The 114,072-nt window shown below is 37.8% G+C and overlaps 4 protein-coding genes and 1 long non-coding RNA gene across 21 annotated transcripts; 2 read left to right on the top strand and 3 right to left on the bottom strand.

Moving 5' to 3' along the window:
* Positions 1–3,301: 3,301 nt before the first annotated feature.
* LOC121858714 (trithorax group protein osa-like) lies at positions 3,302–28,177 on the bottom strand. 4 transcript variants are annotated; one of them, XM_042355315.1, is made up of 10 exons: positions 27,961–28,171; positions 16,808–16,955; positions 16,068–16,107; positions 14,998–15,084; positions 12,797–13,201; positions 11,869–12,468; positions 10,915–11,208; positions 9,570–10,166; positions 7,337–7,441; positions 3,302–6,072 (listed from the first exon to the last, which is right to left on the bottom strand). In XM_042355315.1, exons 1-10 carry the CDS (start codon positions 28,052–28,054, stop codon positions 4,762–4,764), a joined length of 3,681 nt encoding a protein of 1,226 aa, XP_042211249.1. In that variant the 5' UTR covers positions 28,055–28,171; the 3' UTR covers positions 3,302–4,761. The 4 variants fall into 4 exon arrangements, with proteins under 4 accessions (XP_042211249.1, XP_042211248.1, XP_042211247.1 ...); XM_042355314.1 differs by having other exon boundaries at positions 10,915–12,468; positions 12,797–13,000; positions 27,961–28,172; XM_042355313.1 differs by having other exon boundaries at positions 10,915–12,468; positions 27,961–28,172.
* Positions 16,838–65,332, bottom strand: LOC121858716 (histone acetyltransferase KAT6A-like). Of its 13 annotated transcripts, none has more exons than XR_006087492.1 (21): positions 65,235–65,319; positions 62,118–62,187; positions 60,642–60,838; positions 58,561–58,788; positions 57,443–57,664; positions 56,521–56,655; positions 55,689–55,778; positions 55,014–55,079; positions 53,274–53,375; positions 52,630–52,695; positions 50,484–50,585; positions 49,844–49,906; positions 48,384–48,434; positions 45,129–45,215; positions 39,323–39,402; positions 37,243–37,299; positions 36,784–36,979; positions 36,442–36,596; positions 36,169–36,222; positions 35,779–35,855; positions 16,839–16,944 (listed from the first exon to the last, which is right to left on the bottom strand). XR_006087492.1 is itself a non-coding variant. In XM_042355319.1 (20 exons), the coding sequence occupies exons 3-20, from the start codon at positions 60,831–60,833 to the stop codon at positions 35,843–35,845; spliced, it is 1,947 nt and encodes a 648-aa protein (XP_042211253.1). In that variant the 5' UTR covers positions 60,834–60,838; positions 62,118–62,187; positions 65,235–65,319; the 3' UTR covers positions 31,794–35,842. The 13 variants fall into 13 exon arrangements, 9 of the variants coding, with proteins under 9 accessions (XP_042211253.1, XP_042211251.1, XP_042211252.1 ...); XR_006087491.1 differs by lacking the exon at positions 16,839–16,944 and adding an exon at positions 31,794–35,162; XR_006087495.1 differs by lacking the exon at positions 36,169–36,222 and having other exon boundaries at positions 16,838–16,944.
* Positions 65,333–73,435: 8,103 nt separating this feature from the next.
* LOC121858718 lies at positions 73,436–84,283 on the top strand. Of its 2 annotated transcripts, none has more exons than XM_042355327.1 (10): positions 73,436–73,819; positions 75,310–75,443; positions 76,034–76,201; positions 76,753–76,862; positions 77,173–77,329; positions 77,704–77,826; positions 80,493–80,557; positions 80,744–80,870; positions 82,639–82,758; positions 83,396–84,283. In XM_042355327.1, exons 2-10 carry the CDS (start codon positions 75,311–75,313, stop codon positions 83,503–83,505), a joined length of 1,113 nt encoding a protein of 370 aa, XP_042211261.1. In that variant the 5' UTR covers positions 73,436–73,819; position 75,310; the 3' UTR covers positions 83,506–84,283. The 2 variants fall into 2 exon arrangements, with proteins under 2 accessions (XP_042211261.1, XP_042211260.1); XM_042355326.1 differs by having other exon boundaries at positions 73,436–73,754.
* A 4,050-nt stretch (positions 84,284–88,333) lies between these two features.
* On the top strand, positions 88,334–97,056 carry LOC121858719 (peroxisomal membrane protein PMP34-like). Its single transcript, XM_042355329.1, has 8 exons — positions 88,334–88,756; positions 90,638–90,698; positions 92,163–92,229; positions 93,057–93,202; positions 93,547–93,666; positions 94,895–95,142; positions 95,384–95,451; positions 95,966–97,056. The coding sequence occupies exons 1-8, from the start codon at positions 88,688–88,690 to the stop codon at positions 96,117–96,119; spliced, it is 933 nt and encodes a 310-aa protein (XP_042211263.1). The 5' UTR covers positions 88,334–88,687; the 3' UTR covers positions 96,120–97,056.
* Positions 97,057–101,083: 4,027 nt separating this feature from the next.
* Positions 101,084–101,398, bottom strand: LOC121858721. The gene is made up of 2 exons (XR_006087496.1): positions 101,263–101,398; positions 101,084–101,192 (listed from the first exon to the last, which is right to left on the bottom strand). It is a non-coding gene; the product is annotated as an uncharacterized LOC121858721 (long non-coding RNA).
* Between the last annotated feature and the right edge of the window lie 12,674 nt (positions 101,399–114,072).

Raw genomic sequence — 114,072 nt, forward strand, 5'->3', positions numbered from 1 at the left:
ATAACACTGACAAAAGTTACCCTAAATTTCTATTCAGCTTCGGAAAGGTTGATTATGAATATCAATAAATGCAAAAAAATAATTATGAAGCACAAAATTAATGTTACAATTTCCATGGTGTGATGGTGCTAATCGTGGAGTTAAATTTGGTTATAATTATGACTGTCTAAAACCTTGATAAATATATGCTATGCCCATAAAAATATAGTAACATTCAAGTGGCGAGAAAAGTTAAGACAATAAAGGTCTTGCCTTCCCTTGGAAATGATTTAGAATGTACCAAGATATTACTGACAAGACTGATTATACCCGTTGATTACAATTACAGTATATCCAAATTAAACCCGCCAGGGTACAATTGATATTTTAAAGTCTGTCAGCCTGTCTGTGGTAAACGCCCACAATTCACTGCGGTACACATTAGGCTTATGGAGACTTGTTTTTATTTTTTTTATTTATATATTTCAATTATTAAACTTCTCAAACAATAGGGGGAATTAAACAGTAATGATGTGTTGCTGATTCTAAGAATATTATCGAGACAATAAACCTAAATCCAAAATAAAACGTGTAAGGCAACGATGCAATTTCTGCCGACGGACAAATAATCTCTCAACCTATTGTTCTCAAGCTCCGGGCAATTACATACAGGGTTTGTTAATATTACAAGTGCCAAACAGGGCGCCGCGCCAATAAAAATCATTGGACCTGATCTTAGAAACCTTGCCACTTTCCTCCGATTTACCTTTTGTTCAAAATAACATACATTACACGAGTAGCGGAAGATGAATTGTTAAGTGGGTTAGTCAGCCATTACCTAATACTGTACAAACGTTGAGTTTTTATTTACATCTGCTGTGTAATGTACTCTTGGGAGTGATAAAAAGTTATTGGCATTACATTTATACCCTTGCCAAAATTACTAAGATATACATTAAACCCGGGAACCCACAAGTCTACGTTGTCCCACGCACGTTAACACTCCATCAACAAGTTAAACACGGTAACAACGCTCACCACGTCTGGCCAGGTACAGGGTAATCCAATAGCCTCTTCCCTGTTTCTTCGTTCTGGCACCATCTGACATTCGGTTTTTCATACCTCGCTGCTCGTCAGTCTTTCTTGTTACGGTAGACAGCAAAATTGAATGGTGCGTTTTCCAGTTGGGATTGTGGTAATGATACACACATTCACTTCTCAAAAAAGTAAACACCACCACATTTTTCGGATGCTCGACCGAGACCGACTGTCACTGCTGCAGCCACACTCATTCAGACGTGCACTAACCCGCCTCACCCCCCGCAAGTGTAGTTCACACACACACATACATATATATATATATATATATATATATATATATATATATATATATATATATATATATATATATATATATATATATATATATATATATATATATATATATATATATATATATATATATATATATATATATATATATATGTATATATATATATATATATATATATATATATATATATAATATTAATATATATATATATATATATATATATATATATATATATATATATATATATATATATATATATATATATATATATAATTATAGGGTGATGTCACCAGTGTTTTCTTCTTTCCTTGTGGTTATCAGCATATACCTAGATCACGCGCACCTACAGTGATTTACTTGCATAAGAAAATAAAATTCTTATACTGCATCTTCACAACTTTAATAACAAATAATGGACAATAAAAACATGTGGAATAACCTATAACATTTAACAAAATATGCATCAAATTTGGTTCATTAATCCTTCACAATAAAGGAAACATTTGTCTGTGAATGTGAAAATGTATATATATATATATATATATATATATATATATATATATATATATATATATATATATATATATATATATCTTCATTAAACAACACAGGAAGAGGGAAACACAAGGGGCTTTTTACTTTTATCCTCTTCACCACTGATCGGCTCGTTAGCCGCTTGGGCGGTCGGTCACGTCTCTGTTATGCACTGTTGGCAAGTACTGGCTTCTGAATGTATCTGAACCTGCTTCAGTGTTGGTAAAGTCTGATCTTGAAAGAGCTCACACTCAGTGCAGTCACAACACTTTCTGTGTGGTTTTATCAAGATTTATCATGTCCACGTTTCCATTGTGGATCTACATGAAATATAAATAAATATATATATATATATATATATATATATATATATATATATATATATATATATATATATATATATATATATATATATATATATATATATATATACAGTACTGCATAACCAAGCGTATGATATGTATAATGTAAGTGCTATGTGTAAGGATATGTATGCACAATGTACAATACATATATATTGTACATGTGTGTCATATAAATCTATGTATAGTAAGAGTACAGTATGTGGGCATACTCTGACAGGTAATGTTGCCATACTTTATTTTGTAAATAACATATGAATACCTGTAGGAACCATTCAATAATGTTACCATTTATAAAGCTCAGCCTTATGGAAGTTATAATACTGTACTGTACAGTATATATAAAACGTAAACCGGCTATTAAACCATTTGATTTAAGCTTGTTTAAAAAGACCACTACAGTACTGTACTGTGGGAAACAAGTAACAACATAAATCATCCTAAACAAATGATATTCATTTGTGACCTGTATAAAGGTCAGCATGTGATAGTATGAACCATTGCAACACATAACTAACAAACATTACATTAAATAAAGCATTATTTAATACTCTTTTAAAATCCTGTACAAAAACGTTTATTTGGGCTTTTTCTAAATCTAATACTGTACAGTATTGATGATTTACAGCACTTATAATTTTTTTTATAAAGAAAAAAAATCACATATACCCTGTAAATACGGTATTCTTTTAATAAATACTGAAAATACGGTAATATGAAAGTTCTCAGAGGGATTTATGAAATTATAACAAAATGAATATCTAAGAAGCCTTATTAGGGTTTCAAATGCCTTGGAGTGTGTATATGTGCACAGAGAAGATATTTATAGTGTGCCTAGTGGCCTGCCACATTTGAAACCCATGAATTTTTGCATGTTTAATTAAAAGCCAGTCCACGAGGTTTAAAGTTGGCATAAAGTTGGTTTTTAGGTTCACACATATACATACACAAGTTCTAAAAACAGTATCATGCTAACTTTGAAGCCCATTGTACAGGTATTGCAATGGTCGAACTTATTTATCGTCAAAGTTTGACTTAAGCTTCATGAAATTTGATTGGAACTTGTAATTTTTCATCTGTATTATTATCTTGTAACGATTCCGCTATGAAATGTCCGACACATATTTAACTAAGTGTTGTACATGGGTATAAACAGAACAATTCAACACACCCATGGAATTCCCATGACCAACTCAACAAAATAAAACAATAAGTCAACAACGAATTTTGTACCTGTTGCAGGTCATCAAAAATACAATAAAGCTCAATGAAATCATGAACAATACATCTTTCAATAGTCATGCTCTCAATCTGTCACTTATGATAATTTCCCACAACGTTACACTCATTACTATACTATTTGGTATTTTTTACTAAATTTCTTACTCACTGATAAAGAGATCAGCAAATGGTAAGAGAGGATGACGTAAAAAATAGGAGACTGTTTAACTTCTGTACGAAATTACAGAAATAAATGATAGCTTATTTTTACTAAACGTTTCAGTAACAGACCAAGAGATGTATACCTGTATATCGTGACTGAATATTCCATGACACACCAGAGTAAGTAAAAAATTAATTACAAGGAGGATCAACACAGAAAATAAAATATATGTACGATATTCTAACACAATGGTTCTTAACCTGAGGGGTGTTTCAAATTTTCAGGGGACGCAAAGGATTGAACATTCTTCTGACTCAGACTAAATACAGTATACAGTAGTAATGTATTTTCATTGAAATAATTTTGTACGTACAGTATTTAAAAAAAAATAATGGCATGGCAGTGTAGGGCAAGGAAAATTTGCCATTCATTAAACTAAATCTTAAATACATTTAGTATTGCACTGCAAGTGAGTGTTCTTTTTTCTTCCGCCTACCTTTGTGAGGCAGGTTTGTTACAGTGAAAACTAAGTGTCAAAGCAGGTTGATTGTTGAAAATGACATGCAGTATCCTCTTCAATCTCACCAAGAATTGAATTGCTTGTGGAGAAGAAGCAATGCCAACCCTCCCATTAATTCCAGATGAAATAAAATTGAACTTCTATAAATATTACATTTGTACTGAGTTTGTTTATTTGGATTTCAAGAGGTTAAGAACCACTGCTCGAAGACATTCTGCACCATTCATCCTTCCTTCCAACTAAACCTTCCAACAAACACAAGAGTACTATAAGTAAGACTAGAGTCAAGTAAGACGAGAAGAACTTTGCTGAGCTTATGGAAATATGTAAAATGGGAAATTTACACATTATGAGAGTATGAACAGAGTACTGTACGAGAAATGTTCGACAATAATAATTAAGAGTGAGCAGGTGAAGAGGGAAATTACCAATATCTACCATATCTAGCTTACTGAGGTTGAAGAGGTGCATGGTCAAGAATCTCAGAGCATATTCTTGCACCTTCTAAGTTACCTCTTACAACACGTAAGGAATACAGAAGACTTATTCTTTAAGGTTCAACCCCAATGTCTTTTCAGTTATGTAAGTAACGGTTTTTTAAAGTGGCAACATGTGTGTGTGGTTACATCAACATGAGGAGAATTGTTTTTTAAAATTTGTGTTCTTCGTCACCGCCAGTAATAATAACTTGGTCAAAGTAAAGCTCTTGGTTCTCTCGGCTAATGATATCAAGGATGGTAAATTCCTCCTCTTTCTGAGAGATGGCTCGTCTCAATTCATCCATACTTCTGTAGGGATTCAACTCAGCCTCGATGTCTATTCCATCTGGTCTTAAGTTCAAGAAAACCGATTCATTTTTTGGATCATCTTTTGATCTTTGGTCTCTAGGATGTGAAGGATATTTTATGATATCTTTGATATCTTTGACTTGTTTTGGATAATCTTGATTAAGGGTGTTGTGGGTGTTATTTTGGAATTGGTTATTGTGTTTGTTGTTGTTTTGGTGGTGATGGGGGTTGTTACGATTATGGCTTAGTCTAGGTCGGTGATGGGGGGGGATGTGAGTCCTTGGAGCACAAGGAGGGTAGGAATGAGGACCATATTGAAAGACCTGAGTGACAGGAGGACGAACCCATCTACCATTCCAACAAGGTCTATTGGAACTGGAACGGTGAAATTGGCCAGTTTTACCTGGGTAGTCATGGCCAAGGTCTGGTAGGTACTCCAGATCTTCCTCCTGATGTGAGGTGAAGTATGGGTTGTCAGTAAAGCTATTGTCACCATGATCAGTGGATTCGAGGCGGCCATTGTTGACATTCGGTAAGTGGTCTTTGTTGATTATAGGCAGATTGGCTGGTCTACCTTGGTGAAAAGATGAGTGTAGACGACCCCCATGATGGACAGGTGGATGTCGACGATTTCCTTCATGGATAGGAGGATAGGGAGGGCCCCCCTGGTGGATGGGTGGATGCAGAAGACCTCCATGGTGTGGAGGACCCCCTTGGTGGAAAGGAGACCCTTGGTGGTTGGGTGGAAGAGGAGGACCTCCATGGTGGATAGGTGGGTGTGGAGGACCCCCTTGGTGGAAAGGAGACCCTTGGTGGTTGGGTGGAAGAGGAGGACCTCCGTGGTGGATAGGTGGGTGTGGAGGGCCCCTCTGGTGGAAAGGAGGAGACCCATGGTAGTTGGGTGGAAGATGAGGACCTCCATGGTGGATAGGTGGATGTGGAGGGCCCCCTTGGTGGAAAGGAGGAGACCCATGGTAGTTGGGTGGATGATTATTGTAGGTGAGGGGATTGAAATGGTAACTGTCAGAGTGGGTGTAGGGGCCTAGCAAAGCAGGGGGCACATAACTGCCAGAAGGGAGAGACTTGGTCATCACGTTAGAGTCAATGCCCATGCCGACTACGGGAAGCAGACCTCCTGGAGGGGTCGAAGACCAATTGAAACGCACGCCAAACTGCAAAAAGTATATATATATGTTAACAAATTCCTACAAACTGCAGTACACAGCTAACAATGAGAAATATCTAAATGTCAATACCGTACAGTAAGTTTACAACAGAAGTACAACACGCCTGAGTGAAAAACATCATGCTAACCAATCTAAGTTAGTCTGCAGCCAATTATTAAAAAATGGATTCTCATAATTACTTTATAACAGCATCATCCCCCAAAGAAAAATAAAGAACAAATTTTCTTTCCTAATGATCGCATAGTACAGTAGTTTGGCTAATAGTATTATTAAAGCATATCAAGCCATTCATGTATGACCACACATTAACCTGAAATCATCTCCATTATCCACTAATTGCATTTTTTACCAAATTCTACAGATCTCCCAAGTCTATCCAGCCTTTACTCTGTGTGGCTCAGCATGAAATCAAGATGCAGACCTTATACAGTAATTATCTAAGGAGATATATCACGCTTAACACAATGCTGGAAGAAAACAATGATTACACACTAATACAAATAACAATATTGAAAATCATTAGAAACCTACACCATGAACCTGTTTAAACAATGGGTGATGTGAAGCTGCAGAGATTTTTCAGATTGACTTTCACAACTAGTGCATGGCAGGCATTAGGACAGGTAACCTATAAGAAGTTTAAATTTCTATTAATCTTGTACACAAGTTTGTATTTTCACTTAACCACAAAAACTCTTTCGTCTCCATCTTTAAATTTTCTGTGTAGATCATAAGTTATATCATGCATTTAGTAAATCAGCTTAATGTAGACAAGAAGTACTGTACTCTTATTCAAGACAAAAGATGAGGCCCAGGGATAGCAGATACCCGTACTAGACACAAATTTGAAAGAGGACCATCCAAGGGAAGGGTTTGTGGCCAAATAAGTGATCATGTCTAACTAATGAGAGATAACAGATGGCCACATAATGACAGACAACAAATCATGACACAAGTCCATCAGGGTGGAATAAATACTGAACCAAGCTTCTCAATTTAACAATTTCAACCTTATATAATTTTTTAACACTTATGACACATGACAATCAACTGCAGGTTTGCTTTGTCCCAGGACACAACTAACCTCTGTGATCTAGTGAGGACCCTGACAAGAGCCTACCTTAACTACAACTTAACGTGATGAGGACCTACTAATAAAATTACCTACCTGGCAAAGACCTGCCTGATGAGATGAAGGGTTACCCAATGAGGACCAACATGAAAAAGTACCTCTTCAACAACAACCTACCCTGTGGTGCTTGACGTGGTCTTCATGGGGAACGGTGAGCTGGAGGCCACTGGCGTAGGTGTGAGTCTCATAGGCCCTAGGACTACCAACTGGTTTAGACATCGCCTGTCCACAATGCAGAATTCAAAACAGCAAGCGGGTTAGTACAGTAGTTTGTCGCAAGGCTAGGTACAAAAATATACAAACTTTCCATCAAGGATTAGGTTAGGTTAGGTAAAGGTGAAAAAAGGCTGGGTTATAAAGGAAGTACTTTCTTAGGTGAGGTTATGTACTGGATGTGGTTAGGTTTATGTATGGGGTTTTGCACCTAGCCTTATGGGAAACCAAGGATTTCTGCAAATTTACAATAGAGTTAGTAAGCAAATTGATCCAAGAAGCCAATGAATTATAATTTTAATAAAATCAGTCATGCTGACAAAAAATTTAGAGGAATAAAAGGTGGTCATATTCATGAAAATAACATGCGTAGTGGTGAATGGCTGATCAGTTCCAAGTAAGTGATTCACAGCGCAACAGAATTTTATAAAATTATCTGATCAAACAATTTTTTTCTTATGTAAAATTTATTACTGCTGGAAACTTTAGAGGGATGTGTAATGATATTAATTCAGGTGTGTATTGAGCTGGACGGATTAAGACCAACCTTTAAATAATACAACAAGTAATTCTTAAAAATATGATCCCCACATCTGATGTACTGGTAGTGATGTCATCTCTGTTAACTTTGGTACTCTATGACATCATCCTTGCAGATACCAGCCAGTGATGGACCACTCAGAAAATTACATCCTGACATCAGACTAAAAGATTTATCTCAGCGGCAAGTGACTTGTGATGGTGTCACTACAAGTTGTAACAACATCACTAATGACATCACAACTACTCATTCTATTAGGCAAGATTTTAACACAGTTATGTAGATAAACATGTCTTGTAAATTCTTCTATCATAACAAATGAGAAGGGGATGCAAAAAGTGTGTTCTTTCCAAACATTTACACATTCGTAGGTAAATTTAGGTGTAATGTTTAAGTGTGTGTGTGTGTATGTGTGTGTGTGTGTATGTGTGTGTGTGTGTGTGTGTGTGTGTGTGTGTATTTACAGGCTTACTGGTAGTGTAACATTATAAATATCAAAATTCATTAAATACACTAAATATAAAAAAATAAGATACATTCCTCTTGTGCTGAACAAAACAACAGAAGAGTGTTGAAACGAGGTGCTGAGGCTTGAAGTATGATCCACCTACTTTAAAATACTGTAACCAGAACAAGCAATTCACAGGAAGAGGGGTGGGCCAGGCTCTCAAAAGAGGGATACCCAGTTATTCATTAATTAAATATATTTCCAGTTCATCTACCAGTTTCATTTTTAAATACTGTACAAAGAATTCATAACTGTGGTGCTGGGATTTTCATTTATAAATCAATCTAATTACCGGTATGTTATTTCCCATTGAGAACTCATATGATTTTGGGTACTAGCAGGTCATTGATGCATAAAAGAAAAGTAGTTGGAACAAAATTTGACTTGCAGGGTACCCTTGAGGTAACTGGAAAGTGGTTGTTGATAGTTATCTGAACCAAAAAATACATTGTAGGTGGAAAAAAAAGAATAGACTAAATAAGCAAAATACAGACAACCAAATAAAGGACATTTGATGAGATGATCCTGATCTTAATAATTACTGTAACTTCATTCAATCATCAAGATTATCTAGACCAAAGTACAACAGTATAAGCTGTGAGTGATTATAGATAGAGAGCTGCAGTGCAATGATCTAGACATAAATACAGACTATGTGTCCAAGATTAATTTATGTTTCTCAGTGTGAAAGATAAGTTTCATGTGCATGGTTCTTTCTATTACCTTAAGGATGACCAGGTAAGGACTGAGACTTTGGTTTATGGGAAGGAAGAACCTCCCTCATGAGGGAAGTGTTCCACACTGGCAAATTTATCTTAAGGTTTGTGTCTGGTGCATATAGTATGGGATGAGGTGTGTGTGTGTGAGATAATCAGTAAGTCATAAAACCTACCACGAATGCAGTAAGACAAATGCTAAGTAAAAGTAAAAATGCTAGTGCATGCAGTACAACACTTGCTAGGACATGCAGTAAGATAATACTTGCAGCACAACACATGCTAGGATACGCAGTATGACAAATGCTAAGACATGCAATAAGACAAACACTAGGATGCGAGTTGAATGAAACATCAATTTATTCATCTCACCTGGATAAGTGCATCCTTAGCATGTCCAACAGCCACCACACCAGCCCCCAGCACTTCCCCAGTGACCTTACCCATTAGGGAGGCCCTTGTCGCTGCACTCCCTACCAGCTTCCTCAGCCTCTTCTGAACGGTATGTCCCGTTTCACTCAGATTCAGAGACTGCGGAAGTTTTTTCCTCAACACTTCTACAACACCTGGACGCCTACCTTTCATGCCTCCCTGCTGGAGGCGTCTTGTTGGGTCCTTTTGAATATTGTTTTTATTTCCTAGAGAAACCTTTAATGAATCTGATCTCTCTGGGATATTAGCGTTTAAATCTGGGATTGAATAAGTAGAGGGGAAGCTAATGTCATGTGCTCCCACTTGAATCTCATTCTTGTTAGGAGTTGAAACATTACTCTTCACCTCCATGTGACCCTTATCCATCCTATGAGTTAGCACATCACCTGTAGACAAGGGGGATGAGTGGACACGGGTATGAGAAGAGGAAGGTCTGTTTGGCAGCAGATTGGCTCGTCCCCGTGCCTGTCGCAGCCCTGGTCTGGGTGGTGTTGGTCGCGGCCTTTCAGGGTGGGTGAGGTCCCGAACTGGTGGTGCCTGAGTAGAGATGGATTATGTACGTAAGTAGAGATGGATTATGTGTGTGTGTGTGTGTGTGTGTGTGTGTGTGTGTGTGTGTGTGTTCCAGATATCTGGGAAAGAATGTGTCAGTAAGTGGAACTACCGGTATGTGACACTCCACAGTGTCCTCGTTATTTGTACAATTGCTATACAGTTATACGTATAAAAGTTTTTACCACCAAAAGTTTGTTATTTGTATGCCATACTTAGTTATATCTTTACAAATACTGTACAGTACTACAGGAAAATTTTCATGAAATAATAAAAGAGAAGGGATGTCCATTAATGCCGTTAGTCCATTAAATCCAGACATTTACTACAGTTTATAATATATGATACACTGTTTACATACGATCCAATATAATGACCATATCCAATAACAACTTATATATTGAGTGTATCTTTGTGTTTTTTTATTACAGACTAACCAACACATATAACCCAACCTGACCAGCTAGAAACCGAATCCCATGTATTATATTGACTTATATGGGAAAAATTACTTTGTTTTTCGTATACTGTAGTCATTATACAGTACTGTATATGGACTTTTAAGAATAGAACCCTTAGGAATAACAAGAACCCATTGTATACAGTAAATATAAATTATCTTAGACATACACGCAATCATTATCAGTCATATTGAGCTGCTATTTAGTAATATGCAAACAAAGATAACATTAACCAGATAGAGAGACACAGTGACATACAAAAATCATCTCACCAATGGTCGTTGGGGAGGTCTTCTGCCTGTCACTCTCTGGGGAGGACCACCTCCTGGGTGTGGCCGTCTAGGGGGTGCCCTATGGCCTTGGGGTATCCTGGAAGTGTGGGGGCCTGTTGGGAACCTGGGTCCATGGGGGCCTGTAGGAAACCTTGGTCCATGAGCGCCTGTAGGGAACTTGACTTCGGGGCCCCCCGTGGGAAGGTTAGGTTCATTGAAGTCCACAGGAAGCCTGGGTCTGGGTGTCACCTGAGTATTATCAGGTACCTGTGCTTCTTGGACCCCTGGGGACACCTGAAGGGCAGGGGAAATTTCAGTTACATGTAGCACTGAGGCAGTCTGGGGAACATGTGGGGCTGGGGTAACTGGGAATATCTGTGCTTCATGGAAAACCTGAAATACCTCCTTGGTGGGGAAAGTTTGGGGCACATGTTGGTCTGTGGCAATTTGTTGAATTGGTGTGGGTGCAGCAATAGGCTGAATCTGTGTAGGGGTTACAATTTGCTGAATTTGTGCAGGTGGGATAATTTGGGGTGTCTGTGGGGCAGGGCTAAGTTGGAGCACTTCTAGTTCTGGGGCACCTTGCTGAACCCGTTGTAGTGAGGCAATCTGGGGCACCTGTATTCCTGGAACACTCTGTTGTGCATGTGCAGATGTAATAGTCTGGGGCACTTGGGGTTCTTGAACATTCTGGAACACCTGAAGGGATGGGGCAAGATGGACTATCTGTTGGATTGGAGCAAGTTGGGACACTTGAGATTCAAATACACTTTGGGAAACCTTTGTGGCTGGAGTAATGTGAATTTCCCCTTGTGAACCAGAAAAAGGTTTGAGCACTTTTGTAACTTGAGTAATGTGGTTTACTTGAGGTGCTGGGTGAATATGGGTCACCTGGACAGAGTGAGCCCCTTGTGAGCCAAAGAATAGGGGAGGGATCTTGGGTGCTGGGATCACCTGAAGAGCTTGAGGCGTCTGTGGAGCCTGGAGACTCAGGAGAGGTGGAGAGATGTGATGAGCTAGCACAGCCTGGGGAGCTTGAGCAGTCTGAAATTCCTGGGGTGCATCTGAGAGAGCTTGCGGAGGTCGAAATTCCCCCAGAAGTCGCAGAGCCTGGGGATCACGTGGAGCTTGGGAGATCTGAGATTTTGGAGGGGCTTGGAGTCTCTGTGGAGCTTGAAGAATCTGGGGACTAGGAGGATGTTGGACACTTTGTGGATGTTGGGAAACTTGGAGACGGTGATTTGGAGGAGCCTGAGAAATTTGTGGATTCTGGAAACTTTGGGTATCCTGTTGAACTTTGAAAAGGTGCGAATTTAGAGGTTGTTGGAAAACTTGTTGTGGCTGGGGAATCTGTGGTCTTTGAGTACCCTGCTGACTTTGGAAGACCTGGGGCCTTGAAGGAGCTTGTATGGCTTGAGAAATATGGCGCTTTGGGGGAGCTTGAGGGACAGGGGATGGCGTGGAGGCAGGAAGAGCATGTGGAGGGAAGGGAGGAAAGACTTCAGTGTAGGGAGGGAACTTCTCCCCCATTACACCATTACCTCCATTGTCTTCCTGCAAGATAAGGCAAAAATCAGATAGGTAACTCAATACAGTAGTAGATGGTTGAGAGGCTTGTGCATGAATAAAGTTTCTGATACACGTTGCACAAAATAACCCCTATTATTGTATCTTTTTACTGCTATAGTGTACATAATAACTTTATTATAATGATTACTGCACTCTACTAACCTTGTTACTGTAATTAAGGCATACAATTTGTGGGACACATCTGCATTATTATATCACTGTATCATGGCCCATCTGCTTTAGCTACTGAATTAATAAAATAATTGAGGAAGAAACTGGTATTACAGTATCGATGTACCATAGCCTGTCTCACCTCCACGGCCTGTAAAGGAATGAGGCTGATATCTGGGTGTGTGGGTGGTGTGAACTGCTCACGAGGCTGCTGCTCCAATTGCTCTCGAAGCTGTTCTTTCAGCTGCCTCCTAAGCTCCTGCTCCTCGTGTTGTTGTTGGTGCTGATGCAGCTGCTGTTGAAAACGTAGAGATTGTCTTCTTGGTCCACCAGGCTGAGATGGGTCCTGGAACAGAGTGAAATTTGGACGTCTACCTCGGTTGTGGTGTTGACGATCTATAGGTGAACCTAACCAAACCTCCCTATCCACCTGGTCCTTGGATGGCTTGTACTCAAGAGAATAGTTCTCCAACTCTGTCAGAAAGTTTTCGTCTTCATCAGGTGTATCATCCAGGAAGAAGGAAAGGTTGTCTGCTCGGTCTATTTCCTGTAAGTTAGGTGAGTGTTAGGAAAGATTATATGGGTATGAGGTATAAAGGAATATTGTATTACAGTTCTCATGAAAGGCACAAGAAATGAGTCTCATAATTCCCATGCATAAATTTAAAAATTTTCAATTATCTGTATTCATTAAATTAGAAATGTAAAGGTATGATGAATGTAAATCAACTATTATTTCAGAATAATAACTTTTGGGTAACATGTTTTAAACAGGACTGGTTAAGTTATTAGAACCATATACAGGGTAGTGTTAAACTTTTCAACTTTATAAAGGAATACTACTTATTTGGCATCATTTTCTATTCCCATTAGTGCATCAACCATTTTGAATCTTGACGTGACATGTAAGACAATTCATCCTCATTGACCAATAACCTGCTTCTAAAGTATCGTACAGTATATGTACAATATATATTTCATGTCTGTGAAATATACCTTAACCTTACAACTATGGTAACGGGTCTTCCAAGAGGGCTAGTGAAAGCCTCTTCTTTGAGACTAGTGTTACAACAGGAGGACACCTGAGTGTCCAGCGAAAACATGCAAAATTCAGTAGGGTCATACAAGGCATCATTTTAACATCTGATTCTGGATTGAACCCAGGACACAATAGTGAGAGGCATACATGATGCCGATGTTCAACTGTAAACTTCTGTTTAACTCCAAGAAGTGAGATAAGCAGTTTCATCAATATGCATAAAAATGGTCATAATGCACCACACACATACTAATGTACTTACTTAGACAACAGCACATCGTACTAAGGCAAATTTTATGTCTAGTCCCTAAAGAGGAACTCAACGTACCCTCAGCAGATTGACCTAAAATCTGTTTAATTTAATCATAAGATTAATATCAATACAAATTACAGTATGGTATGCAGTAATGTATGTCTAATTTACATGCTACTCTATACACAGTGTAGTGTTATAGTAGAAGTATACCAATTAATATACTGTACTATATACTTACAACTGATTTTTGTACAAATACCATTAAGGACAAATTTTATTGATTATTAAGCAGATTTTAATGTTACAACATATCAATCAGTATGCAGTACAGTACAATACTAATAACATTTAGTCCAGATCTCAGCAAAGACAAGTTTAAGGTTATTTTGTCCACTTATAAGAAGGTCGTTTAGACATCTGGATGGTCCGTCGCTCGTCACGCTCTTCAAGAGTGAGGTGAGTCCCCCGTCTGGAGTACTGTCACCTCGCCTGGTCTCTGAAGCATGCTAGAGACTGTCAATTAATTGAAAATGTCCAAAGGAGGGCCGCCAGACTGGTGCCTGCTCTATGGAACCTCAGTTACCCAGAGAGATTAGAACGCCTGCAACTACCTAGCTACCGATGTAATTGAAATGTATAAACATCTCAAAGGGCACTACTCGATCAAATGTACATACCTGGAGCTGGCAGACGTCCGCCCGACAAGGGGTCACAGCTCAAGGTTGAAGAAGACACAAATCCAGAAGACTGTGAGACCAAACCTTTTCGGAGTGAGAATTTTCAACTTTTGGAACAACCTGCCAGAGAGCGATGTGACGGCACCGAGTGTGAGCCCATTCAAGACCAGACTTTACCAACATTGAAGCAGGTTCAGATATGTTCAGGAGCCAGTGCATGCCCAGTATCTGCCAACAGTGCATAACGGAGACGTGACCGACCGCCCAAGTGGCTAATGAGCCGATCAGTGGCGAAGAGGATAAAAGTAAAGTAAAAACAGCAATGACAAGACAGGCTGTACACTAGACATAGCTATGACACCAGTACTAACCGGTGTGCTGAATGATGGTGGATGATGTGTTGTGTCCTGGGGTTGGGTGGTGGTGGTTGTGGACGGCGTGGTGGCTGGGGATCCCTCCTGTGGAGCAACAATATCACAGGTATAGGCAGTGGCAAAGTCACAAATTCATGAAGTATTCATATCACATTTTGATTTGTAGGCATATAAAATAATATGAACATCTTTATACAGGGCACGCACGCACGCACACACGCACACACGCACACACACACACACACACACACACACACACACACACACACACACACACACACACACACACACACACACACACACACACACACACACACACACACACACACACACATATATCCTAGGAAACAGTATTGTCACAACTCTGATGTGACCCCTTAGGTATTTTTGCAAGAAACACTACATCACATTGGAAACACCGTTTCTCATCCGATTAGCGATGTTAAACAACATTGGGTCAGCCTGTGAGAAAAAGATGTCAATTTATTATGAGGATATGAAGGAAAACATCGTCGTAACATGTGTTGTAAAGTAGATGATGTACAGTACTGTACAGTACTTGGTGGGGGACGACTCAATGAATAAATATGGATTTTACACTTCTGTTCTCTCCTTGTTCAATATTTTACAAACAAAAAAGTACTTGAGTTGACAATATCTTGAAATAGGGAACTTATACGTACAGTATTTATAAAATAGCTAGACTATATAATAAGATGAATATCTTCCTAAGGTTATATTTGTACATGGGGTATAAAGACGTAAACGTTTAAACACTGATAAAACACTTAAGAACAAAGGTTTCTGACTCCATAAACTGTAACATGTTTGGCTATTAACAGCCCGTACTATTTTCGCAGATACAAAAAATTTCAATTACACAATGACATATTCAATTTTTTTTACGTGCATCAGGTTTGATGGTCAACAATTTAATATGAGATTCATAAACACTACCAAGATGTTAAAATGAAAATCTGAGATGTGACTGTACAAATAGGAAGCAATTGAATCACTGAAAATAAATTAATATAAACGCATTGAAATAAAATTCGGACCTCACTTACCTGAATGTCATTAAATGTGGAGCCAACATGTCGAAGAGTTCTGAAATACAGTACAGGTATTAAGTTTATTAGATGTAAACTCACACTGGAAAAACCTTTCATTCAATTAACAAATGATTTCAATACTCTACCAAAGAAATATTTATGTTCAGTTTAGTTTTATATAAAACACAAAGCTGGTGAGAGGGAGATAAGGAAAAAACGAAAACTTCTTCAGAAGCAGACCATAAAAACCTAACCTACTCCAAAATATTAATAAAGACCAATAAATAAAGTTTGATTTAGTCAGTTTGCATCATAATGCGCACCAACACAAGGGGATATAATTTCAAGTTCGCAAAGTTCTCATGCAAAAAGAGCATAAGGAAATACCTCTTTACACAGAGGCTAGTAGACCTATAGAAAAGTCTACCAGCTCAAGCTGTGGAATCGATTACAGTACCGCATATAGCTCTAGACCAGACAAAACTATTAAGAACATTAGAACAATGGAAGGATCCTACACAGGCTACTGGCCTTCTTGCCTCCTTCCCTCGATATGGCCACCTCTAGTGGGTGGCCATTAGATAAATACAGTAAGATAAATGTTAAATTAATTTTGTCCATGTTGCTGAACCAGATAATCATTTTATGTATTAAAAGATACATACCGGTAAGGATCAAATATATAAGAAATAAAATGCAAGAGCTAACTTGAACATTTGGCCAGTACACTATTAAGATTACAGGAAGATACTTACCGTTGAGATAAGTCTTTATCTGAAATGAAACCACTTCGAGATGTTAGCTCTGTGTGCCTCTCATCAGAGTCGCTGACAGAAATCGTGACGACGACCACCACCAGAGAGAATGGGAGATATACTGCCAGGAGCCGCATCTGGAAGGAGACTAAAATGATCTTGTGATCCCTACTGATCTCGCGAAATACATTTTTTTTAAATATATTAAGTGGCTAATAACATAAGCATTGTAATCGTCAGTTTTGATTGGGACATTCACCATAAACAAAGAAGACGAATGGTGCCTAAATCATTACAAAATAAATAAAAAATCTACGTAACTGAGTAGTTATCAATATCGGTCAATTATAAATCTCCCACACCGAACCCATGAACTTATATGGACAGATATTGCTCTTCTTTAACAAAATGAAAATCTGGAGTTATGAACGATTTTTTTCTCGATTTGATGAGAAAAGTATGCGTGTGTGTGTGTGCCGCGCCGGATGGTCAAGTCTCGAAAGTTTCACCGCTTTCGGCTCATGTCTTTTGACTTTCACTCGTAAGTTATGTTGCTGTGAACTGAGTTATGGAGGGGGAGAGGGACTGTGAGAGAGTGACGATGAAAGGGGGTGAGGTGGGGGAGGGGAGGGGAAGGGAGGGGGTTATGAGGAGATGAAGATGTAATGAGGTGGAGGAGGAGAGGGGGTGAAGATGAAATGAAATGAGAGAGAGACTGGTTTCCTCCACCCCCTCCCACACGCCCAGAATCACAGGTAATATCCCTCACGTATTGTATTGTCGCCTCAAAACTTTCTAAACTTTATCACAGGAGACGAGAAAACTTTCTTGAGGAAGTGTGTCTAAGATGACAGGTTTGTGACGGAGCTGTGTGGTTTCATTCAGTAGTGGATGGTGGGCCATTGTTGAATTATTATTATTTTTTTATTTGTTCAAGATAAAGAGAATATGTGTATGTGTGTGTGCTGAAAGCTCTCTCTAACTCAAATTACGTATATTTTCATATCTAAATCTGCACTCATACTGCAGAAGGCGAACGTTTGCCTGGCGTAGCTTTTATATGCCCATTACTATAGAGTGGAAGGATGAGGAGCAAACGTTCGTCTGGCATTCTATGGTTAAACACCTAACGTTAAACCCGCTAACCTAATCTAACGTAACCTAACCCCTCCCAGGTTGCGTTCAGGTATTGGTTAGGTTAGGTTAGGTTTGAGGATTGGGGCTCATAATTATGATCATCAACCTTTTAATAAACAATTTTCACTAATAAGATTTCTTGAATCGCTACCCAGAGGCCGGAGTCACAATAGTTATTATCTGAGCAAAGTTTTAACAACAGTCACAAAGCACCAAACAAAACTAACATGCCTAAATTTTCGTCTCCCACCTTCTGGTAAGTAAACATATCTAGTCAGGGTATTTCTGGTGTTATTTTTTGGATAATACTATTGGGTTTTTATCTTAAGTCAACCAATTAGGTACATTCTTACATCTTCAATTACGATAAATATTAACTGTGTAAACCTCAAAACTTTGTGTAACCGGAGACAGACACATGTGTAACTAACTAAGGCCGTATTCAAGAACAGTCGTGGGGTGTACGACGCCATTTACGATGACCTTGCCCTGATCTTTTTTCAGCAATATCGCCTATAACACATGGAACTCTGCACTTTTCGAAGCTTTGGAGGAGTCTCGAAGCAAGTTTCCTGGTGGGAATTATTTTACTCACAGATGCGACCTTGTGGGAGTGAAAGTTGGGGTGTTCGTCGGGTATTAAGAATGACACAGTTCAATATCCTCAACACAGCCGCCCTAAGTTTCTACACAAAATATCGAGTTTTTGTTGAGTAAAAGTTTGAGATGGTGACCTAGAGAGGGTTTAAGAAAGCCTGGGCATCGAAGTTCTGTGACTACAGTATGTTCATTTAAATTATTAAATAAACGGGATAAATTAATGTCGTTGTGTGATGAAATTAATACAAATATGTTTACAGATAAATAAACTTACATACACAGCATATTTTTAGACTGACAAAATAAAACTTGAGAGTATATTTTTGAGACAGTATATTTTAGACAATATATTTTAAGATATATTACCTGGAGACGAGAAAATTTCTTTACGTACGGTAGTCTCAGTGCATTTTTTGTCAGCTTTGTGTCGTGGTAAGTGAGGCCGTTAGCTGCGATTTCACATGTTTAGTTGGGGGAAATCATGAACGTATAAACATTTATCGTTTAAATTGAAGCCTTGGGTAGGGGGAGGAGGGGGGAGGCGCATTTGACCCAATCATGAAATCGCCGCATGAACACTGCGGTGAACAATGACACACCAGCATACAAAACAACTTAAAACACGAAGACCAAATTAATATAATTTAAAGATCAAAGTTGAAATAATCCAAACATCTCAAAGGATAAGAAACTGTTCAATATGATTATCCTTGATTTGGATGAACATGCTGTTTTATTTTATCAATCCATCACTTATCCGCTTACGAGTCGTTCAGGCAGCTGGTCTGTTCTTTGTTACTTTGTTAATGTCGTTACTAATAATTGTTTATGAGTGTACTGAAATATTGTGAATTTGTTTGACGATTTTTAAATGAATGAATATCCTTCTATTTATAAAACTTGGGAAAAGACACGAACCTAATGAAGAAGGGAAGGTTATTGTAGAGTTAGGCACAGGTTTTTGGTTCCCCCCAAAAAAGCGTCTCCAACCAGTAAACACCCAAAGTTAACGCAATGACAGGAAGAGACTATCGTGGTGACATAGAAGACTTAAACAATACCCTCACGAAAAAATAAAATCACAAACGATGATGATACATGCTGATAGTCTATACAGAATAAGAAAAAAAAAAGGTTTGTTGTTCCCTGGCACACCCTTGCTATTAACTCAGGAACAGTAGAAAGCTCCAACAACATACATTATGATGTTTACGTGAAATAGAATATAAAAATAACACTCGTTGATAATTCCACGCCAAACGTTCGCGTACTACTGATAAAGTCATAGTATTAGTCAGTTAGTCAGTCAGTCAGTCAGCTGGTGGGTAGTGCTTCGCTGACGCATGATAGAAAACGAGTCATAAAGAGGATGACTTTCTCCTTCTGTGGCGGCGTTCACACCTGGCAGCTGTTGTGCAAGGGTGGAAGGTGAGGTGAGGAAGGGAAGGGAAGGGATGGGAAAGGAAGGTGAAAATGAGGAAGGGAAGGGAGAGGGTAGAATAGAGAGATGGAGAGAGAGGGAAGAAGAGGAAAAAAAGAGGGAGGGACCCGAGGGAGAAGACTTAAGAGGAGGAAGGGAGGAAGAGTGGGAAAGAAGAGGTGTTGGTGACTTGGCGTCCTTCCACAACTAAAGTATGTACAGAAAAAGAGTTAGATGTGGTACAAGAAAGATGGAAAAGGGAGAGAATACAATACAACAACAGAGAGGAGGGAATTAAGGTGCGATTAAACAGAGGAGGAAGGAGAGTGTTGAGGGAGGCAGACACCTTGTAACCCTGACGGATGTTTGGGGAGGGGTGAAAGTATTTCCCATTTTCTATCTCGTGACATGTTGGGGCAGTGAGAAGGGGTAGACGGAGGGAAGGGAAGGTACATAAAAAACTGAATTGTAAGGGAGAGGGAAAGGTAAGTAGAGGGAAGGGAAAGTAGGTGAGAGAGGAGTGGAAGGCAGGAGAGCAGTTTCGTATGGCGTACTGTAGCTTCCGCTAGTTTGTTATTGCAGGGTGTACGGAATGCATGGCACTGTTCGCGGCTTTTGCAGGAATAACAGAGAGCGAGAGAAAAAAATACAGTCAGACAGACAACGATTTCATTATAACACTTCACACACAATGATGTTATCAGGTTCTATTATACCAATCATACAACTTTCCCTGTGGAATTGGGGAGCGTTTTATAGTACATAACAAGTGATGAGGTGCTTCCATAATCGACCATTAAAAATTCACTTTCGCATAGGTACTTCCTTCGTGTTGGTAGTTGTTTTGAAATAATGTTTATTGATATATTGACATACGGCCCAAAAATTTAATAACAGTAACAAAAATAATGCCATGCAATATTATACAGATATTACTGATTACAAAATGGATTTAGGCTATCGTATATTGCAGGTCAGAGAACGCGAAAAAAAAATATCTACTGTACATATGCCGTTACCGCGCGGGTTATATTCTGTAAGTTTGTTCACATATGACGTCATTGGGAGAAAACCGAAAGCACGAATACTCTTTACGAATCCGAGCCCAGTTCCCGGATTCACAGAGGTTCGGATGATATGAATTCCTCTTAATTAACTAAAGTTGTAGAATGCACCTGACTGGTCAATTTAAGCTAAAGCACAAAAGCAGCGCTTAGAAATAGCATCAAAATTATGCTGTCTGACGAGATACCTTCACTTAACACTAGGTAGGAGACAAAGATAAGGTGCAGTATAATCTCTGTAATTTTAATGTTATTTTCGGGTGATTTTGTGAAGTTTAATCAACCAGATAGTTGTGACCTTATTACACGTTCAGCTACGAGGAAAATCCATAGTACAAACTCTGTAATTTGATATTTACCGCTGTAACCCCTACCTGCACCACCAACCACCATTGTCAGTGCTCCCGGAGATCACTAACCTTCGACCTCGCACGCCCACCTTTCCCCTGCATCTCCCTCCCGCGGGGACTCAAGTCCAAGCCATCGTAACGAAAGTTATCGTACTTGAGGTAAATCATCGTAGCCAAGGTGAATTACTGTATTGTGATCGGAATGTAAATTGCCGTGCTCAGGAAGTAAATAATAATAATACTACTACTACTAATAATAATAATAAATAAAAATAAAAACAATGACAATAACTATATAATAATAATATAAGTACAAACAAGAAAAGGAAGTGAGGACCTCCATACCGCCACTTGTCTCCTCCATTATATCAAGTAAACACTACCCCGCTTCCTGTTTGTTTACAACTTTAGTCCCCCTCCTTTCTAATGCTGGTGGTAATAGAGGTAAGAATAATGATGGTGTGATAATGATAGCAATACAAACTTGTATTACTACTACTATTTGTCTACTACTACTACTACTAACAATAATAATAACATCAGTGATACTGTTATTTTGGTGGACGCTTATTAACAATGATACTGTATTAGCTAATGATCTTGATATAATAGCCTGACGCCATCAACTAGAAGAAACAAAGTGGGCAGCTAAGTAATGTTGACCCTGGAGGAGCCGGACCCAAGGATTAGAGACTTGGCTGGACTCTTGGTTGCTGGAGAAAGTTGTGGCTGCCTTTTCTTGCCACCCACCCACGCTACAACCTCTGTCTTACTCTTCTTCAAACAGCTTACCCTTTTAGCTATATTAATATTTCCAGCCGGGTAACTTTACATCCTCTTTACAAACTAACCCAGCCTAGATAACACCCACACCATGACAGCCATCTACAGTATACAGTACTGTACTTACCATCTGCATTATATAAATATACCGACATAGCTTACATCTTCCAGCTAATTTTTTTTATCGATCAACTGTTTTTCCGTACATACACAAGTCCTGATCACGGATTTTCAGACAATTACAAACGTTTAATATTCCCCATAACTGGTAATGTGAAAATATATCTGGAACCTCAACACAAACATGCAATTCATAATGGAATAAAAATAGCGTTGAAATTCTACATAACCTAGATGCACCTTCGTATCCCCAGATACAAGAGAAATTTTTGGAACCTCAGATAATCCCTCACAATCTCATTGCATAAGAGAAAATACAAGAGCTTTCACTGTTCATTAAACTATACCTAACTTTTCATGCTAACCAGACTCTGTAGATAACAGCAAGTTTCAACGTTTATCTTCCCGGTGCTTACACGGGTGCATTCAACACCAGCAGGGACATGGCAACGTATTCAACTCAGGTTAGCTTGTCTGACATCTCATTCCATCTGCACAATGTACTGCAGGTCTGAACTTTAAGACTTGTCAGTAAGATCAATCATGTAAACAATCTACAAATAGATGATATCGGAAATCTAATTGTTAACTGTCAACTTTTACTTTTTTATCTTTACCACTGATCGGCTCGTTAGCCGCTTGGCCGATCGGTTACACATCTGTTACGCACTGTTGGCAGGTACTGGGCATGCACCGGCTCCTGAATGTACCTGAACCTGCTCCAGTGTTGTTCAAATCTGGTCTTGAAAGAACTCACACTCGATGCCGTCGCAACACTTTCTGGCAGATTGTTCCAAGAGTTCACAACTCTCACTCCGAAAAAGTTTGCGGCTTCTTCAATCTTGAGCTGTGATCCCTTGTAGGGCGAGCGTCCGCCAGCTCTAAGTAAGGACACTCAACTGAGTAGTGCCCCTTGAGATGCTTATATACCTCAATTAGGTCGCCCCATGCCCGTCTGTAGTATGCGCTAGGCAAGTTCAGGCGCTCCAATCTCTCAGGGTAGAGGTGTCGAAGTGCAGGCACCAGTCTGGTGGCCCTACTTTGAACATTTTCAACCAACTGACAGTCCCTAGCATATCTCGGGGACCAGACGGGGTGACAATACTCCAGATGGGGAAGCACTTCACTCTTGAAGATCGTTACGAGGGACGGACCGTCTAGCTCTAGATATCTGAACGACCTTCTTATAAGACCCAATAATTCATTTGCCTAATTTACCTTCTTCTCGCAATGGCCCGAGAACTTCAGCTTATTGTCAACATGCACACCTAGGTTCTTCTCACATACAGTCTCAACTAGTGCAGTTTCTTCATCCCGTTGGGACATATGATACACCTCCTTACCATTGGTACGCCCCAGGTGCATCCTCTTACACTTCAACATTGAATCTCAGCAGCCACTTCTTTGACTATTCTTGGAGCTCACAGAGATCCTTCCGCAGTTCTTCACAGTCTGCTTGGTTCTTGATTTCCCGAAATAACTTGGCGTCATCGGCAAACATTTGTAAGAAGAAGTGTACAACGTCAGGCATGCCATTTATGAAACATCGACTGTCTACAGCTAATGCAGCGGTTCGTTCAGTTTCGAGCAAAAAAAAAGGAAAAAAAGAAAGAAAAAGAAATATCTTGTGCTACTTTCAAAACTTTCGTAAAAAAAGCGATTTCCCTAATTATGTGATGTTTTCTCTCCTAAGTGGTGTGTGTACCATTAATTCTTCACGACGGCATCAACCATATTTTAAAATCCCCACCAAAGAAATCGACAAGCTTGTGTGCACTGTAGTGGCTTCGCTGCAGTACCATGAGTCACGTAGTGTCGCTGTGACGAGCTTTGGGGATTCTGCACGAAAGCAGTCCAGTCATGCTCTTGCAGTTTTTTGTGTCTGCTGCAAACGTGTCTGCACTGTCACATCTGACACTGGTCGGCATATGATGAAAGAAATCACAACAGAAAATTGGTAAAGAGCGAGCGCGAATGAATGATCCTTACTTTAGCCTACTCTATTAAACTATGATATTGTTGTTCTTTTCTAATTTCAGTTTGCCATACATTAAAAGAGGATATAATGAACTAGGAAAACTAACCACTCACCGCCACCCTACATATCGCCATTGTTCGACGTCATAACCATACACAGAGCGTCATCATTATATGCAACATCACCAAATTTCTCTTCCAGACGGGAAAACCAGTACGTCAACCACCGATCAACAATTATGTTAACGAGTGGCCGAGGGTAAACAGTGACTAGTTTCTCCCGAGTCCCAGGCACCCAGCTAGACAAAATGGCTGGATCTGTGCGACCAAGTGTATTAACAAGAATTACAATCTTCCATTTGAATCATACATTATGTTAGATTGGGCGATGACTTCTCTCAGGGGAGGATCTAGGGGGGATCCTGGGAGCCCGGATCTCCCATTTTCTTCATAAAACACCAATGCTTTTTCTTTAATGTATAGTATTGTACTCAGACATTTTTTGTATGGTATAGTTAACCGTAATTACTATTTACATCAGAATATCTCCTAATATCAAGTGCACGTGGCTTCAAAATGGCCTCAAAATGCCCATGATATTGGTCAGATTAAAAAAAAATAAGGGCGGCTTACAGCACCCCCCAACTGGATGGACTCGCAATTTTCCCCCATCCAAAACTTTTTGGACCCCCCCCTTTTGATATTCCTGGATCCGCCCCTGAGAAGATATGCGCACCATCTTAGGCGAATAAAGACGTTGTTTCTCCTGGGCTGTGGTTTTCGTTCACGCAAGTGAGAATATTGCCACTAGTCGGAGCGGACGAAAAAGGGGAGAGATTTACTGTATAACCCATTTCGCAAATTCCAGGGAACCCCATCATACAGCCATAACACTATCTACTCTAGTGTTGCCGAGTCATTGTCTCCCATCTTCACTACAGAAGATGGAATACAAAATTAAACCCAGGACTGGAGAAAAATAATCTACAACCATGAGAGATGAAAGTGCTTGCTATTACAATTACACTAAGGTAACTGCTGAAGCATTGTTACGATGAAGGCAGTTGATACTACTGAGCAATTTGTTACCTCGGGGATAGTGTTATTTAAAAAATTAATCTTTACTACCGTGTTAATTATTTAACCAGAATATTAGTCACGTGAATATTAGGCACCCCAGCTTATTTTACCCGATTAAACACCCGAACACTAATTTAACCCTTCCTGGTGAAATAACCACGGGTGCCTAATCTTCATGTTATCAGAATATTGTTCCTTCGACCTATTTTTCCTACAAGAATGTTATTACAGTCGGCATGATATTGTTACTAACCTTCTACGAAACCAGGTTCATGTCACGAGAAGTTAGTCTGCTAGTGAGTCAGTAGTGACTAGACCAACGGGCGACTCAACAGCTGGCTCTTGCGGACAATAATACCCCATAAACAGACTCCCCTTTCGAATGTATTCGTGCATGACATTGAACAGATGAGACCATTATTACTGACTGGAAACGCAAAATTAAGATGTGAGGTAAGAGGAGCAGGTCTTGGTATTACAAATATATGTAAATAGATAACAAGGAGAGATGTGTGCATTGTATTGTCTCCAGTACGAACTTTACAATAACTACAGCGTAAACAAACACACACTTGTCAAGAAGAAAGTGGCAATAACACTCAGTCACATAGCTCAACGCAGGCGTGGGAAACTGAGTGTAACTGGTGTTGTGGTCATCATGCTCAGCTGACGACGTTCACTGACAGTAGCCTACTGACGTGCCAGTCATTTGAAGAAGACCTGCTCCCGCTGTTAGTTTTCTCATCAAGACGACTGGAGTTTTCACACTGTATCTCGCCATAAATACTGTATATATCACTTTCTTCACACAGAAACGAAGATTCATTACCACGCTGTGAGAGGCACCCTCTAGCTTTCGCAACTAGGTTTCCCTACACTTTTGGTGAGAAACGTACTTTAGTGACTCATCACAATAGGAAATTGCCTTCTTCGTGTAAGGTTTCAAATGACGCACATATCTTGTGCATAAATGAAACTAAATATCAAATCTAAATTACGAAGCTGTAAGACATACATGCCAAGTGAAGAATTTATTTTATTTTTTTTTAGATTTCCTCATTTTCACACTTTCATTAAAGGCAAATAATCTTCATATGTGTCCACCATTTATTTTATAGAAAATTTGGATCAACTGTATTGATCACTGATACGTTTGTTCAAATCAACAAGGGATAAACTAATGGCATAACAAAACCTAAGAGCACTTAAAGATTAGCCCTCCAACTTCTTTCACCTAACGATTAAACACCCTGATACTGCCTGGGGGATTAGGTTAGGTTAGCTTAAGGGTGTATAACCCTAAGGTCAAATTCAGCTGTGGTTAATCTTATGGTGATCCAAATTCACCTTACGATCATATAATTGACTGACTTGGATATAGTACAACTGGCGTCATAACAATTTGAGTCTCTTCCATAAAAACTCCATCAACAGAAATGGAACATCTGTTCCGGGGACCAAGCTGACTAGAGATCTTTCTGTAGCTATTCACAGCCTGTTTGGTTCTTAATTTCCCCGAATAACTTGGCATCGTCCACAAACATTTGTATGGGGGTGTGTATATCTTGCGGTCTGTCATTTATGAAACAAACAACGAGACCAGTACACACTTCCCTGTGATACCCCGCTTGTCACGGGTACACCTGACGATTTCTCGCTTTTAATCAGACACACTGCTTGCGGTTATGAAGAAAGTCTCCAGTCCACGCGAGGACACTTCCTAGGATCTCGTACCCTTCTAGTTTAATTCTCAGCCTTCCATGGGGGTTACACTGTCGAAAGCTTTTGACAAAATCTGTTCTCCATATTACTACCCTGTTCCAGAATTCGAGTCCTAACATCCAGTGCCGTGAGTACGCGTCAAACCGGAGCGTCCCGGCATAAAGTCGTGTTGGCACTTGGCAGTCCTTTACAAGCCTAGGTTGTACTTTATACACTAAGCTGGCCAGGCTCACCGTTCTATAATTATTCGTAGAGTAAAGATCGCCCGGCTTGAATGTAGGACTCACTTGAGTCCTTTTCCAGTAACTGGGGACCTTTCGCTCATCCAGGGGTTCAGTAAGCTCGTTACACAACTCTCTAAGCTCTCTGGTATACAACCATCTCAGGGCTGGGGACTCCTAAAAAAAATTTAGCTTTGACAATTTATTTCTTATACCCTCTTCTGAGAATATAATGTGGGTCAGCACTGTGTCGAACAGTGATTCCTCAAACGCAGGGAAATTTTTCTGATACGTAACCTTATCTTTTATACATGACTATATTATCCACATGAATTACTGTTACGATTAAATTCAGCCCGATAAGGCTTGTTCTTGGTTGAACGTTTTGTATGCCACTTTTGGTTGTCACCTCGCCGAAGCAACATCCTTGCCCACACTTCATGCTATCATACAACAATTTACTTCCGCAAGGTCTTAAGGTGTGTTACACGGCAGGTCATTGTGGATACTGGCCAGCTTGAAACGGCATTATCAAATGTTTATTTTTTGGCGGAAATGAAAACTAATCCACTTAGTGAAAGTTACTACACACTAGTTTGACACTTACAAAGACATAAAAAGGCGACATGTTATTTACACATTTACCTTATTTTTAGGGTGTTATTTAACGTAGCCTTACCGTTTAAATAAAACGCCGTGACCTGATGAGAGATGTCAGAATGTTCCAACAAGCTGATGGTATATATCTGAAGTCTAAGCTCCAACACCGACATTTACCACATAAAAAATATATATACTGTATATATATATATATAATCTTAATGCGCCATTCACGACTGCTAAAGAACACCAACGTACACCTCCTCTCAACACACAGGACGGCGAGTCACTGATACATTGAGTAAAGAATTTCTATGAGGGAATATTTTTTACCCTAAATTTATTTCTGAAACGCCCTAAAATGACCAGATTACCTTAAAATATTATTAATTATCTTAAATGGTGTAAATTTTGTCACTATGTTCTTTGCGGTTTTGCCAATAATCCATTAATAATTTTATATAAAGGTACTTGGCATCCTCAACAACTCCTGCCAGATATCTCCACAATATTCAAATCAACAAAGAAAAGTAATGATAACTCAAATACTTTCTAGCTGATTTTTGAGGACAGTGACATTATCGATATTGATGTTTTACATACGCAAATAATTAATACTACTTGCCTAAATACGTGAAAAATATGCTAACCAAGATATAATGGAATATTGCCTTTAAAAAGATAGTGAACAAGAAAACTATTACGTATATAAAAAAATATATAATTTATATTATATATATTTTAATTTAAAAGTATCATAAATACTAGTCTAAGGATATTTCCTTTAAAGTGAGAAGAAAGAATAGTAGTGATAAAAGAAATAGTACAGTATACAGTACATTTCTGTATTAATAGGTTAGACCGCTCAATCGGCTAGTAAGCTGAAGTGGCTAATATGACATTGAAAAAAATTTTTTTTTACGGGAATTAGCCCACCAGGGCACAGGTCAAACGACCCACAACGGGGCCTGGGGGGGGGGGGAGGAGAAAGAATAGAAAGAATTTAAAAATAGAGAACACAAAGGTTATAGTGTTCATCTATACCACGAAGATGCCGGAAAACCAGCATAGAAGCGGGGTCCGACTAATTACCCAAATGTAGCCAAATATAGCCAGAATGAAGTCAAATAATGGTCCTACATGAATAAATCGGACTTCCAATCATTTCTCGACTAGTATTTGGTGTCACAAAGTCACAAAAAATTGGTAAACTTAATTTAATCTGAGTTAATAGATCATGTGCATGTACCTAACCTAACCTAACCTAACCTAACCTAATCTAATCTAATCTAATCTAATCTAACCTAACCTAACAACACAACTCAGATTAAAGTAAGTTTTCCAATTTTTTGTGACTTTTTGACACCAAATACTAGTCGAGAAGTGATTAGCAGTCCGATTTATTCATGTAGGACCATTATTTGACTTCATTCTGGCTATATTTGGGTACATTTGGGTAATTAGTCGGACCGTAGAAGCGGACTTGTCAGAAGAAATTGAGAATCGACCAGTCAGTCCAACATCAAATTTACCCTAAAATATGAGTAATATACCCCAAGAAATCTTTAATTACAGTAGATTTTGCAAAAAAATTGCATATCTTAAATTTCACCCTAAAGGAGGTGTGATTACCCTAAAATGGGGTATATTACCCTGAAGTGATGGCAAGGACCTGAGACCTGGGACAGTTATAGCATTGAGAGAAATTTGAGGTATACAGTAGGTGCAAACAAGAGAGGTGATTGAGAATTAAAGATCGAGAAGAGGTGGACTTGTTCCATGATTAATGAACAATGTTCCATTGTTGTAAGGATATTACACAGGCATAAGATGAGTGAATACGATAATACTAATGATTACCTCAAGCTGGGCGAATGCCTTGGCTGTGAGGGAGAAAGTTTATGAGCTTTAGTAGCGGAACTATTTTAGACGGAAACACAAAGTTGCAATTTGGTAGGGAGGTGTGGGTGGCCTAGGGGCTAGTCATGCAATATCTCGCCGCTCTCCACGAAGTGCCCCCCCCCCCCACCACACACACACGAACGAGTCATGCATTTCCGCAGTTTTAAAGAGCTGAAATTTAGTAGGGGGATGTGGATGGCTTAGTGGTTCCCAAACTTTTTCTGATCATTACCCACTTTTCATATATGATCCTTATCCATGGCCCCCCTCTCCCAATCCATATCTCTGGCTGGCTCAGCTGCTGACTGGCTGTTCTAGTGTGGTGGGGCTTGGGATTTTTATGTGTACATAGCCTCAGCTTATGGTCCCCTAAATTTTGCTGGGGGGCCATGGCCCCCAGTTTGGGAACCACTGGCCTAGAGGATGGTCGTACACTATCTCCTGCCCCTCCGCTTAGTAACTCTGGGTAACTCACTCAGTACGGTACTTGTCAATGTCTACCGTTTGGCTATTGAATGCTCTTAAGATTATAAAAGTCTGGTGACTTTATTTGTTGCTCTGTCACTAATAATATAAGTTTAAAACATTACCATTAATGTACACTTGATAAAGACACTTCAGTAACAAAAATAAAGAAGAATTCTTGAATGACATGTAAAGAATACGTATTTAGATAGTCCATGGAACAACTTCAAAAATTCTCTCTCACTCGTAAAGAAGGTGCTATGCCCTACAAGAGGAAGATGGTCATGAATCATCTCTTGATGCTACACTTTTCAGTTGGTTCGTCTAAATCAACTTTGGAAATAAGACTAAGGGATATGAAACTTAACTGCTCATGATTTTGTTGATACAGTACTTTATTTTTGTCCAAATTTGACATGCATCATCGTGTGGGCCTTGTGCCACAGGCTTTAAAGCACTGTAAACTATTTTTTTTTATGAATATATATTCATTGTACTCAACCTATTTCCTTTGTGCTTATTTGTAACTCTTATTTTCATACACTACTTTTTTACTACATGCCAGTAGTACCTACAGTATTTATGAGTAGAGTACTGTACTGCACAGCACAGTACAGTATTATGTACCCTAATCAATAAGCAAAAACTTCACCTTAGGTTTAGGGAAAACTCTTCATGTAATAAACTTACAGTAAATGCACCAGAGGCAGACCCAGGAATATCAAATAGGGGGTCTAAGAAGGTGTGGGTGGGGGTACTATCGTGGACAAAAGTTCGCTCCCTGTAGTGAAACCGAGACACGGGAATGAGTCTCCAAACTGACTTACCCTGATTGTTAACTTGTGTGGGTGTGCTGTGCGGGTCAATACTGCTTCAGTTTGGGAAGGAGCGAACTTTTGTCCACGATAGTACATGGCAAGCAGCGAGGCCACCCAGCTGTGTGTGGGGGGGCTGTTTGATATCTGACCCACATTTTGGTCATTTTGAGACAGGAGTGCAATACTGCATTAAAGAAAAAGTATTGAAATTTTCTGATGAAAAGAGGGGCCAGGACCCCCAGGATGTGCCCCTGTACAGTAAAATGCAAACATAATACAGATTTCCTTAAACAATTATGTTAGCCTCACATATATCAACAAAGGTGTTTATATTTGCCTCTCTCTCTTTTTCATGCACACAAGCCTTTTCTGTTGTCATGTAGCATCCCCTCAGCAGGATGCTACTCCAATGAAGTTATTCTACCATCGGCAGATGATGCATCTGACTTTGTACTCACTTCACTACTGGATGTTTAAGGGCTGAGAATCAAACTCCAAGACCCTTTGCTTGTGAGATGATTGCTCTGCCACTGGGCTAGTAACTCAGTGTAAATAACTGTCGTAATACTATCACAAAATCTTTTTAGTGTAATTGCTGGAAAATTTTGTTTGAATTATACTTGGAAGTACATTACAGTATAAGTAAAAGCATTCCACATGTAAAACCCTTATAGCATTTTATGGCATTTATACACAGTAAATAGGTTATTAAAATGAAAAAGCTCACTTATAAAGGTGAAGCAATATATATAGTATACCATAGGGAGAAAATATTCATTCAAAAGTTTGTTACACCAAATCATAATAAAACAGGGTGTAAATTTCCTTTGTACATTGTGGGTTTACCAAAATAACCAAAATATTGATGCACTCCTTAACCATTTTAAGAATGACAAAAAATATATCCAATACAACAGAAAACATTATAGACCATATAAAACATTTAAAACAATTTTCAAAATTAAATTATCTATATCACACACAAATGCATGTACATACATTTTATTAGTTAACTCTTTCATATATGATTACTCAAAGATCAGAGGGGGGGGTGGGGGGGTCATCCCCCATGGGTCTACTGCTGATGCAGGGTCAATGGAGAAAATTTTTCATGTTTGGTAAGGTCACTTTGGAAATACCCCCTCTCAAATCTGATCTGAGTGGGAATAAATCCCAGCTTTCAGTGGTGAGCAGCAGATGCTCTACCATCGTACCATCAACATCCCATGTCATCAATCTCTACCTGTATGTTATTTAATTTTCAAAATGCAGAGAACTTCTGTCTTAAAAAAAAACATAAAACTTTAGATTTAAACTTACTTCTCACACTTTCTAATACAGGTACTAGGCACATAATCTATAAATAAATGTAGTATATATCATGTACTAATGATACAGGATGATTAAAACATTCCTGCACAACAATGTTAACAAGAATTACATTTACCATGTTAAGCTTGCACGTGACTTAGAAATACTAGTGCTGTACTGTATGTACAGTATAAGTACTTATCCCTCATTTAACCCTATCGCACATGCATTAAGTTTTATGTTTCCACGACCACGAGAAAAGTTACATGGACCCACTGACGTGAGGTCTGGTCATCTTTGTTCTGCAGCCAATTTATCCCACATTTTTTCCCGCAAGATTTACAGTATACTGTATATCACTGACTTCGTTATTTTGTTGGCTTTAACATAAGCTGGAAAAAATAAATAAATAAGACTCCAGTATATTTTTTCACTCCAAAGAAAAACAATTGTATTCCCAGCCTCATATGTCACATATTTTCTGACAAATCTACCAAGGTATACAGTAATATAGTTATAGGAGCTGAATTTTAGGAGCTTTTCAATGGTGACTTTGGAATTTATATGAATAACTGTGAGGAAGGTGGGAGAGTAAATAAAGAGACATATGCGACTTACAAGCATGGCTGGCAGACGTGATTTGCGTCATAATGCATGATGGGGTTTACATACCTTAAATTAATTTTGATATTTTTTATAAAATTACTATTCAGGAAAATATTCATTTACTATAATCCATGATACACTATTACATAGTTTTATAAACCTTGAACATTTAAAATAATTAAGATTTGCAGCACTGTGCAAACATGAGGCTAAGTAGCTATCCTGTAGCCAAGTAGCCTTGCTTGTAGTGTTTGTTTTGGTAGTTTTACCACCAAACCCCAATATGCTGCCTCTTCAATTATCTCTTGATGAGTGTTACCATTCCATTTATGTGATTACAGTACATGACTATATGTACTGTATATTTAATACTGTATGTTTATTTACAATTGAGTTTCAGAGTTTAAGTATATTTGCCAGGAACTTTTTTTTAATTCATAATATGTAGTTTCACTTAACATAGTAAATACTGTTTTGGTGCACAGATACAGTACTACATTAAGAGGGGTATACCTATAGTATAATCTATAACATGGGAATTAATGGGAAACATGGTTCACTTAATGTAGTATTTTTTGGAACACATCTATTATGTTAAGCAGAATACATTATGCCTATTTATACTGTATAAATTATTTTTAATAATCTGAATAAATATATCCTTCTATTAATAAATGCATACAGGACATTGGTAGAGGTGGAAAGTTTATAATTCAGGTGGTAATTACATAATATTCATGGATTTAGCACATTGTAACACTAATGAGCTAAATTATATATATATATTTTTTTTTTGACCACTTATCAGCTTACTAGCCAGCCATTCAGGCATTTGGTCTATCCAGTGTTTGTACAGAAGGGAATCAGGGACCAGGAAACCTGTTATGATTGGCAGGGTCACACTCTCCCCTCTTTATACTTCTCTTCAAAAACTTCACTTAGAATTAAAAAAAAATACACTTTCTGACTGCCTTCATTTAAGTGATGCATGTAGGTATCTGAACAGTACACAATTGTCATGTAAGAAGACTAATGACTTTGTTTTGAGCCAACTATATCAGTAACTGAGCAAATACTGTAATGGTTATTAAATTAAGTAAAACATGAACATTTGAAGATGCACAAGTTCATTCTTTTACAATAAACTTGAGTCTTTAATGTGACAGATATCAAATACAGTACTGTATTATGTGGTAGGAATTCCAGAGTACCACTTAAAGGATCACACTGGAGGTTTACAGAAAGCTCAGTACCATTTTTGGAGCCTGTGTTTGTTATGAAAATATTCACTGGTTGTCTATGAACCGAAAAATCATTATCATGATGTGATGCCTTAATATGGCTGAAAATATTATAGATCAAAGCAACTCTACTGACACAACATTGTTTGCATCAAACCCTGCCTTGTGAACTTTGAGGTCTTCCTCTTCTCAATTTCAATATCCTTAATCCTATTCTTAATCTCCACACTCTCAGAATCCCATTCACTGCCTTTACCTTACTCTAGAGTCTAGAGTATTCCTTTCTCTCCCTTCTTTTTCCGACCCATTTTCTCTTCTATTTCCCTTATCTTTAACTTTTATATCTCCACAAGCCAACTGCCTTAACTTTATTGTGAATATGGTAATGGAATGGATAGATGGCAACACTGAATGATGATGAATACATGTAACTGTACATTTAAGCATGGTATAAGACACAAAACAGAAACCGAGAAATAAGAGGCAAACTGGAGAAGACAACAGGTATAAATATAATTAATGTCTCTGTACTACATGTAAAGTACTGTACCTGTATTACTCTTTTAATGGCGATTTTTTCTAGTCCAGTGTCACACAACATATACAGTATGAAGAAGAGGCCTGAATGAAAGGACATATATTTTCACCATAATACTTCTCTTCTTATATGAAGTTGGAATTATACAGTGCGACTTGTGTCTTCATTCATTTCCCACATCATTTCATGCCTCCATTGCATATGACCTCTTTAGGATCTTTCCCATAGCACAGCCTCTTGATACTCACTATACCTTCTCTTGCAGAGACAACTTCCAATTCTCTACTACTCTATCATTTATCCTATGTTCTTATCACAATTGTTTCACTGGCTTTTACGTGATTTTTTCATACTGTACATCTTTTATGACTTCATTTTCAACCTTTGTCTAGTTTTTACTCTGTAATGATACAAATTAATAATATCAAGAGTTCTAATGCACAATCTACACATACCTTGGAAAAACTAGTTTTCAAACAATAAAGAATACAAAGGCTTATGTGGAATGACCTTGAGTTACAAGAAGAAAAAATAACAGGCATTAACACTAAACAATATCATAATAAAAGTTATCAAGATATACAGTACAGTATACTGTACAGCTAAATTTTATATCTTTCTCTCCTAAATCATTTTTTTGGGTAAACTGCTACAATCACAAAAAAATACAATACAGTATACAGTACAGTACAGTATTTAAAAAAAATCAGTTCAGTAAATAACTTTAAGTAAATAAAGAATATATTTTTAAAAAACCTTTAACACTTACAATCATAAATGTTCAAAACATCAGTATATCATTCAAATCAATTCATACACACATAAAGAACACCTTTTGAGTAAAACTTTGAACACTTACAAACAAAAGAAAACATCAAAATTCAGCACATCACTCATGGTGCTTTACTTTCATTACAATAACACCACAAACTTAACTTCATATGAAGAGCCAAAAAGTTTCAGAAACACAATTACCAATTATTTGGTGACAGACGTAAAAAACTACTACAACATACCCTGTACTGCCTATAAAGCACTCCTGAACAACCTGATTCTTCTCCTTCATCACCAAGTAGATATTTAGTTAAAAACCCTGGAACAATAAAAAAATTATATTACATTAAGATAACAGAATGGGAGAAAATAATTGTATTTCTCAAAACAACATGCAATATTTATGGCTGGGCAGCTACAAGAGAAAAATCTAGAGGAGACAAAATTGTAGTCATATTTCCAGACTTAACGAAGACATTTCACAGGGTGGCATTGTTCAAGGGTGGTTATGGCATTATTGAGGTGAAAGTCGGGGGCCATCAGAGCTTTTGTCATGTATAATATATACAACATACACCAGAAATATTGCTATGTCAGAGCAAAGTATAAATACAACTGTGTACTGTACTAACCTTTCCAGGATTGGGTACATATTCTTGTATTTGTGGTAAAACAACAAGTCAGGGCTGCAAAAAAAAATTGAACGTAGTCACTGGGATGACTTTCAATTTTCTTTAAGATGTTCAAGGGTGGTTATGGCATTATTGAGGAAATTGAGGTGAAAGTGGGGGCCATCAGGGGGTCAGTCAGAGTTTTTATGTTATGTATAATATATACAACATACACCAGAAATATTGCTAACTATGTCAGAGCAATGTATAAATATAACTGTGTACTTTACTAACCTTTCCAGGATTGGGTTTATATTCTTATATTTGTAGTCAGGGCTGCCAAAAATTCTAATGTAGTCACTGCGACGACTTTCAATTTTCTTAAAGACGTAGTTAATCACACTCACTGGATGCTTTATTTTAATTACACTACTCAGAATTGAGTCACCCTGTTGAGTCAAAATTTAATTATATAAAGCAGAAGTTATTTGTAAACACTGTCAATCGGAATCTTTATTTATATTTCAAATTTGTTCAGGTAATTCCCATGGGAAGAACTTTTATACTTAATCTCAGCACAGCAAGAAAAGGCTTTATTATGCACTATAAAACAGTTTGGTAAAATATGCAAAATACCTGCACGTTTTTAATGGAAAGTGAAGTATAGAATGTGTCCTGATTACTATTGCCACATTTGGTGCACTGTCCAGTTGTCCTATTGACAACTTCATCACAGCAGAGGAGAATATCTTCCTGTCGTTCTATTAATGCCATTAAGTTCTCTGTGTAGCCATCTTGGTCCACAGGCCTACATGCCATAATCATGGATGGTCTGGAATCATACATTTGTCAACAATGAAAATAATTTACATGAAAAATTTACTCATAATATATTTCTTTGCCATCTTTGTTTTTACATACAGTACTTATCTTGAAAACATACTTATTTAAGAAAATGCTTCTCCTATTAAGTAAATACAGTTATATCACATCTTGTAAGGATGACTGTCAGGATTGATGTGCATTTTGACTAAGAATGGAAGCATTTCTATTCACAATATCATTTGCAAACTAAATTTTATAAGACAAACTTACGTGTCACCATCCTCATCCTTTCTAACAACACCTTCATTGGTCTTGCTTGCCACCATCCTGTAAGAAGACAATTAGTTGAATGGACATGAACATCTATTTCTATGTTTTTGAAATCTGGTATATTTTGGAAAAGATGTGATAGCATGTTTCTGTAGTAACCGACTCAAAAATACCCCCCCAAAAACAATGTGCTTCGCGGTTGATAACAGGGGCTTCTTTAAATAACTGACCGAGCTTCTTTCTCTTCAAAAGTGTTATACAGAGAAGATAAACCTAATATAAATCAAGTCACAAAGCTTTTTGTTTCTTACTGTCATTTCAAAAGACCTCAGTATTGTATTATGCATGCATTTTTTTTTTACTTGTTTTTCACTTCTCATTTTCTCATATTGCAAATATCACCTTTCAATTCAAACAGCCAAACTAACAAGGAAACTAAAAAAAGGTAAAGAGGAAAAATTAAAGAAAGAATAAATACTGTACAAGACAATGGGTGTGGGTTGTGAGTCTCGTGACCGAGTGATAAAGTTTTTTACTACGAAGAAGTTATGTTCAAAGTTGTAACTGGTATACAAGATACATTGGCCATTGCTACAAGAAAGGCACCAAACAAAGTAAGTAAGGACAGATATCAAATATGAATGGACTGGGAATACCCTTAGTATGGGAGGCAAGTGCTGTATTGAATTGGTTGACTGTAATTTCAGGGAAATCACAGAGCCATGTTCCAATAGGTCTAATTTCAAAGTAAAAAAACACAAAAATATCTGCAGTGCAATTTTACAGAATGAGAAAAAGTTAATGTATTCTGTATGTGATGACAGCTGCTACTAAAAAAAAATAAATGCCATGAAATAACAACAATTAGAATGTGCATAGATTTAAATGATTATAATCTAAACACACACTGGAAAATGCAGTCTTTCACATCAGCCTTCTGAAGTTTTGTCTTCAGGGTTGGTGAAAACTGCATAATCCCCTGAGGATTACCCACAATCACTCTTTGGGTTGCATGCAGATATCACAAGTTGGCATGGCCAGTTACCCCCCTTTTTTTTTCCTTCTCTTAATAATCATTGTTTTATATGTAATGGTGTTTTTTATTATTGTATTTAAAAATATATATATAAAAAGAAATAATATTTATTTACAGGAGGAGTATTTGGGAATATAAAATGAGTTCAGAGTGGATTTGTGATGCAACCCCATATTCCCCAATACTTATAGAAATCTAAATTCTCACCCTTAAATAATTTTGTGCGGACAGCTTCATAGCTTCGCTGAGTTTCATTGTACTGTAGTGTACATGGTGCAAGTTAATAGGGAGTGTGAATGAAAGTAAAATTATATAAGCAAGCAAAGAAGAGAGATAGAAATAAATATCAGCCTGAGTGGAGGAATACATGTGTTTCAGAATTCTGTAAGTAAATACTGTACTGTATGTCAGCAAATAGACCAAAGAATGAATAACTGAATAACAAATCAGCAGAGGAATAAAAGAGTAATAGGAACACTGAGAAATATATAGAGCTGTATAGGGGAATAATTGAACCAACATTACTAGATGGTGTGAAGCATGGATTCTGCATGCAAAAGGAAGAAGCAATTTTTAAGTGACAGAAATCAAGTACATAAGGGCAATATATGGGTGAATGGGGTGAAGAAAATATGAAATAGAGGAAATAGAAGATGTGGACATTGAGAAGTGATAGACAGAGAGCTGGCCATGGTTTACTTTTGTGGTAAGTTAACAGAAGAAAGAATGAGGCTCCAACAGGTATGAATACCCATTAAGAACAGTGTGAATACAAAACAGTACACATTATATTAAGCCATCAATACTCAAGGTGTTTGTGTGCCTGGCACTGCACTTGACCACTTTCAGTCCCTATCTTGTACAGTATAGTTAGGTTAAGTTAAGGAGTGTCTTGGGATCAAAAGAGTAACCCCAAGGACAAGAGACAAGCACTGTATCCACTCAACCACCACGCTCCATTTCATATTATTGGAAGGATGGAAAAAATAAAAAACAAGGACATTAAAGACATATGAAGGAATGAAAGTTGAAATGTGGCCATACTTTCTAGCCTGGAGGAGCTGCTGACGGTCAAATTCCATCTTCCAACTGTTGTCAGACCATTTTGGTTCACCTTCACAGAGCTAAAAGAAAATAATAAGATCATGCAGTAGCAGGAAACACTATACCTAGAGAGTGACCCCTAAGTCATGTGAGGCACCTTTACAGTAAAACCCCCATAATTAAAAATAATAGAACTCTAGCATCTATGGTGTATGAGATTTTACAAAACATGAGTGACACCTCCCGAGGGGACAAAAAAAGAAGTAATTTTCCATTACCTTCCCCATCAAAATGTAAACGATTCTAATTACAGTACCTTTTGAGGTGCTTGATCTACGGTTATCGGACAAAATGGTTCAAACATTGGGCAAGGATGGAAAAACAAGTGGAAAAAACTGGCATGGTAGACCGTAGATGTGTAGTCCACGATTGACCAACGTGAACTGACCAACATGCGTGACACGCATAGTACTTGCTTACATTGAGGCAGGGTGGGGAGACGCATCCCATGGCAACACATGCATCATATATACAGTATTTGTAAATGTCTCTCTCAATCTGAAAATTTAAATACAGTACCTGTATAATATATATATCAAATAATTATTTAAAAAGTCTCATAATTTGAAATTCTACCAAATATTTCGAAATTTGTAATATATTTCAGCTAATATATTGATAATTAACCCACCGACGCATTATATGTTTTGATACACGGTTTATTTTCTTATTATATTTTCATCAGTAAATTCTGATAGGATAATCATTTCTTGGAAAAATTATTCATTTGGTAGATAATTAGGTGCCTGAGTGCGCAGTACTTTGTCTTCTCGTTAGAAATGCCGCATGCCCGTATGTTAACAGCCAATCATAATGGTGCTCTGATTGATGCCAGTACTGTATACATCTTTGAGCTGCATGGTCAGGGCAGCTGCTCTCGCATCAACAAAAAGATGTAAAATTTACACCATATCATAATAAGTTCTTTCTGTTTAATATGCCCGGAGGGGGGGAAGAGCCCCACAGCTAGGAAGTTAGGCAAGGTTATACAGGGGTGTATAGGTTTCCTTGGTTAGGTTAGTGAGGTCTTCTAACAACACTTCTACCACTTGTTTTTCTTATTAACAAAGCTTAGGTTAGGTTTAATTTAGAAATAACCACTTTTTAACACATTTGCCAGAACAGTGTTCACTACAAAACATAGTGAAATTGTGGCATTTTAAAAATATTTTTCTGTGAAAAATCAGCACCGGGTCAGTCATCAATAATTACCTATATTTCATAACAGCAAAACATTACGAATTATGACTAATTTCGAATTTGAGGGGTACGATTTATGGGGATTTTACTGTAGATAAGTTTGAAACACATCATGAACCATAACTATATGCAAGAATATTTACTAAAATGGAGCTAAAATAATATTAAAATATTGAACAAGAGCCTTAATATTCATCAATTGTGTATGACATAACACTTGTATGCAAAACATTCATGTCATTTACAGTCACACAGATGATCAACAAATATAGACCCATAAATGACTTTGCAAGTACACTTGTGTAATATCCCTGTTTGTATACTGTATTTCAAAACTGTGCATGGTTCAGACGTAACAAGACGATGGTGCCTAGCAGGGAGGAAATTGGACCCTGGCTATTTAGTCAGAGCCAAAGAAGGGATAAAGATATGTTATGGAAAGATGGCAACAATTTGGTGGTAATGTTATCGTAGTCAAAACATAATATGGTGGCCACCATGGGCATGGTTGTGCTAACAAATACAAAGAACATTTCCTCACCTCCGACTGCAAAATGAAAGTTCAGGATCAACACCTCAATTTTTTCCAAACTTTGAACATGTATGCAGAATAGTCAAATGCCCATACCACCAATAAAAGAGGTACTGTATTTGTTTATAAATTAATAAACATTCATCATGATCACTGCCTTAATGGCCATATTCCATGTTTGTGTGGGTTAGCCATGATTACCTGAAGGTATGATGTCCCAGATGCCACCAGGGAAATAGGTACAAATTTTAAAGCTGCATGCCATTTCTATTGTCAACCCACTTTTGAGTGGGAGCTGGACATATGTAAAACTTCCAAGCACCCTTTTAGCTGGCAAGGCAGGGTTGTAATTGTCTAGGATAATCAAAGATTACCCGCCCACAAAATCATTTTGTTCATTAGATATTTCAATATGCATTTCAATTCCATTCATAATTTAGCAACAGTAAGGGATCACTTCTAAACAAAAATAAAAAGAATAAAAATCCATTTAAGGAAAATGTCTGGTGCAGGGTACTATACAGTGAACCCTCGCTTTACGCGAGCGTTTCTACGCGTTCTAGTTCTACATTTACGCGGTACTCAGAACCGGAATTCCCACTTTACACTCTACTCATATACGCGGGTGAAGTATAATTTTTTTATTTAGCTCATAAAATTCATACAAATTATCCGGCCAGAATATAATTTACATTGCTGGAATTCTTACAATTTGATGATCATTTTGAATATAAGCATCATAGATTTTGCATTAGACACAAATTTTAGATCTAATGCAAGTATTTTGTTTACTCTGAGTAAATATGTTATCTTTTGTGCAAAATATATGACATTTATATTCAAAATATTCCTGGTCTTACAAGGAATCCAGCAACGTCAATTATATTATCCTAACTTTAGTTTGAGGTATTATTTATTACTATACCTTAAATCTAGTGGTTTCCCCCAAACATTTTTCAGAGAGGGAAGAGACAGGAGTGTGAGAAGAGGGGGAGGGAGTCGAGTCCATTATTTGAATGGACATTAACTTGGCGACTGTGTTTCTCTATTTCTCTTAAGTATTAATTGTGTGCATGTACCATCATAAAATTAAGATGTTATTTTTACTAGAACATAGGTATTGTGTCGGAAAAAGTGGAATTTGGGGGTCAGCCGGTCTCTTGATTTCATTTAATCCCATATGTTATGTTGTTCACTTTACGCGTTTCTCGCGTAAACCTCCGTGGGTTCAATTGACCGCGTAAAGTGAGGGTTCACTGTACTGTACATGCAAAACAATAATAAGCTGCTACTACAACAACTATTATAGAGACACACCGTCAACATGCAACGTAAACTTGACTATTGTATGAAAATGTGATCTTTTATAAGGTACAGTTTATCATTTTCAAATATTAATCTTTATTTTTCTAATACTGTACTGTAATATGATGTGAGCTGTAACATATGAACTGATGCATCAAATTTTTAGCCTGAATATGCTTACTGGAAAAGGTGTGAAAAATGCAGACTTGATATAAACACAGTACTGTAATGTATTACAGCATTAAATTCTGTGTTTGCTGACAATGACTTTGAACTGCTGTTAGTCCAAGTTAAGAGAAGATGGATCCAAGGGTTGAATACCACCTAAGAGTTCTTAAATGGAAAACGGAGTTTATGAACCTGTTACCTAGGCAGCTATTTCTGCAAATTTAAAAACTACCCTACACTGATTATGTGAGGATCCCAATACAGTGGCTCTGTCTGTGTGTGTGTGTGTGTGTGTGTGTGTGTGTGTGTGTGTGTGTGTAGGCTGTAACATACAGTAGACACTTGCCATTTGTGAAGGATAGGCTCCAAGAAATGGAGTAAATTGGCAAAACTGCTAATACCAACTTATACTACCTTAGTGCACTACTGTATACCTATACCAAACAACTGACCAGCCGTGGCAGAACTCATTCCCTCTTAACTTAATTAATAATAAAACTTTCTTTGCCAAGGTCATCTCTGACTTCTGCCTTTCACATTTCACTCCACTAGCACTGACATTAGGCAGTCTTTTAGGGGCCATTTCACACAGAAACACTAAAGTTTTGAGAGTACAACACGAGATGCTGCATGGGGTTACTCGTTGTGCTGCAGGAAAAGGCTTACTAGCTAGCCACCACCTGCTTACCGCGAATCATCGAAATCATGAATGGCAAGGATCGACTGTACTAGATTAAGATTCTATGGCAAATCACTCAAAATAGATTTCAGTGAAGTGGAGTAGAGATACATCTTAACAACTTGGCATAAACCAAGTGGGACCTTAGCTGTTAAAATGGACAAAACACAAGATGGAATTTTTTCAACTGTCCTTTATATAATAATTATACAGAATACCACTGGATTCAGACCTTTAAGTAAAAACTTAAATCACTTAATACAAAAAAGTATGCTTAAATACCACAGTTTCCAACCTAACCACAACTCATTCTCCATGTTATGAAACTGTAACAATCTGTACATGTTCAATAATTACCTATTGGTTTACATCTATTTATTTTACAGGTCTTCTGTATTAAAAACTATTGAAATAAGTACTAGGTATAATTCCTCATATAGCTGCAGTATTATAAGCACAGTTATGGATTCAAAAGGTACAGCCTTCTTCTGTAGCTTTCTAATTTCACCTTGAAACACTCTCTAATGCTCCCCCAACCTTCTTTGACATTTTTGTGTCCCCCTGAATCATACTACAAATACAAAGATAATTGAGTAGAATAATAGAGATAGTGAAGGAGTAATACAGTCTAATGATGTGGAATATTGAGTGTGTTAAGAATACAGTATGTACAGTGACCATTACGAACAAGACATCAAATATAGATTTTAGTCAATGGGTACACATTTTTCCACAAGAAATTTATAATCATTAGCAAACACCTACACCAGTAACTGAAAGCCATTATGAGAGTGATGTCAACTCACAGAGAAGGTTGCATTACTGATAACATTCCCACACTCAGGTGACTGGATTGGATTACAGGTATTGTACAGTAAAGAACGAGAAACTCAGCTGGTTGGGTGGTATTAGGAAGGCAGGGTGAAGGTTGTTGATTATAATCCCATGGTGCACTACTGGATGCCTTAGTCACTTATCAAAAATATTTACTGTAGAAGTATTTTCAAATGTAAAAACTTATTTTCCTTTTTGTAACCTTCCCTAAATATAAAGTAGCTAATGTTATATTTCCTCTTTCTAAGAAAACATCTTTTTATTAATGCACTGTACATTTATTAACCCTTAAATGGTGGCTAAGTATTCTTCCCAGCTCCAACTCTATTATACTGTATGTGCAAAGATGGAATGCAAGGAGCATGAAGTGTCCACCGACAATGGCTGACATCCCTATAGCTAAGTTCCACTGAAGAATGCTGCTGTTTAAGTGATAAGTAACTATCCAAGAAAAGAAGGAAGAGGAGCAGGGCTGGTGACTTGGTGAATGACAATTAGAAAATGGTTATGCAACACGGTCACTGGTTCCCCAATGTGCACAGTGATGAGAGGCTTATTGAAGTTCCAGAAAGTCATGTGGTCATACATCATGTGATAAGGCAGGGTTTCCCAGCCCTGGAGAGCTACTGAGTCTCTTACAGGTTTACACTTAAACAGAAACAGCAAAAAGACAGATTTATCTTTAACACTTAAAGTTAATAATGGTAATCAAAATTTTTTTTACTGGGATCTAAGTTTCCTAATTTAGGCTGGTAGCTATGAGCTCAATTATGACTACTGTATATGAAAACCCACAAGTGAAAATATTTTGAAATAGGTTTAACCCAGACATACACATAAAGCCAGTTAATGTCTAATAAGCAGTATAAAATTTTTACTAGTCAGGTGAACATAAATGCCCAAACTGATTTTTCATACATTTGGTAATGTAAGAGCTTACGTTTTGACCCCCGCTGTCCTAAAACTAATTAAAGATGTTAAAGATCAATATCATGATGAGACATACAACAGAGGATCAAGTAACCTACCTCATGAGTCAAGTTCTGAATTATTATCTGCAATTTATTTACAGGAGCACGGTATGACAAGTTTTCACGTTCCACTTTGTCGATTACCTGCAAGAATTTACATGAAATGCTTAGGAGTAATAATGAAAATATCTAATCAATTACATTAAAAGAATGAGCAACAATTCCACATAATGTATCAATAAATCACTTTCAATTAAAACTATATTCATAATGCATGGCTAAATGGTAATGACAAAAACAAAAGACCAGAATATAATACAGAAGGTTGTGCAAAACAGGAAGCTGTGAGCTGGGGCGGGTTAATCGATTAACATTTTCTTAATACACATAAGCATAGGTTTAAAAAGCGATATCCCCGTTAGCCGGAACAATTGGTGCAGAGCACTTCCGAGAATGGGAGATTTCCAGGTATCGAGACGACTCTCTCAAAGCCGGAAAAATATCCCTCATCCCCGTAATTTTCCGGGTAACGGAAAAATTTTCTCAGAATTTCCAGAAAATGTGCCTGATTTTGTATCTCAAATCCGAGAAAAAATTCCCCCATTCCCAGAATTTTCTGGGTATCGGGAAATTTTGTTTTAAATTTTCCGGAAAATGTGCCCCTCGGAAAATCGTTTCCAAAGCCGGAATTTCCCGGAAAATTCTGGCTTTGGGAATGATGTTCCGAGAAAATTTCAATTCCGGCTATTGGAGTTCCGGGTTTGAGGGATTCGGGCTAACGGAGATATTACTACGACTATGCGAACTTTGAACCCCAGACATGACCTCTTTAAAAGTTTATCTGTGATAGACAATAAATATGACCACAGTGAAAATGACTATTATGATACTTCAACTTCATTCACAGTTCACTGAATTATATCACAACATTTTTAAACTACAATATAACCTTGGCACTCTAGGCTGATGGAACTACTAGATTTGTAATTTTTTTTCTGAACATGTCACTCCTCACTGAAACCATGAAGCATTTGAATAATGAAATTTCTAAGGTAATTGTGGTTCAGTTTAGTGATGAATGGCAAGTAAGCAAAATTTTCTTACAAAAATCACACACAATATTCATCAGTATAGAAAAACAATTCCTTTTGCCAGAGCAGTTTGTAGTTGATATCTGTCAGTTTGTGTTTGATATCTGTTTGTTTATAAGTTGTTTGATAGTATAAAGAGGGAAAACATTTTAAAGCTGGGTGAAATAAGCATAATAAAAATCTTGCAATCTTATAAACAGGTGCAAGTAAACCATTTATGATGATGACAGACATCATCATCACCAGTGTTTTACATCCACTGTCCATGCTGAATTTATTCTAATGATAAAAAAATATTTGCTTCTAGTCACCTCAGTACTGCAAGATCTCACTCAGGGGTTTTGGCTGCAATATTTTTCATATTATATGCTGTACAGGTACTCAAGTACAGTTCAAGATTTTATGATAAAATTTTTATGCAAAAAGTAAGGGGTCAAACTATATACACATAATATTTTAGAGGGTTTAAGTTTATGCATTTCCTTGGGTCATTTTTGGTGAATGATAGCTACCGAGCACATGTTCATGGTAAGCTAACCATACCAGAAAGTTCCTTTGAACTTGGCGAGCTTATCAAACCCCTAGATTCTTTATATTGCTACATAAAGAGCAGAACTTCATTCACTATATATGCTGCTTTAACTCTACAAGACCTGGTACAAATGAAGATTTACAGATAATTTTCCTTCTGTTTGAGTCTGTTTATATTGCTACTGTAGTAGTTTTGTTGTTAAGTTAGACTTGTCACTGTAGCCACATCCCCCTCACTTTCTCCCTACTAGGCCAAGTAGTGACCTATGTTATGGTTATTTTTCAACTCATAATTTTGGATAGATAGATATATGTAATTTCCTAATTTTTCCTTACACAGTTACACATACACAATCAGTACTGTATACAGAATGTGAAGAAAAAAATAATTATCATAAAGTTAAAAACAATAAAAGGAATAAACATTTCTTCATGTGCAAGTTAGCAGGCTAAGGGGGAAACGGGGTGTTGGCGGCATGCAGGATCTCAGGTGCTCTGAGCTGTCTCCCATATGTAGCGAAACAATTAAAATATTTCATTGTCCAGTGGCCAAATGGCAATACAGTATTTTTATTTATTCCTCATAGTTACTGGTATGTTTACTTTATCTTATTCCTCACAGTTAATATCTTATTCTTAAAATATTTTATATTATGTACCAGGATGTACCAGTAATAAAATATCTTAATTTTAGCGCTTATAAATTAACAGCATCTCAGCAGCCTCTATCTCTCTATTAGCAACAGTTATTATGGCGATAGTCGAGCAAGTAGCTGGCATCTCTGAGATTGGAATGCAGTGTGTACACTAAACTTGAATCTATTTTTATTTCCTTATGTTTTCATCATCGCTATTTAAATGCTTTTGTTTTTACAGATTATATGTCTATAATTTTAAGCTTTGATGTTACAGAGTATAGATAAAGCTACCTTTAGGGGTGAATCTACTGAAATTTATAAATAGGTGTTGGTAACTTGCAGGAATTCAGTTTCAGAGTTGGTAACACTGTTCATAGTGTCAGCTGTTGTGGTGGTGATCACAGCCAAGACATGGTGGTATGAATCTGGTACAGTATCATGCTACAAAATATGTCAAGGATTTTAACTGGTATATCGCAAAAGCTAGGGTCGAATTGTACAAGAAGTATATGAAAAACGCAGGCTTTTTTTACCCCAAAAAATCAGGGATGGATCCGGGGGGGGGGCGGGGTGATCCTGGACCCCTCCCCTTTTCTTCAGAAAATTCCATTAAACTTTTTTAATGCAGTATTGTACTCTGACGCTTTTGTAGAGTAAAAAGTAATTACTATTGACCACGGAATATCTCCTAATATAAATTACACATGGCTTCAATATAACCTCAAAATGCCCATGATATTGGTCAGATTAAAAAAATAATAATTCTAGGCCCAGATGGATGGGCCCACTTTGCTTGCCATGTTCCCCCACCCAAACTTCTTGAACACCCCCCCCCCCTCCTGATATTCCTGGATCCACCCTTGATACTGTACATAAGATTGGCTTATACATGAGTATACACAGTATATAACTGGCTATGCTGTATATACATGATACTGTACTTTTGTGAACAGTTCATTTTGTTTGTGTGTATACTGTACAATGAACACTTTTTTCCATCTACTAAGCATCAGCACATGTTAGTCATTTATAGTGTACTGTACCCCACTTACCTCCAGAACCTGTTGAAGTTCAGTTGATTCTGTGTGGACCCCATTATCATCCTATAAGAAATAAAAAGATCTCATTTAAATTACACCCTAAGCTGGGGACTGACCTCTTGCAGACACAGTAACCAGTTGTTACACCAAGTGACACTATGTAATGGTTAACAAGAAATACAAAGCACCCACATACTGGGGGAGCGTAGCATGTCCATGAGATTCTATCCATAGTTTCTTTCCCTTGGTAACTGTGATTTAACATTGAATCATCTTCCTTTCAGTAGCACTTTAATTCACAGATACTGTACTGAAACACTTTATTCAATTGTCATCATTAGAGCAAATAGTCCTTTCCCCATCTTCCATCTCAATAATTATAATTGTATTTTTTTTATCATTACCATTTCACCACTTATTAGCTTACTATCCATTCAGGCAGTTGGTCTGTCCAGTGTTAGTACAGGAGGAAGCCTCCTTAGTTTGGCAGGGTCACATTAGAAAATATCCCTTCCCATGTGTGTCTAGGCCAAGAACCCATGACATATTGGTGAGAGATACCAAAAATTGAATTTCTCTTACTACACAATCATCTAAAGTCATTTACTAACACTTGCAATTACATCACTTTACCCTGTATTCACCTTAACCACCCATCATAGTATAATGTACATAAAGCAACTGACTTATTGCCCATTTGTATCCTGCATCCCCATTAATCACTATTGCTCTAATCTTGTGGTTCTCTTACTACTCATCATGTAAAATACTGAACAACCATGGCTACATCTCTCACCTCTGACATAATTCTACTTTCACTGGGAATCAGCGAAATTTAGCACCATTTACCATGTCTGCTCCATCCACCACCCCCACAGAATGTCATAAAACCCAGGGTGTGTTAAGTGCAGTAACAAGTGTAATTACTGTTCACTAAAGAGCAGACATGACTAAAATAAAAACTGTAGCCAGTGCTTAATATATATTAATCATATATTGCACACAAATTAAACTATTTTGTTATTTTTCTTTCAAGTAAAAAAGAATTTTAACAATGAATTTAAAAATAAAAAATCATATACTATATACTGTTTATAAACAGGTAGTCTCAGAGTTACAAATGGCCGACTTACGAACGCCCGCAGTTACGAACGGAATCCAAATATATTTATCACTCTCTGTAACTAAAATCCCATTTCTTACCTTAATTTCATCACTTCATCACTTTATTTAGAGAATTTACATTATTATTATTATGTCTGGGATATTAATGTTCGTTTTGTATGGGCAGGGTTGTGCTTTAACCTATCCTGACCTCTGGAATTAACACAGTTCTGACTTACGAACAGGGTCCAGGAATGTAACCCATTCGTAACTAGGAGAATATATATATATATTTTTTTTTAACCTAGACTTTCTAGCTGCTCATAGGTCAGTTTAATAAAGTCATCAAACTAGAACATAAAGCTCACCAAAAAAGTAAGTTGCTGCCTTCTGGGGCTTGATGAACAATCTGTGTAGTTGTCAGATCCACTCTGGAAGGGAATATTGAATTTAATATTGTTTCACGATTAACATGACAATGAAAAACTGAACTGTACTATGTGTGGAGGTTCAGATGGAGAATTCTAAGATGAAAGAGGGAGTAAAGTAGTACAGTATCTCTGTTTTAGTATTGGCATCTCATTACCAATTCAACCGCAGAATACAAAAGATGTTTGCATTGTGGTATGATAACACTTTTTAATCCACCGAACACACCGAAGTAATGTTTTATAAACATCCTTATGGCTTTGAACACAACATAAAAGATTTGTGCTTTTAGCTTCTGCAACAGAGAAGAGTAAGTCAAATTCACCTATACATTAGTGTACAGTATACTAATTCAGAATCTGTCCTTATTACCTTAAGGCCACTGGCTAGTTCCTGACCGGTGAGTTATCATATATTTGCATACTTAAAACTCAAGGTGAGCTAGTGTACTAATGAGCATATGAACATCAATTTATCCCAATTCTACTACAAAACAATTGAATGAATACAGTTGGTGTATTGCAGCATTGCAACCGACACATAAAATACTGTATAAAATAATAATTAATTGTTACGTACTGTATAATTTACTGCGCCATACACATCTGAGTCTGTCACTCCTCCTTGAATTGGGTACATGCTTAGGGAGTCAAGAGACTGAGCATACTGAGGACTCACACACTGCAAGAAAAAAATATGAAACTGCTATAAAACAATCTTCAAGGTTTCCATAGAAATACAGTAGGGTCGGGATATATAGCGACTTTATAAAAATATTTTTTTTATATCGTGGCTACCAAAATTATCGACATTTTCCTATAGTATACTGTATAGCGATAAATGTTTTTATTTTGCAAGGGAAATCGTGCAGGAAATATTTCTAATTTATAGCGACTACCAAAATTATCAATATTTTCCAATATATAGCGATAAATTTATTTACAGTACACTCAAAACTTACGTGGGGTTATGTTCCTGAAGCCTCACATAAAGCCAAAAATCGTATAAAGTCAGAAACGCTCCCAAAAATCCCCTAAATCGCCCCAAAAATATGAGTTGAAAAACTGTACAGTAGTGTACTCTGTACTTAAATGTACTCTAAAAAACTAAAAATTTTATCTCTTGTGCAAGATATATGATGTCTATATTAAAATTATTCGCTGTCTTGCAAGGATTCCAGCAATGCAATTTATATTCGTGCTAACTTCAGTCTGTGCCATTTTAGGTAAAGTTAAGTCACTTTTATTGGCCTCGACAACCTAACCTTTTCTTCCCCCATTGATTACATGTGATTACATATTGCGAACATCCTTGGACCCTATCTCGTGATATATCCCGGCCCTACTGTACTCGTATATCTATTGACCAATAAAATGACCTCGTTCCTTTCTCATTGGATGCAGCAGTCATAACAACACAGGTAATGATAATGAAAATAAAAACTATATTCCAGGCCTTACTCCTATGGCTCTAGAAGAACTATAAGATAGACACTTCAGCAGGGCAATCCTGCAAGTACGGGTATCACTTGCTTAATGAACATTCGATATACGAAAATTCGCTTATCGGAATTTCTCAAATTAACACCTCTTTCTCATTTAATTTATAGCTTCCCCTGCTTATACGAAATTAGGTCCCAACAAAAATTCAAACTACATCCCCTAAGGAGTCAGCTGGAGCTGCCAACTTAGAGAGATGCAAAGACATAAGCTCATTCACTGATCATAACATACCTCCTCCCTTCCTGCTGCATCTCCCACAGGCCCGGGTCTTTCCTTCCGCCATTAGTTTTTGGAAGTGCGCTTTCTTTATCTGTCTGTATTTGTGCCATTTTTTCATTATTCTTTACAGCATAGCCTCAAAGCGCTCTGCTGATTCTCCGGCTACCCGTATTACACCATACTACATCAACTGAGGAGCAAGGTAAGACAACCCAGCATGCCCTCCCTCTTTAAAACCATCACCGTATATAAACTGCATCTTCAGCTTCCAGTCCCACTCCCTGTACCATCTGATTTTCTTCCACTTCTGATGTGGCCATGTTCTCCTTGGCAGACAGCAATGATGAGGTGAACAGCCCTCCTCATCTTACTGGTTAAGACCCTTACTCAGCCCACCCCTCCTCACTCCTGTGGTGACCCCTGACTACCCTCCTGTAAGGTAATGTACCAAATTTATAAAATTTTATTAATGTTTTGAATGTGGTCGGTAGTAAATTACAGGAGTTGTGTACTTATTTATATTTAGTTAGGTCTGGTGTTTTTAGTTGTTCATGAACCAATTTCATGTTTTCGGAGTATGGTATTGCGATTTCCTTGTCATTAGGAACCAAACCTATTTTTCCCATATACAGTAGAAAGTCGATATAACACGAGATACGTTCCAAGAGAGGTTGCTTTAAACCAAATTCGCACTAAATCGAAGTGTTGTTTCAATGGAATAATTTAGTTTGGTAATTGAGAGAAACACAAAATACTAAAAATGGCGCGGCGGTCTGGACCTCTCCAGGCGCTCGCCGCATAAATGACCAAATTTACCGCGTAATTAAAGCATTTTCATTCTGGCAAGGCACTGCGTAAATGACCAAACGCGTAAACAAAAGCCGCGTAAATGCAGACTATACTGTACATATAACTTTTTTTATTTACCTTTTTTTAACCTAGACTTCCTAACTGTACTCATAAGTCAATTTAATAATGTGATCAAACCAGAACATAAAGCTCACCAAAGTACCAGCTTGCATGCTTGTGGGGCTTAAAGAGGGGCCATATGTGTAGTTGTCAGATCCATTCTGGAAGGAAATGTTGAATTTATTTAATATTGTTTGATGATAACATGAGCATGAAACACTGAACTGTACTATGTGTGGAGGTTTAGATGGAGAATTCTAAGATGAAAGAGGGAGTAAAGTAGTACAGTATCTCTGTTTTGGTATTTGGCATCTCATTACCAAGTCAACCACAGAATACAAAAGATGTTTGCATTGTGGTATGATAACACTTTTTAATCCACCGAACACACCGAATTAATGTTTTATAAACATCCTTATGGCTTTGAACACAACATAAAAGATTATTGCTTTTAGCTTCTGCAACAGAGAAGAGTAAGTCAAATTCACCTATACATTAGTGTACAGTATACTATTTCAGAATCTGTCCTTATTACCTTAAGGCCACTGGCTAGTTGCTGACCTGTGAGTTATCATATATTTACATGCGTAATACTGAAGGTGAGCTAGTGTACTAATGAGCAAATGAACAATTTATCCCAATTCTACTGCAAAACAATTGACTGAATACAATTAGTGTATTGCAAGATTAGAATTGACACATAAAATACTGCATAAAATAACAATTAATTGTTACGTACTGTATAACTTACTGCGCCATACATATCTGAGTCTGTCACTCCTCCCTGAATTGGGTACATGCTTGGGGAGTCAGGAGACTGAGCATACTGAGGACTCACACACTGCAAGAAAAAAATATGATACTGCTATAAAACAATCTTCAAGGTTTCCATAGAAATATATCTATTGACCAATAAAATGACCTCATTCACTTCTCATTGGATGCAACAGTGACAACAACACAGATAATAATAATGAAAATAAAAACTCTATTGCAGGCCTTACTCTTTTAGATCTAGAAGCACAATAAGATAGACACTTCAGCAGGGCAATCCTGCAAGTACGGTTATCACTTGCTTAATGAACATTTGATATACGAAAATTAGCTCATAGAAATTTCCCAAATTAACACCTCTTTCCCATTTAATTTATAGCTTCCCCTGCTTATACGAAATTAGGTCCCAACAAAAATTCAAACTACATCCCCTAAGGAGTCAGCTGGAGCTGCCAACTTAGAGAGATGCAAAGACATAAGCTCATTCACTGATCATAACATACCTCCTCCCTTCCTGCTGCATCTCCCACAGGCCCGGGTCTTTCCTTCCGCCATTAGTTTTTGGAAGTGCGCTTTCTTTATCTGTCTGTATTTGTGCCATTTTTTCATTATTCTTTACAGCATAGCCTCAAAGCGCTCTGCTGATTCTCCGGCTACCCGTATTACACCATACTACATCAACTGAGGAGCAAGGCAAGACAACCCAGCATGCCCTCCCTCTTTAAAACCATCACCGTATATAAACTGCATCTTCAGCTTCCAGTCCCACTCCCTGTACCATCTGATTTTCTTCCACTTCTGGTGTGGCCATGTTCTCCTTGGCAGACAGCAATGATGAGGTGAACAACCCTCCTCATCTTACTGGTTAAGACCCTTACTCAGCCCACCCCTCCTCACTCCTGTGGTGACCCCTGACTACCCTCCTGTAAGGTAATGTACCAAATTTATACAATTTTATTAATGTTTTGAATGTCGTCGGTAGTAAATTACAGTACAGTCTCTCCTTGACTTACGACAACCCGGACATACGACGGCCATGGTTGTATAAAATATTTTTCACATTACGTATTTTCGAGTCCCGAAGTTAGTGATCGTGCTGTGTACCAACAAATTTTTTTTTTTTTAGTTCCCTTTAAAATGGTTGGCAAGCGTAAAAGTGAGAGTTCTCGTAGTGCCGAGAAGAAAAAGACACACCCATTTTAGAATTTCTAGGTATCATTTTCGCCTTTTCGACTTACGACCTGGTCGTCGGTACGGAACCCCGTCGTAAGTCGAGGAGAGACTGCAGTTGTGTACTTATTTATATTAGTTAGGTAGGATGTTTTTAGTTGTTCATGAACCAATTTCATGTTTTTGGAGTATGATATTGTGATTTTCTTGTCAATAGGAACTGTACCCTATTTTTCCCATATACAGGTATTCCGTGATTCAAGATACGAAAATTCACTTAAATGTTTTTTCAGGAACCTAACCTATTCATTAAGTGAGGGATACCTATACTGAAAATGTATTGGATAAATAGGGAATCACTGAGTGCAGTTTAAAGATTTTATAGAGAGAACTAATTGTTTTAGGAAGAGAAAATGATATAGTATACTGTATAAGTACATATAACTTTATTTATTTACCCTTTTTTAACCTAGACTTCCTAACTGTACTCGTAAGTCAATTTAATAATGTGATCAAACCAGAACATAAAGCTCACCAAAGTACCAGCTTGCATGCTTGTGGGGCTTGAAGAGGGGCCATATGTGTAGTTGTCAGATCCATTCTGGAAGGAAATGTTGAATTTATTTAATATTGTTTGATGATAACATGAGCATGAAAAACTGAACTGTACTATGTGTGGAGGTTTAGATGGAGAATTCTAAGATGAAAGAGGGAGTAAAGTAGTACAGTATCTCTGTTTTGGTATTTGGCATCTCATTACCAAGTCAACCACAGAATACAAAAGTTGTTTGCATTGTGGTATGATAACACTTTTTAATCCACCGAACACACCGAAGTAATGTTTTATAAACATCCTTATGGCTTTGAACACTACATAAAAGATTATTGCTTTTAGCTTCTGCAACAGAGAAGAGTAAGTCAAATTCACCTATACATTAGTGTACAGTATACTAATTCAGAATCTGTCCTTATTACCTTAAGGCAACTGGCTAGTTGCTGACCTGTGAGCTATCATATACACAGTATTTACATGCATAATACTGAAGGTGAGCTAGTGTACTAATGAGCAAATGAACATCAATTTATCCTAATTCTACTGTAAAACAATTGCCTGAATACAGTTAGTGTATTAAAGTACAAGATAATCATTGACAAACACAAATTGCAGTATGTACAGTACAGTAATAATTTATTTTTAAGTATAACTTACTGCGCCATACATATCTGAGTCTGTCACTCCTCCCTGAATTGGGTACATGGGTGGGGAGTCAAGAGACTGAGCATACTGAGGACTCACACTCTGCAAGGAAAAAATATGAAACTGCCATAAAACAATCTTCAAGGTTTCCTAAGAAATATATCTATTGACCAATAAAAAAACTCATTCCTTCTCATTGGATGTAACAGTAATATGATAGAGGCTACAGTAGCGACAAATACAGTACAGGCATACCCCGGGTTACGGAAACTCTGGTTACGGAAATTCACTCTTACGGATTTTGCAAATTATGACCAATAAATTCGGGATACGGACAAAAAATTTGCCCTGACGGAAATTGGGTAAATTTTTAAGTTAAAATTTGTTTCAATACTGTTAGGAAAAAAATCACAGAAATTGTACAATTTATTTCGTGTGAATTTCTTGGTGGCTGCTACAATACTGTACAGGGCAAGGCAGGAGCCAATATTAACCCTCTGTCTCCCTCTCAGTAACTCCGATTGCACCACCTTACCTAACGTAGCACTCAAAATCGTTTGTGGGAAGTTAAATTTAAGTATTTTGTATATTTATTATATCATAAAATAATAAATTTATGTGTTAAAAAATATATTTTCATTCATAAATGTGCTTGTATTGGGTCATTTTTGACGAAAAATTTCCTTGGGAATGCATCCCCAAATATATAATGTAAGTCAATGGGAAAATTGGTTTCGAGTTACGGACAAATTTTCAAGGACAGATACCTCCGTAACCCGAGGGATGCCTGTACTGGATGCCTGTACTGGAATTTTTTTTAACGTGACAGATGAATAAAACTCACCCCACAGTTATAGTTGATTAAATTATTTGCTCCATAAGGGCCTGGAAGAGAATAGTCTGGTTCACGTATTCTCTGTTGGTATTGTGACTCACACATCTGCCGACCACCTGAATTATACATATAGTAGTTGTTGATCTGTAGGGGATAGGACTAAATCAGTGTTAACTTGCAATAGAAAGTATAACTATTTTTTTTAATAAACATTGACACTTAATAAGACAAAGATGATTTGTCACTTAATGTATATATTGGGGTACTTAAAAAAAATTTTAATACAAGATCCAACAAATGCCACATTATGGATGATCAAGGATTAAAACAAACTTTTGTTTTCCATGTATGTAATACACAAACAATAATTTATATAACAATAATGACATTAATAGTATTAATTATTCAATAGCAATAATACCCCCCCCCCAAAAAAAAAAAAAATAAAATAAATTCACAATACCATAGTCTTCTAAAAACAGGAAAAATCTTTCAAGGGAATCATTTGCAACTTCTTCAGGAGATCATGTTATGATGAAGCAGTTTTACTTATTTAACTACCGGTAACTGCCATAAGAGGATCACCTGAAGATTAGACACCCCCAGTTTATTTTACCTAATGCTTTAACTTCCTAACCTTATCTGGAGGGGTTAGGATAAATTAGATTAGTGTTAGGGTGTTTTGTTTTAATCATCTGGTCAAATGTGATGGGTTACCTAATCTTGAGGGGATCCCAATATGAACTTGTAAAAATCAACATGAACACATTAACTAACTTACAAAAATGACAGAACCTGTAATAGCTGATGATTCCAACCTCTCTGCATTATAAAAGGAAATGACTTTGGGATAGGGGGAGGAAGGAATACCCAAGATACTGTATATGGTATACCTTTAGTCCTTAACATAACACAGAAAGGAAGCACTCACTTCAACGCCCCCTCTGGTCCTAAGTTTGGAGGGCTTCTTTTCTTGTTTCACCTCATCTGGTGGATTTTCATCATCTGAGTGATCCTCTTCTTTCTCTATTGATTCATCCTTCACTTTTTCCTTTACTTCTGGTTCATCAGCATTGACCACTTCTTTTATCTCTTCACTCTTTTCATCATTTTCTTCTTCTTTCTCTTCTTCAGAGTCAGAAGACACTTCAGTCTGTCAAACCACAAACCAAATTATATGAACAATCAATGTCTATGGGTACATTGTTTGTGAACCTGCATGGACTATGTATAAGCTGAACTGTATACAGGGCCAAATAAACAATGGTGCACGAGGAGCCCAGGCTGAGGGCCGTGTCCTCAGTTTGCCAATATTCATCATTACTTTTATTAGTTATTTCTAATCCATTTGGTTTGGCAGTATTTACTATAATGAAAAGCCCACTGATATTTGGAATACAGTACAGTACAGTAAAATATTTGCCACCCATTAGACTTCAGCATAAAATAGTAAATATTCATAAAAGATAATTATGTAAGGAATAAATATAAAATCACTGTTCCCCCAAATTAAGCTGTGTGGATATGCTGTTATTTTTCCATCTGAACATAATTTATACACTCCATGTCCCAGACTCCTGGGTGCGCACAAAAAAACTTATGACTGCGACGCATTTTTGCTCTTTTTAAGCTTTCATTACAATTGTATTATTTATGTGCCTTCGTTATTCCATTTTATATGCCTACAATTTTAAGTTCTAATGTTACAGTGTACAGTTAAAGCTACTTTTAGAAGCAAATCTAGTGATCTGAACAGTCTTCATAGCCAGTTACAGAGGATTTACTCTAAATTTTGTACATTTTAGGTTTGGTGCTCCAAGTTCCAGATAAACCCCCTATCCAGCAACCCCTAAGTCTCAAACAAACCAGATAAATGATCCCATACCTGTATCATCCTATGTAAGGCATCATGTTGTGTGTGCAGTGTATCATCCTACAACAGACACACAGGTAAGCTTAACCATAAATTTCCAGAACAAAACTTGACAAAATGTATAAGAATTATTTTTCCTTGGGAAAAACTCTTGCACTACTGTTCACCAAACTAACCTTTATTCTAAGAGTTGCATCTCTGGTAGGGACAGTGATGTCCTTTTCCTCATCATGGCTCAGATCTTCTTCTACCTTTATCGTGCTCTCTTCCTGACTCATCTTATCTGAACAAACTTCCTTCACCTTGTCTTCACTCTTCTTGTTTCCGTCATTTTCTTCTTCATGACTAGGAGATGTGTGCTGTACTAAATCTATGGGTTCCTTATCCTCCTGTTCCTCTTCATTCTGAAAAGAGCAAGAATTATATGCAAACTTTTTAAAAAAAACTCCTTTTTCACAAGGGTGTTGGTGGTATACAATGGTAAAGCACATATATCTTTAACTACTGTGTCCTGGGTTCAATCCCTGGTCCTGGACAAATGTGAGCTGGGTGTTATCCAATGTGACCCTACCAAGTATTGCAAGTTTTTTTTTCTGTGTACCCCTGTTCCTCCTGGACAAAAGTCATAACAAAGAAAAGACCAATTACGCAAAAGATAGTAAGCTGATAAGTGGTGAAATGATAAATAGAATATTAACTTTGGAAAAAATCATATTATAAATGCAAAGTGCGAAGAACTCTTTTTAAGTTTTAGTTTTGATTTTGCCAGTAGCAGGGAAATCTGTCCAAATTCATGAAGTGCCTTAAGATGATTTTCAGAAAATAATATAAAACTGACCATACAGAATTAAACTTTTTGGTGGAAAATTGACTTGTATTAAGGAAAGTTAACCTAACGAGTGGTAGGGATTTCTTGCAGCTGAATAAAATCATCAGTCGTTCGCCAGAAAAAAATATCAAAGCGCAACACCACTCCTTAACCCCTTCACTATGGGGATGCCACTTTTAATATTTTACTTGGCTAATGCCCGATGATTTTATACAGCTCAGAGGGGACCCTGTGCACAAGGGGTTAAAGCAGGCATGGGCAACCTTTCCTAAGTCATGGGACGCATTACGAATTAGGTAGTTTTCTGCAGTTATATCCTACTTAACCCAACAGTAATGTTAATATTCAGGGACGGCTCCAGGAATGTCAAAAGAGGGGAAATCCAAGAAATTGTGGGTGGGACTACATGGCAAGCATAGTGAGCCGACCTAGCTGTGGGATTTGGAGGATTTTTTCAGTAATATATTAATGTTCTTTGGTATTTAACAGAAGATGAGTGAAGCAGTTTGTGACTACGTAGATTTTTCCTATAGTTACAGCATTTGTCTTACAAGACACACCCACCTAATTGGACAAGAACAAATACTGTAGTTAAAACAGGCAACCAGGAATGAAGGATAAGGTACTATGGAGAGAGACAGCTTGTTGGAGAAAGTTACGTGTGTTAGGGAAGTTAAATGGATTAGGGAAAGTTGAGCATGTTGGGGAAAGTTAGGTACAATAGGGAAAGCTAAGTGTTTGGGAAAATTATGCATGCTGGGAAAGTTAGCTATATCAGAAGAAATTGAATCATTTTGGGGGAAAATTTAAGATGTCAGTGAAAATCCTTAAATGTTGGCACTGACACTACAGAACAGTTGAGAAAGTCCTATATGTGGAAAGACATTATGTGACACATACCGATTAGACCTTAACCCCTTCATTAATGGGGTTGCATATAAATCCCATACACAAGTGGTTAAAGATCATAATCATTGTTTCTGGTACTCTAACAGGCTGAAAAAATAAGGTTGGGTAAATCAGATTTTCCCAGCCTCTATCATGACTACCGTACATGTCCAAATACTGTAGACTGATGTGCTTGTGCCTTTTTCACCAGTAATATTTCCTGATGTTAATTAGAGGTAACAGAGGATGGAGCATTAAAAACAAAGATCTTCACAAAAGGGTAAAAATACTTTACCAGGTATTTTCAAATTATTAAATAAAATTATTAGTGTTGTCCACAATTCTTTAGATGGTGACTGGTTGCCGGAAACACATAATTTTTGTTTTTGGCCTAAACCCATCATGAAGTAAGAGTAAGCCTACTACGGTATTTTAGAAACAAAACTTGTCCAGCAGTACAATTTAACACAATTTACTTACCATTGTCCTTTAAACTTTTCAATAAATTTCATCTTGAACTACAGTAATGAATAAACTAACCTGGCTTTCTTGGGGGCTATCCTCCTCATCCTGCCCATGTAAGGAGATCTTTGCAAGGGAGTGCTCCACTTCTGGTAGGTCATTGTCTTTGAGGTGGAGAGACAGCCTACCCAAAGATGAGGCGAGGTTGGAGACATTCTCATATTCTTCTTGGCCCATGTTATCAATCCCCTCAGAATTATTCACTTTCATTTTGTCTGTTGGCATAATGGAAACAATAAGTCTGTTGCATATCCTGAAATTCTTACAAGAATTGTATTTAACATTTATATTTTAGTAAAATTAGGTGTCATAACTCAACCAACTTCAACTACCATACCTTCCTTATCAATGGTAGTCTCACTTTCTTAGTTTGAATGATTGATATATTTATAATAGATAACTCTATTGGTTAGGACAAGCTGGTCTCAACCAATCAAAGTGAGTAATGAACTAAAATCAGTGGTGAAAGGCAAGCATGCTACCACAGTACCACTGACACCCAAACTTTAATTAAATAAGTTTTGCAAATAAATCCTTGACTCCTTACAGTACTAGAAGAAAAATTCAGTACAGTACTATTGTATTTTACAAGAATATCAGAAAAACCAAGTGAATATAATTTAAAATTTCAATGCAGAAAAAATGCAAAACTCCATTATAAAACATTGCAGGAATACTGTACTGCATTATACAGATGTCTGTGAATAGAGTAAAAATATTATAAAAAGAAAATTACACTGGCATGTGTATTGTGTAGTTAACCGAGAACTACAAACATGAGGAAATAAAAAAGGTTGAATTAATAATAATTTTTAAAATAAATTTTAAATAGAAAAGCTGAAAATTTTACAAAGGCGTATAGATTTCATACCACTTATCGTAACAGTAACAGTATGCTAGTGTAAAACATAGTCCATTAATAAAAAATAAATAAAAAAATGCCGTTTCAGCACAATAAATCACTCATACACCCTCATCAGGAATACAATAATACCCTCTCAGCACTTGGGATGCATTCCTGGAGAGGAGAATGCTAATAAGGGTCATTATATAGTACCAGTGTATATACATGTACAGTATACAGTACTGTCTATCAGGTCTATTTAACTCAAAATCTTCCTCTAGACCACAGGGCTAGTAAATATTCAAATCCACTAGCCCATAATTATTTTGGAAATGTGTGGAAAAACAGTATAGTATCTTCAAAAACTCACATTGGTGGAAATGAACTTTGTTGCACAAAATGGAAACATTGTAAGTTTTATTGGACCATATAAAATGCTCCATGACTGACAGACCCATGGTTGCGGTGGTGAAGGGGTGTGTGTGACTATAACATGGAATCATGGATGATGCAATATTGTACTTAATCATCCTCTGTTACCCAGAGATTAGAATGCCTGCAACTGCCTAGCTTATAAAATAGACGGGCAATGGGTGACATAATTGAAGTTTATAAACATCTAGAGGCATTCTTCAGTCGAGTGTCCATACCTGGAGCTGGTGGATGCCCACCTCACAAGGGGTCACACCTCAATGTTCAAGAAGTGACAAGTCCAGGAAACTGTGAGGGCAAACATTTTTGGAGTGAGAATTATGAACTCTTGGAACATAGGTCAGAATGTTGTGACGGCACTGAATGTGAGCTCTTTTAAAAACAGACTCGAGCAACACTAGTGCAGGTACATATACATTGAAGAAACAGGGCATGCCCAGTACTTGCGAACAGTATGTAACAGCGACATGACCGACCGCCCAAGTGGCTAGCGAGTCGATCAGTGGCGAGGAGGATAAAAGTAAAAAGTACAGTATTCCCTTAAGCTCGAGGTTTTAAAGTTTGCATCCCTCGGAAGCTCACAGATTGCCTTGGAAAATAAATAGAATAAATCTGAGGCTGTGTGCCAAGGCTCAAGAGGAGTCAACACTACAGGACAGTACAGAGCACCATATTTCCCAGGTTATAAGATGCACCCTATAAATAGCAAGGTATATTTTTAAAAAATTTTCTTTGCAGATTTAATAGCTTACTGTACTGGCAAAGCCAAATCACTGGCTATATGCTATTATGTTTCTCACTACAGGTACCACAACTATGACTGTGTGGACCTAATGTCCATACAGTGTTTTTTCATGTTTGTTTATTTATTTATGTTATTTCATATTTATTATATTGTCTTATGCATACCTAATGTTGTTATACATGTGCATATAGCTATTTATATATGTATTTTGCACACTGCTAGGACTGGCACGAAAAACTCACGGATTTTGCTTTCTCAAGAGGTCCATTTTACCTAACCCCAGCGAGCTTTAAGGGAATACTGTACTGTGCATCAAAATAACCCTTGACAAATTATCAAGTACAGGTACAATAAAGGGATCCTACACAGACCACTGACCTCCTAACATTGGTTTTAAATTGGATAAAATCATGGCTCACTGATAGAACACATAGGATCAGCGTAGATGGTGTTAAATCTGAGTGGGGCTGTGTAAACAGTGGGGTTCCCCAGGTGTCAGTACTGGGCCCACTCTTGTTCATAATCTACATAAGCGATCTAGATACTGGGATCAGCAGTGACATAAGCAAGTTTGAGGATGATACCAAAATAGGGCGGCAGATTAATTCAGGGAAGGATGCAAATGCCATACAGGAAGATTTAAATAAACTGCAGGAGTGGTCAGAAAAATGGCAAACGAAATTCAACACCAGCAAGTGCAGCGTACTTAATATTAGAAGAACAAACATTGTCAACATCAACCTAGAGAAGTCGACTTGTGAAAGAGACTTAGGGGTACTTGTAAGCCCGAACCTACGGTCTAGAAAACAGTGCGTTAATGTTTGAAATAAGGCAAACAGAGTATTAGGTCTTATATCTAGAAGTGTAAGTAATAAGAGTGCAGAGGTCATATTGCAACTACATCTTGCGCTAGTCAGGCCACACCTCGATTATGCTGTTCAGCGAAGAATGACGAAAATGATTCCGGGACTTAGAAACCTTCCATATCAGGATATATTGAAGAAACTAAACTTGCATTCACTAGAAACACAAAGAGTGCAGAGAGATAAGATAGAAGTATTTAAGTGGGTGACAGGAATCAATAAAGGAGATATAGATAAAGTTCTTATAATATCCGGGCAGGCTAGAACTCGTAGCAAGGGATTTAAGTTGGATAAATTTAGGTTTAGGAGGGAGATAGGAAGGATCTGGTTGACGAGTGGAACAAGCTTAGCAACTTTGTAGTAAGTGCTGGAAAGTTTTAAAAGGAGGCTAGATAGATTCATGGATGATAGAGTGGTAGTAACTCTAGACAGGAGCTGCCAAGCACAGGCCAACCGGCCTATTGCAGACTCCTTATATTCTTATGTATGGCCACCTCTAGTGGGTAGTGCATTAGGTAAATAAGATGATCTATCCCTCATAAGACTATTCAATAGTCATGCTCAACCACTATAATTCTGTTTGATCCTAGAGATATAATACAGATTGCCAACTGATTTAGAATATCCAAAGGATGGCAACTAAACTGGTAGTGGCACTTAAGCATCTCACATACCAAGAGACGTTAGAATGCCTTAAACTGCCTAATTTATACTGTAGACAGGCAAGAGGTGGTTTAACAGAAGTTTATAATCACTTCAAATGACATTATCCAGTGAAATACTCATATCCGCAGCTGTCCCCTAAGGTCACAGCCTAAAGTTAAAGAAGCCACAAATACATTAATTTGTTAGCGGCAATTCCTTTGGAGTAAGGATTGTGAACTCTTGGAATAATCTGCCAATGAATGTTGTGATGATATAGTGGTCTGAAGCTCCCCAGTTAGATTAGATTAGGCCAGGTTACGTATGCCTAATAAACAAAATATAAATCGTTTTTTGTGTAAATTAGTTTCGTGGTCTTGGTCTGACTTAAAAAGACTTAACTTAACCAAACTGTGATGCTACCTACGGTACTTTACACCTCTGTTCCTACTATCTACTGCCCTTCAAATTCTCTTCATTGCGAAGAAAATGTTGAATTATTACATAAATAATCCCTCCTAGCTGAAAATCGGAGGAGCAAAATATCCCCCTTGATTTACGACATTGGAGTTTCGTTTTTTGTGACTGCATGAGGATATTACGTGCACCTCGTATCGTCCAAAACTGATAACCATTATTTTCCTGAACCAACACCACACGTTCACAGGGTTCAAGGATTTTAGTAAAATATGTAATTCCATAAATTAGTAGACATACCAAGCGATAAGTTGCAACTGGTTCACGATAAAAGTACGTACGTATGCTTTGAGAAATCTAGCACCCTTATATAACAAATTAGGATTCTTTATGAAAGTTTAACACAATTGTAACCAATATCTCGGATTTGAAGCGCAGTGTAACTAAGTTCATGTCTAATCCATGACATCAAATAGCTTCTTCACCACACCAAGGTCGCGAAAATAAAAAAGTAGAAAAATTACATCGCTGAATCAACGCTTTGTGCCAGAAAAAAAACATTTCCATAACAATGTTCATTCACCAAATTTCCACATATAAATGCCTTAAGACCAATGTAGTAGTAGGTTTGGTTCAACTACAACTAGGAAAGGTGAAACACAACCTACCTTCACAAGGATCCAGTACGACTGCGTATTAGAGGTCGGTCGGCACTCAGCAGGTCGTCCGGTCCACTGATGCCAACTCCGCTACCTACCTCGCCCGACCTTGATAGCTGATACCTCTTATCTCTTTCTTCTGCTGCCTAAAATCCACATCCGATCTGAATCTCCTCATACGGTCTATTTTATAACTAAACGTTTATTCTGGCACAAAACATCAGCCCAATGTGCCCAAATATTCGCCCGTTTATGTGATCCTAATTTATTGTAATAGATATATCACTAGCATGCAGGATAAACAGTAAGTCGATTTTCACAAGTTTTTAAATGACGTGTTGAAACGTTGGGATCACTTGTAGTTTAGTCCCCAGCTTATTTCACCTGATGATTAAACACCCTCACTGTAGGGGTGTTAGCTTAGATTAGGTTAAGTTAGGTTATGTTAAATTTAGTTAAGTTAAAGTGAAATGAGGGCCAATCTTCAAGTGATCCGTATTTTGTACTATAGACGGCAGTCAAAATGTGACATATACTGTATACAGTTTAACCCATAATTGTTACATTGATAACCACAACTAGTATAGAAAATCAGGAAGTAAAAATCGTTTAAGCAAACTCATAGCTCCAGTAATAATATTCACACAATTACCACGTTATTTTACAAATACGAAACAACTAATCCATATCAAACCAAACTTCCCTAACCAAAGTATATTCTGAAATTAATAAGTTAAATCAGGTAGGTTAGATTGGTTTATAAAGACACTGGAGAAGGTTCAGTTACATTCAGGAGCCAATACACGCCCACCATTTGCCAACGGTGCGTAACAGAGACGTGACCAACCGTCCAAGAGGCTAACGAGCCGATCAGTGGTGAAGAGGATAAAAAAAAAACAAGTAAAAAGTAAGGTAAAATTACGTGTCATCGTGGTAGCAGCTCGTAGCAGAATATGTACAGTACTGCCAATTATTTTTAAGTAAAAACAACAAAAAACATAAAAATGCCATGCTTAGCAACAGTTAAAAATTCTTAAGACTTCAATCAGAGAAGGAAAACAACTGTGCCGGATAAATTTTTCATCACGGGTTTTACCAAATGCTTTGTGGTGCGTGTAGTGTGGGTGGTGGTAATACTGGGGGACCCTGTCTGGTACCAACCAAAACAAACTGATGGTATGTTATTTAACCCTTTGTCGGGCGTGTAGCCATAAAGGCGAAACAAATGTTGTTGTATTATATATATAACTGAGATATCAACAGAGTAATTTGATTAAATATTTTTAAACAAAAATAATAAATACACACAAACATGAAGTGGCAACATTCAAAGATATCACTTTTGTCCGATTCATGTACTAAGATTAAAAATAAGATGTAAAATACCTAACATTGTAGTATGACAAAATATGATTCCGACTTTGGATAAGGAATTTCTATATCATTATCACAGATAATCGCTTAGATATGTTGAATTATAGTGTGTTCTTTTTTCACGTGTTATATGTACGAAGTTAGTCGGCAGCAAAAAACATTATGTACAGTAAGACTTCTGTAGTTACAAAAGTTTACTTACCTTAAAACTTTCCAAATGGCAGAGGGCAACATAAGGGTGTCAGAATTGATCACGGGGAGTTCACACACGCATTTATTCACGAACAAAGTAGACCACCTGAAGATTAGAAACCTCAATTTATTTTAACAGATTAACGAACACCCAAACGCTACTGGGGGATTGGGTTAGGTCGCTTTTATCCTCTTCACCACTAATCGGCTCGTTAGCCGCTTGGGCGATCGGTCACGTCTCTGTTACGCACTGTTGGCAAGTACTGGGCATGCACCGGCTCCTGAATGTACCTGAACCTGCTCCAGTGTTGGTCAAGTCTTGTCTTGAAACAGCTCACACTCGTTGCCGTCACAACGCTCTTCAGCAGATTGTTCCAAGAGTTCACAACTCTCACTCCAAAAAAGTTTCCCTTCACAGTTTTATGGATTTGTGGCTTCTTCAACCTTGAACTGTGACCCCTTGTGGGGCGGACGTCCACCAGCTCTAGGTATGGACACTCGACCCAGTAGTGCCCCCTGAGAAGTTTATACACTTCGATTAGTCGCCCCTTGCCCGTCTACAGTATAAGTTAGGCATTTGCAGGCGTTCTAACATCTCTGGGTAACTGAGGTGGCGTAGTGCAGGCCATCCTTTGGTAATTTTCAATCAACTGACAGTCTTTAGCATATCTCAAAGACCAGACAGGATGACAGTACTCTTGACAGGGAAACACCTGTTCTGTCTATAGTACTGTACATTGTATAATTGTACTGTTTATAAACATTATATATCTGCACTGGATATGTAAATTGTAAACTTGTACTGTCTTTGTACAATGTATACTTGCATTGTGTATGTACACGTACATGCTGAATAAAATATAAGATTTTATGACATGCAATCTTTGACTGGGAATATCGACCACCAAATCCCTGCCCATCTTGTGTGGGAGTGATCGGCTTCGGAAAAAAAATGCGAGAAGTTGTAGTTCTCGGAATGAGGAACAAAAACGGAGGGAAAAGGAGAAGGAATGGCAAACTCGGCAAATTTTACCGACAAACAGAGCGAGACATGAATAACGTCACGGCCTAGCACCCAACGACGACTCACAGCAAGACGACCAATTAACCTAACAAATACACCACTCTAAATACCTTCGGGAGAGATAAAGAGGCCATGCCGGAAATTACGACAATTATTTCGTAGATATATCAACATTACATTTACATTTTCACTCGATCGTACCACTTTACTCTGATGGTCACGTGACAACTCATCGAATTAACTCACTTAAGCTACGACACAAAATTAAAGATCATGATGGATACCTTCTACTATTGGCAGTTACGAGGAGGTATCTATCTTACGCTTCTTCATACTCCACACTGATGACGTCACACGCCATTGATGCACGTGACGTCACGACGCCATCATGACGGTGGTACATTTGCGGAAATGTGTTCCTTCACCCCCCATGGTAACCCGTGTCTCCAAACGGCCAACCTATGTAACCTATAGCAAACCCATCTACCAAACACGTCCGTCGTTACACGACCACTACCCATGTGGTCCATTCGTTCATAGTGATACTACTACTGCGACGTTGCTGTTTGGAGACACGGGTTAACACGGGGGGTGTAGGAACATATTTCCGCAACTGTACCAAGGATAAGAGACTTGAGTGGTACTGACGTACTGCGTAAAAAGAAACTAAAGGATTCTCCTACACAGGCCTCCCTCGCGGACATCAACACAGTCCTCGAGTTTCTTGAGTGTTAGCGGTAGTTTGTAGGTAATGACTGGGACAAAAACAGTTTAGTGGATCACCTGCTTTCACCACTTTCACCCGGACACGAGAATTAAGATACGCCCCTTATTACCGCTCATGTCAACATCACTCACTGATGACGTCTTGTTGAGTACTGAGATGACAAAAGCAGGCTTCTCTGTCTCTCTCTTTGGCTCTGTCTATATTTAACACAAATATCTATGTGTGTGTGTGTAATTCCGCAAACACTTTAATCTAACACAAATATATGCGCACAATACATGCATACTACAGGACGCGACATATCTGGTGTTGATTCTGACGACTGGTACTGTATTTTTACATCAAAACTGGGTACTGGCGAGCCGAGCACCATTCACTCCTGACTTAAAAAGAAAATAATAATAATGTAGATGGATTCTGGTGAGATACGTTGTGTCAAATGGCGTCCCTCAGGGCAGTGTGTTGGAACCGACACTCTTCATCACAGACATTAGTGACTTTCTGACTGTGTCCTCTAAAGTATGTATCCTTGTTGACGATACCATGACGTTCCCACATATTCAGAAGATATTCATATAAATTACGTCTGAAAATCGTTTAAAGGATAAAGTTAACAAGATGGTGTGGCCCAGCCATCACTTACAGGTAGAAAACTACAGGTGTTGATTCAAGAACCTGGTGTGACAACTGTACTATAACATGTCGTCCAGGTGTGACAACTGTACTATAACAACATGTCCTCACAAGATGAAAGACATCCACACAAAATGTTACGTGTACTAATCCAGATGATGCTAAATGTTATTATAATATGTCCTTGAAATAAATGTACTATATATATATACTGTATATCAGGTGCCACTAAGAGGGCTCAGGCTCTCAATTGGCTCAGCCTTGTCAACACTGTTCTTATTGCCCACTCTATATTTGTATTTTTCTGACTAAATATCAATATCAATTGAGACTGTTCAAAGGAGGGCAACGATCCCCGAGCTGAAGAACTGAGTTATGAAGGCCTGAGGAAGGTGAAGATCCCATTTAGGACATACAGCAGGATACGTGATGATATGATGGAGACCACCCCGAGTAGCATTAATATTAGAGATCATAAGGCTTCATCAGTTCAACACATACGTCCACACACCAAGCTGAGACAAAACTTCCTACCAAGTGATCACATCATTATATGCGTCAACTACAAAAAAATAAACAAATTTTGGGAAAGTGAACATGTATGACTCGCCCGTTGTGTGTGTGTGTACGTGTGTGTGCATTTTTAATCCGGTCACCAGCCTGCAATAGCACCCTAAATGTGGTAGTCACGTATACCTCACCCTGAATGAGATTAAGTAACTTCAGAGAGAGGTAGTTGAAGACATTGACTAGAGAGGTGGAGTCTTCGTCTACAATATTACTATTATAGTAAACTTTACAAGACTATCCAAACATGATGGATGACCTTCATGAGACGACTGGACAGGAAATTGGCATATCAAGGTGACCTGTAGAGACCTAAACATGAGTAATTAAAACACTAGCTTCTCGTCTCAAACACTGATATAAAAATAAAAGTTGTCTTCAGAATAGACAGTTGGCACACATGTAAGTTGCGCGAGAAAAGAATCCGGTTACAGTGTCCTCGAGTATGTTTATTTAAATTTTTCCTCATAGCAACTTTGCAACAAACTCATCTGTTGTATCAATATTGAACACAGTCAGCTGTTTAAATCACGGCATATACATATGAATATTCACATCTTATTGGTAGTACAAGTTTTGGTGACAAGGAAGATAATATGTCCTGCAAATTTTAAGATTTTAGGAATAATTTCACGCTGGTATCGAGTAGCTGGCAATATAATCAGTTCCGCCCACAACTCCCTCTCCCTTGATATTGCACCAAGCAATATTATTCACAACTAAATACATAAGATGCAAAGATTACTTCCATAATTAAATTCAAAAGTATACAGAGAATTATTATAACTTGAAATGTTAAAGGAAAATAGAGCACTGTACAGTACATTTTTTCTAAATATTCACTCTATTGTCCCCTAACTAGTGTTAAGTGAACGAAAGTTGTAAGTATAATTTTTACGTTACATCTGGACATATTTCTCTTTCTTCATTATTAACCAGTAAAGTGCATTCACATATCTTTAGCCGCAAGGAACATTCAGCGTTCACTTTTTAGTGTGATATACAGTATTATATATACATTACATAGGGTGTCCAGAAGGCTAGCCGAAAGTTCACATATTTTGTAAACCAAATCAAGACCACATGAAGCAATGTTTTTGTCTGTGTTAGCGTAGACCTGCAAGTGATGAGGATTTCGTTTACGACGCCTCCCGAAGGCCGAGAAGTTACGTCATTTGTTTTGTTATCTACACTGCATCACTGTACTTCAAACAGTGGTACAATAACAAAGTAGGGCAGGGTACTTTTTTGTGTTTATACTGCACTTTCCTGTGTTCTCTGGACTCGGGTCACATATTCTAAAATTATACCAATTTCCAGGTGTTCGATACATCACCCGATTTTTCAGGTGATTCTTATCATTGTCAAAAGTTTGTGATGGAATACTGTACGAAAACAAGACATGTGTTAGTAGGTCTAAGCAGGAGCTTAATATTAACATGATACTGTTTGGGGACGTGTGTAAATCAAACATTTGCAGTGTCTATAAGCATAGAAATCACTGCAATGTCAAGTTCGAACGCTTGAACTAAAATTCACACGCGCAATTATTATTTCTTAACAGATCAGGCCAGTCCATACGCCTTGTCCCCCCCACCCCCCCCCCATCTTGTTAAAATCACCACTGTATAGTATTTGAACCTCGGCCTACTCCCGCTATGAACTAAGTACATATATCAGTTAAATCTGCAGGATATCACGTGATGGCTTGTGCGAACGGTGCCTAAATGTTATATCTTCACCTCAAGAGTGAGATTTACTGAGTTTAAATCTTGTACGATGATTTTCCCAGTAAATCTCAGAACAGATTTACATAGATTTGTACGATGTACGAATGAACAAAAATAACTCCAAGAAATAGCTTCAGAAGCATACTGATGAGACCCAACATTAACTACAGTAGATGCGTTCACATCATAATCTGACCAAAAAATTAAGGGATAAGGGGCACATGCTCTAACTATAATCCCCGGCCAAAGACAGATGCAAGGGCGTTATCCAATGTGACCCTACGAAACTCGGCAGGTTTCCTCTTGTACTAACACTGGGCAATAAAGGTCTTAAAATGTAATCCAGTCCAGACCTGTCCAGCTAGAAAAACTGGTAGCCTGATAAGTGGAGAATGATACACACAAAAATATACTATGATTCGGCCTAAACACTGAGGTCAAAGGAAGCATACAGTACCCCTTGTCGTAATCCGGATGTCATGCACCACACTCAGAATTAATTTCCGTTTTCCTTCACCGTACAAAGAAAAATGTTTGATATAAGTCACGTCCTTAAGAATGTAGCCTACTTCTAGTAACTCGAGATTTCCAAGAAGTAATTTTTCGTGTTATTAAAATGATAGTTTAGATGCTCCTCGAAATTTTCCTTGTAGTGGGCTGAGATTGTACCGTGCTGAAAATTTTATTGGCAAGCGCAGTTCGATCAAAATCTAACCTAACCTAACCCTTTATTCCGAGGGTTAATATTAGCACACCTTAAGCCTTCAAATGATTTTTTTGATCGAACTGCGCATGCCCAGACAAAACATTTTTAGGGCGGTACATCTAGATTTGGCCTAATAATCTAGATGCAAATGAATTTATAGGTAAACTGAATGAACAGGTGCCATCTATCAAATTCACTAAGAGATTAAAGAAGATGGGAAACTACCATTTTTGGAAGTAATGATTCACAGAACGGATAATGATTACAAGTACAGTTTAGCATTTTCAGAGAGCCAACTACTAATTTGATTTAAGTGCCTTTTCACTCAGATCACAGTTTCCATATCCAACAGTCAATATTCTCCTCTATGTATCTAACCCTGAATTTATCGAAGATGAATATGAAAGAATTGATACATTAGGTAAGAAACTATGTTACCCTTCTCATGTTCTAAACAAATATAAGATAAAAGCAAGAAAGATTTGCTATGATAACAATGTACATAATAAAATACCTCCCAGAAATATTTTGTCTGCCAAATCACAGTCTTTGTTAAAATTGCTGGATGTGAAAGCAGTCTTTTCCTATGAAAACTCTGTGAAAAAAGCTTTTAATTAAGAATAGTCCCTCCAATGATAAGTGCCATACACACAATTCCCTGTAAGGAATGTAACTCTTTTTATATTGGACAGACAGGAAAACTCTTGAAATCAAGAGTAAGTCAATATAAATATGCAGTGAGAACAGGTCAAACATCAAATGATTTATTTCTCCACATAAATGAAAACTGCCACCCCATTGATTGGCCGAAAGCCTCTTCAGTCATTAAATGTAATTATTTTGTAAACATAAATGTTTTTGAATCAGCATTAATTCGGTCAATAGAAAGGAAAAATATGAATATAAGTAGAGGGGTGTTACTACAGAGTGCGGTCTACAAGATATTAAGGCTACGTTAAGGCAGATAGGGATAGATAAGGTTAGGTTAGATTAAAGATATCCTTGTAGACCACACGTTATAGTTGCACCTTATTATTACTATTATTAATATTATTACACACGCACACATATAGTTACCAGGTAACCAGCATGTACATGGATCACGCGCACCTACAGATGTGTATGAGTATGTATGACCCTCGTGTACGAAACACCAAGCCCATTAAGTTTTCTCTTTTCACAATTAAAACAATTAAGATAATTATTGTATCTCACCCCAGCACCCAGGGACTCCTCCCTGTGGGTATATAAAACAACACCCACAGCGTCTCCATCAGTCGAGTACATCTTTATCAACAGTGCTACAAGTTGTTCACTCTTCCCAGGAGTAACACTGAAACCTGGATGTCAATAATCTACAACCAACATCAACAGCTGCTAAAAGACCCTTTACAACAAACAGCAAGTTCTAAGAAGTTGAACCAGAGATCTCTACTCTGTTGTTTACTGTTACATTTTATTTTTCTGGAGAACTGAAATTAATAAATCTTAGTTTACTGCATTGCGAGATCGCAGTCAGAGCCCGAAACCAGAAAACCGCCTATAAAAAGTGTTATAAACGTGGTATATTGAAAAGGTGAGTAAACAGTTATAAAAAGTGGCACCGTAAACAGTGAGGAATACGAACCTACCAAATTGAAGGTAAGCACAGTTGACATGATTTACTACTGCAGGAATTTAAATAATTAATTCGTATGCTTTATGATTCTCAGTTCTTACATTCCTATTCCTCGTCTTGACGCCAATAAATATAGATGTTCAATAATAAGTTGACAAATCATGTGCGATGGATTACTAATTTTGTTTTAGCATCTGAACAAGGGGAAGAACTTGACTGACGTATTAGCACAAGTATAAGATGGCTATATAAATTATTAGGTAAGGGTTTAATGCTGTCTATATATATCACATGTGGTTACATAACTTAAAGAAAAGAGAAACGTAATATCTGAGCGTCATTAATAAGAAAATAACGCCCTCTTACATGGAAATACCTACCTATAAAATTATACATCACTTTATTTACAATGTCTATTTATTAAACTGTGGGCCGTCGAAAACAATGTTTTATACATGATCCAGCACAGTTCATATAATATGCGTCAATAAATAAAGATCAAGAATTATATAATTTCCTCCTTTGGTAGCAGGCAGCTACCAAACAGGGAGGTACAGTACTACCGCCTGGGAAGATATCGGAAGCATAATGTATTGGCTAATGGTAGACCCTGCTGCCATATGGCATCACGAAAATGTGACCAACTCCCAGGTTGCTCATCTGACTCTGCCTCATTTACACACAATTGCAGGGTCTCAATTGTTTCTCTTACCATTGACAATACAACATACATATATTGTTTCTCACTTTTATTTTATTTTTTTTTTTATTTCTTTGTGGCTCTTTATTATTATCATTACACCCCCCCAGGCCCCGATGTGGGTCAGTGACCTGTGCCCGGGTGGGCTAATCCCGTAAAAAAAATTACCAAGCCATATGTTTCAACAACTAAGGTCTTAAATATGCATGTTCATTAAAGTCACTTTATGTACAAGATAAGATAACTAATGAAATTATGATGTCTCTCTAAAATTAGTTTGCATGTTATGGTTTCTGTGAATAGCTGTACAAGGGCCGTAGCAAGGTACGCGGTTTTTATATAGTTTTGCGGTTTTTATATAGTTTTGTAACGAATGAATCGCGTTTTTAAAACGAGGGGAAACATAAAAATATGCCTTATTTTTATCAATACTTCTGATAAAGACTCGGTTTATACAAAAACGCAACAATAAAGATATTCAGTATTTGTTAACTGTTTTGACTACATTTCGGATGATTTTACACGGGAATCTTCGCTGACAAAACAATCCTGCCCTGATCACGGCATTGGAATATTTGTTTTATTACTTTATATCATTAGCACGAAGTAAATTTCACCAGTTATATGCATATTTAATGATCCCTTTAATCACATCATCAATAAAGTGGTCCTACTTCTAGCTTCAGTATTCGCCATACCGATATCACGTTGCTGCTTATGGGCCTGTGTATAACAAGATACTGGGTACACTTAATTATCTTATTTTTAGTTAACAGCTACTTTACAATGAGTTACATGTCTCCTTAACGTCAGGATGATACCGAGGAACATGGAGATGATGACAGCGGTGGCGGTGACGGTGGTAGTGTCGACCCTGCTCAACATCATCATCGTGGCGTCTCCCTCAACAACCCAGAGTTCTGTGCACGGCGTGAGGGACGGGAAATGTAAGCTCCGGTCTCTTGTTTCATAATTATAACAGTTCGTCAACTAGTTTTGGATCATATGAAGAATCCCCCCACCCCAATGTTGCCAACTGAAGAATCCCTCCCCCACAAGTTCCCATGTGAGGAATATCCCCCTTTATTTCAGTGATGCATTGTTTTCCTTCTTTAATTTTTGTTATTTATGTTACATATGCAGAATAGTTTATTAAACTTGTCATCACAGAGGGTACTGAAGAGAAATATGAGTACATAGATTCTCATTAGCATTATTATAAAATCGGTCACGCCACATAAATTCTTGCAGGTATGAATGAAGAACAAAACCTAACCTACTGGTGAGGTCTTGGCCACCTGTTGTGTTCCCAGTGATCGTGTGAAGAATATCCACCCTAGACTCGTTCACATGAAGAACCCCCCCCCCCGACTGCTCGGGGGGGGGGGGTTCTTCATATGATCCCTAGTTTTTGCTAATATCCTGTTAGATGAAGTCATCGTAGTGGAAAAGGCTACATTTTCATTTACTCAAATGATGTGAATCATTTATGAATACGAGATGCATATCGATATTTAATCACGATTTATTTCCCCAGTTTTAAACCTGCAGTTCCTGCCATTCGTGACAGTGAAGGTTCAACCCAAAGCTTGTTCTTCAAAGTCGGACAATTCGACTGGCACTTGTACTTCCAGGAAGGACTGTACCAGCCAGGGTGGCCGAGCTGACGGAACCTGTGCGAACGGTTATGGCGTCTGTTGTGTGTGTGAGTGTTGTATTGTCATGGACAGTATCAGTTGTACGTAATCATAGAAAAAATGGAACCCTGTAAATGATCTCCCTGTGTAAAATACTACAAATATTCTGTGACTTACGAATGTATAAATTAATTTGCTATTTTAAATTCAGAAATTGAATATATTTGTAAGTACTTAGATAATAAAATACAAAAAATATGCCGAATGGAGTAAAACATTTTTTTTAAATAATTGTAGTCTTCAGACTTTTACAGTTGTCAAGGTAAAGTGACTACCAGAGATGCAGTGGTAGTCTTGTAAGTTTTCCGAAAACTATCGTTTTGTTGACGCAAGAAAAAAAATAGTAGAGGTTTATATTATTTTGCAATTTGCTTGTATGTATCTACAGTACATATATATATATATATATATATATATATATATATATATATATATATATATATATATATATATATATATGAAGAGGTAAATTGACAGTGATTTACCTACATACCACCCACACACACACCTCTACACAACTATACAATGCCTCATAGTCGCTGACCGGTATCTCCCTCAGATCAGAAGAAGTGTGGTGAAACAGTGTCGCAGAACTGTTCCTACCTAGTGAACGACGCCTACCCCGACACCTTCATGACCATCGACAACTGCCAGTACAGCATAGAGAAGGTACATTGTTTACTTCTCGTCCTTTACATTGGTACAGCAATAAGGTAGTACAATGATTAAATGTTACAGTGATTCGGTATCAAACGTCTTTTAAACTCCAACACTCATCACACACACACGCACTTACTGATCGCTCTCTCGTTACTCGTCATCTCCTTACTCTGCCGACTATCACCTCTCCCCTCCACTCTCCCTCACTACTTACCACCTTCTCTGCCGACTATCACCTCTCCACTCCACTTTTCCTCCCTCTCACTCACTACTTACCACCTTCTCTGCCGACTGTCACCTCTCCACTCCACTTTTCCAGGCCAACGAAAACATCTGTCAATTACGACTGGACTTCGAGACACTGCGAATTCAAGGACCCGACAACACGACCCAATGTAGTGAGGACACTTTTACTGTGGTGGGTACGGGAGGCGCGAACCCCACCGTCATCTGTGGGGACAACACGGGCCAACACAGTAAGAACCTCAGGGCTGGGGTTGGTAGAAAGGGTTTTTCAGAATTTTTCAGTGTTATTGGGATCACATAAAAATTAGTAACTTAGCTTATTTCACCTAAACACCATAACGCTAACCTAACCTTATCTAACCTAATAAAATCTAACCTACTATAATCTAATCTTATTTGATTTTATCTAACCTAATCTAATCTTAAGTTTTGAAAAGAGTTTAATGTGTCGGGTTTTTAAAAGTTAGATATCTCATGCGTCAAAAATAATTCGATGTCTCATGTTTTTAACAGTATCGCTATCACAGGGTTCTATAAGTTCAATGTATTCTATAGACCTTGGTTCAATGTGTTAGGTTTTCATACGAGGTTGTTGCCCCTTCAGTGTACTTGGACCTGGCGAGCGGTACTGGGGCCGCCAGGGTCAACATCGCCACCACCACCACCACCTTCCCACGCTCCTGGAGGATCAAGGTTACGCAGATCCCCTGTTCCTCCCCCAGTAGAGGTGAGTTATGATACTCCCCCCCCAGCAGAAACAACAGTTCCCTCCAGTATCAATCACTTAGCCAGTTGGACGCCACAAAACATGGTTATCGACGAATACTCCGGTTTGCTCCTGTACTAAAACTGAACCCACACAAGATACAGTACATTATCTCTCTGATATATATATATATATATATATATATATATATATATATATATATATATATATATATATATATATATATATATCTATATATTGATAAAATCACACGGGAAAAGGGAAACAACGGAGCAACTTAGCTTTCGTCTTTATTCAAGACATCTTCAGAGGCAACTGGATTACATGGACAGAGAGAGGCTTAAATATACAGGGTGACCTTATTAAATATGAGGTCAGGTCATAATGATGTCATCCACTAATCCTCACACCAACACACACGTAGAGGAGCTTAAGAGAAGGGGGTGACGTGACTAGTCAGGTCAGGTCAAAAATAAGGGACCCGCTAAATAACTATCCTACAAAGGTTTTCAGAGCATTTTTAACCTTGGGCCACTGACAAATAAATTTATGTAACATATTATCAGTTTTGAACTGACCATCACTAAGGTTTATTGATTTTAATTCCTTAATCAAACTAGCTTCAACTGGGCCCGTTGTTGTTTGCTTCATGCAACTGCCTAGCTTATACTATAGACGGGCAAGGGGTGACCAAATTGAAGTTAATAAACATCTCAGAGGGCACTACTCCGTCGAGTGTCTGTACCTGGACAAGGGGACACAGCTCAAGATAGATGAAAACGCAAGTCCAGAAATTTGTGAGGGCAAACTTTTTCGGAGTGAGAGTTGTGAACTCTTTGGAACAATCTACCAAAAAGTGTTGTGACGGCACCGAGTGTCAGCTTTTTCCAGATCAGACTTAATCAAAACTTGTGCCAGTGCATGGCCGATCAGTGGCGAAGGGGATAAAATTAATGTAAACATAAAAACACGATGGAAACCCTTGAACAATACAACTTCACAATGTGTCCACAGAGTTGCCCACAAAACCGGACAAAGTTGAGTAAATTAAGGGTGTAATGAGGATAAAGTACTTAGTACAAGTAAAGTAAGATTACGCAGTTCAGTTCTGGTCACCGTATTACAGAATGGATACAGAATCCTTGGAAAGAATTCAGAGGAGAATGACAAGACTAATCCCGGGCATTAGGAACCTTGAGTATAGAGACAGTCAGACAGGTTAAAGCATCTTAATTTGCACTCCCTTGAGAGACGTAGAGCGAGGGGCGACCTGATAGAGGTGTGTAAGTGGAAGGCAGGGCTAAACAAAGGGGACATTACAAAGGTACTCAAACTATCCAACCAGGAGCGAACTCGTAACAATGGTTTTAAATTCGACAAATTTAGATTTAGGCGTGATATAGGTAAACACTGGTTTGGAAACATAGTGGATGAATGGAACAAGTTACCAAATATCATCATTAACTCGAATACGCTGAATTGCTTCAAACATAGGTTGGATGCTCATATGAGCAATAGGGGTTGGGTGTAAACGGGACTGCCCAGTATGGGCCAATAGGCCCGCTGCAGTTTCCTCCATTCTTATGTTCTTATGATTGTAAAGTGAGGAACGCTTGGTAGCGTGGCCGATTAGTTATTCAACCGTATTATACTCTTAAGAGGTAATTTTCTAAAAACCGATTCTAAGTACAGCCATTTATTAGTTGACTGAATGACACAGACACATTAACCTCTCGACGTTACTCGACAATGACTCCCTGACACAAACATGAAATGGATACACTTCCCACCGTAAGTAACTCACCCTATGGATCACTCTGACAATGACTCACGCGTGACCTGAGGGAGGCCCAGCAGCTTGGGATTCTGTCTGCAGGTGCTGGGTTCTGTCTCCTATGGGAGACTCTGCTAGCTGGGGACTCGGTACCGGGGAGGGAAATCCCCTTCCCGGCATTGACTTGGACGAGTGTGACTCCGTATGCCTCTTGGTTCAGACTCTCCTTGTCTGTCTTCCGGAAGGAGCTGTCGGCCCCTTATATTGGAGGGGTGTCAGGCCGGCAGATGCAGTCACTAATTAAGAATAATCTGGGTGTGTCGAGACAGATGTGTTTGATCAGGTGCGGGCTGAAGGCTAGTTTTTTAATTAACCTGGTCATGACGCCGGTTTGACCAATCACGCGGCAGTGAGAACATTGTGACCATGACCTCTGCTGGGTCAGGTCTTAATATCACTTTAATTACGAAGGGTGTGTCAACTTATGTAGGTGTACACCAGCGCATCTACTTACTGTTATGTGCGTTGTTGTTCTCTGGGCTGTAAGCTATGGTCTGATAAACAATCATTACAAGGGGCACCAATAAAACTACAAACACTTGTGCAACAGGAAGTGAACCTCTCTATCTAACACGCGTTTTAAAGAAAATGCAAATTTTCGTGATGTTTGTGATTATTATTACCATTAAATTCGTTTTTGCAGGTTAGCAGGAATTATTTTTTTTAATTATGTGTGGGTGTACTTTATTGTGTACTTATTTCCAATGTACAGTTATGTGCGTGCAAATGGATGTATTTGATTATATGTGTTTATACATACGTAGACTGTCTTCGTAGAGAGAGAGAGAGAGAGAGAGAGTATCACATTTAACATCCACGTGTTCCTCCACAGCACCCCCAAACTGCCTCCAGTACTTCAGCGAGTACTCCGGCACCATCAAATCCTTCAACTACCAGGTTAGTCACCATCGTACTACTCTCATCGCCACATTGCTACTCACAGGAAAATTAATTAAACTATGAATTTTACGCACTTAATTGACTTTCCAATTTTAAATAAAAAACAAAATATCGAGTCTCACCCATCCAGCATCAGCTGGTTCACGTACCTGTACCTTATCCAGTTCTCTTTTACCCCCGCAGACTACAGATGGCATCCACCAGCTCGCGAACCAGCAATACACTGCATGTATTAGAGCAAGGGAAGGTTTCTGTGGTATAAAGTACACCAATGACCATTTCTCTATGAGCTTAAATGCTTCAAACCCTAGTGAGTACCTCGTGCTTGTTGTACTGTAAGAGGGTGTAAGGCAGTGGTTCCCAACCATTTTAGTACCATGCCCCACTTTTTTATCACAAATTTCTTCATGTCCCCCACCCGTTAATTGTTTAGTATGATATAACAATATCAGTTTTGAAGAAGTATAACATAAAAAATTGTATCTTTCAAATAAAACTAAAGGGTTTAACTTCAAATTTAATCAAATAAAATCCATTTTATAATGTGTATAACATATCTACCATCAGATTAAATAAATTCAATTACAATCAATTAATGAGACCCTTGAGCCTGATGTCTACTGCAAAGAGATTTTATCCGAGGCAGAAATTTTGTTAATTTCAATCTCAAGTCGCCTCGTTTAGTGATATCCAGTCGGTTTCTTTTCTTCAGTAATAAGTCATTCACAGCACTAAATCCACATTCCACTAAGTATGACGATGGGAATGGTAACAGTAGTTTTCTTGCCAAACTACTTGTATTTGGATATTTAGCTTGTGTTTCTTCACAGAGCCACATCATTGTTCCTTTTATTTTGAACAGGGCTTTAATCGAGTCATCATTTTGTAATTCTGAAAGTTCTCCTTGATACTCCATGGTTACATCTGACAGATCCACTAGCAATGGCTGAGTCATCCAAGATGGATAATTAATTTCTTTCAAATCAGAAAATGTGAAGTTGAAATCGCTTACCATTCTTCCTTGACAGCAGATGAAGAACTGCAAAGTTAAACAAGTCAGAAGCCACGCATATAGCTGGTGCCAGATGCACGATAACATTAGTGGGTGAACACTTGACTAGATTGCACAAACTGTTGTGCTCAGCTAGGTTGTAATTACAATTTTACCCTATAAATTTATAATTTTTACCCATATAGGGTAAAATAAAAAAAAATGTTGATATTACTATATTTTTCATATTGCCCCTCTATTATTATTGAATTGCCCCCCAGTGGGGCGTAGGCCCCACGTTGGGAATCACTGGTGTAAGGGGTTGTATGTGGGTGCATAAGTGTACGTTATGCGTGTTCTACCTGGGTGAGTAGGTTTTTAGTGTATCTAAAGATGGTATTTATGTAGCGACGATGTGATCAGCCATACAACATAACAGAACACCACACAATTCCACGGAATCAAGTAGAACTCTATTTAATACGGCAGAATACAGCATAAACAATGTGACATCATTGAACACTACAGAGTTGAACATAACTTCGTGAACACCAAAACAAAGTTAACACATCACCCCATAACGCCAGCTAAGACCAAAATACAGTACTATATACATGACAAAAAACACCGACGCCGCGTAGAAACATATAGAAAACTGCACAACAAATCATTATACAACTTTACACAGAATAACTATAAAAAATCGCATTATTTTAACTTACCCTGTAAGTAGGTCGTCAGAAATATTATCCGCTGAACTTTACACTAGGGATGTTTATTACCATTTTCTAAGACATTTTGACAGAATGGTAAGTGAAAGATTGGTTAAGAGGTCCAGAGGTAGATGGTGATAGGGAGAGAAACTGAAGAAAGTAAAGAAAGCACTGTTGACTGAGAAGTAATAAGGAGAAGATTGGGTAGGACACCAGAGGCAACAATGCACGTGAACGATAGGAGACTGGCGATAAGTAGTTTGTGGGAGGGTTAGGATAAATGGTTGGCGGTGAGTGAAGTGTGTGTGTGTTTTCTTCCGGTATTGTTCAAATTCTTGTTATCCATATTAATTATTCTGTCTTTCCTTCTGCAGCTGCTAATTCAACAGACTCTCAGTGTGAGAACGACTTCGTGTTGATCCCCGTCGTTTCCAAAGATGGCACTGTCTCCGGCCCTGACCGATACTGTGGCAGCGACTTCGCAGAGTTGACTAGTGAGTGGCTAGGCTAAATTTTAGTTCCTAGGTAACACCGTCCAGTGACATTTAATTAAACCCGAGCGGTTTTCCTTCGTTTTTCTGTACAGCCATAGGCTGAGCCGTCTTAACGCATTGGCCCAGGGCCCCACGATTTTAGGGGCCCCGTGAATAGAGCACGCCACTACTAAGTTAATGACGAAGTCGATGATGCACCTAATGAAGTACATTAATTATATGTTTAAACGTTTGTGTTATTCAACGTACCAATTAATTATATGTTTAATTTTACTGAAAGTTTTAGTTTATATTTGAGTGGGCGGGTGGGTAGGGGCCCCAGGACATTGCTTTGCCCAGGCCCAACAATGCTGTTTAGACGGCCCTGGCCATAAGGTAAAACTTTATTGACAAAGTTCATCGATAGGTAAAATTAAAGTAAAAAAAAATAACAAAAACTAATTGCTCTCCAGTTCCCCGTAGCTTTATTGTACAATAACAAAAAGAGAATGGACAACAATACGATACAAAAACAATAACGACTTTCAGGATATCTAACCTAACTTTAACCTTTCGCACGGTAACATTCCGCTATCGCAACTTCAACCGATTCGTAAAAAAAAATGAAAAATAACAACATTCTGCCTTCTTCCCGTAGCTTTCTCCGCACCGTTCGAGATTCGCGTGGTGACGGACAACGCTGAAAACAGCACCATCGATGTTAACAACCGCGGCTTCTCCCTCCGCTATACCCAGATCCCCTGCTGAGTGAGTCTGCTTTGTACTGCTCCTTCAACCCCGGCTACATGTGATTTTTACATCTTCTGCTGGATATAATATCTGCTTCTGGATAGATTGGTTCTGCTGGATCATAATGTCCCTGCTGCTAGATATCTGCGTCTACTTTTTGTGATGACTGCTTCTACTGGATACGACTGCCACTGCGAGATATAATGACTGCTTATGCTGGATATAATGTCTCCCTATGCTGGGTGTCTACTGCTTCTCTTGGATATAATGACTGCCTATGCTGGATATGTCTGCTTCTGCTGGATATAATGTCTGCTTCTGCTGGATATAATGTCTGCCTCTGCTGGATATGTCTGCTCTTGCCGGATATAATGCCTGCTTCTGCTGGATATGATCATTGTTGGGATCACGACTATTATAGGAATATTTTGGATACAGTGTAGTGCTAATTTCAATAATGTAATTTAATTTACATATTTACACGGATGCTTTGTGTTTACACTATACAGTACAGTTTATAGGTTCTCCTGAAACCTGCATGTAAAGATCTCTACATTTTTTTAATTACTCCCAGTTAACAATCTGCATATTCACTTTGACAAAGACACCATAAATATCTTTAATTGCTTTATATAGATAAATGTCCTGTTATTTACATATCATATGTGTGTTGTTTGGTTTAACAGACACTGTCTATTTTTTTTGTTCAGGAATTGTCCTATTATTTATCCCGCACAAAATAATTGTTGGCTTTATTATTCAAGTTTAGATTTATTAAAGGTAAATATATATTAAATTGCTCTTCATTATAGGAAACCTCACAGTAGTGCAAAGGATCAGAAAATAACGGAACAAATACTGCGGATCAGCAATTTGGACAGTCATCACCTTGGTTTTGGCGAGCTACCGCGTAAATACTGTACAGTATGAGATATTAAAAACACACACAATCAGTGGCGGCTCGTGAAAAATAAAATGGAGGGACTGCAAGCCTCACACAACAGTAGGATACACAAATTTGACCTACCTCAGGTATGAGTTGTAGTTGATGTCCACGAATTCCCAGGGCATGGTAGTAGTGTTGGTGGTAGAAGGTGGTGATGGACCAGTATTAATTGAAAATAAAGTCGGCGTGCCTTTAAATGAGCATCTAAGCTAGAATCCAGTTCACAAGCAAAATCAACTAATCCACGAAATACTCCCGGATTCTTAGAGCTCATTGTTTCATCATGTCCTCTAAGAGGGAGTTCAAATTTTCCACAAAATTTTACACAGTTTATGATTTTGGATAACACATCTCTGTTTTTTTCACCTGTTCATTGTGTTTTGCAACTGAGAGCTTGTATGCTGTGTCAATCTGAGCTGCAATGTTCACTTTACCCAGCAACGATAAATTAATCATGTTATTCATATGTTTGGCTGACTGCTCATGTTTCACTATTTTCTGTGGCAAATGCCTCAAGTCAGTCACACCACTTTTCGTCCATGCCGAGTCCCCACCAAACAATAAGCATGGAAAGCAGAATAAAGTATTTGCCTCGTCACAACCACAGAGCCATAAACACTGATGTTAAACTGGCGTGTATATTCTTTGTTCCTGCTTGTACTGTTCTGTTGAATGGATAAAACTGGTGTAGGTCTTCCTCTTGCTTTGATTTCAGCCTTTTCATTTAATGTCAGCTGGGAAAAGTTGATGTTTTGCAAATACTTCACTCGATTTTCCATCGTCAAAGGGTAATTAAAGAAAGCACGATTTAACCACACCGTCCACACGTTGTACGAGACTGAGCTGCTTCAAGTGCGGCGGCGGCGGCGCCAATTAATAACAGACATGAATCGTACAGCATTGACAGCAACTATGAAAGTAACTGTCTCTCTAAAGGAATCATACGCCAGGCAGTGAGTGTCTGGGGGGACTGCAGCTCTGCAGCCCTATGCACGAGCCGCCACTGCACACAATGTAATCTAATAAACCCACATTAAACATTAACTATTATATTTGAACGACACAGCCGTAAATCATATATAAAACACGAAACAACGTGCCCCTCTTCCTTTTCGCCACTAATCAACCTACTAGCCGCATGTTTGATGACTGAAGCATTGGTGGTGAGAATGGGGCCATGGATAGTGGTGATAAATTAATGGGGCATGGGTAGTGAGAATGGGACATGGTTGGTGTGACAGGCATTCCCAATAATATCGATAGAATGGAGAAAAATGCAAGTAACAGCTCACAATATCCTTCTTATTTTAAGTTACATATACTTATAATCTGGATTATTTGTTTGTCTCTTACTCAGGCTGGCAAGCCTCTATAAAACTTCAGGACACCAACACACTCTCTACTACCACCAAGGAGAGGTTGTTGGATTATTTGTTTGTCTCTTACTTAGGCTGGCAAGCCTCTATAAAACTTCAGGACACCAATACACTATGTATGTATTTATGTGTGTTTGTACTAAAAAACGAAAACAGTTATTATGTCTGTTAAATGTTATAACATGAAAATATATCTACTTTTACTTTTTACTTTTATCCTCTTCGCCACTGATCGGCTCGCTAGCCGCCCGGGCGATCGGTCACGTCTCTGTCACGCACTGTTGGCAAATACTGGGCATGCACCGGCTCCTGAATGTACCTGAACCCGCTCCAGTGTTGGTCAAGTCTTCTCTTGAAAGAGCTCACACTCGGTGCCGTCACAACACTCTCTGGTAGATTGTTCCAAGAGTTTACAACCCTCACTCCGAAAAAGTTTGCCCTCACGGTTTTCTGGACTTGCGGCTTCTTCAATCTTGAGCTGTGACCCCTTGTGGGGCGAGCGTCCGCCAGCTCCAAGTAAGGACACTCAACTGAGTAGTGCCCCCTGAGATGCTTATAAACCTCAACTAGGTCCCCCCTTGCCCGTCTGTATAAGCTAGGCAAGTTCAGGCGCTCCAATCTCTCAGGGTAGCTGAGATGCCGAAGTGCAGGCACCAGTTTGGTGGCCCTCCTTTGAACATTTTCAACCAACTGACAGTCCCTAGCATATCTCGGGGACCAGATGGGGTGACAGTACTCCAGATGGGGAAGCACTTCACTCCTGAAGATCGTCACGAGGGACGGACCGTCTAGATATCTGAACGACCTTCTTATAAGACCCAATAATTTATTTGCCTGATTTACCTTCTTCTCACAATGGCCCGAGAACTTCAGCTCATTGTCAACATACACACCTAGGTCCTTCTCACACACAGTCTCAACTAGTACATTTTCTTCATCCCGTTGGGACATATGGTACGCCTCCTTACCGTTGGTGCGCCCCAGGTGCATCCTCTTACACTTCGTGACATTGAATCTCAGCAGCCATTAATAGTAACTTGTAAAGTTATTGCGATACCTGTGTGAAATATATAAATGCATTCTTCATTCATCGAGTATTATTTACATTATTAAGGATATGATATGGTTGTGTGTACGGTAACTCTTAAACCATCACACTTCTTTTTGTATATCAATTAGAGTAAAATAAAACGTGTTTACTTATTTTCTGCATTAACAGTTGATGCTTCAGTCAGAACCAGTTAATGAAGTCAAGCAACAGTTACCATACTGCTGGGAATAGCCAGAATGCCAGAATAAAATTAAAATGGGAGGAAATGTATTGAATATTTTACAATTCGACCAGAGTTCTCGTTTTATTGTAAATTTCGTCAAACATTTTCTTATTGTATAATTTACATGGCAATATACACTGTATATTACATATTGTTAAATATATATCTGATTAATAACATTTTATGTTAGTATATTTTGATTAGAGAAAGAATCTATACAGATAATACCACAATATTACAAACGCATGAAGTGACAAAGGGGGCGTGGTTTAGCGATCTCGAGAGTAGAGTTGCCTATGGGCCTGTGTGAGGCTACCTGGTATCTCCCTACCTTGGCAATACCTTCCTCATCAAGGGAAATTCTTATACTAAAATTTTCTTTCAATAATAACGTTAGTCATCCAGGATATGATTATTCCAAAAATATGAGAAAACCCACGCTTCACTACTAAAAAATAAAAGCTTTATTTTGGGGTGTAAACCCGGAATTCGGCCTTTGCTAGCAGGGTTGCCAGATGGCCGTTTCCACGGCCAAATTTCTCTAACTAGGCCATAAAAAACTTCGCCTGGCCGTGAAAAATGGATGGTCGCGGCCAAACTATTTGTCCGAATTTTGTAAAACACGTATTAATTCCTCATTTAGTGGATTGTGAAGAAAAGTCTAGCAGATTTTCAAATTTCACAAAGAAAATGCTGGCTCGGAGATCTCACCTTGTCATGACCTCACCTCTTCACATGTTTACGTGACCTACTGAGCTGACTGATCTTTCTAGTTACTACCTTAGCTGTTAGTTCTCATATTTGAGTTGTTCAGGCTGAACGTGTCCAGCATATGGGTTAAGCTTCAGAGCTTACAAAGCCATCTGAATTACTTTCTGAAATTCCGAATGCTAGTTTTCAAAATGACCACTAGTAAATGAAAAGGGTCCTAGGAGTGGTAGAAAATATAACAAACCAGGGGACGATGACGAACTAGACGTTTTTGCTTACACCAACTAGTGTTATCATGCTCCACCACCATTTCAGATTAAGGTAAATCTTCACTATAGATTATAGATATTATGTTTATGTAATTATTGGGCTCTCAATTCTAAGTGAAAATTTGGTATTATTGCGACATTTTAAGTGGATATTGTAAGGGGTACTTTTATTTTGTGTGGATTGCAAAAATAGCCTTGTGCTTCCCATCCAAAAAGTTTTGGCCGAATTTTGGGCAATTTGGCCGTGAGATGGCGTGAAGGTTGTCGTACATCTGGCAGCCATCAGATGATTGAGCTCGCCCATGACGACGGTTGGCAACGGCAGACAAGTTTACTTAACTGATAAAGAGATCAATTTTATCGTAAATATCGTCATACAAGCTCACATAAGTTCGGAATATGTAGGCAATACACATATACAAACAATGGTAAACTATAAGTCAATTTAACCAAGAAAACTTCAAGTGCCAGACACCAACACACCGGGAACACAACAACAAACCTCCCCAAAAAGTTTTCCAACCCAGGGAATGATAACATCGATACCTGGGCACTGTATTTATGAGAGGTGGAAGATGGTATAATATGTGTTGACTGAGAATACAAAGTGTGACCATCATCATCATGGCCAAGGCTCCCAAAACAGGTCTTTTTTCTTACAGCAACCTTGTCCACGCCATAGCTGGAGGATGTGTGAGTATAGTCTGGTATACAGTTTATAGATAAATAATTAGATTGGTATATATAAAAGCTTTCTTACCTCTAGAAAACAAAACAAAAAAGTAATATATTTAGTTAAGAAAGCTTTTTCTTCGGTAGAAAAATTTCCTGAAGCTGGTGTTATGCCTGGACCACTCTTGTTAAGTATTATTAAGGTTGACAGTTTTGATGTTTATTCAGTAAAATTGTCACACAGGGTACGTTAGGTAAGTTAATGGTATTATTTCACTAGTTGGCACTAAACGAATCTCGGGAATTTTATAGTTGCAATCGGTAATTTTGACAATTCTAAGACATTTTTTCATTGGTATGTCTAGCATAGATATTTAACATTTTATTATGTATGTTCATACATGGCGGTACACACCCAGAACATCGAATGACTGTGAGCTCCTTGGTTAGGTCAGATTCAAAACATTTTCCAATGGTTTTCGATGTGTTTTGAACACTTCTTACCTTGATTTTTTAAGTAAATCTGTAGATTCTGAGATGGGAGTGGGGGGCTTATCTCAAACTATTGACTTGTGGCAGAATTGAAGGTCAAATATGTTCATAACATCAAAAACCATTGGAAAAACATACCGTAGTTTCGACTTGACTTTCATATTGTGGCACCAAGTGAAAATTTACCATAGTCATTTATTAAAATCATCTTACATGGTACTTAGATTGACTGTTATGTACAGAAAATAGATATGATAACGGTCTGGAACAGATGCACAGGTTAACCAGCAACTTTGGATTTTTTTAAAGAAAACTTATTTTGGTAAAATTTGTTTTTATGCCATAATGGGAATTTGATAACAGAAATAAGTTTTTTTTAATGATATTCATGGTGATTTGAATGAATCTGACCTTTATTTCCATCACCAATGCTTACCGGTATGTAAGGAGATACGACCATGATTTGCACAGTGGGCAGGGTTTTGAAGACGAGGGAAAAGGTGGAGCTAGAAACAAAATCATCAAACAAACCTTTGAAAACGTGACCTAACCTTTCATAACCTCAATCAATTAGAATACTGTCCTTATATCTATGGATTGAGGACCACAGTCCACTCTAAACATTCTTGGGCTGTTTTTGCCAATCCTCCATGATTTTGTACAGTATCTCTCCGAGTCTCTGGGGACCCAGTTTTTAATTTTACTCATCCATCTCAGTCTCTGCATTCCCCAGGCCCTCCCACCCTCAGAAATGCCCATCAATGTTTCTGGTACCATTCTCTAATCCCTAATTATATGACCAAAGTACTGCATATAAGTTTTCTCACCCTGTACATTTCCAGTACAGGTATTTCACTTGAAGCCCTTGCCAATCTTGAGTACTTCTTCATTTGTTCTGTCAGTGTAGCTTATTCTTAGCATATGCCTATAACACCATATTTCATAACCTAGGAAAATCCTAATCCTAAAAAAAGCTTACTTTATTAACTGATGGCAGATGAAAAAGTTTATTTTATCCTTTTTTACTTTTTGCTAAAATAATCTCTGAAGAATTGTACTGTATGTTGGATTATTTGCAGGCGTGAACCTAAGCACTGCTTACCGGTATTTAGATGAAATAAGTTGGGGGGATGCAAATCTAAAGCTGATTTGTTCTTGAGTTTGTCTCCTTCACTGTGTTTTCCTTTTCTAACATCACATTTTCAGTTATTTTAATCACATGTTGTAATTACTTCTTTTAACTGCCACTAGTAAACCTCTTATGAACTTTATTTCAAGTTCTCCAGATAATTAAACTCGGTTGTAGAGAGTACATAGTGTACACATTATGATTGCTTTTTTGTGCAGGAGAAAAATAATTGTATTCTTTCCCATATTCATTTTATTTAGAAGCTTCTATTTTCATTTCAGGGATCTGCAGTGGCAATGTCTGTGCTTTTTCCACTTGACACCGTCAGAACAAGATTACAGCGTAGGTCTATCATTACTTGTTGATTCTCACAGGTCTCCTTGGATCACCTTAAGATTTCTCGCACTACCTTTTTTCACCTGATGATTAAACAGTAAAGGTGGAGGAGACAGCACCAGAAATAACATATGGAGTTGAACCAAAATTTCTGGAGATACTATTTGCATGATACTAAGTACAAATATGGAAGCGAACATACACTGAACCTTACCTAACGTCTTAACCTGTGCATTGTCGTTTCAATTTTCTTACATACTCGCATCCAAACATCATCTCTAAAAAAAAAAATGAACGAATTCAATCCAATATAAATCGTAATAAACACACTTGATGAAATTGCTGTTAATTTCTTGACATGTAAACAAAGACCGCAGATGCTGTGAACCTTAACACGGCTACCACAGGAGATTTAACGGCGGCATAAATACGGTAAATAATTTATTTCTTCACCTACAAAGGAGGTAGAGACATGGAATTACTGCCATATTATCAGTGTTTTTACCCTGTCACTTTCATTCCAACTTCCTTTTGTGGCTCAGTACAGTACCTGGCTGTACCTGGCTACATTCTCACTGTTGTTTACTTTTATGGTTTAATAAAGATAATTTGGACTCCATTTCTATTTAACTTTTACTTGTTTATGGCATCTCTCTGAATTATCTAGTACAGTACTTGCAGTAGACCTTAGAAAGAGAATTAGGTTCCATATTGTCTTGTTCACCAGAGAATTGCTCTGTCGAGGGTCTATTGTGTAATGTTTCCATTCAAAGGTAGTCATATTTTTAAAGCCTATGAATGCAGCCAACCTTGTCCCATTGTTATTATTTTGGAACTCATTATCCCTTAGTTGTAAGAGGTTTCGTAACAATAACCTAGCAGTGCCTCGACCAATGTGCTGTAAATGTTTAAGTCTTGTGTCTTATTAGTGTATTGTTTCTTCCATTACGGTATTTCAGGTGTAAAATTACTGTTCTTAAAAAAAGGTTTACCGAGTGTGACATAAATGTAAAATCTCACATAGTGTGTACATCAATGGTTATAACAGATCATGCTAATAAATTTTTAAAATTATTTTGTACCCTGTTTTTAACTGTAACACAGTAGATTTACATTTTTATTTCTAACTGTTTGAAGGGATAATTCACAAACAAATTCAAGGGCATTGTTATTTTCTTTTTTATAAAGAAATTGCAGGCAGGAGCAATCAAATACAAACTCAAAATAAAGAACTTTGCTAAAAGTGAAAAACCCTCATTGTGCAAATTTCTGTCTTAAGGTCACATACATTTACAGTACTGTATAGTGTTAAAGGTGTTAGATTATAAATTTTGCCAAACTTAAAATCTTTACTGTGACATTTAAAGTTGTGTCCTGACAGACCTGGGAGTATCACATAGCATATTGATTTCCTTTCTGCAATAAAATGCTGTACAGTATTTGTTTTTAATTCATATATTAAAATTCCAGTGGAGGAAGGCAGAACCAGCCGCAACACCTTTTTCATTATGGCCGAGGTGTACAAACAGGAAGGACTGTAAGTTGAAGCAGTGCTACATCATAGGGATTTCAGTAGTTAGTTGTAGCTGTGATAGAATTAAGATTCCATTAATTATAGGAAGTTAACCAAAAACACTTCCTAAGGAACAAGAAACCAATTAAAATGTTTAACTTTTTTTTTACATTTGAATTGATTAAATTATTAAAGTATAATACAAGACACAAGAATGGATGTTGTATTGTACATAACATGATGTAGTTCCACCCAGCTTGTTGTAATCAGTTGACTACATATGGTGTTCCCATTTTGCTTTCTCTTTTAGTGCAGAATTTAAGCAGCTGGGCCCTTGTGAGCTTTGATATTGAACAGGGTTGTTGTACCTATCCCATATTTTGCATCAGTCTACAAGCTGTTTCACCTTTGTCCAGTCATTTCATTATTTAAATTTTCTAAAATTCAACATAATACATCTTCATTTTGACAATATAGATCCTGCTGGCAAATGACTTTTGGGTGACATTATGAAATGATTTCTAAAAAAAAAAAAGCTTCTGTAGATACACTCAGTACTTCCACAGACCATATATATATAATGACTGAGGAGTGTACTTTTTAATGTTTTTTGTTACCATTGATTATTTGGTTAGATATACTGTATATACTTGTAAGCTGTTTCATTGATTTTCCCTTTTTTCTTAGTTCTCTCATAGGCTTTGAATTTTAATTTTGCAGACAGTCGGGACATATATTATGCTCTACAAATATAAATCCTTGTACGTATTGTGAATTTATAAATTTAACTGGGATTTTGAAAGCTCAATACAGTATACAAAGTACTTTAAGTCTTCATTTCCTTTCCACAGTGCTGGCTTGTACCGTGGTCTGCTACCTGTGATAGAATCCTTATACTGTTCCAACTTTGTCTATTTCTACACCTTCCATGGACTGAAACGAATAGCTAATGAAGATAAAGCTGCACTACGAGACCTCCTACTGGCTATGGTCGCAGGTTAGTTATCACATGAAGATTAGGCACCCCAATGTATTTTGTTTTAAGATTGCCCGTCCTAACACTAACCTAACCCCCCCCCTAATAGTGTTAGGTTGTTTAATGATAATAAGGTGAAATAAGCTAGGGTGCCAAATTTTAAGATAATCATTAGAAGACTGTGGAAGCAGATTTAAGTCTTCCATTTTTTTCTTTCCATTATTAATAATTATTTAAAGTGTAACGTGTAAATATTATGTATTGAACCTTCATACTATGTTTGATAACAAAATCAAATATCAATAACATTTGTGTGAGAGTCACCTTGAATGGAAACAGTTCAATTATTTTGTTTTTCCCTGCAGGATCAATTAATGTAATGACCACCAATCCACTCTGGGTTGTGAACACTCGCTTGAAAATGCAAGGTGCCAAAGTTCACAATAGTCAACATGCTGCCTCTCGCAAGTATAAGGGTTTGCTAGGTAAGTCATAACATGCTCCAACATTGGTGTTCTTGTATCTCAAGTATATAATTGGTCAACAATAATTTTAATTTATTTGAACTAGAGGATTGTGCATTACTGTATTGTGATATATTTTTAATATGGATGAATGGGTTTCCATGTAGGATCTACATACATAAAGGAATGGGAGAATTTTTCATCTATTTATATACACTATTTATGAATTTTCCTTTCTACAAAAGACACTTTTTCAGCAGTAACACAGTGGAGAGTTGCAGGAGGAGGCTGATAGGCTATTGCTTTCTCTAGTATGCCTTGTGTTGGTCACTCCTAAAGTAAAATGCTATATTGTACAGTACAGTACTGTATTAGTTAACACTTTGATTACTTTCAATTTAATATGCAACAATAGATCACACTTTCATTGCAATGGGTGAAATAATTCATTTAATTTAAAGAAATAGTAAAGGAGAAAGTAATGTACAGTTCTGTACATGAACAAGTAGGTAATTGCAAATAATTGTGCCCTGACTAGCTAAAAATTATAAGTTTTAGGAATTGTAAGAAATAAAAATATTTGTTTAAACCTAATATTGACATGGAAGGGATTCTTTAATGAGAGTTGACCTACATTTCCATAAGTGAATTAAAGTTTTTGGCAGGAGTGTGGGTATTGAAAATATGTGAACAGTGTAGGAAGGAAATGTAGGTGTAGAAAACCAAAAGGTGTGAAAAACTGGGTAGAATCTACTTGCTGTTCCCCTCATCCCTAATTATATGACATAAGTAAAGTTCATGTATTGGTACGGTATAAGTAAAAATTGGATATGGTATTTCCTGAGCAAAAGTTGAAAGTAGATGAAGTACAGTGGGGTATGCTATAACGAATCTAATTGGTTCTAGAACCTCGTTCGTTATAGCATTTGTTCGTTATAGGATTAATCCGTTCCAGGCCCCCAAATACAACCACTTAACAATGAAAAATATAATATAAAATTGTAAAAATTGTAAAAAAGTGCATAAATGTGCATTTAAACTCCTGAAATAAAGAATATCATTAATACTTGTAATAAAAAATAATAAATTCGTACAAAAAAATAATAAAAAATACTGTTCGTTGTAGGAGTTTCGTTCGTTATAGCATTCTCAATTTTATAGGTAAAACCGTTCGTTATAGGAATATTCGTAGTAGAATCTGTTCGTTATAGCATACCCCACTGTACAGGTATCTTTGTTTTATTTTCAGATGGTTTGGCACACGTTGGACGAGAAGAGGGGCTGGCTGGCCTGTGGTCTGGTGCAACCTCCTCCCTGATTCTTACTGTTAATCCAGCCATCCAATTCATGGCCTATGAAGCTATGAAGCGCCAAATGCAAACTGTGTACAACTCCCAGCAACTAAACTCCCTGGTGGTGTTTGGTGTTGGTGCAGCAGCCAAGGCTCTTGCTACAGTCCTCACTTACCCCATCCAGCTGGTGCAAGCCAAGCAGAGGGTAAGAAATATGTACTAGTGTCTCCTTTCTATTTATTCAAAGATTTGTCTTATATTTTCATGATATAATTTTTTCCATCTTTGAAAACAGAAAACGAGAACACACATGATATGACACAGGTACAGTACATAAAGCTGACTTTCCTGTAATCAGACAGGTTATTTTTTGAATGCCGTTCATTGTTAAACAATAAACAAATGGTTTGATAAGATAAAAAATAAAATTAAACGTATATTTCCAGCATGGCCACAACTATGAAGGCGTACCACAGAAGGCTGGCCTCATCACCATTATGATGTATATAATCAGGTAAGGTGGCTTTTATACGCTCTTGTTTAAAATTTCGGATGGCCATAAATTTATCCTTACATTTTATTTAATCTTAAGATTAACCACCCGAATGGTACCCTAATTTAACCTCCCCTCCCACCAGGTAGCATTAGAATGTTTATTCATCTGATGAATTATTCTTGGATGATAATCTTAATGTGATCCAAAATATGATGTGTTATGTAAATTTTTAACATGTTTTTATAAGAAACATTAGGGTTCTTTGATTCCTTTTAAGCAAACTGTTTTTTTTTTTAGTTGAAAAGATTGTTGATTATCTGTTGGAAGCAACAGAAACAAGGACATTTTCTTAAAAAAAAAAAATATAATAATAATACAAATAAAATTTGATTTACAAATACTGTATAAATTATGGAAAAAGCTGAAGGCACTGATAAACATAAGGACTATTGTGATTTGTTTTTCTTTACTGTTATATTTTCCTGAGGAATCACTTAAGCTTACTGTTTAAAAGTGGATAATCTCTCAACAGAAAGTATGGATTCAGAGGCTTGTTCAAGGGTCTGGAGGCCAAGATTCTACAAACAGTGTTGACAGCAGCACTCATGTTTGTCTGCTACGAGAAGATTGCTGGTTTTGTGTTTGCTATTCTGGTGGGTAACAGGAAGACAGTGATGAAGCAATAACCTGTCACTTATCTAGTCATTCCATTCAGGATATTATGGTTCTGACAATATGAAGTTATTTACTGGGTATTGTTCCACATTGGTGAGACTGGTAAGTAAATTGAGCTTGAACTTTAGTCACCTGTAATGTGCATCATTGTGTTAACCAAAACACAGATTTAATTTATATTTAGTCCATATGTTAGATATTTAACACTATACTGTACATGTCAAGCATATCCTATTCATTAGATTAAAACTGGCAATTTGACAACCCCCTTTCTTTTGTAGTTCCCAGAAACAGTGACCATAAAAGCATTAGTTGGGGACACTAATGGTAAAATTTTATCTTGATAATATAATTTAAATACTTAAATTAAAACTTAAATGTGAAACTGTGTATAGAGGCCAGCTGGGGTAGAGAGTAATGATTATGGAATATAGCAGCAGGAGTGCCTGCCATTTCATCCCCATAACCCCAATTAGGCTAAGAGTACTGTAGTAACAGTTAAAGCTGTCACAATTTCAGCACATTCTTTAAATTAGTCACCTATCTCACTATTTGTTCTAACCATTGTGTTTGGTAGGCAAGGCACTGGTGAAGTCAACAACTTATTTTTTAATCAGAGGCAAATATCACTAGCTGTATGTTTTCCACTCATAGGGTTATTTTACAGTTTTTAGTTCATTGAAAACAAACAAGCCCAAGTAAATATGGCACATGGGAAAACTGACACAGCAGAGACTGAATGTTAAGTGTTCTAAGGCTCCCTAAAGTAAAGGTAGTTTGCCACTGTTGCATGCATGTCATGAAAGTTTTTTAAAAAATTCATAATCAGTTTTTTTATTAAATATATGTATCATTCCTCTGTTTATAAGAAGTGTGTGCATGATTATATGTATATGCCTTATCCATAACCAGGTGATGAAACCAACTAAAAACAGTGGTAAATATGAACTGCATTTTTATTAGTTCACACTCACACACACATGTATGGCAAGAAAATTCAATACAATCCCTTATCTTACCCCAGAAATTTCTATGATGTACAATACAGACCTAATCTAACCATATAAATAGCCACACATGTTAGCCTTCTTATTTTGAAATATTATTCCCCAAGTCTTGTATTTACAGTTCTGTGACTATTAACTGCATCATTCCTGGCAGTGTTTGAGTTAGCATTCAATTTGTGGTTAAATTTCTAAGGTAAGACAATCTTGCTCTAACAGTAAATAACATTCTGTAACTTCCGAGCTTGATGATATTTGGCACTGTCTTAGTTCAGGGGCAAACCTTTAGATTCTAGTCATCAGATGAGATCAAGTGGCTGGGACATGATTCTCAAAGCAATGACTGACACAAATAAGAGGGCGTTACGCTAATGACCAAATACATTTTGTAATCTATTCCACATTTCACTAAGAGGAATATGAAAAGGAATTTGTGCCCAAACAATACAGTTAACCCTCACTTTACGCGGTCCCGCATTCCGCATTTCCACGTTTACGCGGTGCCTTGCCAGAACCTAACGTGCTCACATTACGCGGTACGTGAACCCCATTACGCGGAGAGTGTCCGGCGCGACGCTATTTTTAGATTCGCGCCACCCGCCCGCCTGCCTGCCTGTGCTCCTCGCCTCTCCCTCCTCCTCCCTCCGCTTGGGCAAGCGGCGCAGTAAGGTTGCGCAGTGTGTGTCTTTGTTGCGTTATCACTGACGTCATATGACGTGTCGGACTGTGATTGGCCATGCATCCCTACCCCCCTCTGCTGCTAGCTGTAATTGGCTTAAAGTATTATGACGTGTCCACCCGGGGGAGGGAGGGAGGGAGGAAAGACGACGCTTGACCTAGCCGCGGCAGTTTCATCCCTCAAGGCCACACCGTGTAAACGCGCATCCATTGTTCCGTAAAATGGCTTCCGCCGGACCACCACCCCCAGAGAGAAACCTTTCCTTACCTGGACCCAGCGGCACTAAGCCAAAGAAGACACGACGTTCCTTAAGCTACGAGGTGAAGTATACCATCATCCAAGAGTTGGAGAAAGGAACAAGGCAGGTTGATTTGGCGCGCCAGCATGGTGTGAATGAATCTACGATTCGAACAATAAAGAAGGATGCAGCCAAGATAAAGGAGCACATGAAGATCACAAAGTCTACAGGTGCTTCTATGATCAAGTATTTTCACAACCAGGTGCTTCTCAAGACAGAAAAATTACTTGTGAGGTACTTGGTGCGTCAGGCGCGACGGAACATGGCGGTCGACACGCGCTCTGTTAAGGACTACGCACGTGAACTGTACATCGCAGTGGCACGAAAGATGGGAACTACAGAGCCCAAACCCTTTAATGCTTCCTCTGGGTGGTTACAGAGGTTTAAGATCCGGAACAAGATCACCAATATAAACATTGGTGGTGAAGAAGCGAGTGCTGACTGTGCTGCGGCTAGGGAATTTCCTCCGTTTTTACGTGAGATTATGGAGGAAGGACAGTACAGTGACGACCAGGTGTTTAACATGGACGAATCTGGTCTTTTCTGGAAAAAGCTACCTTCCAAGTCCTTCGTTGTAAAGAATGCCAGCAGGATTCGGGGCCGGAAGATGCAGAAGGAACGCATCACCGTCCTGTTTACCACCAATGCCTCCGGTACCTGTAAGCTCAAGTTATCGGTGATCCACACAGCACGCAAGCCGCACGCCTACAAAACCATGGACATGACCAAGCTAAATGTCCACTGGCTGACCGCACGTAAGGCGTGGATGTTCTCTACACTGTCCCTCTCCTGGTTTGATGACTGTTTTGTTCCCGATGTAAAGAAATTCTGTGAGCGACAGAATGTGCCATTCAATATTTTGTTGCTGCTGGACAACGCACCAGGACACTCGCCCCTACTGTTAGATCGTCACCCCAACGTAAAAGTGGTCTTCCTTCCTCCCAACACTACGTCTATATTACAGCCCATGGACCAAGAGTTAATCTGTAATGTAAAAGCTGCATTCTCAACAAAAAAATTCCAGCTCCTGAACGACTACACCAACACCAGGGAAGAGTTGCGTAACCTGAGTGACACCACCACCGATAGCAAGAGCGAAGAAGATGAGGATCAACAGTTGGCACAGCAAAAAATACTGTTCAAACAATTCTGGAGAGTATTTAACATCAAGAAAGCTGTGGACTTCTTGGTGGAGTCATGGGATCAGCTGTCTATTGCTACAATTCGTCACGCATGGAGACATGTGTTGCATGGAATACCAGGTGAGAGGAGTCAATCTGTGACTGGTGAGGTTCAGAATGTTGCAGTAGCCCTTGCCAGAGAAGCTGCGCAGACTGTTACAGTTCCAGGCTTCTCCGAGACCACCAACGACGACATCCTGGAGGTGATCAGAGATCCTGAAGTGACTGCCGACGAGATGTTGGAAGAAGATCACGTCAGTGAAGAGGAGGAAGAAGGTGCGTCATTCTCCGAAGAACACAGTTTAACTCATAATGATATTAAGGGTGCCATGGAGTGTGCAGAGAAAATGAAGTCCTTCCTTTCCCGCGACAATGACCGCTATGAAGTCTTCCATACCCGGCTGGTGCAGGCTATGGAGCCGTACATCACGGTGTATCACGACAACATAAACACCAGCCGTCAAAAAAGCATAACCGAGTTCTTCGCCCGCAACTCACCACAGCCAGCCCAAGCCAGTGATAGTGACAGTGAAGATGACATTGAGGGATTTGTCAGGGAAGCCCTGACAACTGTAAGTGACAGTGATGGTGATTCACCTAGTAATGGTGATTCACCTGAGGGCCAGTAATCTGCCCTCTGCCTCAGAACCAGCCTCCATCCCCGTATGCCGACCCATCTCTTCTACTACCGTAAGTGTTCCACCTAACTTTTAGTTTTTCTAACCTAACCTTTATTTTTCCTATGTTAACCTTTATTTTTCCTAACCTAACCTCTTCTATATTACTTGTTTTTTCATACCATCATAAAGTTAAGATAAAATTTTTACTACAACATAGTTGTGTGTCGTCAAAAAGTGGAGTTTGGGGGTCGGCCCGGACTCCATTTCAATTAATCCCATATGTTATGTTATTCACTTTACGCTGGACCCTCCGGGTTACATTAACCGCGTAAAGTGAGGGTTAACTGTATGTTTCTATTCCCTTACTTATACCTAATGTTTGTGAAATGATAAACTAGTACTGTACCTATATTTTATTTCAGTATGCTGACAAGTTGTACTAACACTCATTGAGTGTACTACTGCATAGTTTGAGTGGCCTGCTTTTAGGAGAGGCAGTTCCACAAAATAGTCCTCTAGTGTGTAGCACTGGCAGTATTAGAGTCCAGATAATTACCCTCATGGTTTCATAAAAAGTGAATGTTTTTGGTATACACATACCAAATAAGACTTATGTTATGTTGTTAGTTACCTTAAAAATATGTGAATCCCTATTAATGCTGCAGCACCTGCAGAAAATCTAAAATAAGATTGTAAGAAATTTGAGAAGCATTAACCAGCATCTGCAGTGATCCTCTGCATATTTCTTCCCTGACTTGCCAACCTATGGACCCGTGTCTATATAAGTTGTTAGTAAATTAATTATTGGGCTCTAGAAGTAAAACTAATGAACCTATTTGTTGTGTGAACTGTTAGTCATATCACATTATGTAGGCTGGAAATGGGAATTAGAAAAAGGGGCTTTATCATCACCTTAATCCCTTACTTCAGCATTAGTACCGCAAACATCTCTACACTTGTTCTCATTCATACTTCGAATACTCAAGAATAACAGTTAAAATAAATGCTTTAGGAAATGTCGTGCTGGCTTTCCTATCAGAGATGTGATGGTGTTTGCCACATCTTGCACTGCATCAAACACACACACACATGCATCCTTGACAAACCAAAAAGTTTTCTTCCACCCACTCCTAATAATTTTGTAAGAATGAATACCTAACTGTGACTGAAATGAGTATCTGTGTTTGTTTTTGGTTCTGGACATCTTGCAATAAAGCACAAAAGGGGTTGAAACATGAAAAGGGAAAAAAAACAGCAAAAAAAATTAATTATGTCAGTCCAAGTGATCTACCCACACCTCACCTAACCTAGGGAATTGAAAATAGATAAATACTTTTATTTAAGCAAACATAATTTTACAATAATAGCTGACGACATTGCAATGTTTTTGTTTACGACCTGTGGCTGCTCGACTCTATACACGCCTGGATCAGGGACTCCTTTTCTCAATCAATGGAGTAACTTCATGTAGCAGGTCTTGTTAGTGTGTCCTGTCCAGTTGAATTCATTGCCTCATCGTTAGAGGGTCCTCTAAATAGTCGGTGATATACAGTATGCTCTCTCCCTTCTTGCCAGCCATGGTTGTTTCCACAAATGCTCTCTGCCTCATAATGTACAATACTCTCACAGCAGCAAGTATCACTGGGTCTTTGGCATCCATCTTGGTTGTTTTGAACTGCGATGGTGGTGAGATCAGCAATAGCATGACTTCGACTCGTGTGATAGCGATTCTTTCAAGTACAGGTATTCCCCGATTTATGATCTCCCTATCTATGATATTTCGCTCGAATGAGGGTGATGTATTAAGACCACCTGCCAATTTATGATAAAAAAAATTCCCATGAACGATGGTCATCGCCCAGCAAATATGGAACGCATCTCTCGTCAACTGCGGTCTAATCACGCAGCTACCCAATGCACGGTAGTCCCAAGCTTTGTTCCATCAGTTATTTTGTTGCCCCTTACAGTGAGAGGACATCAGTAATGTTCACATTGTACTCTGTTTTTGTGACTGTGAAGTGAGCAGTGTAACTTTGAAAATGTCTGGGAAGGCCAAGGCAGCCATGAAAACCATGATTCCGGAGGTTAAGCTTGACATTATGAAGCCTTTCCATACTCCCCCAGGGGATGCGTGGGAGTTAAGAGTGATGTTTCTACTCCACCTTCAAGAGTCCCCTTACCCTTGAAGGAAACATGTGATGATGACAAGGCTTGTTCTTAATGATGTGATGAGTGTTGTTCAATTGAGTTTTACTGTAGTTCTTTTATTATTGTAGGAGGTTTTCGGTGATACATGTGGGTGTTGGACTGGCTGGCAAAGTATCCCATTCAACTCCATATTATAATGATCATGATTTATGATATTTCGACCTGCGATGGGTTTTTCAGGAACGTAACCCTATCATAAATGGGGGGAGACCTGTATGCCGATAATGAGTTACTAGAAAAATGCTCATGTGCTGCTGTCTTCATTTTTTTATTTATTTATTTTTTTTGCAAAACTAAGTCACACACTTAACCAAATATATTATCTCAACGTGGTTTCCTCGTTGAAGATAGTGATTCTTGTCATTTGTTGAAGTACCTCATGTACTCTTCTTTCTGGATGGCATTTGATCTGTGATACTTCCTGAAATCTTGTATCTTTTAGGGTAATTTTCAGCTTGTAATAAAAAGTAACTTGGTGCCAAATCCAGCAAATATGGAATATATTGTGTTGGAGAAAGGTGAGCAAGATGGTACACTGTCGTGATTCAATGCCTACAAACCTGATGCCCCAATTTTCAGCTCATTTGCATCAAACTACAGTACATCTCTTCGGCATTTCAGAATGTCCAAATAAATCACTATATACTGGTAGGCCATCCGCCCTTGTGAAATGAAACCATTGTACACTTGACCTAATAAATTCAATCACAGAATTTTATGATCAGACCTCATACAATATTTTTGCAAATAAACACTTTTTAGGTTGTGGTCAGGTATTAAGTTAGTGTGTATATTGACATTAGTTATTTAGTGTAGGCATTAGATCTATTAGACATGTTTTAAGTTTAAATGTGTGGAATATTGTCAACATGCTGAGATAATTTATACTTTTGTTTACAAAGTGCAGATCTCACAATTAAGTTTGAGCTAAGAACAATCATCTTCCCCTTTCAGGGTGGGATGTATAACAGGCTGCACTGTTATCTCTTCACAGTCCTCCTCAGTCATGGCAGTTCCTCTGCTATTGTCATCTTTTACTTTTTCAAAATCTGTTAGTGTGTCTATCCACCTTGATCTTTGTTTATTTCTCCCAAAATCCTCCATCTTTTATACTTTTGATGCTAGCTTCTTGCCTTCCATTCTTTTTATGTTTTACCGCCTCGACCTGTTTTTGAATAATTCTTTTAAACGTTTCTTAATCCCAGTTTCCTCTCAAATACCTCAAGCTTCTTTTTGTGTTCCTTCTAGTTCCATAGCTCCATCTTTTGAGTCCACTTCTTCTCTGACTTTTTGCAAATCAGAATAATTCTCCCCCACACACATCACTTGTCTTCTCCAACTTTATTTACAGTCCATTTTTTTTCTAGACATCATATTACTTCATTTGTGTTCTCTCTAATTCTTATCAACTCCTGTCATCTGCATACAATATTTACTTCACTATAATATGCTGATGAATTTCTATGACCATTTTTAACAAGAGGGCTTTAGGGCACTTCCAAGCTTGAGGCCCGTGCTTCTTCAGATGTTTTTCTATAATTTATGTTTGGAACAATTAAGCATACTAATGAACCAAATATGCCTCTTCAGTTGTGTGAAGTTCATCATATGCCCTTAAATGAACTTTGGACTCCTTCATCACACATCAATAGCTTTACCCATACGTATATTATTCTGGCTAATGCCAGACAATTTTATTGACTCAAGGGTACCCCTGCCCTATAAAGGGTTACATGTGGACATTAGATGGTTACATAAGAGAACAGTACGTAGTAAGGTTTTTTCCCAGTTTCGTGCTCTGATAATTATTATTTCAACAATTAATTATCTTAACTCAGGGTACTTATCTTTTGTATCCTTATGCTGTACTTCGATGTTAAGTGTACAGTATTGTATACCTGTACAATAAAGCATATTGGTTATTATTTATGTGGTTCATATGTGATGACAATGATGAATATGCATATGTAAAGGACCAACTTGCTCGCAATGGCTGTACTTTGTTTACATTTCTCTGATTACTGTGCAGAAGTACCCTTGTTATAGCAAAGGATGAGTTCCTAAAAGTCATTGCGAATATCAGGGCAATTTTCCCCACAAAAATTAATGAATTCCTAGCCAGCAACTTTCACCACATTTTTCAATATACATATACTCAATATAATGCAATAAAATAACTACAATACCATAAAAACAATATGAAAGTACAGTGTGTGTGTGCAAGGTCACAGGCTACTTACAGACACATAAGGCCTCTTTGCAGATGAGGCAGCAGAGCAAGGGCACTTGGGAGGCATTATGAATAATTCTTGTAATACAGTGAGCTACTACACAATGCAACAAATCAAAACAGATGCTCACTTTGCCCGGCATATGAGCACACAACAAAAACACGTCACTGCGCAGAGTGCTCGCGCAGCTTGAACTACCACACACTATTTCTGACAGCGGGATATGAAAGCTGCAGCTAGCCCACGCGGTTTGAAATATTACTGTAGCATATTGTAAATATTCTTTGCGGATAATTGGGGAATGCTTTGCGAATATCGAATAGGGGTGTTAAAATATTAATTGTGAGTAGCGAGGTATTCCTGTATTAAGATAATGTTTGTAAGTGTGTAAGGAATTACTTATTACCAATTCTTATAATACTGTGTTACTAGTATGGAGGTAATTTATTCATTTCATGTTCTGTTACTGTACTTGTCCATTATCATTTACCTGTCTACCTTCCATCACTATTAATCTAAATCTTATTTATACTTCACAGTTCAAATGATTTGGTGTAACTTATCAACTTAGGTCTTTAGGTAAACAAAAATTTTAAATTTATTTTCATAAACCTTTACTATACTGTAATTGAATTAAAATGATAGTGGCCATCTTGAATTCTTTATTTCTGTAATGAAATTTCTGGAAATAACAAGTGTGTATCTACTAAAGGATGAATTCCATTTATACCAATATTGAGTAGTTAGTACAAGTGTAAAGTGCAATTTGTCAACCAATTTTATTTCGTGGAATATTTATTAGAAGCATCGATATGTCAACATGGAGTGTAAGTGTACATGATTTAACTACAGTACATTACTCTGTTGGACAAAAAGCCAATTTAAAATAGCATCATGGCTGATCATAGATGGCTTTGGAATAGATAGTACTGTATTGTAAGGGCATATTTATGTCTTCTGTGTATACTTGTACCTGTGCAATATCATGGGAATACTTTCTTTGACAATTGGCAAAATTTGGCATTTACTTGTCAGTCAAATAAGTGACAAATTTATAACAACAGTACTTTCCATTTTGAATTGTGTCAAAATAATATGAACAAAATATCTATAATACTGAAAAAAAAAATTCAACGGAACTGTAAATACATATAAAATTTCAGTTTCCCTGAACTCAATTATGCCAAGTAGATAACACTAAATATTGCCAAAAGTGCTTCATATAATATACTGAAGACATTTCCTAGATGAATTAGCTAATATTACTGATAAATGAAGCACATTATTTTTACTAATTTGTAGTTGTAGATGAAATTCACTGTAAGTGTACTGTACTTTACAACATGTTACTTTATGATTGTTTTAACTGTGATATTGTTTTCATACTATTGTACTGCACTAATCATTCAAAAATTTACTGCCAGCGCAACAAATGCTTTTGAACAAAAGTATTAAAATATTTATCATGTGCAACAGTGTGTGTGGAGAACGAAGTATTGAGGGATCTTTGGGGCAGTATGAGATGCTGGCTCGTATGAAGAGACGGGGGTAAACTACAGCAGAACAAATCTTTCACACTATTAGTGTATGTTTCAGCCCACAATGTACTAAGCAGGAAAATGCAAAAGAGGTACAGTATTTAGATTAAGAGTAGAGCATATTACACACTTATACTCCTTAGAATAGTTAGCTGTATTTAATTCCATATTTAAAATAAAAGTCAGTTCAGAATTAACTGTGTTTTATTGTGAGTGATGACATTGAAATTTACCTTAAACATAGAAATGTTTATGGTTACCTACAAAGTGCAAGGACTATTATGGGCTAACCCTTCTCTAAAGACTGTTTTGCTTGTACAGTACTGTACATTAAATTATTTTCTTCCTGTGATATAGTGTGGCTGGATGAATGGTGATTACCATTCTTAAAACATTCAGGATTGGTGGGTTATTTCACCCCCTTGCAGGATTCATGTCATTAATGGGTTGTTCTACTACTGGCAAGCACACCAGATGGAGCTGAGTGTATACATGCATTTTTAATCAGCAAACAAGGTAATAGTCCACCAAGCAAAACACTATGGTACTCCCTCTCCAATGTGGCAACTTCCTTTTTTTTCAATGTCGGTAAACAAATGATATACATTGAAATAATTTAAGATACCTTATATAATTAGGATAGGCCAGTCCTAAAATCCTGTGATACTACCTCCAGCACCATGATAAGACAGACACCTGTTTTCTCTCACAGCAGTTTCTGAGCCTTCATTTAATGCAATAACTACTTGATCAAAGGACTCGTCGACCCCTAGCTTTCTCGTTGCCCATTTAAATACTTCGTGAGGTACCCTGTCAAATGCATTCTCTATGTCTACAAATTTGATTACAATTTTCTCTTCATCCCTAGATATTTCTCTTGTAGTTGCCTGGCCATAAATATTTTCTCTGTAGTCCCCTACCAAGCACAAACCCAAACTGCATTTCATTTATGTCCACTCCCTGTTATCAATTTCTTGATTACTCTTTTCACAGCTTTCATAACCTGATCTAACTGCTTCAGGCTCCTGTAGTTCCCATGTTTAAGTACCTCACATCACCTTTGCCTTACCCTTTTTAAATAATTGTTGTAACTTTATAACAATTGCTTTCACACAAAGTACTACAGAACAGATCTGCACACAAAACCTGTATGTAGAAAAGAACATGGTGATCAAAATACTAATAAGAATTGAGAACTTATCATTCAAGCACTACAGTACAGTATGGTACTTACATTTTTGCCAATGTCTTGAAGTCAGGAGGAGGAACAAGAGAAAAACATATACATTTTCATTGCTTGTAATAAAGTAAACCTTCAAAGACACATGATTGACAAAGTTCTCCAATATAAATAAAAAGTAATACTCTTATCTGACAGCCAAAGACATCAGCGGGCATCAAACACAATGAGTCGTGTTGTCCTCTTCTTGTAGAGAATGCGGTACCCACAGCTCCGACACCTCACTGGGTCACGAGGTCTCATCTCATTCTCCGCATGACATTCTGAAAACAAGACACAGTATACAGTACAGTACTTAATCACATATTATTCCAATACAGTATCAGTAAACTATAAAATAGATTCTTCATTTCGCTGGCTACAGCCAAAATGCTACCTCCAAGAACAACATTCCTCATATCAGTTATAACTCCTTCCTATATAAGCTTGTATTATTGTATTCTTCTCACCACTTCTTCTTATTTTCCTACACCTATTTTCATGCTATCATATTATATGATCAACTGCTTTGGAAAAAATAGGGAGGTCCTAAATCTTTGTTTACTGCATATTGAATCCATATAAATCAAACATTAATACCTGTACTGGAAAAAAATGTAGGAAAAGGTAAGCTAAAACCTTAAACCAATTGAAGGTTAGACCACTCTGACTCATAAGGTCAAACAGGAATAGATTGAGTATGATCCTGACAATATTTGGGAAGAAGAATAGACTAAGAAAACCATCAGACCAATTAAAAAAATTACCACAATTTTTTTAATGATTACAGTACAGTATAGTCTTGGTTTACGTGGTCAATTAAACCCGTGGAGGTCCACGTAAACGAAATAACAGAACATATGGGATTAATTGAAATAGAGACTGGGCTGACCCCCAAACTACCCTTTTTCCGACACAATACGTACGTTGTAGTAAAAATAACATCTAAATTTTATGATGGTATGCACACACAATTAATATTTAAGAGAAATATCAATAATATTAGGGTTTTTAACACTTACGTTAGTAGAAGAGATGGCTGGGCACACAGGGATATGGTTGGTTCCGAGGCAGAGGGCAGATTATTGGCCCTCACCTGTATCACTTGTATCACCTATATCACTATCCACTACAGAGGCTTGCAGGGCATCTTTGTCAAACCCCTCAAAGACCATATCCTCACTATCACTGACTTGGGCTGGCTGTGGTGGGTGGCGGGTGAGGAACTCGGTAATGTTTTGTTGACTGGGCGACCTTGTGCGCACCCTGCCCGCGCCGCTTCCCGCGTAAATGATGGAATGTACCGCGTAACTAATAATTGCCGGTCTGGCCAGGTGCCGCGTAAAGGAAATCCGCGTAAATCGAGACTATACTGTAATCAAAGTACTAAAACAATAAGGTAGGATTTAAAAATGTTAAAGAAAAACAATAATTATATGAAATGTTTACATGTATGCACTTATACACCAGAAGAGGAGAGGTGTCAACTTAACCAGGCCATGCAGAGGGAACCATGAGACCATAGTGATAAAGTGCATCAAGGTGGATGAACATCCAACAAAGTTTTAACTCATATCCCGGGTTCCTCACTATCTCATCAAGCAACTGGAGAGTCTAAAATATTCACCCATTAGGTGGGTAAGCCATTTATCAACTGTCCACATAGCACATTGTTTTTAACCAACAACTTCCTTCTGTGAAATGTTGCATGCCTCTGGATAGGCTCTGTCCAGTAGATTCTCATGATATGGTCTTACTAGTACATCTTAACAGACCACAAAAAATTACATAATATGCTCCTACATACAGTGATCCCTCGGTTAACGAGCGCCTGTTAACGAATTACCTTCCATAAGATTCTTAACTTCGGTTAACGAGCATTCCCTTGATTAACGAATTCCTTACAAGCGGCCCTCATCATGTTTTCGCTTGCACACCAGTTGTCGTATTAGTCCACCAATACAGTAATCGGTTCTAGGGCTTAAATTCCTTACCATTTTAGTAAATATCAAGAAGGTTGTACTATTCAATAATTTTAAAAGTTTTATATTAAATTTTTTTAGTCATTTTAACAATTATTGAACATAATTGAAGTACAGTACAGGAAACTAGTTTTATGCGCGCCAAACAGCCTGTCAACACACCAAACAGGCGTCAGTCTCTGTGTCTTTTCAGTGGAGGTAACATCTTGCTTCAGACTCACTGCAACATAAATGCTTTTTTTCTGTGTTTTCAGTCAAATTATTGATCATTTTTAAATTTAGTTTACATATTGATGATATATAGAGCAGTGAAGTGTTAATTTAAAGAAAACATTCTTTATTTACAGCAATTGAACTTAAAATATCACGTGTTGAAATTGTTTTTGAATCCAGCATGGGTCCCAAGAAATCTAGAAAAGCGATTTCAATTCAGATGAAACAGGAAATAATTAGAAAACATGAAAAAGGCATTAGAACAAATGTGCAAAGCAAAGAATATGGCATGTCGACATCAACTGTATCGACAATTCTTGCACAGAAAGACAAATTCAAGGAAGTGAAAGTGAGAGACAAGTCTACCAGAGTGTTCAAAGGTAGATCCCTAATAGCAGAAACAGTGAGGTTACTTCTCATCTGGATTAGGGAAAAACAGATGAAAGGTGATTCAGTTTCTACTGAATTTATTTGTGAAAGAGCCAGGGAAATATACGAACATTTAAAGGTAAATCAACCTGGTTCTTCAGGCACAGACTTTGAAGATTTTAGGGCCAGCAAGGGCTGGTTAAAAAAATTTAAGAAAAGAAGTGACATATTTAGTGTTAGGCATGGTGAGGCTGCCAGTGCTGATAAGGAAGGGGCAGCAAAGTTTTTAGTGGAATTTAAAGAACTGGTGGATACAAAATTATCTTCCACAGCAAGTGTTCAATGTGGGCGAAACCGGGCTGTTCTGGAAAAAGATGCCCAAAAGAACATTCATCATCAGAGATGAAGCCTCTTTACCTGGGCATAAACCCATGAAAGACCGTCTCACTCTATTGCTTGGTGCCAATGCTTCAGGGGATTTCCGACTGAAGCCTATGCTTGTCTTCCACTCTGAGAACCCCAGGGTGTTCAAGCAACAGAAAGTTGTAAGAACAAAGCTTGGAGTTTATTGGAAATCCAACCGTAAGGCATGGGTAACAAGACAGCTCTTTAATGAATGGGCTGTTGAGGTGTTTTGCCCTTCTGTGAAGAGCTACCTAACCACCAATAAACTCCCTTTAAAGGCTGTTCTCATGGATAATGCCCCTGGTCATGACCCTCAACTTGCCAGAACTTTGGAGTCTCAATTTGACTTTGTCAAAGTGTTGTTTTTGCCTCCCAACACTACATCAATCATACAGCCAATGGACCAGAATGTGATCAACAATTTTAAGAAGCTGTACATGAACATTTTCAGGTGTCATCCGGCAACTTCCACTGATCCTGAACTAACACTGGCACAGTTCTGTAAGACACAGTTTAACATCCTGGAGGCTGTAAAATTGATTGTGTCTTCATGGCAAGAGGTCTCCACTAGAACCCTCAATTCTTCATGAAAAGCACTGTGGCCATCAGTAGTCCATGATTTTGAGGGATTTCAGGATGAAACAGAGTTGCACCAGGAGATTGTGTCCATTGGTCAGTCATTTGGCCTTGAAATGGAGGAGGAGGATGTAGAAGAGCTTGTGATGTCTCATGAACAGGAACTTACTCCTGAAGACTTGCAGCAACTGGATGAGATGTTAAGAGGCTGACAGTGGTGAGGAGGAAATGGAAAGTGATGACCATATGTCAACTTCAGAGTTGAAAGATGTTGTTCGCCACTGAAAGAAGTTCAGGAAACTGGCTTCAAGGCACCCAGATGTGGAAAAGTCTGAACTAGCTTTGTGTCATGTTGAGGACACAGTGGTCTCCTTCTTCAAACATCAGTTAATGATGAAGAGGAGAGATGCCCCACAAACAAAAATTGACAGTTTCTTTAGTAAAAGGCAGCGGGAACAAGATGCTAGCCCTCAGCCTTCCACTTCATGAAGGAGAGAGGATGTTCCTGGTGGAGACTCTGTCAGTCCAGAGGTTCCTGACATTTTCATGGAAGTTGACTCACCTTCCAAGAAGCAGTAAAATGCTTCTCCTCCACCTCCACTTCCTTCTCTTCTCCCTTCTCCTCCACCCTCATTCTAATTCCCATCATCATCCAGGAGCCTTCTACATACACACCTCAAAGTAAGTGTACCTTTCTACCTTTTTTTGTTGAATTTAGGCAATTTTCGGTGAGCTGGAACCAATTACCCAAAAACCCATTGAAACAATGGTTTCGGTTAACGAGTTTTTCGGTTAATGAGCAGCCTTCAAGAACGGATTGTGCTCGTTAACAGAGGGACCACTGTATAGACTATATTCTGTGCTGTCCAATCTCTGGAGACAGTCTTGGTGTTCAGACTTACAAACTCCTGAGTTCCCCCAATGCTGTGTCTTACCTTCACACTCCACACTCTCCCTAACAATGTAAATTTTCAAGGATAAATATACAGTATGTACAAACAATATAATATAACAGAGAATATACATGTATGAGCTGGGCCTATTATGTACAGCTCAAGGTGTATGCTACGCTGTACAGATAACCCTTGTTATTTCTTGGTTTGATGCTTCACTTAATTTTTCACCACCCAAATTACTCCCATTTTTGTTCATTTCTTGATCAAACTCCTTTATTATGTGGTGTAAGCCCAGAAAATGTTTTTATATTTAAATGGACCACCTTGTTCATCAACTGATGCCAAGCAAATGTTTCCCCTATGTCTCGCTAAATGGCAGCACGGGCTTCTTATCCAAGGTCAGCACCTACAGGTGACTCCTAGATAAGATGAACCATGGCCAGAAGCAAAGGAAGATCACCTAAATCTCCAGGCGAGTCAAAATAGTTTTTAATTAAATATACTTAAAAGATTTTAAAACAAAAATTAATGAGTACAGTAACTTAATTATTATCCCCTTCACCACCAATCAGCTGGTAATTCTCAGACCTACTTGCACAATACAGTAATCGAGGGTCTACTCTACTTAAAAAAAGTTTAATGCTGTATACTGTATAAAAACACAATACAATACTGCAGTATAGTAAAGTACACTGGGCAGATGTTAAAAAAATAACAAAAAGATAAACAATGGAACAGCAACACTGCTCTCCTTACCATTTTTATTTTTTATTATATATTTTTTTTAGTGGGACTAGCCCACCCGGGCACAGGCCACTGACCCATATCAGGGCCTGGGGGGTGAAAATATAATAATACCCTGTAATAATAATAAATAAAAAGTATAATGCAGTAACAATACACAACAAAATAAATTAATAAAAATAAAAAAAAATTATAATAAAAAATAAACAATTAAGAGTAAGAAATGATATACTGTATAGGGTATGTATGTTGTCTTGTCAAAGTAAGAGAAACAATTGAGACCCTGCAATTGTGTGTAAATGAGGCAGAAAGTCATATTAGCAACCTGGGACTTTGTCACAATTTTTTTTGACATATGTGTATGCATGTTTATGAACAATATACTGTACTGTAGTTCATACTGTACAGGTATTTCCAAGACAAACAAATTGATAAGAGATCACACATGTAAGGGCAGAGCACATACACATAAATGCTAGTCCTACCAGAGGAGGTTCACATCTGCTTCATATGTAGCAGCAGCCCAAACTTCTCAGCTATCTCAGAGCACACAACTTGTGGATGTACAGTACTGTGGAGTGTATGTTTGTGCAAATCAGTCTAATTTGTTTTATTAGATATTTTCACACTAATATTTAGGCTGTACCTGTACTGTATACAGTACTAATATATTCTAGATGAAATAATTTCCTTCAATATGGAAAAAAAATAATAAAAATGATAAATGGTGTTCCTATATATATGTAGTTAAAATCTATTTTCTCAACAAATATACTGTATATACGCTTGTGAGTGATAAGTGAGTCGGTGAGCAGGATGACGACAGGACCAGGTGTGTGGCTGCCACCCCAAACCTGAGTGCTAAGTAACAACTACTGGCACGAAAGCAGTAAGCCATAAAGCACATTAAATGAAGGATAAAAATAAACAAATTGATGTATAGAGCCAAGAAGGGAGACGGTACAGGTGTAGCAGATGAGGATAATTTATCATGAAGAGACATATGAAGTGAGCCCTGGATGCTCAAAACTGGATACCGTGGTAGGTAAAACGATATACAAAATGTGGTTACTCAAAACCACTGTTGATGAGGAGTTAGTACTGTGCAGTATATCATAATGACAACAAGTCTCTTACCTCCACACACATACACCATTGCCACAGTTTTGGGAGCCTCAGGTTTTTCTGGCTTCTCCATCGTGTGTCACTTTAGAGGGTTCCTGAAACATAAAGTAAAGCTTATTAAATACCGTGAAAAACTTCCTCAAGGTTGTAGTGTAGGTGTGCTCTAGACACTATGCAATGCTATACTGTACTTTTTCCATTTCTTGACACCAGGCTCTTTAATATTTGAGGGAACTACAGGAGTTCAAATAATAGGAATTGTTAGCATTTTAGCCAAGGTCATCCTGGACTAGTAAAATGGGCTGGACTAGTTATATAGGCAATCCTCAGGATAAAATCATGATTACAAAATTTTCTATACGTCAACCTGATTTGCTCTATTCTTAAGGTAAGAAATGGTTTCCTCTAGGTATTTTTTGTTAGGTAGCTGGTTAACCAAGACCCTTTTACTTAACTACTACACAATATTGTATAGAAGAGGATAACTGTTTTGCTAAAGTCTGTAATATTATTTTGGCAATTTCAAGAAATTACGTGGATTAGCACATTTTGTAAGATTACTGGCAGCGATTTCCTCCTGAACAGTTTTTCAAACACATGAACACTTATACAGAGGAACAAGTTACCACCTACAGTACTGCCATACTGTACAGTACAGTATTACTATACTGTAAGA

Source organism: Homarus americanus, unplaced genomic scaffold (genome assembly GCF_018991925.1).
Source record: "Homarus americanus isolate GMGI-L3 unplaced genomic scaffold, GMGI_Hamer_2.0 scaffold74, whole genome shotgun sequence".
NCBI classification, from domain to species: Eukaryota; Metazoa; Arthropoda; class Malacostraca; order Decapoda; family Nephropidae; genus Homarus; species Homarus americanus.

Coding starts and splice junctions, on each gene's coding strand:
- LOC121858716 (XM_042355318.1), bottom strand. CDS start 60,833: ATGAAAGTGAATAATTCTGAGGGGATTGATAACATGGGCCAAGAAGAA. Junction 55,779..56,520: donor TAATCAACTATAACTGTGGG/GTGAGTTTTATT, acceptor TTTTCCTTGCAG/AGTGTGAGTCCTCAGTATGC. Junction 45,216..48,383: donor AACTTCAACAGGTTCTGGAG/GTAAGTGGGGTA, acceptor AAATTCTTGCAG/GTAATCGACAAAGTGGAACG.
- LOC121858719 (XM_042355329.1), top strand. CDS start 88,688: ATGGCCAAGGCTCCCAAAACAGGTCTTTTTTCTTACAGCAACCTTGTC. Junction 92,230..93,056: donor GTGTACAAACAGGAAGGACT/GTAAGTTGAAGC, acceptor TCCTTTCCACAG/TGCTGGCTTGTACCGTGGTC. Junction 93,667..94,894: donor CAAGTATAAGGGTTTGCTAG/GTAAGTCATAAC, acceptor TTTTATTTTCAG/ATGGTTTGGCACACGTTGGA.
- LOC121858714 (XM_042355313.1), bottom strand. CDS start 28,054: ATGTCGGTGTTGGAGCTTAGACTTCAGATATATACCATCAGCTTGTTG. Junction 16,956..27,960: donor CACGGCGTTTTATTTAAACG/GTAAGGCTACGT, acceptor AGATCATTTTAG/TCTCCTTCCAGATGCGGCTC. Junction 10,167..10,914: donor GACCTCCCCAACGACCATTG/GTGAGATGATTT, acceptor ATCTCTACTCAG/GCACCACCAGTTCGGGACCT.
- LOC121858718 (XM_042355327.1), top strand. CDS start 75,311: ATGATACCGAGGAACATGGAGATGATGACAGCGGTGGCGGTGACGGTG. Junction 76,202..76,752: donor TTATGGCGTCTGTTGTGTGT/GTGAGTGTTGTA, acceptor TATCTCCCTCAG/ATCAGAAGAAGTGTGGTGAA. Junction 80,558..80,743: donor TCAAATCCTTCAACTACCAG/GTTAGTCACCAT, acceptor TTACCCCCGCAG/ACTACAGATGGCATCCACCA.